Raw genomic sequence first — 138,047 nt, 5'->3', positions numbered from 1 at the left:
CATGCCTGGCATTTGGGCTCACTGGTATCACATGATGGCCTGCTGCAGCTCTCTGTGCTGAACTGTGCTTACATACAGCAAACCCAATAACATGTTATGCAACATTGTTTTAAAAGACAGGTCCTGGCACAAATTGTTTTTCGTTTTGGATAATAATGTATAAAAGTAGTTAGAAAATCTGTTTTGGCATTTGTGGCTCTCGGTGTTGACATTTAGGGATATGTCTCCCCTACCTGGATCTCCATGGTTTAAAGCAAATCTGAACTCAGGTGTTAGAACTTCCTCTCTGCTCTTAACTGAAGTGAGAGGGATATATGGAGGTTGGCATATATATAACTATTGCCTAGCTGTCCTGCGTATTCCCTGCCTCTAATACATTTAATCAGACTATGAACAAGCATGCAGCAGATCAGATGTTTCTGACAAGATTAGCTGCATGCTTGTTTCTGGTGTGATTCACACACTACTGCAGCCAAATAGATCAGCAGGGCTGCCAAGCAACTGGTATTGCTTAAACTGAAATAAATATGGCAGCCGCCATATTCCTCCTCCTTTTTTTTTTTTTTTTTTTTTACATCAGTTGTCCTTTAAAGAAAAAACATTTTTTTGGTTACAGCTAATATGAATCATGCGATAAATCTGCAGTGTGTCTACTTTCTGCTTACATGGAATCAGAGATATCATGCTGTTAACATGCTGTGTTAACAAATTAGCTGCTCTGCCAAGGACTGCTGGGATTCCTGAGCTGACATGGGTGAGAGATCAAATTACACTTGTGATTAGTCACATGCTTTGAGGGGTGTGGGACAGATACATGAAGTTCCAGCAATAACAAAAGTGCGACAGGGTCAGCGATATGGGGTGGGGGCAGCCCTTCCTGCTTGCTATGTATGTATGTATGTAGGTGGGTCTTACACCTGACCTGGGACATAGTATGCCAGAGAAAATAGTAGGTATAGAGTCCCGACATATTACTGTATATTCAAATTGGATTAAGGTAATTGGGCAGTTTTGTTTTAAGTGTGGGGGTAACTACCAATACATTGTTTCTCACCCTGCACATAGCATAAATGGAAGGCTATACATAGTACTGAAGTACCAGCCTTTGATGTGTCCAATGGCAGTGAGTCATCAATTATACAATTAAGTCGGTGTACATGTTATTGAACATATAGTTACTGTCATAGGGATGACTCCTAAGTGACAAGTCCCACTAGATAGTGTATGAGTTGTGGTTTTATCCTTCCCCAGATATGCTGGTGCTTTCCCATGTGAGCAGTTACTATAGGGAGATGCATTGTATGTCATGCTCTATGGCACTACACAGGATGCATGTCCTGTGTTTTTATAACCATCAACTTTCTCTTGTAGCCATGTGGTTTCAGCTAGGAGGACAGGTCCAGTAGTAAGTGTCCCTTGGTAAGGGATAGATCATAGGGAACAGTGGTGCATACACAGGTACAGGATGTAACTTCAGTTATTCCTTCCTATACCTGTGTATGCGCCACTGTGCGCCTCCTATCCACTATTTACTACTTTAAAATTGTGACTTTCTGCTAGTTATATTTTAAGATAGGAAGAGGCAGGCTTTAGCCCAAAGTCAAATTTTCAAGGTGTTATTATACAATACCATTTCTATAGCGCTTTTCTCCAATAGGACTCAAAGCGCTTAGGCTCTCTCAGATTCAGTAATTGGTAGTAGGATGAAATATTCACACAACAAAAGTTATATTTCTGCAAATGGCAAACTGAACAGGTGGATTTTCAGTCTAGATTTAAACACTCTAGAGATGGAGCTGTCCTGATCTGTTGAGATAAGGAGTTCCAAAAGGTAGGGACAACATGACAGAAGGCTCTGGGACCAACAGTTTCCAAATGGACTCTGGGTATGACTAGATTATTAAAACCTGTGGATCTGAGAATGCGGGGATTGCTACGCAGCTGCAACATTTCTTTCATGTATCCAGGGCCCAGATTATTCAGGGATTTAAATGTCAGTAGGCCGATCTTGAATAGGACCCTCCATTCTATAGGTAGCCAGTGAAGGGAGTGCAGGACTGGCGTTATGTGGCAGTGACGGGGTTGGTTGGTTAGCAGTCTGGTAGCAGTGTTCTGTATCAGCTGTAGGCGGTACAAGTCCTTTTTTGGAAGGCCAGTGTAGAGAGCTATGCAGTAGTCCAGTCGGGAGGTAATGAAGGCATGAACTAAAGTTGGTAGAATTTCTGGGGGGGGGTGAGGTGCTTGATTTTTGCGATGTTCTTAAGGTGAAAATAGGATGATTTCACCACAGCAGATATGTGAGTTCTGAAGTTTAAATCCCCATCAATTAGAAATCCCAGGCTACGCACATGATTAGAGCTGCGTAGATCCATGCCTCCTATTCCCAGTGGTGAAGACTGCAAGTTAAGTTGTTTTGTTGTCATGCGCTGCCCTCCGATCAGAAGGACTTCAGTTTTGTCTGCATTTAGTTTCAGCCAGTTGTCATTCATCCATTGCTGTAGTTCACGTAAGCAGGCGTTTATAGTTGGAGTTGGGTCTGTCACACCAGGCTGGAGGGAAAGATATAGTTGGGTGTCGTCTGCATAGCAGTGGTATGTCAGGCCATGTTTTTGGATTCGTTTTCCAAGCGGTAACATGTAAATTGTGAAAAGCAGGGGAGAGAGGATTGAGCCCTGGGGCACCCCATACTTAAGTGGTATAGGGGTGGACAGGAAGGGCCCCATAGAGACTTTTTGGGTTCTGCCACTCAAGAAGGATTTGAACCACTGAAGAACTATGCCATCAATGCCGCAGTATTCCTGTAGCCTGTTTATCAAGATGTCATGGTCAACTGTGTCAAAGGCTGCAGAAAGGTCTAGCAGTATGAGGATGGAACACTCTCCTCTCTCTTGCCATGAGCAGGGGGTTGTATATTTGGATGAGGGCAGTTTCAGTGCTGTGGTGTTTCCTGAAGCCAGACTGGAATAGGTCATAGCTGTTGTTTTGTAGGATTTTGGATTCTAGCTGGAGATATACAGCTTTTTCTATTATCTTTCCCAGAAAGGGAAGGTTAGAGACAGGTCTGTAGCTGGTCATGTGTGGCTTATGGGGGCTAAGGGGGGTGGGAGATAGAGGAGATAAAAGAACACATAGAGTTATGTGGATGCAGCATGAACATACCTCTTTGCTTACCATAGGCAGCTTTGCCTAGAGTTAGGTATATTTAACTGTTAAAGCCCATCTTAACCTTTTTGTAACTTATTGGAACTTTATGCCCCTCCACGCACCCTCCGCTCTGCCAGCAAGATAAAGCTGGTTATTTCCAGGATACTGTTAACATTTGGTGCCTGGGCCTTTTCCTATGCAGCCCCTACTCTATGGAACTCACTTCCACAATCAGTACGAGAGGCTCCTTCTCTGGACAGCTTTAAAAAAAGGCTAAAAACTCACCTATTTTCCCTAGCCTTTGAGATTGCATAATGCAGGGTCACAGTGCTTTTAGTCCCCAGGGAGAAAAGCGCTATAAAAATATTATTATTGTTGTCTGCACACCTACTATTTCTGGCAGTTTGCTAACATTGGACTATGTACACATCACTAGGCTGTGTGTGGACGGCCCAGTAAGGCTAGGTTCACACTGTTGCTAAAACCACTCCGTTTATCAGATGGGAAGGCAGTAGATAGACGTTATCGCAGCCTATCCCAAGCAAAGGAACCATTCAGACATGACCATTGCTAAAGGCCCCATTGCTTTAGTTCTAATAAGCAGTCTGAAGGCCTGTGTGGTATGCGATACTGACTGATGCTGATGGAATGAAAGACAGAGATCTTGGAGGGAGATGTAATTTGGGGTCCGGCAACGCCAGAGCCCAGAATTACCGCTACGTGGGGCGGGCAGCATAGCATTGCTGCCATGACGACGCCCAGCTTCAGTGCCTGATGCCGAAATGAACTTTTTCGCTTTATCATTGCAACATATGAACCTAGCAATATGTTTTCTGCTAAACCCCTTAATGAGAGTCCACTGCCTAAATGCAAACTTACAAAAGTGCACAACTTTTCTGGACACACAGTACAGACCAAAAGTTTGGACACACCTTCTCATTAAAAGAGTTTTCTTTATTTTCATGACTAAGAACATTGTAGATTCACACTGAAGGCATCCAAACTATGTATTAACACATTTGGAAGTATAGTACATAACCAAAAAGTGTGAAACAACTGAAAATATGTCATATTCTAGGCAGGGCTGAGGAGTCGTGGAGTCGGAGCAATTTTGAGTGCCTGGAGTCGGGAAAAAATGCACCAACTCCGACCTCTTAATGAATTTGTAACTGTAATTAAAATAGAAAATATGATAAAATGTTCTATTTCCCACATAATAGTCATTAAAAATAATGTGTGCGTGTGTATATATATATATATATATATATATATATATATATATATATATATATATATATATATATATATATATATATATATATATATATATATATATATATATATATATATAGTAATAGCTGTGCTCAGTCCACAAAAATGAAATAAACCAATCAAAATTAGTTACTTGTGCTGCTTCAATAAAGCAGTCCCTGTATTTTTAAAGTCAGATATACACCTCTGATTGTGACTGTATATATGATGTGTACACAGGAATCTCTTATGTATACTGAATAACATCTATGCTGTAAGAATAAAGCCTGATGTGTAGCCGTGTCACTAATAGAGATGGTCAATGAGATGGAAATCATTCTGCGTTGATTCTGATTTATTGCTCATGAAATAAAATAATTTGATATGTTAAAATTTGGTTTGGTGGCTACAAATTAAAGGGTACCTGAGACGGATGAAAAGTAAAGTTTTATACATACCTGGGGCTTCCTCCAGTCCCCTTCAGGCCAATCAGTCCCTCGCTGTCCTCCACCACCTGGATCTTCTGCTAGGAGTCCTGGTAATTCAGCCAGTCAGCACAGTCCAGCCACGTGCAGCTCCTACAGCCAGGAGCGTTCTGCACCTGCGTAATAGTGCTGCGCAGGTGTAGTACGCTCCCGGCGGCGGAGTGTGTGCATGCGCACTACGCCAGACTGGCTCAAGTACCTGGACTCATAGCAGAAGATCCAGGTGGCGGAGTAGGACCGCGAAGGACTGATTAGCCTGAAGGGGGCTGGAGGAAGCCCCAGGTATGTATAAAACTTTAATTTCATCTGTCTCAGGTTTACTTTGTTACACAGTAGTACTATACTCTATATACAGTGGAGGAAATAATTATTTGACCCCTCACTGATTTTGTAAGTTGGTCCAATGACAAAGAAATGAAAAGTCTCAGAACAGTATCATTTCAATGGTAGGTTTATTTTAACAGTGGCAGATAGCACATCAAAAGGAAAATCGAAAAAATAACCTTAAATAAAAGATAGCAACTGATTTGCATTTCATTGAGTGAAATAAGTTTTTGAACCCCTACCAACCATTAAGAGTTCTGGCTCCCACAGAGTGGTTAGACACTTCTACTCAATTAGTCACCCTCATTAAGGACACCTGTCTTAACTAGTCACCTGTATAAAAGACCCCTGTCCACAGAATCAATCAATCAAGCACTCCAAACTCTCCAACATGGGAAAGACCAAAGAGCTGTCCAAGGATGTCAGAGACAAAATTGTAGACCTGCACAAGGCTGGAATGGGCTACAAAACCATTAGCAAGAAGCTGGGAGAGAAGGTGACAACTGTTGGTGCGATTGTTCGAAAATGGAAGGAGCACAAAATGACCATCAATCGACCTCGCTCTGGGGCTCCACGCAAGATCTCACCTCGTGGGGTGTCAATGGTTCTGAGAAACGTGAAAAAGCATCCTAGAACTACACGGGAGGAGTTAGTGAATGACCTCAAATTAGCAGGGACCACAGTCACCAAGAAAACCATTGGAAACACATTACACCGCAATGGATTAAAATCCTGCAGGGCTCGCAAGGTCCCCCTGCTCAAGAAGGCACATGTGCAGGCCCGTCTGAAGTTTGCCAATGAACACCTGAATGATTCTGTGAGTGACTGGGAGAAGGTGCTGTGGTCTGATGAGACCAAAATAAGGCTCTTTGGCATTAACTCAACTTGCTGTGTTTGGAGGAAGAAAAATGCAACAAACGACAATGACCCAAAACATACAGCAAAGGCAACAAAGGAGTGGCTCAAGAAGAAGCACATTAAGGTCATGGAGTGGCCTAGTCAGTCTCCGGACCTTAATCCAATAGAAAACCTATGGAGGGAGCGCAAGCTCAGAGTTGCAAAGAGACAGCCTCGAAACCTTAGGGATTTAGAGATGATCTGCAAAGAGGAGTGGACCAACATTCCTCCTAAAATGTGTGCAAACTTGGTCATCAATTACAAGAAACGTTTGACCTCTGTGCTTGCAAACAAGGGTTTTTCCACTAAGTGTTAAGTCTTTTATTGTTAGAGGGTTCAAAAACTTATTTCACTCAATGAAATGCAAATCAGTTGCTATCTTTTATTTAAGGTTATTTTTTCGATTTTCCTTTTGATGTGCTATCTGCCACTGTTAAAAAAAACCTACCATTGAAATGATACTGTTCTGAGACTTTTCATTTCTTTGTCATTGGACAAACTTACAAAATCAGTGAGGGGTCAAATAATTATTTCCTCCACTGTATGCACTCCCCACAGAGCTTCAGGGAATCCACTGAGAATGTTGTGCACATTGAACACAGAGGTGTTGTCTATCACCCATAAACCTTGTTCAGATTGTACATGAAGTATGTGTAATAGAGGAAGAATCTCCTCATTCTCCTCCAGAGTACCTGCACATCATTCTTACATGTACCCACACTTACATTGCCTAGGGCCTGATAGACGTTCTTTGTTCCAGTTTGTACCTTTTACAAGTATTCTTACCAAGGACTAGTTTTAGTCTAAAGGGAATAAATATAGTAGTCTACATATTCTTCTCACTTCAGTTGTCTTGTAAAATTCCTAAGTGTTGGCAGTTAAGAGACGAATTTCACGTTACATACTTTTAATCAACAAAATTGTAATATGCAAATTAGAGGAGGAGGAGTCGGAGTCGGTGGAATCCTAAACTGAGGAGTCGGAATCGGTGGATTTTTGGACCGACTCCACAGCCCTGATTCTAGGTTCTTCAAAGTAGCCACCTTTTGCTTTGATTACTGCTTTGCACGCTCTTGGCATTGTCTTGATGAGCTTCAAGAGGTAGTCACCTGAAATGGTCTTCCTACAGTCTTGAAGGAGTTCCCAGAGATGCTCAGCATTTGTTGGCCTTTTGCCTTCCCTCTGCGGTCCAGCTCAACCCAAACCATCTTGATTGGGTTCAGGTCTGGTGATTGTGGAGGCCAGGTCATCTGGTGCAGCACCTCATCACTCTCCTTCATGGTCAAATAGCCCTTACACAGCCTCGAGGTGTTATTGGGGTCATTGTCCTGTTGAAAATTAAATGAGGGTCCAACTAAACACAAACCGGATGGAATAGCATGCCGCTGCAAGATGCTGTGGTAGCCATGCTGGTTCAGTATACCTTCCATTTTGAATAAATCCCCAACAGTGTCACCAGCAAAGCACCCCCACACCATCACACCTCCTCCTCCATGCTTCATGGTAGGAACCAGGCATGTAGAGACCATTCGTTCACTTTCTCTGCGTCGCACAAAGACACGGTGGTTGGAACCAAAAATCTCAAATTTGCACTCATCAGACCAAAGCACAGAATTCCACTGGTCTAATGTCCATTCCTTGTGTTCTTTAGCCCAAACAAGTCTCTTCTGCTTGTTGCCTGTCCTTAGCAGTGGTTTCCTAGCAGATATTCTACCATGAAGGCCTGATTCACACAGTCTCCTCTTAACAGTTGTTCTAGAGATGTGTCTGCTGCTAGAACTCTGTGTGGCATTGACCTGGTCTCTAATCTGAGCTGCTGTTAACCTGAAAATTCTGAGGCTGGTGACTCGGATCCGCAGCAGAGGTGACTCTTGGTCTTCCTTTCCTGGGGCGGTCTGCATGTGAGCCAGTTTCTTTGTAGCGTTTGATGGTTTTTGAGACTGCACTTGGGGAAACTTTCAAAGTTTTCACAATTTTTCGGACTGACTGACCTTCATTTCTTAAAGTAATGATGGCCACTTGTTTTTCTTTACTTAGCTGCTTTTTCTTGCCGTAATACAAATTCTAACAGTCTATTCAGTAGGACTATCAGCTGTGTATCCACCTGACTTTTTTCCACAGCGCAACTGATGGTCCCAACCCCATTAATAAGGCAAGAAATCCCACTTATTAAACTCATTTCAGGTGACTACCTCTTAAAGCTCAGCAAGAGAATGCCAAGAGTGTGCAAAGCTGTAATCAAAGCAAAAGGTGGCTACTTTGAAGAACCTAGAGTATGACATATTTTCAGTTGTTTCACACTTTTTGGTTATGTACTATACTTCCACATGTGTTAATACATAGTTTGGATGCCTTCAGTGTGAATCTACAATGTTCATAGTCATGAAAACAAAGAAAACTCTTTGAATGAGAAGGTGTGTCCAAACTTTTGGTCTGTACTGTAAAATGTAATGCTATTATGATACTGTAAGTCTGATACAATGGACGTGCATGAACGTGGTGCCTGCAGCAATGCACTGTGTAGTGTGCAGGGCTGTGTAGCTGGTACAAAAATCATCTGACACCTCAGTTTATGAAACCTCCAGGTACCCAAAATTGCTCCGACTCCGAATCCTTAAGCCGCATCTACACGAGTAGATGCGGCCTCGATGCTCCTTATCAATCGAGCCGCTGATGCGGCTCGATTGATAAGATCCGACAGGACGGATCTCCGCACCGCCGATTCCCTGCTCGCTCCCCGCGAGGGGACAATGGCAGGGAATCGTGCGGGAGATAAGCTGCGCCGGTGGGGACGAGCGGGCACGAGCGGGGAATCGAATGCAGCGCACGCGCCGGGCACGCGGAAGAGGCGATCCGGCGGCTAATCGAGCCGCCGGATCGCTGCAATATGGCATGGTGTAGATGGGGCTTTATGCCGTGGATACACGGCTTGTTTCTTGCGCCGGATCGAGCCGGCGGCTCGATGCCGACGCATCCCCGCTCGACCGCGCGGATCGATTGCCGCTCGTCCCCGCCTGCGCTTCCTTATCACCGCTCGATTCCCTGCCATTGTCCGCCGGCAGGGATCGAGCGGGCGAGGGTCGAGCGGCATGATCGGGCCAGCTGAATACTATCAGCTGGCCGGATCAGCTGGTTGATACACGGTACAGAAACGTACCGTGTATCCCCAGCATTAGTCTAAAGGCCCTTTTAAACTTAATCAGTTGCTCTCAGGTATAACTGAAAGAAAACTGATTTTCAAAGTAACGCCAATGTTTTCCTGTGAAACTTTTCACACTTAAAGAGAAACTCCAACCAAGAATTTAACTTTATCCCAATCAGTAGCTGATACCCCCTTTTACATGAGAAATCTATTGCTTTTCACAAACCGACCATCAGGGGGTGCTGTATGACTGATATTGTGGTGAACCCCCTCCCACAAGAAGCTCTGAGGACCGAGGTACTTTTGGCAGTTTCCTGTGAACCTTGTTGCATTGTGGGAAATGGCTGCTTACAGCTGTCTCCAACAGCCAAAACAGCTAGCAGCAGCTACATAACCTGTCCAAAGTAAAATAAAAATGTCACCATGTAATAAATGTCAGAATGTAAATTGGGGAGAGGATTTTACAATGAGCAAACACTGACAAAATCATTTATACATAATCATTGTAAAAATGAAGCACTTTTTTTATTGCATTATTTTCACTGGAGTTCCTCTTTAATGTGATTTAACTGAAATCTTTTTCACAATGCACTGCTATGGAAAAACGTGTACCAACGCACACTAGCTAATTAAGTGTAAATGGGCCCTAATACTTATCATGTTGTGGAGTTGGTACCAAAATCATCCGACTCCTCAGTTTTTGAAACCACGACTTCGACTCCAGGTACCAAAAATTGCTCCGACTCCACAGGCCTGGTAGTGTGGACCTAGCCTTACCTTCCTGTTTAAAGTTTTTTGAGATTGTTTATATCATGTCTGTAAACTCTACCCAAAATTATGATTGTACAGAAATTTGTAATGTGATAATTGTTAATCTCATTAAATTAAATAAAAATAGATAAAATAATTTGGCAAAAGTCTTTCTTCTTCACTACTTGTCGTTTTAATATCATTCCTCTAGATGGCACTATATCTTACATTTCCCGTGACTATGTTTTGGATCGCAAATCAGCCACAGTATTTTGAAGAGTACATAGTAAAGCGAAAGGTATGCATTGTACAGTTTGCTGTTGAATATAACTTGAAGTCAGAAAGCTGCTAATCCTATACAGCTATGATACATGCGTGTGTTTGTTTTTATGTTGCACATTCTCTTGTACTTAAATTGCATCCAAGCCTCACTAAAGTCTCTTGGGGATACCTCCCAGTGAAGTTGACATTAGATATAGCAATCCTGAATTTGATTACACAAAAAAAGCCTATCCATTGAATATACTAAATGTTGTGTTTCAGTGAAGTGAGGCTTCTGCAGGAAAAATCAGGCTTTTAAAATTTAGTCACATGACTTAAATCACCTTACTTGAAAAGTATATGAAGTTACATGTGACAATAAAATAAACATGCTTGCACAGTCCCATTCAGATTCCTTCTTAAAGAGGAACTCCAGTGAAAATAATGTAATAAAAAGTGCTTCATTTTTACAATAATTATGTATAAATGATGTAGTCAGTGTGCCCATTGTAAAATATTTTAAATCCCTAATTTACATTCTGACATGTATTACATGGTGAGTTTTTTTTACTGCTGGCAGGTGATGTAGCGACTGCATGCTTTTTTGGCAGTTGGAAACAGCTGTAAACAGCTATTTCCCACAATGCAACAAGGTTCACAGACAGGAAACTGCCAGGAGTACCACGGTCCTCAGAGTTTCTTGTGGGAGCGGTTTCACCACAATATCAGTCATACAGCGCCCCCTGATGGTCTGTTTGTGAAAAGGAATAGATTTCTCATGTAAAAGGGGTATCAGCTACTGATTGGGATAAAGTTTCTCTTTAAGCTGTTAGGAATAGGAGGAGTTAGGAAGGTCTCTCAGGCAGTGCAGTGTGTGAGGGGAATTGCTGTTGCTGAGGTAACCAACACATCTGCTGTCAGCAGGCTCTGAGTGAGGGGGAGGAGCCCTTCACAAATCACAACTAGCCTGCACTGCTGCATTATCTGTATAACTGTTAGGAAGCACTGTTTAATCTGCAGCAGTTTAGAGATGGATTTGCACTTTTCTTAACCGTAGTGCAGCTCTAGAAATCCATGATAAACTGCCGCTATTACATAGGCTTTGGGAAGTTTCTTACTATCATGCAGAACAGTTCCTCTGCTGATTAGAAGTTCCTGATAGCTCCTCAATACAGTACCAGGATGATAGCCTGAACGGTGTCATAAACTTTTGTAGAGCAGGTCCACTGAGAGTTTTCTTAATGAAAGGTCTCCATTTCTTGAAGAAAGATTTGGTTTTGGACTCTATGTTTAATAATGCATCCAGTCTTTCTAATCCTAAAATGTGCGAGAGTTTCTCTTTAAGGTCCCAAATATTAGGAATAGTAGGATAAATCCAGCGATTGTATATAACTTTACGTGCAGCAATTAAGAATATATGTGCCAAGTCAGAGAGCTTTGATTTTGAGGTATCCTGTATAGGCTGAGTATCTTCAAAGTTAAACAAACACAATATCGGATCCTTTTGGGGTTGCTTTTTACAAATCGTGTTAATATAGGATAATGCATCATTCCAAAATGTAGCAATCTGTGGACAAAACCATACACAATGTACCATAACTGCAGCTTGAAGACCACACTTGGGGCAGGCCCCTTTATAACCCTCTGGGAAGGTTTTATATTTTATATTAAATGCATATTTGGCGCGATAAAGCATCATTAAATGGGAGCCTCTCCAGGCCTCACTGACAACTAATTTTCAAATAAAGTTATTGCCTTCAATGATTTTATTTTCCAATTGAGGAAGGTCAAAATATTTGTGCCATGGCCTCATGTTCTGTGTACAGAGTTCCTGGGATTTGAGATTGCATAGTCCAGATTGGATTATTGAGAACAGTCCCATTCTTATATAGAATAGGCTGTGACCCCCCCCCCCCCCCCCCCTTAACACCTGTTAATTATTATTTTTTTACCTTTTACATAATAACTACAATACTTGTTACTGACACAATGCAGTATCTTATGTGTCAGTGATGAGAGGACAGAGGTGCCTGATACTTTTGGAGGGGAGCATTAGCAGCTTGCCCAGAAGATTCTTCTCTCCCCCTTTCTGTAAGGGTTGAGATGCTAACACTTTGCCTTGTTATTATTTCAGGCAGGAAAGCTGTCAGCCATGGTCATAGTGACAGATGTACTGTATGTATGGTAATGAGGGGTATAGGCATCATTGCTCTCTTTCTAGTCTGTGCCTCCTAACCTATATCACTAGCTTGCCTGCACAATGGGTATTGCTGTCAACTCTCCTGCAGGTGGCGCTGGTGACCTGATTTGTGCACACATTGGCTACTGAATTCTCAGGAACTAGGGATGGTCAATGAAATGCAAATAATTGCATGAATAAATAAGTGCACGTGTTTATTCAAATGTATGCAGCTTAAAATGTCCCAATCAAATCTCACCTCGGCCTCATTCCGATTGGTCCTATTTTCATGCAGCATGCATTTGCATAAACATTTTGCATAATCCTGCAGCGACTTGGAATTATTTTAATCTGATTGACCATCCCTATTAGCCATGTGTGCTTCATGGCTACTTACAGACCGGTCTAATCCAATTTGAAAGTGAGGAACAGTAAACCAGGCAACTGGACAATCTATTTTAAAGAGGAACTGTAACATAAAAAGATCCCCTGGGGGGTACTCACCTCGGGTGGGGGAAGCCTCCGGATCCTAATGAGGCTTCCCACGCCGTCCTCCATCCGTCAGGGGTCTCGCTGCAGCCCTCCGTGGAGTCCGGGCAGCGGTGACGTCAATATTTACCTTCCTGGCTCCTGCGCAGGCGCTCTGACGGCTGTCGGCTCCGAACTACACGGAAATACCCGATCGCCGTCGGGTCCGCTCTACTGCGCAGGCGCAAGTTTCCTGCGCCTGCGCAGTAGAGCGGACCCGAATGAGATCGGGTATTTCCGTGTAGTTCGGAATGGAAAGCCGCCACAGCGCCCCCGCTGGAGCCAGCAAAGGTAAATATTGAAATGACAGTCGGCACAGTCGCCGGCTGTTCGGAGGGCTGCGGAGAGACCCCCGTGGGACAGAGGACGGCGTGGGAAGCCTCATTAGGATCCGGAGGCTTCCCCCACCCGAGGTGAGTACCCCCCAGGGGATCTTTTGAATGTTACAGAGTCTCTTTAAGTAGTAACTCTGCATTTCTTATTTGCTCTAAAAGCTGCTTTACAGCATAAAATCTACTACTACAAAAAAGTAAATTTAAGTAAAACAGCATTCAAACAGTTAAACACAGTCAGGGCCAGATTTTCCATAAGGCACTATAGGCACATGCCTACAGGCGCCTGAAGATGGAAAGGCAGCTCACTCTCCTCTTCGAGTGCCTCACTCCTTCCCTATATAGAGTCCCGAGCAGAGCATACATGAGGCTTTCTGCATTCCACTGATGAGATTGAGGGGTACCTCCTTTTTACCTAATACTAAAGGGCACCTGTGGCTACCTACACCATGCAGGGAAAGTAGGGGGGAGGTGAAAACTGGGCTAACCAACAGTGTGGTTTTGTGGGTTCATTGAGGGTGAAGTCTAGGGTACCAGAACATCTATGCCTAAGGGCTTCTGTGATGTAAATCTGGGCCTGAACACAGCACTTCTGGCTGCATCTGAAGAGGTGATAACATTACAGTATCTTTTGTTTACATTCCTTTGTCAGATACATTTAGAAACCTAGCAAACTGCATAAACTGAGCTGAGAAGCAGAAAGCGCTGAGAAGTGATCACTAGATAGATTTTAATATATAAATACAGCAGCTATGCAATAAAATGCACTGGCAGCTTTCAGAGGCGATAAACTGTACTTTGGGAATTTGTAGAAAGACCATATTACTTGTGCGCAAAAGCAAATATGATAACTGTATGGGTAATAAAAAGTAGGAAAACTCATTTTTATTGACTGTTATCTGAGTTTTATTAACTATAGTTAATTAAAATTAGACCTATACATGTATGTATGTTAAAATTCAAAATAAGCAAAATTGGTCAATGCAGCGCCTTTGAAGCAGTAAATAAAAGCTTATTTTCACAGGGGAACGTACAGTCAATTGCGTAATCTGCTGAATATACTCCAATTAAACACCAGGCATATGGCCAGGCATAGCACTCCACCTAGAGGATACACAACCACACCCCAAATGCTGCCTCAGTAACTATGTACAGCACACATTGAACCTGAACCGAGTAAAAGTATTTAAAATAAACACATGATGTACCTGCAAATGAATATTCAGGGCCGGATTTCCCATAAGGCACTGTAGGCACGTGCCTACAGGCGGAGCTAAGTATGAGAGGCGGGTCCTGTCCCTGAATGTCCCCCTCACAATAACGGCTGTGTTGTTCCCCTTATTAAAACCAAAACATTCTAATCTGTATGGCCAGGAGCAGCGCCTTTCTACCTCTACATACCCAGCTGCTTGCCGATCATCTGCCTCCTCTCCCCGTCTGCGCTCCTGGCTGGTTTGATTTGTTCAGCGCTGTCATCAAAGAGATGACACGTGCAGGAAAGTGTGTGCTGTGCCGCTGATAGAAAACAGGAAGCCGGGTTCTGCAGTGGCACTGGCTCCTAGTCTTCCTGTAAAGAGTGCAGAGTAAAAGAGCTTTAGGATAGGAACAGGAGAGCGGCTCCAGCTTCAACTGGATTGGGATGAGCAGAGCGTTCCAGGAGGAGGTCGGGTGCACCCTCAGGGGATGCAGCAGAAGTGAGTTCTGTACTCTGAGATGTTGGAATGTCCGTGCCTCTGTGTGGTCACCGTCTGCAGGTCACAGACCATTGATCTGAGGAATGCACGTCATTGTATTTACAAAACTGAAGTCAGGTAACCGGAAGACGTAGTCTCTTCTAAGGAGACACTATTGTAGAGTTCCAAAGTTATGTCTATGCATGTGCTGTGCATTTATCTGCCTCATATCTTATGATGAAAAGAGGGAATTAAGATGTCACCACTTTACAGGTGTTTTTCAAGTTGCAGCAACTCTGAAGATAGTGGTCATGTGCAATTTACATGGTTTTCCCTGCTGATTACAAGGGGCTGCAATTATGCACATCATGCTCCAAAAACAGTAATAATAGTTAATGCTTGACAGCTAATCTCCCACATTATCTTTTGCAGTAGCTGCACCTGTGTGCAGAGGGGGGTGTTTGTTGACAACTGATCAAGGGGCAGACAGTGAAGCTGCAGTTTTGGGGACATCTGATACCAGGGAGGGAAGCAAAACACATACATGACTAATAAAAGGGAGAGCAGTAGATCTGAAGTTTCTCCTCTGTAGTGGCTGGACATGTACTCCTTCTGTACAAAGGTCAGACAGAGAGTGGGAGATTGTGCCTTAGCTAGTGTGCATTCATGTGTTTTTTTTCACAAGTGTGTGTGTGTGTGTGTGTGTGTGTGTGTGTGTGTGTGTGTGTGTGTGTGTGTGTGTGTGTGTGTGTGTGTGTGTGTGTGTGTGTGTGTGTGCCTGTGTTTAAGTGAGTGCGTGTATGTGTATGTGTGCCTGCATTCAAGTTTGTATGTATGACAGTGGAAACAGACCCTAGGTTCCTCGCTTGAGGACTGCCAGTGGGACTTAGTGAGTTGAGTGCCACTGCCTTTTATCATACATCTGTATTGAAAGCCTATTGGGTAGGGAGGGTAGCTCAGCACTGAGACACAACTCTAAGTGTGGAGGGAGGGAAGCCTGGGGAATCACTAGACTGACAGGGATATAGAGGGGGCTCCCTGCCTAATGCCAGCAACTGCTTTCAGTCATTTACAGTTTAATTCCTGCATCTTATCACTGACCTCAGGAGCCTACACTCTAATCCTTGTATCATGTCACTAAGGATGACATAAGACAGTAATTAGAGTGCAAGATTCTAAGGACAGTGACATGGGGGTGTGGCCTGATTAGAGGGGCGGAGTTAAGGGCGCCAGAACACCTGTGCCTACAGGCTCCAGAGTTGTAAATCCGGCCCTGTGAATATTACATACTTATCTTGCAGTCAGTTCCCATCAAAAGCTCACCATTTTCTTTAACAACGATTCCTTGTCAGAAGTTAGGAAGCATAAGAAGCAAGGATGCCGGCACTGCAACACATACAACACAGCAGTTGGAGGGGGAGAGAGAGGAGGGCAGCAGCACAGTCACAGGCTAGGTATGCAAGCAAGGGGTCCTCAGCGTGCTCAGGCAAAAGCAGTGTCTATATGGGAAAAGAAAGGAGAGAGCTGTCAATCCTCTTTTATTCATAATTCCACATATAAAACAAGGCAATATTGCACATAAAAAATCATGGCACATACCATTAGTGACTGTGGATGCGGTGGGTGCGTGGGGTGTAGAGCCTTACAGCTGTTTTGCGCTCCTGCGCTTCTACAGAGGCTGCAACGGGGGTACTGGCGTGGGCAGCACGGTGGCGTAGTGGTTAGCTCTCTCGCCTTGCAGTGCTGGATCCCTGGTTTGAATCCCGGCCAGGGCACTATCTGCAAAGAGTGTGTATGTTCTCTCCGTGTCTGCGTGGGTTTCCTCCCACATTCCAAAAACATACAGATAAGTTAATTGGCTCCCCCTAAATTGGCCCTAGACTACAGTAATTACACTAGATAATATAGACATATGGCAATGGTAGGGATTAGATTGTGAGCTCCTTTGAGGGACAGTTAGTGACTATATATATATATATATATATATATATATATATATATATACTGTACAACGCTGCGTAATATGTCGGCGCTATATAAATACTGAATAATAATAATAATAATAATAATACTTTGGGCTACCGTGCGGCATCCTGCTGCTCAAAGCTCCGCCTCCCCGGCCATCAATTCCCATCCAGTGATAGGCTGTTCGAAAACCGAGTACAGCCTCGGTTGGGTGACGTCAGGTACTACCTGACTACGGTGGCCTGCGTGGGAGACACACTATTAGGTTTCCCAAGCAACCTTATGCAATGCAGGCCATCCACTTAAGTCAGGATTGTTTGCTGCCATCTTGTGGCGCAAACGAATATTACAGCCAAAGTCTGTAAAGTGCATATATCAGTGCAACGCATTAATAAAAATCAATTCTTAAGGGCATTTCTATGCCAAATAAAAATGTGTCCTTATGTGTTCCTATATTAATTGTGTTAAAAAAATGAAGTATATTTAGTAACATAAAAATATCTAACCATGATTTCATATAAAAAAAGTGAATCATAAATAGTGTGTGAAAATTCATATAAATTCCAATTCACATAAAAATATTATTAGTAACAAGGTGAAAAACAAGGGTTGTGTAAACAACCAGAGAAACAAGGTTGATGTGCAAATATGCTTATGTGTACCGACAAGAAAGTGATGAGCAAATTAGTGGAAATGTTAAAAACAAAAAAGGGGAGAAAGAAGATGTTACAACCTCCTCTTACTGGAAGGGCTACAGTGAAAAAAAAGGGGGGGGGGGGGGAGGAGGGAAGAGGTATGGAGTATTTATGGTAATTAATTTGAGTATCAGGAGGTATCGGGAGGTATATAATGTAGACATCTTGTAATGGATATATGTATATTTAATGAACCTGTCCCCTAACAAAATGGTAGCAGTAGGGTATTGTACCGTGTTAGCCATCAGTAAAAGCAAGAAGTTTTAAATCAGGATGATACCATTTATTGGCTAACTACAAATGAATAAGAATAAACAAGCTTTCGGCCTTGCAGCCTTCGTCAGGTTTACATCCTGTTAACAAAATGGATAACAAAATGGATAACGGAGAACTATATGGGAAGGAATGGCCATAACTCATGGTATTGGGAGAGGATTCTATCACATTAGCAAAGAACATGGAGAAAAAGTATTTTCCTCAGACAAAAAGCATGGCGATCTAGGCATCAATGCACATACATTATTATTAAGGGTCCAGAAAGCATGATAAGTCAGTGTGGTCGTTCATGCCTAATGGGCCCATCGCATCAGTCCTTAACCACCCTGGCGTTCTGATTAAATCGCCAGGGTGGCTGCGGGAGGGTTTTTTTTAAATAAAAAAAAAACTATTTCATGCAGCCAACTGAAAGTTGGCTGCATGAAAGCCCACTAGAGGGCGCTCCGGAGGCGATCTTCCGATCGCCTCCGGCGCCCAGAATAAACAAGGAAGGCCGCAATGAGCGGCCTTCCTTGTTTTGCTTATATCGTCGCCATAGCGACGAGCGGAGTGACGTCATCGACGTCAGCCGACGTCCTGACGTCAGCCGCCTCCGATCCAGCCCTTAGCGCTGGCCGGAACTTTTTGTTCCGGCTACGCTGGGCTCAGGCGGCTGGGGGGACCCTCTTTCGCCGCTGCTCGCGGCGGATCGCCGCAGAGCGGCGGCGATCAGGCAGCACACGCGGCTGGCAAAGTGCCGGCTGCGTGTGCTGCTTTTTATTTGATGAAAATCGGCCCAGCAGGGCCTGAGCGGCGACCTCCGGCGGTGTTGGACGAGCTGAGCTCGTCCAGACCGCTCAGGTGGTTAATATCATTCGAGCTTATTCTCTTTTTAAATTTTTCTCCCTGTTACCCCCACGTCTTGGGGGTGGAATCTGTATTAGTCCAGCGAAGGTTAATTTAGTGGGATCCCCCTGATGGGCCTCTCTCATGTGTAATTACTCGAGTAGAACCTTTGCCTGATTCAATCGAATGGAAATGTTCACGAAATCTCCTATTGAGTGACCTAGTGGCTTCCCCTATGTAAAATCTGCCACAGGGGCACCACAATGCATAAACGGCAAAAGACGTCTGACATGTAAAAAAATCCCGTATACGACGCCGCATAGGGCCTACCTGGTAACACGAACCAGTGGCCATAAACTCACACGAAATGCACCGACCACATCTGTGGTTCCCCTGTGGCAGGTGGCTAGCAAGCCAATTAGTATTGCTATTGTGTGATACAAGTTCACTTTTGCTGATCTTCGAGCCAATGGTTGGGGCTCTTTTAAAGGAGAACAATGGTCCCTCTTTGACTAGCGGACTCAAAATAGGGTCCCTTAAGAGAATATCCCAGTTTTTTTTTGGTCATTTCTTTTATTTTATCCGCCATAGGGGAGTATCCGAACGTGAATGGGACCTGTCCTTTCCCTAGGGATTTCTTTTTACAACTGTGTCTCTCCAAGAGTTTTTTTCTGTCCATTTTGTTTGCTCTCTTAAACGCTGTCTGAATGGCTTTTTGCTCATATCCTCTATTGATCAGTCTTTCTCCCAATTCTGCCACTCTCCCCATCTTATCACTAGTCCCCTTGCCTGTCTGAACCCAACCACCTCCTGGTTCTTTCCCCTGCCTGTCCCAACCCAGCTCCTAGTAGTCCCTTCACTTGCCTACTCCCTGCAATAACTTCATCTGTTTGAGCACCCATTAGTCTCATCACTTGCTTGAGCATCCTCCCATCCCTACCTAACTCTTAAAAACAACTGTAGTGAGAAGTATATGGAGGCTACCATATTTTTTTCCTTTCAAGCAGTACCAGTTACCTGGCAGCCCTGCTGATCTATTTGGCTGCAGTAGTATCCAAATTACACCAGAAACAAGCATGCAGCTAATCTTGTCAGATCTGACAATAATGTTAAACACCTGATCTGCTGCATGCTGGTTCAGGGTCTGTGGCTAAAAGTATTAAAGGCAGAGAATCAGCAGGATGGCCAGGCAAGTGGTATAAAAGGAAATAAATATGTCAGCCTCCACATACCCCTTGTTACAGTTGTCCATTAAAGAGGAACTTTAACCCAATCATCAGCCGATACCCCCTTTCCCACAAGAAATCTTTACCTGTTCTTGAATAGATCATCAGGGATGTCTGTATGGCTGATATTGTGGTGAAACCCCTCCCACAGTGTGATGTCACACTCCGCAGAGATCAACTAACAGAACTAAACATGGCCACCTGTAATACATTTCAGAATGTAAATCGGGGAGAGGAAAGATTTTACAATGGGCAAACACTGAATAAATAGTAATTTATACATTAATGTTGTAAGATGCAGTATAAGCAATTTGATTACGTTATTTTCACTACAGTTCATCTTTAACCTCAACCTGCCGTACACCCCCATACTGCCTAACCACCTCGCCTATCTGATGGCCAAATTTTGCCAGGAAAAAGCAAATCGCATGTGTTTTTTTAACCATGTAAATGTTTTATTGAGCTGTATTCTGAGCAGTGTGTGATTTTTATATTGTTAATAATATTTCCATGTCTTGTTTGTTTCAGCGAGAGATTTTCCCCCCAGTGGACATTGAGGGGGTAAGAGTATTACTGTTGATGTTTTGTACACAGGGCATGATTTGTACTTTTTACTGATTATGAGCTCCACTAAAGACAATCAGTGACATGTCTGTAAAGTGCTGCTGAAGATGCCAGTGCTATATAAATACATAATAATATGGTAGAACATTAGATTATGACTATGGTAGGATTAGGGTGTGAGCTCTTCTGAGGACAGTCAGTGACATAACTATGTGCTCTGTAAAGTGCTGCAAAAGATGTCCGTGCTATGTGAATACATAATAGTATGGTAGGACATTAGACTATTACTAAGGTAGGATTACCTTGTGAGCTCCTCTGAGGACAGTCAGTGATTTGACTGCATTCTGTAAAGTGTTGCAGACATCAGCACTATATTATAACATAGTAAACTGTACACATGAGACTGTGATAGGGATGAGATTGTGAGTGAAAAGGCAAACAAGAGAGGGGAAATGATAGAGAGAGAAAGGAAGGAAAAGATGGGAGATTAAAAGAGAGAGGGGATAAGATGGGGGAAGAGTGTAGGGAGAAGGGACATAAAGCACAAAATTGGAGAGAACAAGAGAGGGAGAGTGTGATGGGAAGAAAAGTAAAGAGTGGAGGAGGAAAGAAGACGTTACACGTGGAATGACTGGGCAATAAATCAGGCAGGGCAATCTGAGAAACAGATTCAGCAGCTGTTGGCAAGGCAGGTTATCTTTGTATATAGCAATCTAATGCTGGGAATACACGGTTCGTTTTTGCCTTCGTTTTAGCCTTCGATTCGTTCAGTAAACGAATCGAGTGTTGAAAACGTATGTGAAAATAGTCATAATCTCATTATAGTTTCGATTAATAGACCCCAAAAACGAACGACTAGTGATCGAACATGTTTGATATTATCTCTCTTTATCCATCTAATCGAGCCATTGGTAGGCTTGATGGCTGTTCAGATCGATTATATGTTCGTTTATGTTAGTCCGTCCCTGTAAAAAGGGATTTTCGTTTCGTTTCTTTGCAGCCTTCGATTATTGGAAAAACGAAACCATCAGAATCGGAAAAAAAACCGAAACCGTGGGTGGTGATATTAACCGTACGTTTGATTATTTCGGGAATGAAAAGCACAAAAGGCACAATCGAAACGAAGGCAAAAACGAAACGTGTATTCCCAGCATTAGGCCCATATGCAATTATTTTTTTTCACCTGAGTTATCTCCTAGGAGATAACTTTAATCTTCTATTTAAACTAAGTTTTTATTATTTTACAATTGAAAAAGTACACACAAATTGGTGAAAAAGTCATATCAAATTTATTTTCATTGTTTTCTTTCTCGCTGCTGGATTAAAGGGCATTTTATAACAAGTTGTGAATATATCACCTAGGTCCTAGGAGATAACTCAGGTGAAAAAGAGAATTGCATATGGGCCTTAGTGCGTTACAAGTCAGTGTAATGTTATCTGTTTCATAATCCTGTGTGGAGTTTTTGTTCTTATGTTGCTGGTGCTGCCTGACTGCTGGCTCGTTCAGACAATCAGTGATCTATAGCCCTGCTCTCCTCTCCTTCATAAAGTTTTCCATAAGAATGTGCACTCACCGGTCATTAGAACGTGCACTCACCACTCAGTGCACAGTGATGGCAGCCATATACAGGAAGTGGACACCGCTTGCTCGCTCATCACTGTGAGCAACAGCGTGTATGCAGTGCAGTGAGCAAGGGGAGCTGTGAAGGAGATGCAAGCAGGACTACATATCACTGACTTGGTGCAGACGGGGCAGCGGTACAGGAGACAAGTGAAGCTCCGCACAAGGGTAATTATGAAACCTCTGATTAGCTGTCAGCTGCAACGTCGCCCTAGCTTAAGCCCCGCTCTAGGCCACAGCCTATGTGGCCTGCCCACAAATCCGGCTATGTTTGTACAAGTTGTACAGGTCTGTGTACAAGAAGATGACATGTCAGTATTATTGTAGCCACTAGTTGACCTAAGCCAGTTTAAAAACGGGCTCTAGGTCTCTAACACCGCCGCATGTCTGCGCACCCGTCCGCCCGCGCACACACCTGCCCAGCTCCCTGACCCCGTCCTCCTGTCCCAACGGCTGTCTGTGCTGCACATGCGCAGTAGCGCAAACGCACGGACACGCAGGATGACGCAGGGACACTTGAGTATTATTATATAGGATACTTTTGGTCGCACTGTCGATTGGGCATGCACCTGGTGGCACCGATTTTTATCTGATTCCGATTATAATAATCAAATCGGATGGTCGATCGGCTGCTAAGTCGCCTGATGTATGGTCACCTTTAATATAATACCTTTATGGTTTTGTAAACTTCAGTTATCTCCATTTGTAAGTTATCTACACATTTGTAAGTACCGTAAGAATTTAGACTCTCTCTAACTTTAACTCTATTCTTAAACTCTAATATAAGATGAAAGTGAGGTTACTTATTACTTACAGGAATACAGGTAGAAATACAATACAAACCTATATTTTCCCCCACTCCATAGAAGTCCCAAAAAAAATCCATTATTTGTCTTTTACAGCCACCCAGCACTAAACCTTTCCTCTAAACTTTCCTAGCGGTAGGTATAAAAACAGGAAACGCCAAGAGCCCCAATAGTGTAATTCAGACTGGACAAGGTGGCAATAAGTTTGTGTTGCTAAATACTCACAAGTCAGGGTCACCAGCAGGCAACCACTGTAAAGGCAGGTAGGGAGATTGTCCTGACCCCACTCAGGATTAAGAAGTCGCTCTCTGTAGACAGGAAGAAAGGGTAGCAACCCTCCACCAAGGGTGGACTCAAAATTGTATACAATGAACAGAGGCGCCAAAAGTATAAGATTAGATTAAATGAGCTTAAAAAACAACTTAAATGGCAAAACTGAAGGAGGAAGTAGTGGTCTTACCTCCCTCAAGCAGACACGACAACGACTGCGATTCAGACAGTCAAGCACATTTATTAGGAACTCCCAAAAGAAATGCAACGCGTTTCGCAGGTTCAACCCCGCTTCATCAGGCAATATAGGGAGGAGTATCAAACAATCTGCACAAGGATTCAAATTAAGCGCCTCTCTTAATTGAATCGTTGAACCTGCGAAACGCATTGCATTTCTTTTTGGAGTTCCTAATAAATGTGTTTGACTGTCTGAATCGCAGTCGTTGTCGTGTCTGGTTGAAGGAGGTAAGGCCACCACTTCCTCCTTAAATTTTGCCATTTAAGTTGGTTTTTAAGCTCATTTAATCTAATCTTATACTTTTGGTGCCTCTGTTCATTGTATACAACTAGTGGTAGGTATGATTACTTCCCTTTTTTAAGGGTCTAAAAGCGGTGCAATTTTTTTCACAGGTTTTTAGACCCTAAAAGCATGATAGATCTGGGGCAGCCCTGCATATAACTCTCCTCCCCTGGATCCAGCGCTGCAATTTTCCCTCCGTCCACCAGGTAGCGCTCTACCCCTATAGTGAGATTGCCGTCTGTCGCCATGTGACAAACAGCGTTCTCACCAGAGATATTGAGAGCAATCGAGGCCCAGAAGAAGAATGGCTGCCAGTGTCTGGATCCCGGGTAGCTAATATACAAAGGCGCGCTGCGAGCAGGCTCTGCATATACCTCCCCGTGGCTATCCCATGTCAAGCTCGGGGTTCCCGCTCTGAGCTGCAGATTTTCGGCCCAAGTCTGACTCTGGGTTACCGCTAAGGAGGTTAAAGTAAACATGAGGCAATACTAAGATAAAAAAAAAACAGACACCTAAGAAGCAGGAAACCTCTGGATCCTCCCCACGTACTCCTCCAGACCACCGCTGCAGCCCAAGAGTCTCCTGGAGACTGCAAGCATGCTCCTGTCCATGCACGAATGCGCTGCACCTGCGCAGTAGCATGGAGCTGCTTGTGCACAAGTTGCTTCGGCTTACTGCACAGGCAAGGCAATACTCACGCAGGCACCGTACTGCTGCGTTCGGGCATGAAGAGAAGCACAGTGACGATGGGGGCCAGGAGGACATGGTAACCCTCTGGAGGATCCAGAAGCTTCCTTCTTCTTAGGTAAGTATCTTTCTTTTGACCTTGGGTTTGTTTTATATATACAGTGGCTTGCAAAAGTATTCGGCCCCCTTGAAGTTTTCCACATTTTGTCATATTACTGCCACAAACATGAATCAATTTTATTGGATTTCCACGTGAAAGACCAATACAAAGTGGTGTACATGTGAGAAGTGGATCAAAAATCATACATGATTTCAAACATTTTTTTACAAATAAATAATTGCAAAGTGGGGTGTGCGTAATTATTCAGCCCCCTTTGGTCTGAGTGCAGTCAGTTGCCTATAGACATTGCCTGATGATTGCTAATGACTAAATAGAGTGCACCTGTGTGTAATCTAATGTCAGTACAAATACAGCTGCTCTGTGACGGCCTCAGAGGTTGTCTAAGAGAATTTTGGGAGCAACAACACCATGCAGTCCAAAGAACACACTAGACAGGTCGGGGATAAAGTTATTGAGGATTTTAAAGCAGGCTTAGGATACAAAAAGATTTCCAAAGCCTTGAACATCCCACGGAGCACTGTTCAATCGATCATTCAGAAATGGAAGGAGTATGGCACAACTGTAAACCTACCGAGACCAAGGCCTTCCACCTAAACTCACAGGCCGAACAAGGAGAGCGCTAATCAGAAATGCAGTCAAGAGGCCCATGGTGACTCTGGACAAGCTGCAGAGATCTACAGCTCAGGTGGGGGAATCTGTCCATAGGACAACTATTAGTCGTGGACTGCACAAAGTTGGCCTTTATGGAAGAGTGGCAAGAAGAAAGCCATTGTTAACAGAAAAGCATAAGAAGTCCCGTTGCAGTTTGCCACAAGCCATGTGGGGGACACAGCAAACATGTGGAAGAAGGTGCTCTGGTCAGATGAGACCAAAATGGAACTTTTTGGCCAAAATGCAAAACGCTATGTGTGGCGGAAAACTAACACTGCACATCACTCTGAACACACCATACCCACTTTCAAATATAGTTGTGGCAGCATCATGCTCTGGGGGTGTTTCTCTTCAGCAGGGACAGGGAAGCTGGTCAGAGTTGATGGGAAGATGTATGGAGCCAAATACAGGGCAATCTTGGAAGAAAACCTTTTGGAGTCTGCAACAGACTTGAGACTGGGGTGGAGGTTCACCTTCCAGCAGGACAACAACCCTAAACATAAAGCCAGGGCAACAATGGAATGGTTTAAAACAAAACCTATCTATGTGTTAGAATGTCCCAGTCAAAGTCCAGATCTAATTACAATTGAGAATCTGTGGCAAGATCTGAAAACTGCTGTTCACAAACCCTGTCCATCTAATTTGACTGAGCTGGAGCTGTTTTGCAAAAAAAGAATAGGCAAGATTTCAGTCTCTAGATGTGCAAAGCTGGTAGAGACATACCCTAAAAGACTGGCAGCTGTAATTGCAGCAAAAGCTGGTTCTACAAAATATTGACTCAGGGGGGCTGAATAATTACGCACACCTCACTTTGCAGTTATTTATTTGTAAAAAATGTTTGGAATCATGTATGATTTTCATTCCACTTCTCACGTGTACACCACTTTGTATGGGTCTTTCACGTGGAATTCCAATAAAATTGATTCCTGTTTGTGGCAGTAATGTGACAAAATGTGGAAAACTTCAAGGGGGCCGAATACTTTTGCAAGCCACTGTATATATACACAATGTGTGCATTTTACAATATTGCATAGATATGTACCTTTCATATCCATGGAAACGTACCTTTCTCTATACCCACGTGTTCAGAATTGTAGTGTGAGCAAGTCTGTTCTGTGTGTGTGTGTGTGGGGGGGGGGGGGGTTTGAAAACAAAAACCTGACACTTACCTGGGGCTTCTACCTGCGCAGTAAGCTCCTGGAGACGCGAGCGGGAGCTAGGACAAATAATTGCACTATGATTGCGGCGGGGTACGGCGGATCGTAGAGAACGGCGCGGGCACATGACAGGGGTAGAAGCCCCAAGTAAGTGTCAGTTTTTGTTTTTCTACTACCCCCCCCCCCCCCCCCAGCCGTGTTTTTACAACCATTAAAAAAAAAATTGGTGTCTAGAAAGAATTTTGATTTGATTGTTACTGTAATGTCAGTTTGGTTGTGAATTCGTTTTTTTTTTTACTTATGGCAAGCTCATCTTTGTTCTACTGTCCTTAATAATTCCACACAATAAATACAAAGGTTTTGGGAAAAATCTTAATGGTTCATCCATGATCTATGTGCTTTTTGTGCCCTCAGAAAATGCTGCTAGAAGAAGCCAAAAAGGAAGCAAGAAGGAAGAGAGAGAGCATGTATATGCAAGACTAGAATTGTCCAGCAGAGGTCGCTGCTCCTTGTGCGCCTGCTATTATACTTCATTGTGCCCAAGTGTATGAAGAGTGGTGGTGTTTCTACAGCCATGTTTATGATTGTGTGTTTCGTCATGTATAATGTGGGAATACTTCTATATTAAAGATCTTTGTAAATATTGTTTGAGCTATTGCTTGGTTGTTTCTTTACAGTTTAGGCCTCGTTCACATTGTGTCAGGCGTTATAAGGTACAATTATATAAACTATAACCGTATGTATAAAATCAAATACTAAGGCCTCCTACAAAAAATGGGAGTCGTGTTACATTAAAACGCCCAACAAAGAGTGAAAAGTCAGGACAACTCTTTACTTTTAAAATAATTTCAGAATCAGAATCATTTTTATTTTCGCCAAGCACGACTGGGTCGTGCCCGGAATTGGTTTTGGCACAAAAACAGGGCTTAAAACAGGAAAGGACACGCAGTAGAGATACAAGGATAAACATAGTTGCATACATCAGGCAAAAGCAATACCGTAATTACATACGAAAAAACATTTCCACAAGGAGATGCGGGATTTTGGCAGTGCAGACATAGTTAAACTGACAATTCCGGCTAGTAGTGGGAGATGGGTTATGGAGAGGGGGAGGAGGTGATGGTAGTGAGGGGAAGAAGCTGTTCCTGTGTCTTGTGGTCCTGGTGTAGATGGACTGATACCTCTGGCCTGAACGGAGCCGCCTGAAGAAGCGGGAGCCTGGATGTGACGGATCACTCGCGATCCGCAAAGCTCTGGTGTAGAGGAGGTCCAGAGGGGGGAGTGGTTTTCCGATAATTCTCTCCGCTGAACTGATGACTCTTTGTAGTTTCTGTCTGTCGCTGGCAGAAGAGCTTGATTACCAGACCAGGATAGAAGAACAGAGAACAGATTCAATTGTGGCTGAGTAGAAGCTCGCCAGAAGTTTCTGGTCCATACCGAACTTCCTCAGTTGGCGAAGGAAGAAAAGTCGCTGCTGGGCTTTCCTCTGGGTAGAGGTGGTGTTGGCCTTCCACTTCAGGTCGCTGGAGATGGTTGTGCCCAGGAGACGAGCACAAGGAACTCTTGCGACTTCTGTGTTGTCGATGTGGATTGGGGTGGAGTGAGGCCCCGCTTCCTAAATTTATTTAATATATAAAAGTTGTCAGAATTATTACAAATCAAATAATACGAATCAAACAACCACCAAATATTAACCACAAGGTACTTCTCGGTATAAGCTGACTATACACTTCAGAGCAAAGTTGACCACAGATATTAACCAATAAAATCAAACAATCACAATAGGCTGTGTAAACACAAGATGGCACACATTTTTATCTTATTTGCAAGGCTTGATTTGCAATGCACAATCTTATGCTGGGAATACACGTTTCGTTTTTGCCTTCGTTTTAGCCTTCGATTCGTTCGGTAAACGAATCGAGTGTTGAAAACGTATGTGAAAATAGTCATAATCTCATTATAGTTTCGATTAATAGACCCCAAAAACGAACGACTAGTGATCGAACATGTTTGATATTATCTCTCTTTATCCATCTAATCGAGCCATTGGTAGGCTTGATGGCTGTTCAGATCGATTATATATTCGTTTATGCCGTCCGTCCCTGTACTACGTTTCGTTTCTTTGCAGCCTTCGATCATTGGAAAAACGAAACCATCAGAATCGACAAAAAAAAAAAAACCAAACCGTGGGTGGTGATATTAACCGTACGGTCGATTATTTTGGGATCGAAGAGGACAAAAGGCACAATCGAAACGAAGGCAAAAACGAAACGTGTATTCCCAGCATAACAAGGGGGAAAAAAATATGGAAGCAGATCTAGCTGGTCTAAAAACCTCAATATATAAAACAAGTTTAACGTTTACTGATCTGTAAACACTTATTTTATAAAAATAATTTGATTTTAAATCAAAGGAAAAAATATGAACTCATGCAATAGTGACCTGATCTGTAAATGAAACCTTTATATGTCAACCAATCTTTTATCTGTAACAAGTTATAAGCTTTGAGGAAAAACATATATTAATAAAAAATGTAGAGAAAAATGAACCCAAATCAAACACGGATATTCCTAATTGCAATTCCAGGAAGGTCACATGTTCAGGGTATTCTATACTAGGTATAGAATCATTGACAATCCAAGCCCCTAATTTAATTGGCTTTGATATAATTTTAAAATTTATAGTTACCAATAAAATGAAATCAGGAATCTTGCCAGGCCTGCACTGCTAACCCGATCTGGGAGTGGCCTCAAGGCTGGTAGAGCGTGAGAGTCTTTTCCGTCTGTCTGTCTGAAAGTATGTCCCTTCTTTGAGAGGTTGAGAGTGTGTGTGCCTTTAGAGGAGAGTCTGTTTCTTTTAGAGAGTGTCTTTTTGAAATGATGAGTGTGTCAGAGTGTCCAATGCACTCATTATTTATGTTTCCTCTTATCAATAATCCAACCTCCACGGATTAACTAAGATCCAATTGGAGTTGGTTGGCGTATTCTTTCAAATTTCTATCTAATTAGCTCATTTAACTATCAGCTTTATATAAATCATATGACATTATTTCTGGATGTGTAATTTCCTCCAGCAGGGGGCACACTCGTATAAGATATATTCAAAAATAAAAAGAATAACCTATTGACCTGTTAATACCATGTTCAACACTATGTTGACAATTCATTAAAGGTTCCTTTCTTTTAATTCCTTAAAGGGAACCTTAACTGTGGATAGGAAAAAAAGTTTCACTTACCTGGGGCTTTCCCAAGCCCCCTGGAGCCCGCCCTCGCAGCTCCTCAAGTGTCATCGGGTCCCCCGCTGCGACTTGGTTTCGTTTTCGGCGACTGCCAGCCTGCTCCCGGCAACGCGTCCTATTGTTTGCCTTCCCCGCTGTGAAGCGCGTCATGCAAGCGTACTTCGCCTGCACATCAGGCATACCAGTCTTAAAGGGAACCTTAACTGGTGGGGAAAAAAAATTAACTTACCTGGGGGCTTTCCCGAGCCTCCTGCAGCCGTCCTGTGCCCGCGCCGGTCCTTCGGTGCCCTCCGGTCTCCCTCCGCGGCTAAGTTTCGTTTTCGGACGACTGCCAGTCGTCCTTGGGCAAAGCGTCCTCTTCTTCCGCATTCCCCGTCGTAAAGAGCCGTAAAGCGCGTCCGCATGACGCAAAACGCGCCATGCGGACGCGCTTTACGGCTCTTTACGACGGGGAACGCGGAAGAAGAGGCCGCTTTGCCTGAGGACGACTGGCAGTCGTCCGAAAACGAAACTTAGCCGCGGAGGGAGACCGGAGGGCACCGAAGGACCGGCGCGGGCACAGGACAGCTGCAGGAGGCTCGGGAAAGCCCCCAGGTAAGTGAATTTTTTTTCCCCACCAGTTAAGGTTCCCTTTAAGATGCAACGCACATTTTATTGGGCAATGTTCCACATATCATCCGACAATTGTTTTGGGGGCCACGCAGGGTCCCCCTTTCTCAAGGCATGTGGCACAACCACAGAAAGGGGGACCCTGCGTGGCCCCCGAAACAATTGTCGGATGATATGTGGAACATTGCCCAATATAATGTGCTATATTACATTACTAAGTAGCTTTGCCTCGCTAATACATCAAGCACCCAGAACAGGAAGGTGTGCCAGCTTCATCTTTTTCCTTTTTTTAAAAAAATTAGGGGTAAAAAATGCATGCGCTTCTATGCGCTAAAAAAGTGCACCCATTCACTTGCATTGATGAGCGCTTTACAGCTCAATGCACAGAAATGCATGCAACACTACGTTTTTGTAACGCAGCTCAGCGCAGTGCATAGATGTGAACCAGGCAAATGTAATTACATGGGAAGATCAATACCTTCCCGAACGCACAGGGCAATGCGCTGTGAAAAGCACACAGAAACGGCCCTGATGTGAAGGAAGCCTTATCTATACAGGATCTTCTCAAAAAATTAGCATATTGTGATAAAGTTCATTATTTTCTGTAATGTAGTGATAAACATTAGACTTTCATATATTTTAGATTCAAATACACACAACTGAAGTAGTTCAAGCCTTTTATTGTTTTAATATTGATGAATTTGGCATACAGCTCATGAAAACCCATATTTCCTATCTCAAAAAATTAGCATATTTCATCCAACCAATAAAAGAAAAGTGTTTTTAAGACAAAAAAAGTCAACCTTCAAATAATTATGTTCAGTTATGCACTCACTACTTGTTCGGGAATCCTTTTGCAGAAACGACTGCTTCAATGCGGCGTAGCATGGAGGCAATCAGCCTGTGGCACTGCACAGGTGTTATGGAGGCCCAGGATGCTTCGATAGCGGCCTCCAGAGAGTTGGGTCTTGCGTCTCTCAACCTTCTCATCACAATATCCCACAGATTCTCTATGGGGTTCAGGTCAGGAGAGTTGGCAGGCCAATTGAGCATAGTAATACCATGGTCAGTAAACCATTTACCAGTAGTTTTGGCACTGTGAGCAGGTGCCAGGTCGTGCTGAAAAATGAAATCTTCATCTTCATAAAGCTTTTCAGCAGATGAAAGCATTAACCCACTTTTGAACCAGAAACAGCGGCAGAAGCGCCTGACCTGGGCTACAGAGAAGCAGCACTGGACTGTTGCTCAGTGGTCCAAAGTACTTTTTTCGAATGAAAGCAACTTTTACATGTCATTCGGAAATCAAGGTGCCAGAGTCTGGAGGAAGACTGGGGAGAGGGTAATGCCAAAATGCCTGAAGTCCAGTGTCAAGTACCCACAGCCAGTAATGGTCTGGGGTGCCATATCAGCTGCTGGTGTTGGTCCACTATGTTTTATCAAGGGCAGAGTCAATGTAGCTAGCTATCGGGAGATTTTCGGAGCACTTCATGCTTCCATCTGCTGAAAAGCTTTATGAAGATGAAGATTTCATTTTTCAGCACGATCTGGCACCTGCTCACAGTGCCAAAACCACTGGTAAATGGTTTACTGACCATGGTATTACTGTATTACTGTGCTCAATAGGCCTGCCAACTCTCCTGACCTGAACCCCATAGAGAATCTGTGGGATATTGTGAAGAGGAAGTTGAGAGACGCAAGACCCAACACTCTGGATGAGCTTAAGGCTGCTATCGAAGCATCCTGGGCCTCCATAACACCTGAGCAGTGCCACAGGCTGATTGCCTCCATGGCACGCCGCATTATAGCAGTCATTTCTGCAAAAGGATCCCTGACCAAGTATTGAGTGCATAACTGAACATAATTATTTGAGAGGTTGACTTTTTTTGTTTTAAAAACACTTTTCTTTTATTGGTTGGATGAAATATGCTATTTTTTTTAGATAGGAAATTTGGGTTTTCATGAGCTGTATGCCAAAATCATCCACAGCCTGTACGTCATGCTCCAAACCTGGACATCTTCAAACGCACTCTTAAAACACACCTTTTCAGACAAGCTTATAACATTCTATAGCCCTTATTTACTTGTCTGTCACAATGTAATGAGAGGCAAAGAATCACTGCCTCATCCATCCTCCACCCCCTTACCTATTGTGTCCCCCACTACCCATTAGATTGTAAGCTCGCAAGGGCAGGGTCATCCTCCTAATGTTTACTGTTCTTGTAACAATATTTGTGATGCTTGGAACTCTGCTGTACATTTGTTAGTTGTATCTATGTTCCCCTTGTCGTCTTATTGTGCTTTGTAAAGCGCTGCGGAATATGTTGGCGCTATATAAATAAAAAATAATAATAATAATCATCAATATTAAAACAATAAAAGGCTTGAACTACTTCAGTTGTGTGTATTTGAATCTAAAATATATGAAAGTCTAATGTTTATCAGTGCATTACAGATAATAATGAACTTTATCACAATATGCTAATTGTTTGAGAAGATCCTGTATTTACTATGCAGACTAGACAGGTTGAGTATGTATGACAAAGTACAACCTCATACCAGCAGTACCAGTGATGGCCAGGAGAGGGTGAAGGATGACTGAAAATTTTTGCTAGAGCCAAAGTTTTCACATGAGCCAAAATTTTAAACGAGTTCAGTTTTCAGGGACAGGTGATATACTAACCTATATCAGTGCTCTGCAAGACCCATTGAAATGTAAATAGTAAACAGGAACTTTTCTGTCTGCTGCCAGCTACGATTTTCTAAAACTGGGTGAGGCTGAGAGCACGCTTGCGGGTGCAGTAAATGCACGCAAAATCACAATTATGGTATAATTATGTAATTATAATTGTCTATAAAGTCTATTATGGTGCCCAGAAATCAGACTGCGTCACATGTGCCCACGTTATACCGGCAACCACGTGTGGCACGTAGATGGAGCCCGCGGGGTTCCGTCGCTTTCGTAGCTAGTCTCGATATTGCTGGCGGTTACTATCGGACACCCGATCAAGCAAGTCAGCCTACATCTTGCAGCATGTCCAATCGATAAATGAAACCAATTTTGGCCCAAAATTGGTTGCATCGTCTGGGACATGCCCGAGGCGGGACTGATTTTCATACGATCTAATTATAATAATCGAATCGGGTGGTTGATCGGCCGCCAAGTCGTCTGCTGTATGGCCATCTTTATTGACTTATATAGTGCCAACATCTTTTGTGGTGCTGTACAACAGAATACAGAGTATAACAAAACAAAATAAACAATTGTTGGCAGAGCAGTGGGTGCGTGGAGGGGCATAAAGTTCCTATTAATGTGACCAATTTTGGCCTAAAATTGGTCATACTGTCGGTCAAGCATTTGCTTGTCGGCACCGATTTTCATGCGATTCTGATTCTAATAATCAAATCGGATGGTCGATCGGCCACCACATCGCCTGATGTATGGTCACCTTTAAACATATTGAATAACCAGCTTCATCTTGTTGGCAGAGCAGTGGGTGCGTGGAGGGGCATAAAGTTCCAATAGATCCGCCATGTATTTGGGTCCCATGTGGTTTAGAGCCTTGAATGTCAGCAGGCAGATCTTACAATTGATTCTCCATTTTACTGGCAACCAATGAAGAGTTTGCAGTACTGGGGTGATGTGTGAGCTGCAGGGGGCATTGGCTAGGAGTCTGGCTGCAGCACTCTGTACTAGCTGTAAGGGGCGCAGAACCTTATCTGTAGATCCGATGCATCAGCGGCTCGATTGATAAGGAACATCAGAGCCGCATCTACGCGTGTAGATGCGGCTTTATACATTCTCTGTCTGCTGCTTATCCTCGCTCCATACATGCGGCCAACGTAGCTGTTTGGAACGAGGCCTGCGGAGGACAAGCAGAGGCCCGCGAACAGGTAATGTATAGCTTGCACTGAGCACCGGGGGGGGGGGGGGGGGGACACAGCGCCGGGGGTTTCTTGCCTGTCCAGATATTGCCTGCTGTTACTGCCGAGCATGCGATTGAGCAAGTCAGCCCTGCATCTTGCAGCGTGTCCGACCTATTAATGTGACCAATTTTGGCCCAAAATTGGTCATACTGTCGGTCAAGCACTCACTTGGCGGCACCGATTTTCATGCGATTCTGATTCTAATGATCAAATCGGATGGTCGATCGGCCACCACATCGCCTGATGTATGGTCACCTTTAAACATATCGACTACAGATTTTTACACAGAAGGGGAAGCATTACACAGCATTGTACAACAAAAGGAGAAAAGAGCTCTGGCCAAAAGGCCTTACAGTCTAAGGCCCCTTGCACACTTCCGTGCTGTGTTGCCCTGCATTACTCTTCAGTGCCTCTTCCCTGCCATAAGGGCCATGCAAGTCTATGGAGACTTGCACAGTTCATGCAATACCCCACAATGCCAATGCAAAGGCTGCAGCACAGGGAAGCCTGCCCATGCACAGAGAGGACCCGCAGGCTTCATTTTCCAGGGCACAGTGTGATTTTATGTCAGCCGCCAGTTACAATGGAATTTATAGCGGCCAGCCCGAGAGCAGGAGCGCTTATATAAGGGGCAGAGAAGTGCTCTTTACCAAATAGACCTGGTTATGCTCCTATGCATGCAATAACAATAATATGCTTATAGCGCTTTTCTCCCTGGGGACTCAAAGCACTGTGACCCTGCATTATGCAGTCTCAAAGGCTCGGGAAAAGAGGTGAGTTTTTAGCCTTTTTTTTTTAAAGCTGTCCAGAGAAGGAGCCTCTCGTACTAATGAAGTGAGTTCCATAGAGTAGGGGCTGCATAGGAAAAGGCACAAGCACCAAATGTTAAGTGAATCCTGGGAATAACTAGCTTCATCTTGTTGGCAGAGCAGTGGGTGCGTGGAGGGGCATAAAGTTCCAATAGATCCGCTATGTATTTGGGTCCCATGTGGTTTAGAGCCTAGAATGTCAGCAGGCAGTTCTTACAATTGATTCTCCATTTTACTGGCAACCAGTGAAGAGTTTGCAGTACTGGGGTGATGTGTGAGCTGCGGGGGGCATTGGCTAGGAGTCTGGCTGCAGCATTCTGTACTAGCTGTAAGGGGCGCAGAACCTTATCTGTAGATCCAATGAACAGGGCGTTGCAGTAGTCTAGGCGGGAGGATACAAATGCATGAACTAGGGCAGGTAGGTCTTCAGCTGGGATAAGGTTTTTGATTTTCGCTATATTAGATGGAAAAAGGAAGACTTGACGACAGCTGATACCTGCTGTCTGAGTTTTAGATATCCATCCAGGATCACCCCAAGGTTTCGCAGAGTCTTTATACTGTACGGTATCTCCCCCAATTTCTAGTTTGAGGTGGTGAGCGTTTTGAGCTTTATCCATCATGTGTGGACCACCTACCACCAATACCTGTGTTTTGTCAGAGTTCAGCCTCAGCCAGCTGGTGTTCATCCAATTTTGTAAATCCACTAGACACGCATTTATGAATGCTGATGGGTCTTGGGTGCCAGGCTTGAAGGACAGATACAGTTGTGTGTCATCTGCATAACAATGGTATCCTAGGCCATAGTTCTTGATTATTTTGCCCAGTGGGAGCATGTAGACTGCAAAGAGTAATGGTGATAGTACAGAACCCTGTGGAACTCCATAGGCAAGTGGCACTGGATTAGAGTAGTGTGTGCCCAGACATACTTGCTGTGTCCTGCCAGATAGGAAGGTCTGAAACCAGCTAAGAACAGTACCCCTTAGGCCACACTAATTCTTCAGTCGCTGGATAACCTGAACAGAAGCATACCCACGGCTTCTGCTCGGTCCCATTAAGTAAACATAATTAACCCGCACTTTACTTTTGAAAAGAATTGTAGCTGGTGGAGATGATTGTGCAGGAGGACTTTTGCTATAACTAACAGAATCAAGCATTTTTTACACTGCAAATTGCAATGTGATTCTGATCCGATTTTCACTGGCTGCTAGGAACGCAAGGCGAAAATCACAGTAGGCAGGACTTCTTAAAATCCCATCGGAATTGTGTGTAGTGTAAAAGCCTTTATTGCTATCTTTTGGTCCACCAACAACTTTATTTTTGTTTATCTGGGTAGTTACCATGGGCATAGCAATCACCCCTGCGACCTCTGCCATTGCAGGGGGACCGAGAGGCTTTGGGGGCCCCTTCTCTTCCCTCTCCTCTACCGCAAGTGCAGCCAATTGGCAAAAAGAATACTCCCTATTCGCTCACAAAAACCCTGTGCAGGAGCAAGAGCATTTTTCTCCTGCTTCCAGATGCTGCTTCACAGCAGAACACTCTCTGCTGCCATTCACCGGCTCCCAATCACGACCTGCATGGGGTTTTGGGACCAAGGGGGACCCTATTAAGTCTAGTTACGCCCCTGGTACTTACCTAAAGAGAGGGAAGCCTCTGGATCCTACTGAGGCTTGCCTTGCTGTACCCCACACTGAGAGCAGACCCCTTGAAGATTGCCACCCAGGCCATATGCAATTAACTCTTTCTCCTGAGTTTTCTCTTAGGTGATAATTTTTCATCTTGCAATTAAAATAATAATTTGTATGCACTCTGCAACTGAAAAAGTACCACAAAGTAGGTAAAAAAGTACTATCACAATTATTTTGAGGGCTTATTCACAGTGGGACGTTGCAAAGCTGCGTTATAAACTCATAACGCAGCTTACCGCACTGCAATGCTAATCCTATGGGTTGTTCACAGTGCACATTCTAACGTATAGCATACGTTACCGGGTACAGGAAAGCATACTTTTCATTGCCTGTATGCGTTACCGTACCTACTGTATGCCACGGTAATGCAGCATTAATGTGCGTTACCACCTTTTTTTGTGTTGCGTTGTAATGCTGCGTTGTGACTTTAACGTCGCATTACAACACACCGTCCCACTGTGAATAAGCCCAGAGTATTTTTTACTTGCTGGTGTTTTAAAAGGCATTTTATTTAAAAGTGATGAAAATGTCACCTAGGAGAAAACTCAGGTGAAAAATGTAATTGTATACGGGCCCAGGGGTTGTGTGCAATCACAGAGGCGCATGTGGCTTTTCCTGTGGGAGTACATCTGTGCCTGCATTGTAAGCCGGAGTCACTTGTGCTGCTGCACAAGCACGACTGCAGCCCGGCTGCGCTTGTGGCAGAAGAGGCGCGCAGCCCTGATGTTAAAAGATGTCTGTGCTCAGCAATGGGGGGACCAGAGGACAGCGAGGGAAGCCAGAAGCTCTCTTCTTAGGCAAGTACAGCAAAGGCCCCAATATCCAGCACTGGCTGGGATTGCCTGATACATGTGCTTGCCACATGCTTGAACAACCGGCCTGAGGGCTGGTACACACCAAGAGTGCTTCTAAGCGCTTTTACATATGCCAGCACTATAAAAAGTGCTTGGCTAATGTATATTAATGGGATGGTGTACACCAGAGCGATGTTTTTCTACCAAACGCAAATGCGGGTCCTGCAGCATTTTCGCTGATTTCTGAGGAAATTCAGCCTCAATGTTAAGTATAGGAAAGTGGAAAATCGCTCTGAAAAATGCTAGATCAGAGCGATTTTCCAAGCATTATTGTTACAGAAGCTGTTCAGTTAGGGCTCGTTTCCACTATCGCAAATCCGCATGCGTCCAACGCATGCGGATTCTCACATGTAATGCAAGTGGATGGGCCTGTTTCCACTGTAGCGTTGTTGAGGTGCGTTTTTTTCAGCGGTGAAAAAACGCACAAAAGAGCCACAGAATTTGCCTGCGAGTGGAATGCATGGAATCACAGGCAATGTATTTAATAGGGAAACCGCATGCGTTTTTTTACGCGATTTCGCATAGGAACCAATGTAAATTAACACAGGCAGTGACATGGTTAAAAACGCATATAGCCTAACCTATGCGAAATCGCGTAAAATAACGCGTAAAAAACCGCACCTGCATGCGATTTCATCAGCGGTGGAATCCAGACGATTCCGCACCGCAATAGTGGAAACGAGCCCTTACAGCTCTACTGTAACAAAAAATAAAAACACTACCCCAAAAATCTCTAGGCATGATAAGAAAATTGCTAGGCCCATGCCTAGAAAAATCACTTAAAAAAATAGCGTTTGCGATTACGCTAGCACTTTTTGGTGTGCACTGGCCCTAAAAAGCACAAAGCTTTTCACAGCAGCATTGAATACTTAAAAAGAACCTTAACTGAGAGTGATATGGATGTTTCCTGTTAAACAATACCAGTTGCCTGGCAGTCCAGCTGATCTCTGTGGCTGCAATAGTGGCTGAATCACATCCTGAAACAAGCATGCAGCTAATTCAGTCTGACTTCAGTCAGAGCACCTGATCTGCATGCTTGTTCAGGGGCTGTGGCTAAAAGTATTAGAGACACAGGTTCAGCAGGCGATTCAGGCAACAGTTATTATTTTGAAAGGAAAAATCCATATCCTTCTCAGTTTAGGTTCCCTTTAATGAGCCTCCAGCACCATCTTCTAACCTGTGCATTTGCGGTTTTTCCCGCACATGCATGCATATGCAAATTTATGCAGCGTGAAGAAGGACCAATCGAATTTTACCTAAGCAGGAATTGATTGCTTCATTTTCAAGCTGCATACATAATTTGCATAATACTGCATAAATTCGAAATCATTTGCACATCTCATTGATCACCCCTACTTGCAATACAAAGTTTTACTGTATTATAATTTGTCCCATAGCTGTTCCTCGGAGAGATATTCCTGTAGTACTAGTCAGGCCAGCAAGTAATACAGATTCTCCCAGATGCAGACACTCAGAGTCCGCAATATAAATTGCTGTGGAAGGAATTGCAACCAGTCCCACGCGAGGTAAGAAGTGAACACTATCTCAGCTGCCATGTTTCCGTAATCGTACAGGTGTCATGCATATTTCCCGCCCAGGCCAGTCGGCCAATACCATTGCTAAACGTCAAGGTCGCGCCTAGCAACTCACTCCTTTGTAACGCCCCTAGCAACCAATCAGTCAGAGGTTCTCCCGTGGCCAATGTCAATGCATCTTCTCCGTCAACGTTCCGCCTCTTTAATCTCACCAGCCAATAGAGAGAACGTTTGCGCTGTGTGGCCGTGTTTAGCTGTCAGAGCAATGTGTAAGCAATTCGTATCATTGGATCGCTACAGACGTCTCCTAGCAAACGCGCTCCGCCCCTTAGCAACGGACTTCCTGCTCCTCCCGTGATGTCACCAGTCCCCGTGTCGTCACTACGCGGAAGTGTCCAAAGTTTCAGGGGGAAGCTAAACTGGAGGCGGCGGTGTGATAAGGCAAGATGGCTCCGTCCGGGCTGAAGGCAGTGGTCGGGGAAAGTAAGTGATGACGTGGTTGCTGTTCTGTGTGATGCTGATTCATTCGAGGGGGTGCCAGGTCGGTTTGGCCGTGACGTCACTGATGGAAACAGGAAGTGGCATCTCCTCTGGGGAAGATGCTGTGGGTGATTAGGAAAGTTTAGGCTGTGCAGGTTTGGAGGGGTTTTGGGTTGTGTTTGTACTGTACAAGGCATTGAGGTTTGCTGTGCTGTGTAGCTGGGTACCTGACATCACTCCTTAGCTACTGTTTCTATTAGCAGCACCTCTTTGCAGGGGGATACCTGCTGTCACTCTGCACTGAGTCAGAGCCACTCAGCATCCATAGCAAATATTATAGCATCATTCTTAAAGTGACCCACAGATGAGTAAAAAGACTTTTTTTTTTTTTTACTTACCCGGAGCTTCCCCCAGCCCCAGAAGCACGGATGCGACCCTTGCCGTTCTTCTGCAGTCCTCCGTTAAGCCGCAATCTGCTCTGGTAAGCAGCTTTGTGATGGCAGGAGGAGGCCTTTTGCGCATGTGCGGATCTTCTGCGCAAGCTGACATCACTCAGTCAGACTGAGCCATCTACCAGGGTTTCATTACACTACACTGAGTATTCTGGGCAGACAGTGGGAGGCACGCGTGATGACGGCGAGGGACACATCCATGCTTATACGGCTGGAGGAGCACTCGGGTAATTCGATTTTTTTTTTATTGATCTCTGGGTCTCTTTAAGCTGGCTAAAAACAAAACTATTTAAATTGATCGAAAGGGCAAATTGTGCGTACTCGCAGTCTGCGGTTTCATAAACCGAGGAGTCAGATGATTTTTGTATCCACTAGATAGCCCTGCAAGGGCTGTGGAGTCGTAGCAATTTTGGGTACCTGGAGTCGGTTGTTTTATAAACGGAGGAGTTTGATGATTTTTGTACTGACTCCACAGACCTGGTGTAAACTTTTCAAAAAGGGGGAGGGTGGGATTTAATTACCTTCTGGCCATAGTTCCCTTATCTTATCTGAAACTGAAGTTTATATTATTTGCATCTTCAGATAAGCTTGTTACTGTAGCAAACACTTCCAACAATCCTGTTGGCATTGCACAGTTTAGCAAAGGCACACTGATCATGCAAAAACCAAACAAATAAATTAGAAAATATATAGGGGCCTATTTTAGATAAAAACTGGTTTACATACAGTGGAGGAAATAATTATTTGACCCCTCACTGATTTTGTAAGTTTGTCCAATGACAAAGAAATGAAAAGTCTCAGAACAGTATCATTTCAATGGTAGGTTTATTTTAACAGTGGCAGATAGCACATCAAAAGGAAAATCGTAAAAATAACCTTAAATAAAAGATAGCAACTGATTTGCATTTCATTGAGTGAAATAAGTTTTTGAACCCCTACCAACCATTAAGAGTTCTGGCTCCCACAGAGTGGTTAGACACTTCTACTCAATTAGTCACCCTCATTAAGAACACCTGTCTTAACTAGTCACCTGTATAAAAGACACCTGTCCACAGAATCAATCAATCAAGCAGACTCCAAACTCTCCAACATGGGAAAGACCAAAGAGCTGTCCAAGGATGTCAGAGACAAAATTGTAGACCTGCACAAGGCTGGAATGGGCTACAAAACCATTAGCAAGAAGCTGGGAGAGAAGGTGACAACTGTTGGTGCGATTGTTCGAAAATGGAAGAAGCACAAAATGACCATCAATCGACCTCGCTCTGGGGCTCCACGCAAGATCTCACCTCGTGGGGTGTCAATGGTTCTGAGAAAGGTGAAAAAGCATCCTAGAACTACACGGGAGGAGTTAGTGAATGACCTCAAATTAGCAGGGACTACAGTCACCAAGAAAACCATTGGAAACACATTACACCGCAATAGATTAAAATCCTGCAGGGCTCGCAAGGTCCCCCTGCTCAAGAAGGCACATGTGCAGGCCCGTCTGAAGTTTGCCAATGAACACCTGAATGATTCTGTGAGTGACTGGGAGAAGGTGCTGTGGTCTGATGAGACCAAAATAGAGCTCTTTGGCATTAACTCAACTCGCTGTGTTTGGAGGAAGAAAAATGCTGCCTATGACCCCCAAAACATCGTCCCCACCGTCAAGCATGGGGGTGGAAACATTTTGCTTTGGGGGTGTTTTTCTGCTAAGGGCACAGGACAACTTAATCGCATTAACGGGAAAATGGACGGAGCCATGTATCGTGAAATCCTGAACGACAACCTCCTTCCCTCTGCCAGGAAACTGAAAATGGGTCGTGGATGGGTGTTCCAGCACGACAATGACCCAAAACATACAGCAAAGGCAACAAAGGAGTGACTCAAGAAGAAGCACATTAAGGTCATGGAGTGGCCTAGTCAGTCTCCGGACCTTAATCCAATAGAAAACCTATGGAGGGAGCTCAAGCTCAGAGTTGCACAGAGACAGCCTCGAAACCTTAGGGATTTAGAGATGATCTGCAAAGAGGAGTGGACCAACATTCCTCCTAAAATGTGTGCAAACTTGGTCATCAATTACAAGAAACGTTTGACCTCTGTGCTTGCAAACAAGGGTTTTTCCACTAAGTATTAAGTCTTTTATTGTTAGAGGGTTCAAAAACTTATTTCACTCAATGAAATGCAAATCAGTTGCTATCTTTTATTTAAGGTTATTTTTTCGATTTTCCTTTTGATGTGCTATCTGCCACTGTTAAAATAAACCTACCATTGAAATGATACTGTTCTGAGACTTTTCATTTCTTTGTCATTGGACAAACTTACAAAATCAGTGAGGGGTCAAATAATTATTTCCTCCACTGTATATATTTGGGGCACCAACTATTTTGAGGCAAATATTTTATTTTTGGATGTTACAGCATCCTTTAACATGTCAACCTGCAGGCACCATACCTCTTTGCTCAAACAACCCCCAAGACCTACCAGAAATCCTGCTCATAGCATCCAGGTGTGTGAGTTTAACAAATAACACCTTTGACTCCAACTCCATTTATTTTTGGAAGTGCTGACTCCCAACTGCTCTAATTATATACTGATATAAAAAGTATACTACAATCTAATAATTATATATTTCCTGTATCAATTGCAACAGCACATATACAGGGCATCGCTGCCTGATCTGAATCAAAAGTCTACCACTGAAAGCCCTGTTCTGTGAATTCTTGGGTCTGAAGGCTATAGCTATTATAATCTGGATTTTTACAAACATCCCGTAACCTTATGCAATAGTTGCTCCCACTAGCCTGACTGGTTGCTGCCTATTTTTCCCTCATATCTCTTCATATAACCCAAGTCCTTTCATTGCTGTTCCTACCAAAACAGAGCTGAAAAACAGTGTGTCCCTGTCTTCTCACACAATGCAAGGCTAGCTCTGTATGTTCTTGACGACTGCAGTGTTAAACCGCCCCCCCCCCCCCACCAGGATTTTTATTGCTAAGCTGGGCTGTGCAGGCTTTTCAGCCTCCTGCCCAGCTACGGAGCCCAGCGATCGCACTCACCTCCTTGTTTTGTCCCTAAGGGGACATGCAGCCGGAGGGGTCCGATCGATGTGGCAGTGTTTTATTTTTGTTTTTGTTTTTTTCAGCCTCTGAGGCTTGCTCCCTCCCTCCCCCTTCCCTTCTCCCCTCGGTGCTCAGAATTGGAAGAGGACGGAGATCCGTCCTGTTCTCCACCTCTCATAGGCATGAGTCTATGAGAGGACGGCGCTCACCGGCCAATCAGAGGCTGGGGATCGCCGATCTCGTACAGCGCTGCTGGGGACCGCAGCGCTGTACGGATGTAAACAAAATGGATCTCTTTCCCCTTTTGTTTACAAACAGCCTGCTAGCCGCGATCGGCGGCTAGCAGGCTAATCACGGAACTCCGTTCTGTGAAGTGGCAGGGAACGAGCGCAAATGCGCATCGCCGTTCCCTGGGAAACTGCAGCCCCAGGACTTGACACCATTTGGCGTTAGGCGATCCTGGGGCTGCCGCGGCGGCCACGCCCATCGGCGTCAGGCGATCCCCAGGTAGTTAAAGGTGTGGGTACTTATCCGTTAGCCGGGCGCATCCAGCAGGTGGCGCTAATTACTATTCCTCCTCCAGGCCGACATGGATAGTAGGGAAAGATGTAACTCTGGTGGAGTTTTGTCGCCACCTAGAGGATGCGCCCGGCTAACGGATAAGTACCAAGGTGTGTATGAGATCTCCAGATATCATAGACTATGAAAGCATTTTGTAGGATCTGATCTTTTGCATGTGTACAGCATCTTTAGAAAGATCAGTCTTTCAAACCTCCCAGACAAACATGCGACAGATAAATTCCTGTTTGCAAAGATTTTTTTTTATCGTATGGGTGTACTCAGCTTAAGAATAGACTGTAGGTAGGTATGTGCTCTCATACTATATGGAGGTGGTAAAATTGGCCTTTGAACTTTCATTTTTACAAAGACTTTTATCTCATGTCTGTACCTAGCTTTACTCTATTCCACCCACATGTGACATGCACCTGACCTGTACTATCCTTCCATGGCAAAACCTAATAGCACCTGGACATGTGAGGACAGCAATTTGAATATAGTATTGGTGTTGAGATTGAATCCGTGGAAAATTATCTGGTAGACTAGTACTGTTTTTGATTTGTGTTTATGCTGTTTTTGATAGTTAGGATGAGCAGATGTTACCCTAATGGTGGCCCTGTAATCAATGATCTGCTAAAAAGAACAAATTGGTGCAAACTGAATGAACCAAGGCGGCAATGAGTACTTAAAGCAAGCAGTCTGGCCTAGTGCACACCAAAACCCGCTAGCAGATCTGCAAAACGCTAGCGGTTTTTGAAACACTTTTTCCTATTATGCTGAAGCGTTTCAGCTAGCGTTTTGCGGTTTTGGGTAGCGTTTTTTGTGTAGCAGATTTCATATATTGTTACAGTAAAGCTGTTACTGAACAGATTCTGTAACAAAAACGCCGGCAAAACCGCTCTGAACTGGCGTTTTTCAGTGCGGTTTGCGTTTTTCCTATACTTTACATTGGAGGCAGAAACTCCTCCGAAATCCAAAAAATGCTGCCGCCCGGGAGTATGCGTTTCTGCAAAACGCCTCCCGCTCTGGTGTGCACCAGCCCATTGAAATACATTACCCACGCGTTTCCATAGCCGCAAGCGGCTGTAAAAACGCAACAAAACCCGCTCTGTGTGCACCTGCCCTCTTAATGGGATACTTATGCCAATGGTAAAAATTCAGTTTTACTCACTTGGGGCTTCTACCAGCCCCCTGCAGCCGCCCCGTGCCCTCGCAGTCACTCACGGATCCTCCTGTCCCTCGCCGCCAGCGAGTTTCGTTTTGCTGGCAGGCCTGGCCATGTGTAGCCTTCTTCGCGTTCCCACCCTCAGTAGCGCTATTGCGGACAGGAACGTGAAGGAGATGGGTGGCCAGGCCTGCGCAGGCGCAGTAAGCCTGTTGGTGATAACAAAACTAGTTGGTAGCGGTGGACAGGAGGATCCGTGAGTGACTGTGAGGGCACGGCTGCAGGGGGTTGGTAGGTGGGTAAAACTGATTTTTTTTTTTTTTTTTTTTTTTTTTTTTTTAACCATTGGCTTAAGTATCCATTTTTTAAAGATTCTGAATCACTTTTTTTTTTTTTTTTTTTTTTAAAGACCATACTAGAACGTTTAGACATATGTAACCGGTGATAGGATGGAATTCAGAATTTCTAGTAGATTGTTGAGATTGATGTTTGTGTAGGGACCATAAGAAAAGCAATAAGACTTTTCGGCATCATCACTTGAATTATGGGCCACTGTGGTCTGTTTTGTTCACAGCAGGTATAGCATGGATATGCTGAACCACTCCGGTGGTCTGTGGCAGTGTCTGCTGTTGATCAGTGGCTGTGGTTCATACTAAGATCTTTAAAGATTTGTGGGAAAACGACAGTTGGCAACACCTAAACATTGTTTGGTTTTACTTGATTTGCGCATAGGTCATACCGCTTGCCTTCAGCATGAATGGCTGTATGAGCTTGTATTATGTTACATCTTTAGTTTGTGTAGGAACCTGTACTTTGCTAAAGTTTGTGCTGCTTAAAAAAATCATATTCAAAATATATTATTATTCTTGATTTATAAAGCGCCAACATATTCCGTGGCACTGGGCTATCAAATCTCTTTTGTCACTAGGGGCATTACGCTAAGAGTCAAATAACAATCAAAAACCACATTTGAGGTTGCATGAGATGTAACACAGGCAAAGGAGCAAGCACTTTAATTGAACGATTATTTCCATCCACAATGTTTTCATTACTTCCTGCCCATTTCTTCACAATTGACAGCAAAGGAGAGGTGGGAAAGGTTTGTCATGCTGTGGATGGAACAGGCAAACTGGCACTGCATCTGGATTAAGCTACAAGCAACTGCTCTGGCAGTGCAAAGAGGAACTGCAGTGAAAATAACATAATAAATAACATTGCTTCGTGTTTAAGTAATCTGTAAATAAGTATTGTAGTCAGTGTTTGCCCATTGTAAAATCCTTCCTCCCCCTTATTTACCTTTTGAAATGTATCACTGGTGGTGACATTTTTAGTTCTGCCAGGTGATCTGTTCATTACTGAGAATTTTATGCACGGAGGGAGATATTGCTTATTAGCAGTTGGAAAAAGTTATTTCCCACAATGCAACAATGTACACACAGCAAACTGTCATGGCATTGGACACCCAAATGTCCCCCCCCCCCCCCCCCCCCCGATGATCTACTCAAGAAGAGGGAAAGATTTCTCATTGGGAAGGGGGTATCAGCTGCTGATTGGAATGAATTTAAATCCTTGTTTAAAGTTCCTCTTTAAAGACCTGTCCATCCAGCTGTGCATCGCTATTGGCTGTGGTATGGAGCGATGTAGCCTCATTCAGTAAAGGTGAATTGGACCATCCATTTCCACTTCATAAAAACACACCTGGATGCATTTTTTTACATAGCACCACATCACATGGCATTAGTGAATAAGGAGCCTGGGTAGAGGCAGGGAAGCGATTGCATAGTGCAGAGCAAGCAGAAGCACAACTTTTAGTGTGGTCCAATCCTTCAGGAGGGGATTTCTCTACTATAGTAGTGAGAATGTAAATACTGGCACCCTGTTACATGAGCCTGTTCTTAGCTTGAGGCAGGGATACTGACCATGGGGGCAGACTTTTTTGCCTAAGAGTGCTCCTGGTGACATCAGGGGAAGAGAGGACACGGCAACGCAGGCGCAGTGGTTTTCAGACTTTAAAGTCTGAAATTCCAGAAGTGAACCGGAGGCGGGACCGGAGCATCGGTGAGTGGCTGCACGGGCACAGGATGCCTGCGGGGGACCATTAGAAGCCCCGGGTAACTTCAACTCATTTTCCCACGAGTACCCCCCCCCCCCCCCCCCCTCCTACAGTATCCCATTAAGATCTCCCAGAATTTCAGCTAATGACTCCGCCCACTGTCCCAAAAAAAATGTTGGGTGTCCAGATTTGTTGAGCCTTTTGTCCAGGTAAAATTAGAAATTAGGTTGTCAGCCTTGATTTGAGGGATGCTAACACGTTGCATTGTGAAGGGCACATGTCCAGTGTACTGTAATGTGATGCGATTCAAAGTCTATGAACAACTCACACCTTGTCAGTTACGATGAAGGAGATTCCAATGGTACAAGCAGAGCGTGTGTTATATTAGTAACCCAGCATTCCTCTCCTTTTCTCGCTAAAGCCTCCGTCTGCATATGTGGGCGTGGTTGGCGCCCTTTGACCCTGGACATACATGGCAGTGTTTTCCACCCGGCTAGTTTTGGTGAGCACTCGGCTGTCATCAGCTCACCTCCTCCTATGCTGTAAGCAGAGTTGCTCACAGAAGCACTGGACCTGCATTCTCTCATCTCGCCCCACCCGCTACTTTTTCATGCCACCCGGCTGAAAAAAAATTCTGGGGAGAACACAGTGGCTGCAAATGTGCAGTATGTCAGGTCTGTGCCTTGTGACCACACTCCCCACTCATCTCCTTCTGTATGACATACTGCACAAGCGCAGCCATGTATGTCTGAGTCAAAGGGCGCCGTCCTACGGGGCCCAAATGGCACATGGAAGGTGCGGTAAGAATCTGCACACATCCCTATACTCTAATACAGCGTCTGTTTATTTCCCATTCGATTCAGGTATCCTTTGAGCTAGTATCCAAAAGTGTTACCCAAGTACCGCAGATTGCGCTTATTGCACAATGCGCAGTACTCTTCTGGCATTAGTACCAATGATATTGACATATGCGGCCTGCGCATGGCAATATCACCGGCAGTACTACCTTCAGGCCCTTTATCAACTAAATTCTCTAAGGGCTCTTTTTATACATTCAGCTGACACATGGGGAATTCACAGCATGTCCGCTGCTTTCTTGCACTGGCTGAGCACTTGTTAGTGCTTGATACCGACGTTAGACAGCCCCCCCCCCCAATGGAGTCACATCTAAGCACACACGGCCACAGCTGTGTGCAAATGCGACATGCCGCGGTTTAACGCCACCACGTGCCAAGCACTAACACGTGGTGCTACAACCGCTGCCATTCTGCTGGAAATGATATTGAACTGCCCAACAAGTGCGCAGTTTAGTCCTTGGCTGTGGAGTCGGTACAAAAATCATCCAACTCCAAATCCCAACTCCTTAGTTTATGTAACCACCAACTCTGACTCTAGGTACCCAAAATGACTTTGCCTCCTCAACTCCTACTCCTCAGTTTATGAAACCACAGACTCCGATTCCAGGTACCCAAGAATTGCTTTGACTCCGACTCCAAAGCCCTGGTTCAGTGGTTTGTCAGAAAGAGGCCTTGGTGAGTTCTTGTCAGTTCCGTCATCGTGTGTTGTTGCTCCACAGTTTGTAAATGAGAAGTTTGGTTACTGAAAGTGTTATGGTGTTATGTAATATACCTAGATCCTTTATCAGTCAGGGCAATGATAACAGAAAACATTCATTTTGCTTCCGGAAGTTTTTAACTTCAGTTACAGCATCGGATTTTGAAGATTATCTCTAAATGGAGAAAAAACTGCAAGTTCCCACTAATTTTGGGCATGCTTCAATTGTCATCAGTACTACAGTATCAGTTCTGCAGCTGGATTTTTATTGTACCGGTATATTCGCTGAAGAACGTACTGTCTGTTGCAATCTAGTAAACTGCTAACATGAGGAACTTGTTGCAGTGATCCTTCACAATATATTCTATTATGTATGTGTTTGTGTAAAGCCACAAGCAGTGCAGAGGGAAGTTGAACGGAGCAGTGCTTTTCAGCGCTGCTAGATTTGGGCGCAGCCGGCGCCTCCATAGACTACAATAGGAATCACACCTATTGCAGCGCTCAGTGAGTAACGTCGGAACCGTCAGAAGACGGAGCCGAGGTTGCCTAAAAAACACAAGAATTGGGCCTCCAGCAATCGCTGGAAGCCAAATTATTTCATTCCCCCACAATCCATGGCGGCCTGGAGGGGGAATAGTAATTAACACGGCCGGGACTTGTGCAGCAACAGGATCAGCCATATACCGGCTGTATCCTGCGCCCAAGTTTACCGGCGCCCATTTCAAATGTACTCAAGTTGAAAGGTTGTGTGTGCTTAAAAAGTGAACAGCATAGTGGCATGGTGGATAGCACTCTTGCCTTGCAGCACTAGGGTCTCGGGTTCAAATCTGAGGCCCAGTGCACACCAAAAACCTCTAGCAGATCTGCAAAACACTAGAGGGTTTTGAAGCAGATTTTCAGAGCCATTCTAGGCATGTTTAGAGACGCTTTCTAAACATGCCTAGCGTTTTTTGGAGTGTTTTTGTGTAGCAGATTACAAATATTGTTACAGTAAGAACTGTTACTGAACAGCTTCTGTAACAAAAACGCCTGGAAAACGCTCTGATCTAGCGTTTTTTCAGAGCGGTTTAAGCTTTTCTTATACTTTGAGGCAGAAACGCCTCAGAAATCTAAAAAATGCTGCAGCCCCCGAGTTTGCGTTTGTGGAAAAAACGAACCGCTCTGATCCTCCGGGCAGCGGAAGTGTCGGACACGTCTTCAGCTGCTCTTGGGTTTCAGCAACATCAGCAATTTCCCCGAGAGCCAGACAGGAGTAATACCGACTAACAGCTTGTACAATTAGCTAGCTGTCTTGGGAGTTGATTTACTTTGTAGGACAAGATCCCTGCACTTTGGCCCAATAGGCTGCTTGTCAAGTGACAGACCACCTATTGGGCCAATCAAAGTGCGGGGATCTCATCCTAAAAAGTCACTGGACTTGACAGGGTCCAGGGTGGGACAGTTAGCGGCCGTTAGTTTTGGTGGAGCGTGAGTAAGTAGTGCATGATACAGCAGTATGCCTACTTTGAAAATTTTACTTGCGCTGTCGCACCAAGCGGCGCTGCTTGAGCAATAAAGCTTAGTGAATCAACCCCTAACTGTGAGCCAGATGTAGCCATATCTAGCTCCCGAGCCATAGGTTCCCTACCCCTGCTCTAAAGCATACTGATAAAAAAATTGCTTTCCCATGCTTGTCAGGCAGTTCAGTCTCCCATCTGCTGGCCACTGCATGCCTTCTGGCTGAAGTGCAATGAGGGTTTGACCTGTGGGGGGTACAAACGATGCCATTCAGTTTGACATGCAGTTACCTGGCAGCAAAGAAACCCCCTCATCATCCCGTGTCTAAGCCGTGTTCAGATGTGGTTCATTGTGGTGGTGGCTGCCTCATCAATGCTTGTGCTGAATGCTAGCAATGGCCCAGCCAGTATATGAGAGCAGCTGACCAGCAGTACACAAGTACAAGGCTGGTTAATCCCTCAGGGGACATTGCAGCATCAAGGCTGGGGGCGCAATGGAATAATGCGGGTGTGACGTCCTGCATTCATGCATTCCCACTGATCTGTGTTTTCATACATGGTCACAACCACATGATTATCCATAATCTCTCCTATTTACACCTCTCCAGCTGGCACACGTAGTAGAAATATTTTTTGAGTGTAGTCTAGTTTTCCTGGAATTTGGAAAAGCAGCAGCATGGGGCTATAATGGATACATCTCCCATCTTCTAGCACTAGTGGGTCCCAAGTTTGATCGATTCTCAGCCAAGACCATATCTGCATGGAGTTATCTCCAAGTTTTGTGTGTTTCCTCCGGGCACTTTGGTTTCTTCCCACATCACACTTGTATTCTACAGCTAAGTTAACTGGTTTCTCTCGAAAATCTGCCTTACCTTATGGTATGGACATGAGATAATAGCTATGGCAAAGATTGGATGAGCAGTTTCTCTAAAGGACAACTGGTGACTTAAACTATTCATTTTATTGTTTAAAGGGCTTTAGAAACTGTCAGGGCTCTAGAAATACATAAGAACAATGATAAAAGATGAGTTCTTGCTGTGGGTGTGTGCGATTGTAATAGCACAAACACAATTTCACTAACCTTTCAGTATTCTGTGTTTGAGAATGGCCAACATTCATTAAGGTGGATCTGTATTGAAAATTACATAATGAATAAAATTGCTTATTTTTTACAATATTCATTTTATAGATTTTCATTCTGTTTGATTTACATTCTGAAATTGGCACAGGTGGTGACATCTTTAGTTCTTCGAGGTAATCTGTACGGAATGTTCGTTACTGATAGTTCTATGCACAGAGATTGCTTGCTTGGCAGTTGGAAAAAAGCTGTCATTTCCCACAATGCAATGAAGTTCATGGACAGGAAACTGTCAGGGCCATTGTCATGACATCACACTGTGGAAGGGGTTTCACCACAATATCAGCCATCAGCTATTTGAGAAAAGGTAAATATTTTCTCATGGGAAAGGGGGTATATTATTTGTTTAGCCAGAACCTATTCAGTGAGGGGATCTTAGGCAAGACTTCCTAATACTGCTACTGCCTACTGAGCCCGCTCTAGTGGCGGCATCTCTGGAGCTTTGAGTCCGCCATGAGAAAAGCGTGATGTAAGTGTTCTGTGCCTGAGTTTTAATGGCCCCGTACACACTGTCACCCGGCAGAGATCTGTACATGTGCACAGTGCTGTACCGATGCATCCCTTGCCATTCCTGTGGGGAGGGAGATCAATGCCATCAGACAGTGTTTGGGAAAGGGTAAACATACAGCATGCTGAATGTATAGCAGAAACGGGCAGCCAATGTACACACACTGGAGTCATGCACGAATTTTAGCCAAGGCGTTCTTTAACGTCCGCCACGGCAGAGTTCATTCCAGCTTGTATACTGTACATATCCTAAATTAATAACCTAAATTAATGTTCAGCGCTGCGTAATATGTTGGCGCTTTATAAATACAATTAATAATAATATCATTGTTACCACTAGAACCAAACCTCCAACACGCAGTATAGTGTCCCCTCCGATGGTCTGTTGAGATCCAGATGGAGTTTTGAGCAAATGTGTTTCCACTATAGGCTTCTATGGGAATCAAATCCATTGTCCAATAATTATCATGCAGGTTTCAATTCTGCTTACCACATTGGGCTCTATTCACAAAACTTCTCATAAATGATTTATTTATCACCTAATTGATAAAAATAATGACTCAAAGTAAGTTGTTCCTGATTAACTTAATTTCAGTATTACCGGTACTTTTCTTACCTTAATTTATATTATAAATTTGCTTTTTGGAAGCTTAAAGAAAACCTGTACTAAAATAAACATCCCCTGGGGGGGTACTCACCTCCGGAGGGGGAAGCCTCTGGATCCTAATGAGGCTTCCCCATCCCTATAGCTGCAGGCCATCCAGCGCTGGTCCCCGAAGCGTCCCACAATCCTCCCCCTGACAAGCCTGGCAAGGCTTGATATAGTTACTTCGCCATGATCCAGCGCAGGCGCATTAGCGGCTCTTCCTTCGGGTAAGGCGGAAAAGGCTGAACCCGATCATATCCGCAAAAGGACTCGTGCCTGCACAGTAGAGCGGATCAATCGGGTTCGGCTATTTCTGCCTTACCCGAACGAAAAGCCGCTAGTATGCCTGCGCTGGATCCCGGCGACGTAAATCTTTACATCACCGCACTTCGTGGGACCCGGGCAGGCTAACGGAGGCACGCAGAAGGACGGGGGAAGCCTTGTTAGGATCCAGACTCTTCTCCTTCCCGAGGGGAGTACCCTTCAGAGGATATTTTTTTATTTTTTTAAAACCGGTTTTCTTTAAGAATGTAACATAGATAAAGTGTAAAAACAGGTGAAAAAGCTTTGTGAATCATGCCCAATGTATCCATTGCACACAGACAAGTGTGAGCAGATCCTACAGTAACTATAGGATCCATCAACTGTCAGCTTTTGGATGCAGTTTTCCACTACAGAGGGTACAGGGCATGCCATGCAATTACCCGTTAGATGGATCAAATTGATTACTCCATACAGGTCCGATCTGATTTCCAATATTGGTTCTGACTGATTTTGTATAGAAGTGATTGGATGGATCAGAAAAACGGATAGGGCCTGTCGGAAATTATCGATTTGACCCGTCTGTCTGATGGGAAATTGCATGTTGTGCACCAGGCATTCTGTCCCCTGATCCTTGATTGCTGGTGTTGCTGCAGAAACAAGTGCAGGTCCTCCAATCCTGGAACTAGTCAAGGCCATGTGAAAGTGATCACAGTAATCCAGGAAGGGCCTAATTAAAGGATTAGTGGAGTAATAGCTGTAGCTATTATTGCTCTTCAATTATCTCCTCTGTTTAGTAACATGGAAGGGATTCTGCTCACTGCTCCCTTCTCTCTCCTTACTTCACAGAGTTCAGTGAAATATAGTTGTTTCTATTTAAAGTAACATAACTGATAATTTACCCATAATTACCAAAGTTTACTGCAGGTGCAATACATAATTACAAGTAACTAGGGAGGAGCCAGCTGTTAGGTCGTTGCGTCAGACAATAGACATTTGTTGCTTAAAGGATACCCAAAGTGACATGATGAGATAGACATGTGTATGTACAGTGGCTAGCACACAAATAATTATGCTGTGTTCCTTTTTTTTTCTTTCTCTGCCTGAAAGAGTTAAATATCAGGTATATAAGTGGCTGACTCAGTCCTGACTCAGACAGGAAGTGACTACAGTGTGACCCTCACTGATAAGAAATTCCAACTATAAAACACTTTCCTAGCAGAAAATGGCATCTGAGAGCAAATAAGAGATAAAAAAAGGGGAATTTATTATAAGTGAGGGTCACACTGTAGTCACTTCCGGTCTGAGTCAGGACTGAGTTAGCCACTTACATACCTGATATTTAACTCTTTCAGGCAGAGACAGAAAAAAAAGGAACACAACACAGTTATTTGTGTGCTAGGCACTGTACATACACATGTCTATCTCATCATGTCACATGTCACTTCGGGTATCCTTTGAAATCCATGATCACTTCTGGTGACTGTTTAATGTTTGCTCAGGTATTCTCCATCGTCTGTCGCTGACATTACTCAGGTGCATAGAGTTACACCAGTTTGAGTCTTTTAGGCAGGGGGCACACTTAGAAGTGTTTTTTTTCATTAGTAATGTGTGTGAAATCACAGGCATTTTTAGTTAATACAGTCAAATATAGTGGGATTCAATTGCGATGCGATCTACATTTTTTTTTTCTTCTCCTTCCTCTTTTACCGCATGCAGAAAATTGTGATTACTGTACTGAGATTCTCCATAGGGAACCATTCAGTGCCTTTTCGCTATATGGAAAAATGCACATGATTTTGCCAAGTGTAACCCCAGCCTTAGGGCCTGGTTTTGAAAAGGCTTGGGATTTTCCAAACGCAAGTACAGGTAGTCCACGACTTGAAAACACCCGGCTTGCGAACGACCCGCCGATACAAACGGCATGGATTCTGTGTTTCCATGGGAACAAGACAGACATTTTTTTTTTTCAAATTGGACTTCTAGTTTTTGAGAAAATCGATTTTAAAGAATTCAAAGAAAAAATGGCTTTTAACCCTCCTGGCGGTCTATTAAAAACCGCCAGGGGGCAGCGCAGCAGTTTTTTTTATTTTTTTTATTTTAAATCCTGTAGCGAGCCCTGGGCTCGCTACATGATAGCCGCTGTGCAGCGGCTTCCCCCCACCCGCTTCGATCAGGAAATCCCGTTCAAAGAACGGGATTTCCTGGAGGGCTTCCCCCGTCGCCATGGCGACGGGCGGGATGACTTCATCGACATGGTGATGTCATTGGGAGTCCTGATCCACCCCTCAGCGTTGCCTGGCACTGATTGGCCAGGCAGCGCACGGGGTCTGGGGGGGGGGGGGGGGGGGGCGGCGCGGGGAGCGGAGTGCACACGCAACTAGCAAAGTTACCGCGGGGTTACCACCAGGAAGGTTAAACTTGTATAAGCAGGCACAGAGGGCAGAGGTGACACAAATAAACACCGCTGGTACAGAGGAGATACAGGGGAGAGAAATGGCACAATGTTCCAATTTAAGAACAGACTCAGGTTAAGAACGAACCTACAGACCCTATCTCTTTTGTAAACAGGGGACTACCTGTACAGTAAAGTTACAATTGGAATTGCAGAGATGCATTCATACTGAATGCATTCCCAATTTTCTAAAAAGGCAATCATAGTTCTGCTGCATTTTTCCTGTCTTTCAATTGAGGTCACTATAGTGAAAACCGCAAAATGTGATTGCGATCCGCAATTTTTGGTATGAATGTCCTACACCTATTGAAAAATTTTTACCTGAAGAACATCGCAAAAATCAAGCACCTCATTCCGCAAGAAGTTCTGCCAACATTTGTTCATGCTTTCATTACATCCCGACTAGACTATTGTAATGCTCTCTACACCAGCCTTCCAAAAAAGGACTTGTACCGCCTACAGCTGATACAGAATACTGCTGCCAGACTGTTAACCAACCCTGACACTGCCCTGCATTCCCTTCACTGGCTACCTATAAAATGGAGGCTCCTATTCAAGATCGGCCTACTGACATTTAAATCCCTACATAATCTGGGCCCTGGATACATGAAAGAAATGCTGCATCTGCGTAGCAATCCCTGGAATTTCAGATCCACAGCCTCTAATAATCTAGTTCTACCCAGAGTCCACCTGGAAACTTTTTTGGTCCCAGAGCCTTCTGTCATGCCGCTTCTACATTGTGGAGCTCCTTACCTCGGCAGATTAGGACAGCTCCATCTGTGGACGTGTTTAAATCCAGACTGAAAACCCACCTGTTGAGTTTGGCATTTTCAGGAATATAACTTTATTCTCTGTTAATACTTTATCCTACTACCGACTACTGAATCTGAGAGAGCCTAATCGCTTTGAGTCCTATGGGAGAAAAGCGCTTTAGAAATGTTATTGTTGTAATCACCCATTGAGAGGGAACACCTGTTTCTCTCCTATACCTCTCCCCTTTCCCCTCCCCTAGACATTCAACTGAGTGAATTTGAATTAGCCTAAGCATAGTGTCTGCACATCCCTTTACAAATTACTGTTTGGGAGGATCCCAGATATGCATCTTTCTAGTTTCCCTTAGGACTCGATTACATCATCTAATAGTACAGCTGTTGCATTGAGGCCACGTTTGGTGCATGATCTAATACTCCATTTACTGCTGTTACTGATGCCAAGCGATACAGCACATGGTTAAATGCACTGGTTGCAATTTGTACAAGGTGTTAGGCCTTGTTCACACTATGAGCAATTTGAGCTTTTTTAAAAGTGCTGGCGATCTTTAAAAATTTCTTTAACCACTTGAGGACCCCCCCTTTACCCCCCCCCTTAAGGACCAGCGCTGTTTTAGCTGATCTGTGCTGGGTGGGCTGTGCAGCCCCCAGCACAGATCAGGGTGCAGGCAGAGCGACCAGATCGCCCCCCTTTTTTCCCCACTAGGGTGATGATGTGCTGGGGGGGTCTGATCGCTCCTGCCTGCCTGGGTGTTGCGGGGGGGGGGCACCTCAAAGCCCCCCTCCGCGGCGAAATTCCCCCCCTCCCTCTCCTCCCTCCCTTCCCCGGAGATCCGAGGCTGCACAGGAATGGATCTGTCCTGTGCAGCCTCTAACAGGCTCCTGCCTGTCATGTGACAGCGATCCCCGGCCGCTGATTGGCCGGGGATCGCTGATCTGGTACAACGCTGCTACTGTTAGCAGCGTTGTACGGATGTAAACAAAGCGGATTATTTCCGCTTGTGTTTACATTTAGCCTGCGAGCCGCAATTGGCAGCCCGCAGGCTATTCACGGAGCCCCCCGCCGTGAATTGACAGGAAGCAGCCGCTCGCGCGAGCAGCTGCTTCCTGATTAATTAGCTTGCAGCCGTGATCCTGCAGCTGCCACTTTGCCGATGCGCAGTATGAGTGCGCGGTCGGCAAGTGGTTAAAAGCGCCTGTGCAGTGATTTTACATGTGAGTGTTCTCACATGAGCGATGAGCTCTCTTTTCAATCGCAAACATGGCTCCTGCACCATTTCCTGAGCGTTTGTGCTTCAGTGCAATGTGTAGGAAAATCACAATCTTGCTAAAGCAATTTTATTCTGTGAGCGCTTGTAAAAAAAAAAAAAAAAAAAAAAAAAAAAAATTTTTTTTAAAGAATATCTGTGTGTGTATATGTATGTGTGTTTGTATATGTGTGTATATATATGTGTGTATATATATATATATATATATATATATATATATATATATATATATATATATATATATATATATATGTACATACATACACTGGTGGGTACTCTCCTCGGGGCTTTCCCCATCCTCCTTTGTCCCACGGGGGATGTAAATATTTATCTTCCCGGCTCCAGCGCAGGCGCAGTAGCGGCTCTCGGCTCCGAAATAGGCAGAAATAGCCGATCCTAGTCAGGTCCGGTCAACTGCGCAGGCGCAAGTCGCCTGCGTCTGCACAGTAGAGCGGACCCGACTGGGATCTGCTGTTTCCGAGCAGAAAGCCGCAACAGCGCCACCTGCTGGAGCCAGGGAAGGTAAATATTAAACAGCCTGACAAATTGTTGGCTGTGCCTTCTGAGGGGCAGACAGAGACCACTGTGGAACACAGGAGGAAGGGGGAAGCCTTGATGGGATCCAGAGGCTTCCCCCTATCTTCAAGGCTTCCCCCGATCAAGCTGAGTACAGGGGCATTTTTTTTTTTTTAATACAGAGTCTCTTTAAAGAGATTTAGTTCCAGGTCAAAGACTTTACTTCCTAAATGACTGAAAAAAAAAAAAAAACAAATGCTAATCGCCACACTAAAGTGCTTACAGAAGCGTGTTTCTAAACCGGAAATCGCTCAGAAAGTGCTGGGAAAAGCACCCAGCGATTGCGCTGGCAATTTATAATGTGAACTAGGCCTTAATTTAGGAATTCTTTTGCGAACAACCTATGGGTGAGTCTCCTCATAAATACATTTACAGACATACCTTTTTGATTACACAACTCCTACCGTTTTGAGACTATAATATATCTGTTTTCACTTTGGATTCTTAAAGAGAACCTGAGGTGGGCAGATGGGACACAGGCATGTTCGCTGCCTTCATAACATGCCTCTGTGTCCCCAACCGCCGTGCTATTGCCGCGCCCCCCACCCCCGAGATTGGTAACATTTGTCGCCATCTTGGGGGTAAACGCAGGGAGAGGGATTCCCTGTTGAAAACACTCGCCAGGGGCGTTCCTACAGGGTCTCCAGAGCTGCAGCAGCTGTCTCTCCATGCAGCGCCGTGAAAGTGGGCCATTGCGGCCCATGGGAGCGCGGCGGTATTTACGGCTACCTGCTTCGCCCCACCTCATGCAATTTCGGGATTATCGACGAATGCGACGAGACCCCTGGCGCTATCCCCCCTCCCCCCAATGTTAATCTCCCCCTGGTGCATTATACCTGTTTGCGGTCGCTACTTGTCCTCCGCTGGCTGCGGGCGCACTCCGCTCTCTATGTGCTCCTCACATAGTTGCCTAGTAAGGGTGCGCGTGAATGACGTCAGACATCATACACGTGGCTGCGGTCGTAACCTCTGCATGCCCTATGCCACTGCATGCATGGCCCCCGCCGCGCATCTTCTAAAGGGCACCTATGGCCGGGAGCATTCTGCACATGCATAATGCGTTAAGACTTAAACTGTGCATGGGCAGAACGCTCCTGGCCTTGGGCGTGATAAAGGAGGCGCAAGGGCCTTTTGTTTGTTGTTGGCTAGACAGAATACCGTGTGTTTAACCGTTTTATTCGCAGGACTAGTCAGTCAGTTAGTGGGCTCCACGGTCCCATGGTAACCGCGGTGGTGGCAGTTTACTCTGAACCAGTGGGTGACGTTGTAATTACCCGTGTCTCACAGGCTCCCTTCTGAGTTGTCTGCGGCTAATTCTTAACGGTTCCTGCGCATTGACTGCGACCAGAGTTCGCACGATCCGTGCGCTGGCACCGTTTAGAAGGCTAAGTGCGGTCAGCCACTAGGGCTCCTGTGACAGTGGAGGCGCAAGGGCAGGGTCATCCTCCTAATGTTTACTGTCTTTGTAACAATATTTGTGCTGCTTGGAACTCTGCTGTATATTTGTTAGTTGTATCTATGTTCCCCTTGTCGTCTTAGGGCCTGTACACACTGCTGCGCTTGGGTTGCGTTTTTAAAAACGCAAGGTCTTTTGAAAAAGAATGAAAATCGTGATGACTTGTACACACTGGTGCGATGCGTTTTTAAAAAAACGCAAACGCAGTGCCTGCTGCGCTTTTTTAAGCGAAGCGCATGAAAAACGCATTAAAAATGCATGCGCTTGCGTTTTTGCCTGCGTTTTTCAGAAGTCAGTATCCCAGAAGACTCTGCAATGTCCTGATTCCTGTTGAAATGTAAACTAGAAAAAAAAACAAAGGATTCTTTAGCCAATCAGCAATTACAAGAAAAACGCAAACGCACAAAAAACGCAGGCAAAAGCGCATGCGTTTTTAAAACTACAGGCACTTTAAAAACGCATGCGCTTGCGTTTTTGCCTGCGTTTTTCAGTATGTACAGGCTTGTGCTTTGTAAAGCGCTGCGGAATATGTTGGCACTATATAAATAAAAAATAATAATAATAATAATGTCTGATGTATTGCGACTTGCAAATGTTTCATAAGGGGCCGTGGCACGCTGGAGGGGATCCGAACCACAGCGAGGGCCCTGATAGACTGCAGGGCTGGAAGAAGCCCTAACCAAGTTAACCACCCTGGCGTTCTGATTAAATCGCCAGGGTGGCTGCGGGAGGGTTTTTTTTAAATAAAAAAAAAACTATTTCATGCAGCCAACTGAAAGTTGGCTGCATGAAAGCCCACTAGAGGGCGCTCCGGAGGCGATCTTCCGATCGCCTCCGGCGCCCAGAATAAACAAGGAAGGCCGCAATGAGCGGCCTTCCTTGTTTTGCTTATATCGTCGCCATAGCGACGAGCGGAGTGACGTCATCGACGTCAGCCGATGTCCTGACGTCAGCCGCCTCCGATCCAGCCCTTAGCGCTGGCCGGAACTTTTTGTTCCGGCTGCGCAGGGCTCAGGCGGCTAGGGGGGCCCTCTTTCGCCGCTGCTCGCGGCGAATCGCCGCAGAGCGGCGGCGATCAGGCAGCACACGCGGCTGGCAAAGTGCCGGCTGCGTGTGCTGCACTTTATTTGAAAAAAATCGGCCCAGCAGGGCCTGAGCGGCAGCCTCCGGCGGTGATGGACGAGCTGAGCTCGTCCAGACCGCTCAGGAGGTTAAACAGAACTTCTTGCCCACACCTCAGGTATCTTAATAAGGGGAGTTAGTGGGACAGGGAAGAGGAGGGAACGGGAAGGTGATCGGAGAGAACATTGCTGCAAGCCTGTCTCTTCCTGTGCTAACGGCCACAACCGTAACAGTGGGTCTCTTCTGCACGCCCATTGGTCTGCTGCTTTTTGATCTGGAAAACCATCCAACAGAGGACTGAATGTAAAGCAACCCAACTCTCATGACTTGTAGATCAGGTCTGATTGAGGCCTTGTCTTTCCTATTTTTGTAAATTCCTCTCCTACTTCCTGTACACAGGCAAGAGCAGGAAGTGATATGTGGAATATTGATAAGACCTCAGTATGTATTGCAGGTTTGTGATTTAAGGCTCATACACACATCCAACTTAATGCACAACCAACCGCACAACATGACCAACCACACAAGTTGTTTACCTGAGAAGTACGTACACACACGCCAACCAACTAAACAACCAACACACTTAAATACTGTGCTTACAAGCTGAATGACAAACTGCACAACATGTCCGCATTCAAAAACAACAAAGCTGTTCAAAAGACTTGTACACGCGTTCCAACCTGCATGATAGTTGGGCAAGTTGATCCATTTTTTTTCACTGCAGTGATTGTACAGTGTGGATGTGAGTGTGATTTAACATCACCCAATCCTATTTGTATGCATATCATTTGTATTTTCAAAAATCATAAACTGCAGTAAGGTAGACCATTTTTAACTTGTGCAGCTTTGTGTAGAATATATATGTTGATTGATCATTGAATTAAAGTCATTAGTATTCACTATTGATTTTATTGGCCTTCTTGTGGTCACAATATAATTTAGTAATAGGACAATAACTACCGGTAGTGCAGTTTGAATATCCTTCTTCTCTAGATTGATCCATCGGTTGAATCCGGCAAACAACCTGTTATCAATTGGTCATCTGGTTGTTTGCCAGCCATACACATGCTGAACTTATCTTCCAACAGATAAGTTTGGAAGATAGTTGGACAGATTGTTGGTAGGTGTGTATGAGCCTTAAAGGTACGTACACATATATACAACTGTTTTGAACAACTTGTCATCCAACTTGTTGGTCAAACGACAAGTTGGATGTGTGTATGCGCTGTCGTGCGACTGATAACAGCCGGTTTGCCCAATCCGCTCAGCGGATCCGTTATAACAACTGTCGTTCAAACGACTGTTAGGTCTGTACATGTGAACAAACGACTTTTAGTCATTTGTCCAACTAATAGACGTTCAAACAACAAGTCGTTTGATCAATCATTTAATTTAGTCCATTGCTCTCTCCAGTCCATTGTCTTTTATCATCATTGGTTAATAACCAGCCTAGCGTTATGGACGAGCTCAGCTACCGCCAGGCTGGATATCTCAGCCCCTGGTGGGTCGTTTTTTACAATTTTTTTTTTTAAACCCGCAGCTAGCATCTCCGCCGCTATGTGCCGCGAAAGAGGGCCCTCCCCCAGACCCATAGCGCAGCCTGGCCAATCACCGCCAGGCTGGCTACATGATGATGATTTAAAAAAAAAATTAGGTGAAAAAAAAACCACCCGTGGCCGAGTGCCGCAAAAAATCAAAACGCCAGGGTAGTTAACATGTAAATTAGCATAATGGCCGCTTTGTTGGTCAGTGTGTACATGACGTCTCAACAACTTGTTTTCACTTCAAGTGGTTGAAACGACTAGTTTAAATGACAATCAGGCGTAAAGTTGGACGTGTGTACGCACTTTAAGGCCCGGTCCACATCTGCGTTTTTGGCCAAAACGTATCCGGTGAGCGGATCCGGCGTCCGCTTCACCGGATCCGGATGGCTCAGTCCGTGGCCCGGTTCACATAGTGAAAACGGATCTGATCAATGATTGATCGGATCCGTTTTCACTCAGCAAATACCTACCTAATCTTGTGCAGCAGCAGCCGGCGGTAGAGGCTTCCTCTTCTTCCGCTGTGATTACACAGCGCATCATGTGACTAGTCACATGACGCGGAAGACGACTGTACCGCCGGCTGCTGCACAAGATTAGGTATATAGCAAAAAGAAAGTGGGAGGCACTGTGCTTGCAAAAAAGATATACCTTTAATCCTCGGTGGGGAGACACATCGGGGTGAACAGTGGGGGTGAGGGAGGCCTGACAGCTGTTTCACTTAAAAACAAAGCTTCCTCAGAGGCCAAGGGAAAGAACAACCTTACCCAAGTGGAGTCAGCGTTAAATAGTTTCACCTACCGCTTAGATCTTATGATCTAATGTAGATATGCTAAGATGTGCTTTGCGATATTTGCATAGATGTACTGTGTTTTTCTGTTTTATATGTAAAAGTTTACATGGCCTCACTTATGTCTAATGTATATGGACGAATGTGTCCCCTTGTGGATGTAACAGCGGATTGTTGATGATCCCCATAGCAACGTCTCTACCAATAGTGGTGAGCGGAAGGGTAGGCGATGACGCGTATTGCGGAAGTGGTTACGCGCATGAGCGGGAAGACTCGCAGCTCACAGTATGGTTAGAGCAGCGCAGATGTCACTTCCGCTGGGCGGAGCCATGATGCCGGAAACCCGTACTCGCCGCGGCTGGGCGTTGCAGATCGCTTTCTAAGCGGTAGGTGAAACTATTTAACGCTGACTCCACTTGGGTAAGGTTGTTCTTTCCCTTGGCCTCTGAGGAAGCTTTGTTTTTAAGCGAAACAGCTGTCAGGCCTCCCTCACCCCCACTGTTCACCCCGATGTGTCTCCCCACCGAGGATTAAAGGTATATCTTTTTTGCAAGCACAGTGCCTCCCACTTTCTTTTTGCTATCTACACAGTGCTTTGCTCAGAGTTGCACGTGCATGCATTGAATACGGAATCCGGTGAATCGGACCCATGCATTACTGTTGACATCTAGTGCCAGTCTTTTCTTCTTATCTTTGTACAAGATTAGGTATGTATTAAGCCTCCTTAGCCCATCCGCCCAGCTGCTGCACCCTCCCTTCACCCTCCCATCACTCAGGATCGCGTCGGCTCATGCCCCCATCCCCCGTGGAACGGTCCGTTTCTTCACTAGTGTGAAGAAACGTTCCGTTTCCCTTTGCCCCCAATGCTGCAGTATTTTTTTCCAGATCCGTTCCGCTAGGCAGATCGGTCCGGAAAATTAGGGCCTGCGGCATTTTTGGGATCCGGGGGCTGTAACGTACCCGTACCAACAGACGCATGTGAATGGATCCATAGGTTAACATTGGATCCATTCACATCCGTTCCATTTGTACAGTATACGTTCCACTTACGCTCAGAAAAAAATGCAGATGTGAACCGGGCCTAAAGGCTTCCACACAGATTTGAGAAACAGTGGGGTGTCTGCATGAAGAAGTGCAGAGACACGGACAAGATGGCAGTGTTGGTGTATAGCATGCACAGTGTAGTATCTGCTGTGAAGAAGGATTTGTAGACAGCCAGGAGAATGTCAGGCAGTTAGAACTTCACAGGGACATGTGGATTTTTCAATATTTTTTTCAGGATTACCCATGCTTTAATGACCAGCAATTACAAAAGCTAGCATGAATGCTTGCAAACTAGTGGCAAATCTCCTTCATCATTAGCATTTATTGAACTGGCCTGACCACTGCCAGCTATCTACAGACACTTGCTGTCCGTGGCCTAATCCATCTGTCTATGGTTGTTTCAGACAACAACTGGATGTCTACAGATAAACCCAACTTCAAGTCCCCGACACTGCTTGGGAAAAAATAGCAGTTGATGTAGTTGGATCATCCTTAGGCTAGGTCCACACTTGTCCATTGCAGATCGGATCTGTTGGAAAAGGATCCATTTATATAAACAAAACTCTCCGTTTTGAGATAAATGGCCTTTTTTTGCAGCTACGTTTCCAGTCCCTGGAAACATCCCCAGCCCTGGCCGTGGGTGGGGAGGCTGCCCTGCTGGAGGGGGTAGCAGGCAGGAAGGGGGCAGCGGCGGGGAGGCCCTTCCTCACCTGGGTCCCCCCTTCCCCATTATTGCCGTCCAATTAACTACAGAGGACGGCATTGCAGGAAGTGACGGCGAGCGGTGGGATGCAAGGAAGTGATTTCCCCGCTCGCCGCTTGGCTTACATTCTAATACATGAATGATTTTAGCAGTGAAACTAGCTGGAGGGGAAGGGGGGACCCAGGTGAGGGGGTGGCGACTGCCCCCCTTCCTGCCTGCTCTCCTCTCCAGCATGGCGGCCCCCTCCCCTGGGACAAAGAAAACTGATCCGTTTCCGTGTCAAGATGCCCGTGTAGAGGGGGATCTGTTTTGTCATTGCTTTTCACCACCCCTCAGTGTATCCGGGGTCTGTGAAAATGTTGCATATCGGGACCGTCTATTCAGGTTTTCAAAACGGATCCCCCTTAACGCAAACTGATCCGTTTTTGTTTTTCTTTTAATTGAAGGTGGCTGCTATTTTTAACATTGGTATCCATGGTTCCGATTTTGATCCGGGCTAAAAAAAATGAGCCATGGATACGTTTTTAGAACAAGTGTGAACCTACTCTTAAAGAGGAGCTTTTACCAAGGATTTAACTTCATCACAGCCAGTAGCCAATACCCCCTTAGCCACGAGAAATTTTTACTGTTTCTCTAATAGATCATAAGGAGGGTCTGTGTGGCTGATATCGTGGTGAGACCCCTCCCACAGTGTGATGTCAGGACCATGGTCCTGACAGTTTGCTCTCTGTGAACCTTGTTGCATTGTGGGAAATAATGGCTTTTTCCAACTGCCAAATAAGCCATTTCGCCCTTTGTCCATAGAACTCTCAGTAAATGAACATTCTGCAGGCATCGCTTGATAGTACTAACGATGTTTCCTTGTTATAAATTTCATAATGTAAATCAGGCAAAGGAAAGATTTTACAATGGACAAACTGACTAAATAATCTATAAATGAGTATTGTAAAAATAATACGGTAAGCAATTTTATTCATTATAGTTCATTGTCTGTTGGTAGCTTGGCCTCCCCACACAATGGTTAAAGTCACACAGGAGTCACAGTTCTATGTCTGTTCATGTAAATAGAGACAGTTCCCGGACTGTGTATGTGCTTATCCAAATGAGTGAGGCAGCTCCTGTGCTTCCTGTATGCACATGTGAAGAAAGCGGATCTGATGCTGCTTTGCACACACGCTGACTTCCTGGACTGTGTGTATCTATATACACTGTACATATGATTGATGTTACACCCATTACCAGCTTTATTTACAACACCATGCAGAGGGCACCAGGGTGCCAGGACCAGTGGCAGCCATCCGGGATTCCCCTCTCAGCAACTTGGGCCCGGTTCACATCTGCGTTTTTTTTACGGAACGTAACCAGAACGTATACTGGACATAGGGAATGGATGCGAAAGGATCCAATGTTAACCTATTGGACCGTTCACATGCGTCCATTGGTACAGATACGTTCCGTACCCCGGACCAAAAAAAATGCAGCAGGCCCTAATTTTCCGGACCGTTCTGCCCAGCGGACAAAAAATGGACAAACGGACAAAAAATGCTGCTGCAATGGGGAACGGAACGTTTCTTCATACTAGTGAAGAAGTGGACCGTTCCATGGGGGATGGGGGGATGTGGGGAAGCGAACCAGAGTGGCAGGAGGGTGAGGGAGAGTGCAGCAGCCAGGCGGGTGGGTGAGCGAGGGAAACCGGGCCTTAAATACAGTACATAAAGGCCGGCAGTAGAGGCTTACGTATTCCGTATAATGTGACTAGTCACGTGTAATCACAGCGCAAGAAGAGGAAGCCTCTGCCGCTGCCATTAGCTATGTATTTGCTGGCAAACAGAGTGAAAACCGATCCGATCCATCGGTGATCAGATCAGTTTTCACAATCCATTTGCCAATGTGCACAGAGCCATCGGGATCTGGTGAAGCAGAGACCGGATCCGCTCACCGGATCAGTTTGGCTCATATTTTCTAATGTGAAGCGGGCCTTAGTATTAAAGGACACCTGAAGTGAGAGTGATATGGAGCCTGACATATGTATTTCCTTTTGAACACCACCAGCTGCCTGGCATCCTGGTCATCTTTCATGCATCAGCAGTGTCTGAATCACCCACCTGAAAGAAGTATCATAGGTAAACTGAGGAGTTCAGCACCAGGAATTGGAGCAGATAATACTTTATGTAGAAGTAAGAGTAACCTGCACTTAATTTTTGAGCTTCTCTACTGATCAGCAAAGCCTTCCATCACATTACTATAGTGGAAGGTCAAAGGTGAGGGACTTCTGTGTGACACATTGACTAGCAGGTGCAGAGAAAAATCTGCAGTTTTATCTAGCACTCCGATCTTTGTCCCATTTTTCTTTATTTCAGGTTGAGTTTAACCACTTCCACACCATGTTATTTTATGCTGATCTGTGCAGCGTGGGCTCTCCAGCCCACAGCACAGATCAGCTAGCAGCCAGGGCGATCAGACTTCCCCCCTTTTTTCCCCACTAGGGGGATGTCCTGCTGGGGGGGTCTGATCGCCGCCGGCTGCTTGCGCTTGCGGGGGGGGGGGCTCATCAAAGCCCCCCTCCGCAGCGCTTCCTGGCCTCCTTCCCCTTCCCTCCCTCCCCCTGTGAGCGGCGCAGGACGGATTTCCGTCCTGCGCCTGATGGGATAGGCTTTAGCCTATCAGATGCCGGTGATCCCCGGCCAATCAGAGGCCGGGGATCGCCGATCTCCTCTACGGCGCTGCTGCGTAGCAGCGCCGTATACATGTAAACACCGGGGAAGATCTTCCCCGTGTGTTTACATTTACCTTGCGAGCCGCCGATCGGCTCGCAGGGTGTTCACGGAGACACCCTCCGGGAACTGACATGGAACGGCCGCTTGTAATATACACTTCTGGATTCAGGGGCGTGTATATACGCTCCGAGAATCCGGAAGTGGTTAAAGCATTTTAGCCCACCAAATACAAAGTGGGCCAAAGTTGAACAGTGGGACCAAGTCATGGGCCAACCTCAATGTCTAGTGGATAACTCCCTCCCTTATCATTTTTTTTTCTTTGTAATCATAGATATTTGTTTGTATTAATTGTTCTGGTCATGAATGCGGCAGCTAGAATTATCCACTGCTCCCATCGCTCCACCACGGCAGAGCACCTCCTAGAATCCCTCCACTGGCTTCCTATCCAGTCCAGAATCCGAGATAGTGTCTGACCTTCAAATCTGTCCACAAAACCTGTCCAACCTACATTTCCGATCGTACTCAGAGGTACACACCTAGCTACTCGCTCCGCTCTTCCAATGAACTTCGCCTAACCGCCCCCCGCATCACCCAGTCCCATGCATGCCTCCAGGACTTCTAAAGAGCTGCTCCAACACTATGGAACTCCCTACCTACACCCATTAGGGGAGCCCCCTCCTTCAACATCTTCAAGAAAGCCCTCAAAACTCACCTTTTTACTCTGGCCTACTACCCCTCACAAGTGCTCTAAACCCACAGCTGAACTCTGGTCCCCTACCTTTCGTGTCCTTACCTCTCCCTCTGGATTGTAAGCCTTTGGGCAGGATCCTCCTCCTTTTGTGTCCTACCTGATCATGCACCTCCATTACTGTGCACCCATGCTATGCATCTGAGTGAACCTAACTTGCCTAATCTCCATGCTCCAACCAGTGACTAAGCATTACCTTGTACTCATACTGTGCTGCATGATTTGGTTTTTCTTGTATTCCTGTATTGTCATATTGCTGTATGTCACCCCTAAATATTGTCTGTAACCTAAATTAATGTTCAGCGCTGCGTAATATGTTGGCTCTTTATAAATACAATAAATAATAATAATATGGTGCATTGGACATTTGCTTTATGCATTCATGTAATTAATTTGTACAAGAAAAGATGGCTCTATACTGTATAAATCAGTGACTATAAGCCTGCAGTTGTGTTATGTCAGTTCATCCAAATAATAGAGATATTCATTCTGCTGCTAGCTTACAAAGGCATCTCCAAGCCGATGACGTTCATAAGTGATCCAAGACTGATCTGGATTCATTAATATGCTACCTGGTGGAAAGGTGTCAGCGAACGTAGCAGACCACAGCGAGTGTAGCAGTAGGATGTGTGTGCATGTAGCTGGTCATTCTTACAATCATCCTAGTGATCTGCAATGTGGGCTCCAAGCCATCGCCTCTTGATGGCATTCAATTCCCAACTAGGGTTATACAGGTTGCAGCCATTAGCAATTCCTCCTTTGCCGGACACCACCTACTCCAGTTTGCCGGATTCTGTCCCGGCAATATGAAAGGAAGGGAGGGGTTCCTCCAATAAATGTAAAATATTTTATGTTTGTCATCATGCAGCTGAAAAAAGGCTGCTATTTATTATTATAATTTAGAAAATAGATTTTATTTCTGAAATCTTGTATTTTTAATGTGGGTCCACTTTAACCACTTGCCGACCGCGCACTCATAACGCGCGTCGGCAAAGTGGTAGCTGCAGGACCAGCGACGCAGTATTGCGTCGCCAGCTGCAGGCTAATTAATCAGGAAGCAGCCGCTCGCGCGAGCGGCTGCTTCCTGTCAATTCACGGCGGGGGGCTCCGTGAATAGCCTGCGGGCCGCCGATGGCGGCTCGCAGGCTAAATGTAAACACAAGCGGAAATAATCCGCTTTGTTTACATTGTACGGCGCTGCTGCGCAGCAGCGCCGTAAGGCAGATCGGCGATCCCCGGCCAATCAGCGGCCGGGGATCGCCGCCATGTGACAGGGGACGTCCTGTCACTGGCTGCACAGGACGGATAGCGTCCTGTGCAGCCCCGATCACCGGGGATGACAGGTAGGAGAGGGAGGGGGGGAATTTCGCCGCGGAGGGGGGCTTTGAGGTGCCCCCCCCCGCAACATGCCAGCCAAGAGGAGCGATCAGACCCCCCCTGCACACCATCCCCATAGGGGGGAAAAAAGGGGGGCGATCTGATCGCTCTGCGTGCTGCCTGATCTGTGCTGGGGGCTGCAGAGCCCACCCAGCACAGATCACAGAATACTGCGCTGGTCCTTAAGGAGGGGTAAAGGGTGGGTCCTGAAACCAACGACTGACTCCAGGTGCCCAAAATTGCTCCGACTCCTGAACTCGGACTCCTCAGCCATGGCTTACCACAGGTAATTTAGAAGTGCCCACTGCATTGAGTCATGTGTAAGCACAGCCACATTCAGATGTGACATGATTGGGTGGGGTGGGGGTCCTACAAGGTAATTGCACTGTGTCAAGCACTTGCATGCATGGGGCTACAGATGCTGCATTAGATTGCAGCCGAAAGGCAGTGGGTGGGAGGCTGAGCTTCCCGAAAAGCACACAGTTCAGCCTCCCGCCTGAAAGAGGCCTGTGTGTGTTACATTGATGATCACTAAACAGGACAGACAATGCAATGGGAGCTGGTTAGGGGAAAATGCTGGGATAGACTATGCTTGTCATTGTGTACTGCTGCAGGTGTCCTGAGAGTGTCCCTCTGTCTTAATAAATGGGGAATGTGTTTTCAGCTAGTCTTTGAAGACTGTGTGTTGTTTTAGTTTTTGCTGTACGGATGACTGATAATAGTCCGATTGTATAACAGACAATAGGCCTCTTACAGCTGTAGAGCATAGGAGAATATTGTGCCAGACAATCCACATTATGCTGAGTAATGAGGATTTACAGGTTCTACTTTGGGCATTAACCTCAGACAGTGTATAAACATCCTGCATTATTTGGCTTAGGGTCGGTCTCCACTAGGAGCTGCGGCTGTTTCTGATTTGGCTGCGGCTCCTGTAGTGCTGCGCAGCTGCAGCCTGAATAACTAAGCCATGCAATACACAGCTATAGGGATTCAGGCGGGTCCTGCAGAAATCTGCAGCATGCTGTTCAGATTTGTATTGCAGTGCGATCTGGATTGTAAACCCATAATAGAGCTAGGCAGCATTTCCCCGCCCCTCTCGTCTGCGGGGAAACTCTACAGATTCTGGGACAGTGCAACACCTGAACTGAAAGTAAACTGATAAGAAAAAACAATTGTATCTATTCTGATTAATAGGACGTTCCTAGAACCCTCAGCCTTATTTGTCTCAGGCCAATTATGGTCGTTTTCAATGTTCCATCTTGTACTATTTGCCTTTTTTTTATCTGTTTCCTGCATTGAGAAGTGTTTCTGTGCCATGCAGGAGTTTTATGGCTTTTAATTAGTTAACAGTAAAGGAGCCCATAGATCAGACGATGTATGGGCAGATCAATCAAGAGACAGATCTCTCTTTGATCGAATCTGATCTGAGATAGATCAGTTGCTAGCCCATACACCCCAGGCTGATTCCCAATCAATTTCGGCATGAAATTGATCAGGAATCGGCCTTGTGACGCTTCATCTGCCAACGCTGGAAATCACCCTCTCCCCCCATGTAAAATGTTCCCGCCTGGTGCAGTATACTTTACCTGTCCGTGTCTGCGGCTTTCTCTGGGCTCCGTCCGCAATCCGCGTACACTCTCCCCACATGGTTGCTGGCGTAACGTGGGCACATATGTGATATACCTCCTAGCGCTTCACCTAACACTAACCTTCCTATTGATACACCTAACACTATCCCTCCAACTGCTATATTTTTGGGGTTTTTTGTTTTTGCATCGGAAGAACCTAGTGCCCTGCACTCTCCACTCGCTCATTCAACAGGTACCTAATATGCACCGTAGAGTCTGTTTGTACTGAAGCACATTGAAATGTAATAAAGCAACTTCACAGCTGAAGTAGTGCTGGATACATTCACTCATTTCATTCCTTCTACTGCTATCCCTCCTACCACTACACCTAACCTTAACCCTGATAACACTAACCTTTCTACCAATATGCCTAACACTAACTGAAACACTCCTGCACCACTTACTGATTTGTCTTTATACACTCTTAGGGCCTGAGCCCACTAATGCAGTTGTGCGCAGTTGTGTCCGCTTTTCAGCAACACATCAATGTTAGATGCTGAAAAGCGGACACAACTGCGTTAGTGGGCTCAGCCCCTTAGGGCTTGTTCACACTAAGGCGTTTTCGGCTTTTTTTTTTTTTTTTTTTTAAGTGCTTGCTATTTTGAAAATCGCCCTAAAAGTGCTTGTGCAATGAGAGTGTTCACATCTGAGCAGTTTGAGTCCTATCCGCTCACCAAAGCGCTGCCTGTACCAATTTTGGGGGCGATTTGCCTTAATGGAAGGTATAAGGAAATCGCAGAGTGCTTGAAAAAGCGCTGTATATAGCGATTTCCCCAGCGCTTTCATGAATAAATACATTGGGCCTGATTCACAAAGTGGTGCAAAGTGTTTGCACGCCTGTGAAAAGCCCTTTATCATGCCTAAACTCAGTTTAGGCTTGATAAAAAGAAACTCGCGTGAAATTCCCGCACGCGCAACCGCGCACTGTGCCCGATGCGCCCATTAACTCAGCTAGTGCAAAGGTTATCACGCCTAAAATCTTTTAGGCATGATAACTGGGTTATCACCGCTTTGTGAATCAGGCCCATTGTATTTATTCGTTTCCGGGTCAGAGAGTTCACTTCCTGACTTGCGTCATGAAGGGAAAAAACTAATCGCTCTGCACAGATTCGGGCTAAGTGGACAGATTCAGGGAATGTGTTTGATAAAGGTGGCCACACACCATACAATTTTTTAAATATCTGTTCAATTTAAGAATTGTAATCAATTTTTATGACTGATTACAACATCTCAAAAACATGACCAATGTACCACACACTAATGTTCAATTGTTCCCCCCCTTTCTTTGTATCCACTAGAGCAAACTGAATGCTTGTACTACTTGAACGGCAGCTGTTTTCTACATGCTACATTTCCAGAGACGTTATTTCTGTACTGTGCACTGCAGAATTTCTTGATGGGCGTTTGTCACAGAACTTTTGCATTCATTGGGTACATTAAACCTAGCAGTTTGTCACAAGCAGTTGTAGGCAAGCCAACAGTTCTGAGGCCTTATCTGTCCAGCGATAGATTATCACAGGATTTCCTTCTAGTGTCACACACCCGGCTTCAGCTCTTTAGGCTTCCTCTTTTTTTTCATTTGCCAGAAATCTTTCTCATTCCCCAGCTTGTTCAGTATTTTGGTCTCTAATCTATGTACGATTTCTTTGGACCCTACAATCCTCTCAAGCTACCATCAAGTCTTACTTCTGCCCTTTTAAACTGCTGTTTCTGTATTCATATCATCCCGTTTCCTCAAACTTGAGTAAAATGAAGATAATGATGTTTCAACCACTTCCTTAGCACCCCCAATAGTTACCATCAATATAGAAAACACCTCAATAACCTCAACTCCTATAGCTCGCTGTCTGAGGGTAACTCTGACCTCTCATTTAAACCACATATTCATGCGAACACAATACCCATCTCAAAAATGTCTCCAGAATCTGTCCCTTACTTTCACAGGAGGCTACTAAAATGCTCGTGTGTGCTCTAAGGGCTAAGGCACACGTACCAGTGTTTTGCACAGTGTTTGCAGCTATTTTGCCAAGTTTCTTATTTAAGTGAAAGAGAGAGTGTTTTCAAACCGCAAATGCTGTTCAAAATGCTGGCAAGTGTGCCTCAGCCCTAATAATTTGCCATCTTGATTACTGAAACACCCTACTCATGGCTTACCAAAAAACAGACTGGCACCTCTATTCCCTACTAACCTGTATTGCCCTCCTCGTCCACCTCTCCTCCCACCCCTCTGATGCTGCCCTTCTTTGCCAATCCTTCCATTTCCTGCCAATCACCCGAAGGATTCAGTTCAAACTCCACAAAATAATTTGTAAAGCCAAATCCATAAGCAACAAAACAGCAGTCATCCATGACCTAATGGTCTTCTGAACTGGCCTGAATTACTGAGACCTTGTCAGATGAAAAGCCAGGACCCAGTCTGGAACCTGCACTTCCAGCCAGATACTCTGCAAGAGGCAAGATCACAAGGAAGTAGGGGGTTGCACTGTAATTCATCTTTGAAGATCGGACTCTTGTAAGTTCTACCAAATCCTTTGAATCTATGAAAGCTTAACTTTCCTGGTGATGGTTCATCCTTTCTCAAGTAAATAGCTGAACTCCTGTCTAGCCTAGCACTGAAACACTTGGTATTTCATCCGGGATGTATTCGGTGCATAGGGAGTTACCCACTGTTCACAGCTATGTGGAGGGCTACTTCTCACTAAAAACCTACAGAGATGTTAATTGGCTCCCCCTAAATTGGCCCTAGACCAAGATTGACGTATGACCATGGTATTGTGAGCTCCTCTGAGGGGCATAAAGTGATATGACTACAGTATATACTCTACAGCGCTATAGAAATACTAAATAATAATACAGTAATAATGAGTTAGCTGTTTCTTTCCTTCATCTGATGCTCTGCACCTTGTCTGATTGCATTTTCTCCTTTCCACAGAGATCTTGAATGGAGTAATCGGCAGTGTCAAGAAGGATGGCGAGTGGAAGGTAAGAGACCCAGCATAATTGCCTAAAAGGCTAGCACAGGCATGGGCAAACTTGGCCCTCCAGCTGTTGAAGAACTGCAAGTCCCACAATGCATTGCAGGAGTCTGACAGCCACAGTCATGACTCCTAAAGGCAAATGCATTGTGGGATTTGTAGTTCCTTAACAGCTGGAGGGCCGAGTTTGCCCATGCCTGGGCTAGCAGCATACTTGCCACTGCCGTTTCTCAGCCGGGTTCTCCATTGTGTTGTGATTGCTTTTTCCGAAAAAAATAAATAAAAATAACAGCTCAACCTCTGTATACCTGCAGGTGGGCAGTCAGGTGTAAGCAGCCAACGCTAAATATTAGACATATTTTCAGGAAAAGACCACTCAACCCACCTGTAAAGTGCAGAAAAATGTCTTTATTACAAAAAGGAGGACATTACAAAAAGCTGATGCATATCGGCCATCCATCAGCCTTTAGTCATAGCGCCAATTACTTTTTCCACACTCAAATTTTTTGTTTTTAATATGTGAATTTTCAATTTGCAGCAAAATACAGCAGAATTAGAAGTTTGCACGGTATGTGGGGGGAAAAGCAGTTTACCTTTTTTATCTTTAACACTGATAAAAGCACACAAAAAAAAAATCCCAAACCACGAGCGGTTCATTGACTTAAGTAATGGGCAGCGATGCACGTTTCCTATAGCGTGTGCAATGGTGGCAAGTGTGTTCCCTGCCTCGCAGATAATTGGTCCTGATAATGCACACAACTCATCTCTCCATTTTATTCACCCTGGTTCGTTGAAGGTTCTACTGACTCTTTGGAGATGTTTTTACACCTTATAAAATAGCTATTCTGTTTCAAGCTATAAAATAAATGTCCCGTACTCAAACTGGGTTTAAAGGGCTAGAGTAAGAGGCACATGGGGACCAGCAGGCGTCTTTCAGGGTGGTGTACGAAAGACTGGGCCAGCTGCCTCTCATGAGCACAGATTTACAGGCAGATGCCATGTGGTCCCTGTGTGTGTCTTACTCTATCCCTGCTGTGTGTCCTTCCTGGCTTTATTGAAGCCTGTTTCGTCTGCATTTGCTGCTGTATGATCGTTACCCATGTGGCAGTAAATGCAGGAGACACAGTCTTCAATAAAGCAGGGAAAGCACACAAAGCAGGGATAGAGTAAGAGGCGCACAGGGACTGGCCGGCGTCTGCCTGTATAATCGGGCTCGTGACAGGCAGCCCGTGCCAGTCTTTCATGCACCACCCTGCATAACCACACCTCATACTCGGTAGTGCACTAGAGTTGCTTTTTTTGTTGGGGGGAGGGGGGTGTTAAGCCAAAATCCAAAAATTGGGGCTTTTTTTTGTGATCTGTACTGTAGTTTTTATATAATATCTTACGCACAGAAATACATACAGTACATAAAAGTAGTGTTATAAATCGGTGGTATGTTATTAAGAAATGTTTAATGCATTCTCATTATAAAATTCTCACCCTGAAAAGTATCCATCTGTGAACATGACGCACATACTTGTAATGTCACTCTGTAATGCAAGCATCTAATCAAGTTACAAAACCAAACTATGTCAGTACACCTCACTTGCGCGTGGCGAGTCGCTTCCTCAGAGGCCTGTGATGATCTATATAAATCTCAGTTCTTTTTGACACTGGATGCAATCTGCAGTAACCATGTAATTCTTCCTATGTATGCCAAATTCCTGATATATTTATTATAACACTTCATTTTTACTCTTATGTAAATTTTAAAGCCAATAAACTTGAGCATAATTGCTGTTTATAGAAAACCTGAACTGGAAATTCAGTCAAAATAAACATACTTGGGTCATACTTACCTCCCGTGTAGTCAACTCCTCAATCTCTTTATCATTTCCCGTGTTCTGTTTGTCCACTGTGATCGATGGAATTCTCAGTCCTGCGTTTTAAAAATGGCCATTACCGCATAACAGCTTCCCGGGTCAGCACACTGGTAAACTGTAATATGCCCACTTGAGCCATAGGGAAACATTATATTGCTCATCAGTTGTCCTTTCAGTTATAACTCACAGAACTTGATATATAACTGACAACAACTGCTATATTTCAGTTTTTGACAAAATCTTGTGGGCCCCCGCATGCGCAGTATGGGGCTGCCTGTCTCTGGAAGCACTCGGGGACACAAGATGCAGGCTGGCACTGTTTTTGGGTTAAGTCAAGGCGACTCCTCTGATAGTCTGCTGTTCCTGCAGCTTACTGGAAAGTATTGCTCCACTGTACTGACCAGGATGAGGAAACTGATCTAACATATTGTGAGTACACACGCACCAATACATGGGGATATGGTCAATTTAGAAAGGCTTTTGTCTACCTGATACATTGATCTGCAAACTTGGCTTTCCAGCTGTTAAAGGAATACTGTAGGGGGGTCGGGGGAAAATGAGTTGAACTTACCCGTGGCTTGTAATGGTCCCCCGCAGTCATCCTGTGCCCGCGCAGCCACTCACCGATGCTCCGGCCCCGCCTCTGGCTCACTTCTGGAATTTCCGACTTTAAAGTCAGAAAACCCCTGCGCCTGTGTTGCTGTGTCCTCGTTCCCGCTGATGTCACCAGGAGTGTATAGCACAAGCCCAGTATGGTATGTGCCTGCGCAGTACGCTTCTGGTGACATCAGGGGAAGCGAAGACACGGCAACGCAGGCGCAGGGGTTTTCTGACTTTAAAGTCAGAAATTACAGAAGTGAACCGGAGGCGGGGCCGGAGCATCAGTGAGCGGCTGCGCGGGCACAGGATGTCTGCGGGGGACCATTAGAAGCCCCGGGTAAGTTCAACTCATTTTCCCCCGACCCCCCTACAGTAACTACTAGTCACACAATGCATTTGCCTTTATGAATCATGCCTGTGGCTGTTAGACTCCTGTGATGCATTGTGGGATTTGTAGTTCTTTAACAGCTGGAGAGCCAAGTTTGCAGATCACTGACTGAAGATACCTTTGAACATTTTTGCAATATTGCGCCTTAAACTGGTAATGGGTACTTTGAGTATCTGACCTCTCTTGTTTGTTCCTCCAGGTCCTGCTGGTTGATCACGCCAGCATGCGCATCCTGTCCTCCTGCTGCAAGATGTCAGACATACTGGATGAAGGGATCACAAGTAAGTCTGTCGCCAGGTGCAGTTGTGAGGAGACTGAACCGATATAGATGATGCAAGAATACAGAGTCTGTCATTCCCTTTAGATTTGTTTTCCTTAAAAAAAAAAAATGGTTTGACAACAGTTCTTCTCCGTGTTAGCAGTTTACCTAAAGCCCTCATAGCATTCTCTTCTACATAAGGAACTCAAAGAATGTGGCAGGCTACATGTCCTCTCTCTCTCCTCTCTCTCTCTCTCTCTCTCTCTCTCTCTCTCTCTCTCTCTCTCTCTCTCTCTCTCTCTCTCTCTCTCTCTCTCTCTCTCTCTCTCTCTCTCTCTCTCTCTCTCTCTCTCTCTCTCTCTCTCTCTCTCTCTCTCTCTCTCTCTCTCTCTCTCTCTCTCTCTCTCTCTCTCTCTCTCTCTCTCTCTCTCTCTCTTTTTATGCAATTTAACATGTGATTCTGACTTTTGATGCGATTTAAAAAAATAAATAAAAAAAAAAAAAAAACCTGCATGCTGTTTTTTTTTTTTTTTAATTTTTACCGGCATTTTTCTTCTTGAGTTTCTAGCATCCAGTGAAATTCGGAAATCAGAATTACGATCTGAATTGTGGGGAAGGGACCCTTCCCCACTGAACAAGTGGGGAAGGGACCTTAAAGGGAAGGTCCAAGCACCATAATAATAAAAAATCCACTTACCTGGGGCTTCCTCATCCCCCTGCATCCTTCCTGTGCCCTCGCCGCAGCTCCAGTGGCTCCTGGTTCCCTCCGGGGCAGATGCCGACCTCACCAGGTCTGCTTCCGGGTCGGCTTCTCCTGCACTCCAGCATGCGGCTCACTGAACTGCGCAGGCACAGAACTAATGCGTCTGCGCAGTACAGTCTGGATGAGGTCAGTGCGACTGAGAGCCTCTTTCGCAGGCGCAGTGGGGATCTTGCGCCGGCGGGGACCCAGGCCCCCGGCGGTGAGCGGAGCTGTTGGCGAGGGCACAGAACGGCTGGCAAGGGCTGGAGGAATCCCCAGGTAAGTGTATTTTTTTTATTTTTTATGTGCTCTGATGTGTCCTTTTAAAGTATAAATGTTAAGATAATCGCCTCATTAGTGATAGATCCTTCTTAGGATCACCAATCCAGCACTGGGTCCCTCTAAACATTTTTGACCCAGCTGGTCAAATAGGCTTCTTCTGGTGGGGCTGTGATCAAGTGAATCTGCACTGGACATGCACAAGTAAGGCCTGCATATGCCCAATAGAATGATGCAAGGTGGAAAAAAGCCATTCATGAGTGGCTTCGTTCTGCTGGGCATTCGCTAACCGTATTACCACATACCCAGTGAAGATAAGCTTGTTCCCAGCTGCGCTTCTAGCTAGAGCAGTGATAGGCAAACTTGTCCCTCCAGCTGTTAAGGATCTACAAGTCCCACGGTGCATTGCAGGAGTCTGACAGCCACAGTCATGATTCATAAAGGCAAATGCATTGTGGGACTAGTAGTTCTGGAGACCCAGGTTTGCCCATCACTGGCCTAGAGGATAAAGCAGAGCCAGTGCTGAATTGGTGGGCTGCAGGGAAGGTCTGGGAAGCCTCTGGACTATCCAAAGGCTTCCCACTAATTAGGTATATTTCTAACTTGTATATATGTTTTGATCTTGTAGGCTACTAGATTGCTCAGATATTGAGCTTTGCTTAGTGCCCTGACAGGTTGCTTCCTCACTACTATATAAAAGCTGATATCACAGGTGGGGAGGAAATGGCACAAGCAAGAGAAGATCACCTTATGACTGTGCAGACAGCCTAGGGAAGCATTGATAGGCTTCATGTGCTGCCTGCATTGGAACTGATCAGTTCTAAGACTTGTTTTTTCCCCCTGCACTCCATAGTTGTTGAAGATGTTAATAAAAGGAGAGAACCCATTCCAAGCCTGGAAGCCATTTATCTCATCACTCCCAGTCAGAAGGTAATTTATTCATCATGTGTTTAAGTATAAGTATACTGTATGTTGTCCAATGAGATATACTAATGCTGAATATGTTGTTAATTAAACTTCAAATGAACTGATCTGTGTAAGCCGTGTGCAGTCCTGCTCAGGTTCATCACTGCCAGAGATGATCACCGGATGAAATCCAAATAGGTTTTATTTGGATTTCATCCAGGTAATTAAAGCACCTTTGCGGGTGGGTGGTGGTGGTGGTGGTGGGGGGGTTAAGCGTACCCAGCAGTCATCTTCTTTAACCCGTCCCACTGCGCCTCCCACAATGCATTCCAAGCGCGTCACGTGACTACAAACACTTCCTCCTTCAACCCAGAAGGAGGAAGTGTTTGTAATCACGTGACAACAGGTGCTTTAATTACCTGGATGAAATCCAAATAAAACCTATTTAGATTTCATCTGGTGACCATCACTGGAAACTGCTGGGCCCTCAGGACCGGATTTCTGGAAAGGCCACATAGGCCTGGGCTTTGGGTGGCTGCAGCCCAAGGGGGCACCTGGACATGAAATGAGGTTGCTACGTATGAAAGGAAAATCTGCAGATGGGGAGCAACACCTGAAAAAGGGAAGCTAGTGCTCAAGGGAGCTGTACATAAGAGGGGCTACACACATGGATGTTACACATGCAAGAGGGGGCTGAACCTAGAATGGGAGGGGTGCTGCTGTACATGGAAGGGGAGTCCCAGCATACTTGGCCTTGGTGTGGTTCAAGTATAAATCCAGCCTTGTGGACCCTGTATGGCAACTGACAGAAAAGCTGATCTCTCATTGGTCAGAACAGGAGATGACATCCATCACTCCTGGTCACCATGAGCAACCTGACGAGGTGTTTGTTTCCCTCCTGGGTAGGAAGTATGTCACTGGGATGCCCGTCGTTCCAGCCATGTGTGCCACAAGGCACTGTGCTCCGTCGTTCACACTTACTACGTCGCTCGTTGACTTCCTCTACCCTGAGCACCATGCATTAAAGAGAGTCTGAAGTGAGAGAAAATTGATATTTTAACCTGCTCGTTTGTATAAACATTATGAGGAGAGGTGAAATGCCGCATTCCAGCGACAAAACGAGGGGTAAATCAGGGCAGCGCTTCCTGAAAGAGGCAGAGCTTAGCGCTGTAGCTCTGCCTCTATTGAAGTCAATCCCTGCTGATCGCCACCTCTCAATCTTCCTTCACAGAGAGGGGCGGGGAGAGGCAGCGATCCACAAGGAGATTGACATCATTGGAGGCAGAGCTACAGCGCTAAGCTCTGCCTCCCCAGGCAGCAAAGTCCACGACTTAGAAAGTTGTGGATGTTTCCCCCGGGATTTGGGGGTGTAAACCTCTCTTTTTGCTGCTGGAATGCGGCCTTTGACCTCTCATCATAATCTCATGCATACTAGCAGGTAAAAATATCATTTTTTTTTCTCGCTTCAGAGTCTCTTTAAGTGTGGTGCTCACAGTAACGTGCTGCAAACTGAGTGTCGGAATTGGGGCGGGATGAACCCTTCCTGCACCACATGATGCGATAAGTGTGTAAGGCCACACTACTGTAAAACAAGGTACACTTGCAATGCAAGTGTAACAGGGGCTAAAAGCTTCACTCCAAGAAAATAGTGGGAAAGAGAATCACCATTTAATATGTGTTTAGGTAAAGCGAATACCTTTTTTTTTTTTTTTTTTTTCTTTATGAAACTGTTAAAGAGAAACCGTGACCAAGAATTGAACTTCATCCCAATCAGTAGCTGATACCCGCTTTCCCATGACAAATCATTACCTTTTCTCAAATTGATCATCAGCGGGGTCCTTATGGCTGATATTGTGGTGAAACCCCTCCCACAGTGTGATGTCAGGACCATCCTGACAGTTTCCTGTCTGTGAACCTCGTTGCATTGTTGGAAATAACAGCGGTTTACCGCTGGGTCCAACTGCCAAAAAAAAAAAGCAGCATCTCCTTCCAGTGACATCACCTGCCAGCAGTAAAAAAGTCACCGTATGATAAATGTCAGAAAACAAATCAGGGAGAGGAAAGATTTTCGTTTTCAAAGTTTTGATTGACATTTTCAATTTTCCAAACAATTCAAACAGTGCATTGAAAAAAAAATCAGTACAAAAGGAACAAGGGGGATAGCTTATACAGAAATCAACATCATGTATTATTTGCATATGGGGGGGAACAAATGATGATCTGTAGCTCAATTTAGCAAACATTTAAAACAGGGATATTGCCATCTGGAATCTTCAGTGTGCCCACAGATGACTAAGTCCAGCTATCTGGGGCTTGCTAAAGGGAAATCAGAGGGGTAGGGAGGGCCCGAGTTAGTGTTAGGTCTGCTAATTACCATCCTGAATGCCTGTCATCCAGCGATAGACAGGCAGAACAGGAGAGGTTATAACCGTTGGTGTCAAGGGAGAGGAAAGATTTTACAATGGGAAAACACTGACTAAATCATTTATACATAATTATTGTAAAAATGAAGCACTTTATTTATTTATTTTCACTGGCGTTCCTCTTTAACCTCGTCTCCCTTTCTGTTGATTTGCAGTAATACTGTAATGCAATAGAAACGCCCATAAAAATCTTAATTTTGTGTTATAAAAACATTGGTCACATGACCTCCACTAAGGCCATCCTTCAGCCTTCTGGACAGGGAGGTAATGCCAAGTCATGTAAATGACCCTAAGGGCTAGTTCACATGGGTCATAGCGGTATACTTCACTCAGCACCACTGCTGCCCTAATGCACTTGCCCCTCATATAATGCATGCTCCAATGCTTGGTCCAGTGCTGTAAGAAAAAAAAGCACTCTGATATACAGGGAGTGCAAAATTATTAGGCAAATGAGTATTTTGACCACATCATCCTCTTTATGCATATTGTCTTACTCCAAGCTGTATAGGCTCGAAAGCCTACTACCAATTAAGCGTATTAGGTGATGTGCATCTCTGTAATGAGAAGGGGTGTGGTCTAATGACATCAACACCCTATATCAGGTGTGCATAATTATTAGGCAACTTCCTTTCCTTTGGCAAAATGGGTCAAAATAAGCACTTGACAGGCTCAGAAAAGTCAAAAATAGTGAGATATCTTGTAGAGGGATGCAGCACTCTTAAAACTGCAAAGCTTCTGAAGCGTGATCATCGAACAATCAAGTGTTTCATTCAAAATAGTCAACAGGGTCGCAAGAAGCGTGTGGAAAAACCAAGGCACAAAATAACTGCCCATGAACTGAGAAAAGTCAAGCGTGCAGCTGCCAAGATGCCACTTGCCACCAGTTTGGCCATATTTCAGAGCTTCAACATCACTGGAGTGCCCAAAAGCACAAGGTGTGCAATACTCAGACATGGCCAAGGTAAGAAAGGCTGAAAGACGACCACCACTGAACAAGACACACAAGCTGAAACGTCAAGACTGGGCCAAGAAATATCTCAAGACTGATTTTTCTAAAGTTTTATGGACTGATGAAATGAGAGTGAGTCTTGATGGGCCAGATGGATGGGCCCGTGGCTGGATTGGTAAAGGGCAGAGAGCTCCAGTCCGACTCAGACACCAGCAAGGTGGAGGTGGAGTACTGGTTTGGGCTGGTATTATCAAAGATGAGCTTGTGGGGCCTTTTCGGGTTGAGGATAGAGTCAAGCTCAACTCCCAGTCCTACTGCCAGTTTCTGGAAGACACCTTCTTCAAGTAGTGGTACAGAAAGAAGTCTGCATCCTTCAAGAAAAACATGATTTTCATGCAGGACAATGCTCCATCACACGCGTCCAAGTACTCCACAGCGTGGCTGGCAAGAAAGGGTATAAAAGAAGAAAAACTAATGACATGGCCTCCTTGTTCACCAGATCTGAACCCCATTGAGAACCTGTGGTCCATCATAAAATGTGAGATTTACAAGGAGGGAAAACAGTACACCTCTCTGAACAGTGTCTGGGAGGCTGTGGTTGCTGCTGCACGCAATGTTGATGGTGAACAGATCAAAACACTGACAGAATCCATGGATGGCAGGCTTTTGAGTGTCCTTGCAAAGAAAGGTGGCTATATTGGTCACTCATTTGTTTTGGTTTTGTTTTTGAATGTCAGAAATGTATATTTGTGAATGTTGAGATGTTATATTGGTTTCACTGGTAAAAATAAATAATTGAAATGGGTATATATTTGTTTTTTGTTAAGTTGCCTAATAATTTTGCACAGTAATAGTCACCTGCACACACAGATAGCCCCCTAAAATAGCTAAAACTAAAAACTACTTTCAAAAATATTCAGCTTTGATATTAATGAGTTTTTTGGGTTCATTGAGAACATGGTTGTTGTTCAATAATAAAATTATTCCTCAAAAATACAACTTGCCTAATAATTCTGCACTCCCTGTATTTTGGGATGGTAGAAACTGGCAGCTCAGCTCAGTTGTAATATATGGGATCTGATTCCATCACTGACTGTGTGCAACAGTGCTTGGACCCCTTCAGACAAGAGGCTGGACTACTCGCTTGCCAAGCAGTTCAGTCTCCCATCTTTCGCCCACCAGTGCAATTCGGGTGCAGTTTAAACGCAGCGGTAGTAACGCCATGTGTGTCAAGCATGGACACATGGTGATGATGCAGGGCGGCAGAGGAATGCGACCTGTCAAGTCTGAGCATGGCCGTGCTCAGATCTGACTCCATGGTGGGGTGGCCTGTGCAGTGCTGGTATAGAGCACTATTGAGCACCTGGATGGTACAAGAGAGCAGCTGACAGGCGGTGAAGACCCCTGTGTGAAAGGGGCATACATTTGAAAACGGCGCCGGTAGACTTGCCGATATATGTCCGATCCTGCTTCTGCACAAGCCCGGGCCGTGTTAATTACTATTAATTACTATTCCCCCTCCAGGCCGCCATGGATAGTGGGGGAATGATATAATTCAGCTTCCAGCGATTGCTGGAGGCCGAATTATTGTGTTTTAAAAGCAACTTCAGCTCAGTCTTCTGATGGAGCCGACGTTACTCACTGAGAGCCGCTGTGGATGTAATTCCCTTTATAGTCTATGGTGGCGCCGGCTGCGCCCAAATCTTGCAGCGCTGAAAAGCACTGCTCCGGTGAAAGGGACATTATATGAACAGGCCCCAAAGCCTGGTACACACTGTAGATAATCTTTGTTCAATGCAAACGTTTGGCGCCATCTCAAAGATCTAGTCTGTGTAAAGGAGCCAGGACCCACCAGAGATAGAAAAATCTGTGACTCTGTCCTCCTTTTTTATTTATTTTTTGTTTTTTTTTGTTTTTGCTACAGTTTGTGCAGATTGCATGCAGTTTTCCTAAACACTTCTGCATGTGCTATAAGTGTCTCCATGTGCTCAACACGATTTCACACAGGATAAAGCTTGCTCTACCTGTGACATTTCATTTTCATGTTTGTAATGTGTGAAAGTAAACATGTGCACACCCAGTGTGAGGTAATGCAGAGCTGTTGGTAATGCCGAGTATCTGTATGGTAATAATGGAACTAAAGTTTCCCCACAAACTACCTTAGCAAGTAAGCATCTCTCCACTCAGCGTGGAAAGTGTGTTATAGCGGTCCTGTTGGCTAGCTCTGTCAAGCAGGACTTTGCTGTACTGTGTGGAGAGACTCTGAGCAACTACTCATAGCACGGTTAGTATACACGAGGGTGGGGCAGTGTCTTCTCCCTCAGACAGCTCTCTCCTAGAACAGAATTAAAGTGCCCATTAATGGTACAATCTCCTGAACGATCTACCATATGATTGATTAGATAGGATAGTGTTAATGAGCTCAATCAGAGACGAACGATCGTTCTATAGAATTGTTCCATCCATCCTAATTTTTAAACCATTAATTTACTCTGATCAGATGATAGGTTATCATATTTCCCCCACTTGTTGGTGTGCCCAGTCGATCGTTCGGTAAATTGGATCATTAGTGAGCACGTTCACGGTAATCTTTGTGTGAGCATTATCCTGAATAGCAGTAATTCTATGAAACCTCTTGTATATGAAGATCATGGTATATCCAATGAAAATTCAAGTTCATACTGACAATTTTTCCTCTTCTTGTAGACTTTTCATCAGCTTTGTCTAAAGGAGATATGAGCATTTAATAAGTACAGGTTGTCCACTTCATTTTACTAATAGTCTGTGTAATTGACACTGTTTTAAAGATGGTAATTGTTTAAGTGCCTGGCTACAGAGGTTTACTTCCTCTAAAGCAGGGATTGTCAAACTCAAATGGCACTCCTCCCTCCCCTATACAGTTCCCTAGTGTTTAGTGGTTTTCCCCTCCCTCATGTGGCTTCCCTGGTTATCTAGGGCTTCACCTTCAATATAGCTTCACTGGTTGTCTAAAGTGGGCCAAACATAATGCAAAGTGGGGAAACCACTTGAGGGCCAAATTTAGTGGCTCTGAGTTTGACCTGTATGCTCTAAAAGGTCTAGGCCAGCACTGGGCAAACTACGGCCCACCGACAGGCAGCTGGATTCCTCTTCCCCCCCCTACCAGTTTCAAATCCCCCCCCCCCCCCCCCCCCCCCCGAGCGGGCGGCAGGGGAATTGAAACTCACTTTGATCAGATTCCCGCATCGCGTCTCCATGACATCAGGACGTGCCATCGTTTTACACGCTGGCACTCATTAGCACTTTACTGAACCTGGGTTCTTCCACCTGTGGGCTCTAGTTTTGAGCCCCCAGAATTGGTAGATGTGTATATATTTCTCACTAATCTGTGTGGTGTATATAATATATGATATTGGCATAAAATTGTATTCATACATATATATTTTTTTTTAGCATGATTGCAACAGCAAGTTTTTTGTGAATGGCATGGCTCTTTTAAATGTTTTTAATTTTTGAATTATCATAAGTGTCATATATATTTTTGACATAACTCCTCCGCTGTGGGTCTGTGATGGTTTGATAAAGGACCAAGCAGTCCGAAACGCCTGTGCGTCACCCTGTGCTCACCCACTTCTTGTTTTTAACCATGTTTTAATGGATTGATAATAAAGATGGTGCAGATCGTGTAGGAGTTATTGCAAATACTTGTGACTCCAAAGTGGATATTTGCACATCTCCAGCCAACGGTGCAGAAACAACATGAAATAAAGTTCCTTTGTAATTTTTCAACTATATTCCTGAGTGGTGCTGTCTCTTTAAGAGTCTTCTTTTTGTATTTTTTGCATGTCCTTGTTTGGACCCTAGCACGCTCAGACTGCATGTGGGTGTTGCAGACGTCCTTCCGTATTATCTACTTTCATTTTTCTCCATCCAAAATGTGCTCCTCGCTGTATTCAAAAGACAGTCCTTTGTCCTTGAGGACTAGGTAAACTACTTAAAAGGATCTGAGCACCTTTTTGTAAAAGGAAAAAAATTAAAATAGGGAGGTTCGTAAATAAATAGAATGGACCATAGGGGGCTGGGTGACGGGAATTACTTACTGTATTTTTTAGACTATAAGACTCTTTTTTTTCTCCCCCAAAAGTGGGTAAAAAAAAAGTTGCTGCATCTTATAGTCCAAATGCAGAGCGTTCCTGACTTGTGAATGCCTGCCAATATGAACCTCCAACCCGCCGCAATGCTGGGGACTCCTTGTACAGTGCCCATGCAGAGGAGGACACGGGGGCACAAAGGGGGCATAGAGGAGGACAGAAGCGGACACAAGGGGGACCGAGGAGGACACAGGGAGATACGAGGTACAAGGGGACATGAGGTACAAAGGGGGGGGGGGGCATAATCCACAAGAGTCCCCTTCACCATGGATGCACCAGGTTTAGTATATATTTTTTTTTTACCCTGTTTTTTGTCCTAGGTGCGTCTTATGGTCAGGGGCGTCTTATAGTCCGAGAAAACATGGTACCTTCCAGGGGCTGAGCCTTATCTCCGCCGAATCTGTATCTGCTCCTCAATCTTCTTCAGGCAGACCCGCAGCTGCAGCAGTTTGAAGTGCCCGCTGTAGTGTTGCGTGTTTTCGATTGCCACAACTCCCGCCATACAAAAAAAACGGAATATTTTAATAGATTTTTTTTTCTCCAACACATCCAATCAGATATTTATCCAAGTATCCATTGTACTTTCTAGATCAAAGGAGATTTGTTTTGATTTTTATTTAAGAGTTGATTATTTTAATTAAAAAAAGGGAAAATCGATTGACTTGGTGGAATTATGCATGGCCAGCTTTGATCACGTGTTAGGTTGTATGAGAGGAGCACAGGGGTAAGCTGTTATAGTAATAGAGGGATCTCAGATTCTCTCACAGGAAGTCAAAGTGCTGCATGTATGATTTGTTGAAGCAAGCTCTGCATTGCAGCACGGTTCTATGACCTGTAGATTACCTCAGAAATGTAAATGTCTCAGGTGCTGCCCAGTCTGCAGGAAGCTAGCATGCCTCTGTGCACAGTTGTGAAGTGACTTGTTATTAACTAATGTTTTGTGGACATAAAGGATGACAAAGCTATGGATTGTTTCACCTTAATCTCTTGTGAGGATGTTGATTTGAAAAGAATGGTAATACACCCATGCAGAAATATGCCGTTTACCCAGTCTGACTTCTAAACAACCTGACATTCCCTCTTTTTGAGCTAGCATAGATCATTCCTGCAGAGCTCAGTTTAAGTGGAAAATCTCTGTGAGAATGGATTAGTGCATCTCCACAGTGTTGCAGGTCACAAATTAAGAAATAAATAATTGTCATATGGGTATTGCACATATTGGTGTTCTGCTTGCAGAAGGGGAACTGCTTTATTAAAGCCTTCATCCTTTTCTGAGGCACCGCCTTATTAGGCTTGGTTGACATTAGCAGAGAAAATGTTCTGTTTGTCGGATGGAAAGGCAGCGGATCAACAGGTATGCTAAGCATAGGACACGTTCATGCATGTCTGTTGTGCCAATGGATCACTTGCTTCCGTTCTGATGAGTGGACCGCAGGGTTGTGCTGAACATAATTCCAGACAGTGGACCTGTCATCCACAGCATGCTGTGTGTGGCATGTCTGATGCAGTGGACACAATGGAGTCCTCTGCCCGTGAACAAGAGTTACAAGCAGAAAGGGATTAAAGGTATACTTAAGTCATAATAAAAAAAAGGCAGTTTTACTTGGGGATACTACCGACCCCCAGTAGTCGCCCTGTGCCCACGCCGGTACTAAGCGGTCCTCCACCGCAGCTCAGTTTTGCTTTCGGCGACTGTGCCTCTCGCCAGCCACTGCGCCTGCTCGGCCCTGGCCACACACAGCCTTGTTCGCGCTCCTGTCGCTGGGTGCATCTTGTGCAGGCGCAATAGAGATCTTCTTGTAATGCGCCTGCACAGGACGCTCGTGGTACGGGAGCGTGAACAAGGACGCGTGTGGCCATGGCCGAGCAGGCGCAGTGGCTGGTGTCAGGCTCAGTCACCAAACGCGAAACTGAGCCGCAGGGGAGGACCGAGGAGTTTTGAGTACCGGCACAGGGCGACTGCTGGGGGCTGGTAGAAGCCCCAGGTAAGTGAAACTGCCTTTTTTATTGTGACTTAAAGAGAACCCGAGGTGGGTTTGAAGAATATTATCTGCATACAGAGGCTGGATCTGCCTATACAGCCCAGCCTCTGTTGCTATCCCAAACCCCCCTAAGGTCCCCCTGCACTCTGCAATCCCTCATAAATCACAGCCACGCTGCTGACAAACAGCTTGTCAGAGCTGGCTGTGTTTATCTCTATAAAGTCAGTCTGCTGCTCTCCCCGCCTCCTGCAGAACTCCAGTCTCCGCCTGCATCCCTTCCCTCCCTGCTGATTGGAGGGAAGGGACGGGGGCAGGGACTGGAGTTTTGCAGGAGGCGGGGGAGCAGCTGAGACTGACACTACAGATGTAAACAGAGCCTCATAGCACCGCTGTGATTTATGAGGGATTGCAGAGTGCAGGGGGACCTTAGTGGGGTTTGGGATAGCAACAGAGGCTGGGCTGTATAGGCAGATCCAGCCTCTGTATGCAGATAACATTCTTTAAACACACCTCGGGTTCTCTTTAAAGAGAAACTCCGACCAAGAATTGAACTTCATCCCAATCAGTAGCTGATACCCCCTTTTACATGAGAAAACTATTCCTTTTCCCAAACTGATCATCAAGGGGCTCTGTATGGCTGATATTGTGGTGAAACCCCTCCCACAGAAAACTGTGAGGACCATGGTACTGGCAGTTTCCTGTCTTGGAACCTCATTGCATTGTGGGAAATGGCGGTTTACAGCTGTTTTCCAACTGCCAAAAAAGCAAGCAGCATCTCCCTCCAGCGACATCACCTGCCAGCAGTAAAAATGTCACCATGTGATAAATGTCAGAATGTAAATCAGGGAGAAGAAAGATTTTACAGTGGGTGAACACTGACTAAAATAAGCATGGGCAAACTTGGCCCTCCAGCTGTTAAGGAACTACAAGTTCCACAATGCATTTGCCTTTATGAGTCATGACTGTGGCTGTCAGACTCGTGCAATGCTTTATGGGACTTGTAGTTCCTTAACAGCTGGAGGGCCAAGTTTGCCCATGCCTGGACTAAATCATTTATACATAATTATTGTAAAAATGAAGCACTTTATTACATTATATTCACTGGAGTTCCTCTTTAAGGTTTGCTTTAAGATGAAATTGGGCCCTAGGCAAGATAGCAGGTTTTGCCTACCACTGATGGTCACTTTTGTTTTTTAGTAAGATTTTGTGTGGTCTAGCTTCCATTAGGCCCCTAGACTTTCTCCAGACCCTAACTGCCTAGGTTTTTTTTGTAGATGAGGATGATCCAGCTCTGGTTATAAGGCATGCACAGTGCATCTGCTTTTAGTGTGGACCAGGTCTTAACACAGCCTGTCCTTAATACTGGGCATGTTTGTGGTTGGCACCATGTTTGCTTGCCAATTCTGTGGTATTTCAGCTATGCAGTTCTGTTACAGCAGTATTATGGTACCTGTCAATCTAATAACCATTCTCCTTATTGAAAATCTTCTCTATATAACCTAAAATCTTCTCAAAGTCTTACCTGCTTTCCTTGCTATTCAACCTCCACCATATCCTTAACCTCTTCCTGATGCTTAAACTCCCACTCCAGCATTAACCCATTCCTGATACCTTCCTACTTCCTAACTTGGGCACTGGGATTATTAAAGCAAATCTGTGTCTTTAAAAAGCTAAATGTTAGATAGTTCAGTAGAAGGAAACCTCTGAATGCTTCTCTGATCCTCCTGCAACCCACCAATCCTTGGCAGGACCCTCTTCTTCAAAAAGTGCAGTCAGGCTCGTAGACTGAAGGGAATGTGGCCGCAGTGCGCAGGTGCATGGACTGCCCATGCGATAGCATGGAGCCGCTTGTGCATGGAGGATAAAGCTGTGCACAAGCGGCAAGCTTGAGAGGGGGTGGGCTTCCCTCTACTAAGGTGAGTATCCAACTTTCTCTTTTTTCAGTCAGAGGTATACGGTACTTTGAAGTGTACCAGAGACGATAAAAGAAAAAAATGTTATACGTACCTGCAGCTTCCTCCTGCTCCATGCGCACGGATCGCTCCCACGCTGCCGTCCTCAGTCTTCTCCAGCTCCGGTACCGGGTCCCGTAACTTCAGCCAGTCGCACAGAAGGGGAACTTAGGTGACAGAGGGGGGACACTGGAAGCAGAGGAGGGCTCGGAGGAGGTACAGGGGACAGAGATGGCACAGTGTTCTGACTTGAGAATGGATTCGGGTTATGAACACACCCACAGTCCCTATCTCGCTCAGTAACCACAGGCTACTTGTACTGTATTTGGTTTCAGATTAGCACTAGATGAGCGTTCCAATGAGTACGTGATTTTAGGAAAGTGTGGCATGTTATCTGTGGAGGATCTCGGTAATGACCGTGTATATCCTGAGGTAGGGTGAATCCTTCACATTCTCCTGCTCTGGAGATAAAGGCTGTATTGTCACGACTTGGACCTGTTAGTCCAGTTTTGTAATCTGATCACAACCAGTTAGTTTCATTATACCTGAAAAATTTTAGTCCCCTCTCCTCTCTCCTTTATGTTAATAGCTTTCTTTTCCCTATAGAAAAAGAATGCCCGCTTTAAAGGGAAATTCCCAAGATGTAGCGTACTTTACCACAATTGTAACACCTTGCATTATTACTAGGCTGAGAAACTGCTAACGAATACCTAACAAACTGATGACGAATACCTATGGTTTGGATATCGGAGTCAGGCATGGATTGAGATGTAATGTAGTTTATTGCTATAGGGAGATATGCATCTCGCTTTAGCAATAAACTGTATTACATCTCAATCCATGCCTGACTCAGATATCCAAAACAGAGTACAGTTTTGCCTTCATAAAACAGAAATTGAAGAGGTGCATTTGAGGGCTTGTTTGAAGGTTTAGAAGGATGGGGTGAGCTTGATGGGTGGTGGAAAGAATTTCCAGAGATTGGTGGCAGCACTTGAGAAGTGGGAGAGGCACGGGATGGTGAGATGCAGGTCATTGAAGTATCAGAGGGGGGCAGCCGGGTATATGTCAATGGACAACTTCATTTTTTAGTTTTGACTTTCAGCCTATTATGGCTTCATTCTGATTAGTGAAGGGGGAGATGAAGTTGGAGGCAGCTGGAGGTTGCTTTACAGGAAGTGGTTCGGCAAGTATCTGGTACATTACAATGCTTTGTTGAATATATATAGGAAAATGTACCTGAATGTGAGCCTTAATCAGCTAATCTTATAAAGATCTGCAATTTGTATGTTCATATTCTCATTGTATTTATCTCTTGTGTCTACAGTCCGTCCAAGCTCTTATCAATGACTTCAAAGACTTGAGCAACCCCACATATAAAGCCGTTCACATCTTCTTCACAGACAGTGAGTATTGCACGGCTGGGAGATCTGCTGGTCAGCCGGAGTGCCCTTAAAGGTCAATAACCTTCCTTTTCCCCACAGCCTGCCCAGAGCCGCTGTTTAATGAGCTTGGCAAATCCCGGGTCCCGAAAGTGATAAAAACTTTAAAGGAAATTAACTTAGCCTTTCTACCATATGAGTGCCAGGTAAGACTATTGTGTTATTTCCCTGCTGTGCTCTGACTGTAGCTGTCTGTGTGGTAATACCATATATACTCGGCTATAAGTCGAGAAATTTAGGACTGACTCAAAGTATTAAAGTGGGGGGTCGCCTTATACTCGAGTAGTCCTAAATGTCCCACTTATAGCAGGGTGGGGGGAGAGCGTCTCTCTCTCTCTCTCCCCCTCTGATGTAGATATCATGCTGTAAATTTCCCCCCTTCCCTTCCTCCCTCTCATCTCCGTGCAAATGTGGACTGCCTCTCTCTCCCCCGCTGTGTAATTAATGTTCGGTGCCGTCGCAGCTGAAGCCGACACTTAGGCAGGGAACACACTTGACTGTTTTCGTGCGCGTTTTCTGCACAGAAAAACTGAGAACTCATGTTAATCAATGGGCTAGCCCACACTTAATATGTTGTTCGCGCGCAGAAAAAAAACTGACATTCTGCATCCTGTTTCTGCACATTTTGTCAGTTTTCTCTATCAATTACATCAGCTGCTGTGAAAAAACGCGCGCGTTTTCCTGCATAGAAACACACTTGGTGTGCAGAAAAAGTATGCAGGAAAACGCGCGCAGAAAACTGAAAGACAAGTGTGTTCCCTGCCTTAAGTTTTTTATTGCCAGGACGGTATCCTCCCTTCATGCCGCTCTCTGTCCAATAGTACAGCGCGACTCTCGATGTCACATGACAAATGAAGTCACATGACATCGGGAACCGGAGCTGTACTAACGTAACGGACAGAGAGCAGCATGAAGGGAGGATACCGTGCTGGCAATAAAACTTAAGTGTCGGCTTCAGCTGCGAAAGCACCGAACATTAATTACACAGAGGGGGAGAGAGAGGCAGCCCACATTTGCACGGAGATGAGAGGTAGGAAGGGAAGGGGGGAAATTTACAGCATGAACGGAGAGCTATAGAGGGTTCATCGCTGGCAATGGACTGTAGTGTCGCTTCTGCTGCAGCGCTTACTGGGCCAGATAAGATGACACATTAGATCGCACAGAGGGGGGAGATAGAGGACTTTAGCACTGTGGGGAAGGGGACAGAAAGAGGCACCTTCCCAGCGCATAACATTACAGAGTTATGCTGGGAGGGAGGGGGGATTTTCAGTGTGTTGCTGGTATTTGTATGCTATTCTGTAGGGTATATTAAAATGTTGGAACACCAGTGATTTAGCACTGTGGGGAGGGATAGAGAGACGCTGGCTGCTGGGGCTCTGGGAAGGGTGTATTGTTTAAAGCAGACCTAATCTCAGATCTTTCTCTCTGCTCTAAAAGATATGCAATAGCATAATAACCTTTAAAAGATTTGTATCAGCTGTAGTGCGTTTACTTCCTGCTTTCATGGAAGCAGGCATATTGTTAACATCCTGTGCTTTCAAATGAGCTTATCTGCCTTGTCAGGTGACACAGGGGAGAGATCAAATTACAACTTGTTATTAGACACAGATGAAGGGAAATTAGACAGGCTAAACTCTCTTAATACATACAGGGTGCATTTCTCTGTTTTCATTATGTCCTGTGCAAGGCTTCAAGTCTACTGTGCAGCCATTAACGTTGCTAGATAGACTTATACTTGCGTAATTAAATAATTCCACCTTAAGAGGGTCAAATATTGGGGTCGACTTATACATGAGGTCGACTTGTATCCGAGTATATACGGTAGGTATTACTGTGTATGTGAGGTGAGCCTTCTGCAGAGTAGCTCCCCTTACTGTTGTAATTCTTGTTATTCATTCATAAAAATATTACTGATTTTACCATATTGTAATATCGCAGTGTGATCACATTCTTAAAGTGGGATAAAACTCTGACATAACATTCAATACAAAATGTATTCTCCTACTTTCTATTACCCATACAGTTATCATATTTGCTATTGTGCACAAGTAATATTGTCTGTTTACAAATTACAATTCCCAAAGTACAGTTTATCTGCTCTGAAAGCTTGTTTATTAAAACCTATCTAGTGATTGCTTCTTAGCTCGGTACAGCTCAGTTTCAGCATGCTACCGGCTGTATACTAATTGTATCTAACAAAGAAACGGAAACAAAAAATAGTGTTATCAGGCCTGAAGCTTTCACTGAAGCAAGGAGATTTCTACTGAAGAACAAAATGTTGTGTTTAAGCAGCTCCCGACCGCTTAACGCCGATCGGCGGTGGGAGCGTGGCTCTCTTGGGACTGCTTAACGCCGATTGGCATCAAAGTGCGCTCCCTGCGGATAAACACAGCGGGGATCTGTCATTAGCCTGCCAGCCGCGATCAGAGCTAGCCGGGCAAAATCGAGAGGGAAAAAAATTGTACAGCGCTGTGCTAGTTCGCAGCACTGTACAAATGTTTGTTGCTTTTTTTTTTTCTTCTTGATGAAGCCTTGTCAATTAACTGTCCCTCCTAACGGCTCACAATCTAATCTAATAGGCTGATGCCTTTGAGAGTGTAGTGTATGGATCACAGTTTACGGCCAATTTAGGGGGGAGGAGGGGAATAAAAGTAATTTATTTTTTTTCCTTTTTTTAAACAGACATTGAAGCAAAAAAAAAAAAAAAATATGATGATTTGTATGTGTAGTACAGCTAAGAAATAAATAAAACATTAGGATCAGAGACATAAGTCTAATTGTTACCAGTACAGGAAGTGTTTCGAAACTCCAGTTATCTCTATGCAAAAAAGCCATTAAGCTCTACATCTTTCAAAGTCGTGGAGAGGGCTGTCTTCTGAAGTTTATTATCTCAGTTGTCAGTGAAGAATTTTATTTTTCTCTGCCAGAGGACAGGTCAATAGTTCACAAGACTGCCCTGAAAAAATCATTTAGAATAGAGTAGTGTGTAATCTGCACATATTAACAATAACAATAACAATATTTATATAGCGCTTTTCTCCCTGGGGACTCAAAGCGCTGCGACCCTGCATTATGCAGTCTCAAAGGCTCGGGAAAAGAGGTGAGTTTTTAGCCTTTTTTTAAAGCTGTCCAGAGAAGTAGCCTCTCGTACTGATTGTGGAAGTGAGTTCCATAGAGTAGGGGCTGCGTAGGAAAAGGCCCGAGCACCAAATGTTAAGTGTATCCTGGGAATAACCAGCTTCATCTTGTTGGCAGAGCGGAGGGTGCGTGAAGGGGCATAAAGTTCCAATAGATCCGCTATGTATTTGGGTCCCATGTGGTGTAGAGCCTTGAATGTCAGCAGGCAGATCTTAAAATTGATTCTCCATTTTACTGGCAACCAGTGAAGAGTTTGCAGTACTGGGGTGATGTGTGAGCTGCGGGGGGCATTGGCTAGGAGTCTGGCTGCAGCATTCTGTACTAGCTGTAAGGGGCGCAGAGCCTTATCTGTAGATCCGATGAACAGGGCGTTGCAGTAGTCTAGGCGGGAGGATACAAATGCATGAACCAGGGCAGGTAGGTCTTCAGCTGGGATAAGGTGTTTGATTTTCGCTATATTTCTTAGATGGAAGAAGGAAGACTTGACGACAGCTGATACCTGCTGTCTGAGTTTTAGATTTCCATCCAGGATCACCCCAAGGTTTCGCACAGAGTCTTTATACTGTACAGTATCTCCCCCAATTGCTAGTTTGAGGTGGTGAGCGTTTTGAACTTTATCCATCATGTGTGGACCACCTACCACCAACACCTCTGTTTTGTCAGAGTTCAGCCTCAGCCAGCTGGTGTTCATCCAATTTTGTAAATCCACTAGACACGCATTTATGGATGCTGATGGGTCTTGGGTGCCAGGCCTGAAGGACAGATACAGTTGTGTGTCATCTACATAACAATGGTATCCTAGGCCATAGTTCTGGATTATTTTGCCCAGTGGGAGCATGTAGGCTGCAAAGAGTAATGGTGATAGTACAGAACCCTGTGGAACTCCATAGGCAAGTGGCACTGGATTAGAGTAGTGTGTGCCCAGACATACTTGCTGTGTCCTGCCAGATAGGAAGGTCTGAAACCATCTAAGAACAGTACCCCTTAGGCCACAGTAATTCTTCAGTCGCTGGATAAGAATTTCATGATCCACAGTATCAAATGCTGCTGACAAGTCAAGAAGAATCAGAACTGAGCAATCACCCTTGTCCCTTGCAGTAAGTAGATCATTCATTACTCGGACTAATGCTGTTTCAGTGCTGTGCCTTTTCCTGAATCCTGACTGAAAAGTATCAAAGATGTTGTTATCTGTAAGCCTGGCTTCTAGCTGGTTGGCGACTGCTTTCTCGATAACTTTTGATAGGAATGGTAAGTTTGCCACAGGTCTGTAGTTGGTTACAGAATCAGGATCTAGTGATGGTTTCTTCAGGAGGGGTTTTATGATTGCTTTCTTTAGTTCTTCTGGGAAAAGACCACTTTGCAAGGAGCACTGAGTGATTTTGTGAAGTGCTGGCCTGATCAGCTCTGGGCACTGCATTAAGGATCCAGTTGGGCCAGGATCCAGGTCGCAGGTAGTGGGGCGGAGAATTAGAGAATGATGCAATGTTATAAAACACATTATATAAATGGTACTTGAACCGCTAACCTTGCGATTAGCAGGCAGACATTTACCCTCTGGACCATCTCATCCACCTCACATTATATAAATGAAAAATAAAAATATGAGAATATTTTCTTTGCTACTAATCTTCTAGTAATTATCCATACTACACAACCAATTCATTATATCATTTTTTTTTTTTTTTGCTTCAGTGTCTCTTTAAACCCTATTACTTTTATTAATTAAAAAAATGAAGACCGTAGCAGTTGGAGACCACCAAAAGAAAGCTCTATTAGTGGAAAGAAAAGGAAGTAAAATTCATTTGGGTGCTAAGTTGCATGACTGAGCAATAAAGTGGTAGAGTGCTGAATTGCCTGGTCACTAGGGGAATATAAACCTCTGGTCATCAAGAGATGAAACTGTTTGAATGCTGTTCTGCTACAAAAAAGTTTTGTTGTAGTAGATTTTATGCTGTAAATGATCTTTCAGAACAAAGAAGTTTGGTATGAGTTGCATACCACTTTAAGTTGGCTATACACTTATAGATTAGCACCAGATTGTACCATCAGATAGATCTGATGAGAGAGAATGAAGAGCATGAATCTATTGGAAAATCTTTGGAGCTGCCACCACCTGCCATGCCCCCTGGTCTCCCCCATCCAGGGCTGTTTCTGGCCATTTTGGTGTTCTAACCTTTGTCTCTCTACCCTAATCTCATGAACAGGACGATCATAACCTGCATTAATTGGTTGCGTAGGCACCAATAAAAAAAGATAGTTTACATAGAAATAATGCTTCTCAAAATAAGCTTGTAAAGGATACACAGATTATAACCAGGCAATATACATCTCACTGGCCCAAACTCACTGATCCCATTTAACAAACCCTTTCAACAACCCCTCCAATGAGGGACGTGTATCCACTTTCTAAACATTATACTGTTTATGTACAGCCTGGGACTGTACAGGTTACAATATTGTCCTGGGAATCCAATCAGAGTTGCAACAATCGGCACAGCAGTGTTCATTTAGGTGTTAAAATTACCATCCATTCCTTTCTTAATGGAACTAGCAATTGGCTGTGAGAATTCCATAAATACTAAAACTAGCTCTGTGGTGACCCAACTACAGTTGTCACCTCAGGCATCTGCCTGGTTTGCCTATGCCTAAAAACAGCTCTGTCCCTATCTAATGTGCTCAGACCTAACAACCATTGAGGTGCGGTGATAACGGGTGCACAAGTACGTGCAATTGTGTCTTTCAATACAGGACGTGAATTTCATGTCTTGAAATGCATGGAAGGGTCAATTAGGATGTGAAAACCGAATTAATTAGTGTTAGAGTTGCCCATTGCATATGGTTATATTGTTACTTGCAGGTCTACTGCTCGGACATGAAGGACTCTTTTCACATTCTGTTCAGCAAGGGGGAGAAGGAAGTTCGGGAAAGATGCCTGGAGATGCTGGCACAGCAGATTGCCACGTTGTGTGAGACGCTGAAGGAGTACCCATCTGTCAGATATCGCAAGTAAGCCTCCACACATCACTCTGGGCATAAAGACCAACTGCAGTGGGATGTATAGTAATAATGTCTGTGAATGTTTACTGTTATTGCCACCCTTGTCTTGTCTGTAAACATTGCACTAATTGTCAGCCTGTCAGACTGGAAATTGATTTTAATAAAATCAGTGAACACACAAGAAATCCTGCAAACCTGAATTGGAACTTTAAAGGGTACCTTTTTCGAAGCGGCCATACCTGAGGCTCATCATAAACTGCAAAGCTCTGCAGGCTTCTCTGTGTTGGAGCTGTGCCCCTCCAGTCAGAGGTCAGACTAGATCCAGTCAGAGCGGGGTGCGTGTCCGCGTGCATGAAATAGGTGCGGTGAAACTTGGGCACCTGGGAATAGCCTTACTACAGCAAGGCCTAACTCTATTCTCACACATAAACCTCCCTCTACCATAAGCTATTTATTGGGCGCCCCAAATTTTACACTATGGACTTAATTCACAAAGCGGTGCTAACCTACTTAGCACGCCTAAAGACTTTTGGGCGTGATAACCATTGCACTAAGTAGGCTAGCACCGTTTCTAGAATTAGATCGTGCGCAAAACTTTGCGCGCTTAGTCTGGTGCGCGCGAAACGACGCATAGAGGTGAATGGGCACTTCATGCGCACCGAGCAGCGCACCGCGCTTTGCGCGCGGGGCTTTGCGTGCGATCAGAATTTATCACGCAAGGGGCTTTTCACTGGCGTGCTAACAGTTAGCACGCTTTTGTGAATCAAGCCCTATATCTGCTATTGGCAGCATCCAAGTTTCTGCCGCTATCGTTTGCCCAAATTTCCTGCTTCTGCTAGGTTTGTCTACTCTACATGCTCTCTACAATTATGATCCGAACACTGTACTCAGCAGCCAAGAGTGTTCTGGCCATGTGGGGTTTAGAAACATTTGGAACCGCGCATGCCCAGGACGCTCTCAGCCGAGGCTCCTGCACGCAACTGCGGGGAATTGTGCACAAGGAGGGCACACAGAGTGGACAAAGCATGCACCTTTCAGCAGTTCACAGGGGGTGTGGCTCCAACATGGAGGAGAGGCCGGCAAAGCAGAACTGGTGGGAATGAGACGCAGAACACTGAAGTGACCTTTTAGGCTAGATGCACACTTGGCAGAAACGCAAACGATGCGGAAAACCCTATGTTATTGCCGCTAATGGAAGCCTATGGGATGCAGAAAAAAAACAACCCATATGTGTTTTTAATGCGTTCGTTTTCAAAAACGCTGGTTTTGTTGCATAGTCTTCAAGAACGCACATAATGAAAGCCAATGAAAATGCAATGGTATGCGTTTTTCATGTGTTTTGCTATACGTTTTTGGAAAAAAAATGTTTTGTGATGTATTTCCACTTCCTGTTGTCTTCCTATTAATTTGCATAAACGCAATTGAAAAACGCATCTGCGGTAACAAAACCGCAAATGCACCAAAAATGCAGTAAAAACACACAAAAAAATGCACACAATATAAATTGAAACATGACATAAGACTCGGCCTATCATGTTATGTTATGTTATGTGTGCACCTACCCTTAGAGCAGGAAGTGTCCATGGATGTTTCTGCTCATTGTGCAGTCTTTATTCTACGATTGGTTGATACGGTGAAAGTCTTGTAGCAGTTCATGCATTAAATGTTAAAGTAGCTGATCTCACCACTGTGTGGAGGCCAGCAAGACGTCTCCACTTCAGGAGTTTCTGGGAATTCCAGCCTCAATACCTCTGGTTTTCCTTTACCAAATGAAGATTTTATAAGGTCTCATTGTCTGAATTAGCTGTCCATTAGTGTACATTATGGAGCATTCCCTAGGCAGGGTATTGATGATGCGTTGTGTTTCTACAGATGTTAACAATTGTTTGTTTTTCTCTGGCAGTGGCTATGCAGACAACTCCGTCCTCGCTCACATGGTACAGGACCGCCTAAATGCCTTCAAAGCCGATAATCCCAGCATGGGAGAGGTGAGACCGCTCTCTCGTGACCTACTAGTTTGGAGTTTTCAGTGGATATGAAGCACTTCCGATAGTGGGCGAATACCGCTTTTTCCCACAAGTGGGACAATGTTTTATTTGGCGCTGAGATCTTCTTTAACCGCTTCCGGGCCCTGGCGATAGAAATTCACGCCCTGTGTTTACTGCACCTTATTCCTGCCAGGGCATGAATTTCAGTCACTTGCCACTGCATGGTCTTGTCGCTCTGGCGCCGCAGCAGCCTGCTTGCTCAGCTTCCTGAATGACAGCTCCATACGTCTCAGGAGCCAATTTTTATTGGTTCCTGACCCCGTGATCACTGTGAGCCAATCACAGTAATCACAGTGTAAAAATAGGTAGAGGATGGCTCTGGTCCTTAAAGGAAACATAAGGTGAAAAAAAATCTATCTTCCCCCTCATAAAATGACTTTTTAGATATCCCACAGATTTATATTTTTTATTTATATCTCCTTTTTAAGGTGGTTGTTTTTTTTTTTTTTTTTTTTTTTTTTTTTTTTTTTTTTTTTTTTTTACTACCATTTCCTTGTCTCTGCTGAGCAACACATTCTTTGATATAGCTAGAGCTACAGTCAATTAACTATTGACACTTCTTTCCTCCTCTCTGTTCTAAGAAGCCATTTTCTGTTAAGTATTTTATGGTTATAATACCTTATCAGCGAGGCTTACATTATAGTCCAACCCAGTCCTGACCCTGTCACTTGCATTTAACTCTTTCAGGCAGAGAAAAATAAAAGGAACACAACATGATTATTTGTGTGCTTGGCTTGCTACGTACACATCTCTATCATCATGCCACATCTTGTAACGCGCCAGAACTGTTGCGGTTTGGGCTTATAAATGGCTGATGGTATTGTGTGGCTTTATAAATGACCTTTGTATGTTTTTCTCCATCCTTCATCTTTCTCTTTACCTGCTATTCCTTCTTCTCTGACCCTGGAACAGTCTGAGAGCACGTCCTAAGTGCCATGTCTAGTGCTGTCCGATGGAGAATGACAAAGGCAAATTCTGAAGGCAGTCATTTTGATTAGGGTAAATTATAATTATCACCTTGTAAATTAACTTTTTAAACTGAAAAATCCCTTTGTGTAGCCCTCTTTGCTGCAGCCATCCCAACTTTTCATATACACCGAAGACCTCTGCAGCCTATTTCCTGTTAGCAGAGATGAGTAATTACGTCTATTTCCTCTGAAATGTCCTACCTCATGGAGAAACTTGGCTTATAAAGTGATATTGGGATTCTGGGTAATTTTAGTCAGGCAGCTATTGTTTTTACTTTGCGTGCCACATTGGGCCCACCTGACTGACCTTCCCACCAACTGAGCACTGTTTGTATTTGCCTATCATAGTGCAACTAGAATATATGTTTACGTTCGGCAAGCGAATGTATCCTTGATTAAAGCACTGCATGTAGGGCTACTAAACTTCTAATTCAGATGTTCCAGGGTTTGCTGCCTGAGGCTGATAGCTGTGAGCCCTCTCCTCCTACTCCTCCTTCCTGAATGCAATCCTCCCTTCCCCCGTGTTCTTACCCGCTTGTCTCATGTTAGGGCCCAGACAAGACCCGCTCCCAGCTCCTCATTGTGGATCGTGGATATGACCCTGTGTCTCCCCTCCTGCATGAACTCACCTATCAGGCCATGACTTATGACCTGCTAGACATCCAGCAAGACATATACAAGTAGGTTGTCACCCCCTTTATGTTGTGTAATGAAGCCGGTGCTGTCTCACCCTATTTAATACACAAATGCTTATTTTGCCTCCAGCTATGAGACAACTGGTATTGCGGAAGCGAAGGAAAAGCAGGTGCTTCTGGATGAAGACGATGATCTGTGGATTGAGCTCCGTCACATGCACATTGCAGATGTGTCCAAGTAAGCTGCTCGGCGTCATCCATTCTCATCTAGTGCTCTGTCCTCAGCTCCTCTTCTGAACCTGCCTTCTCTCTGTTGCAGGAAAGTAACTGAGCTCTTTAAGTCTTTCTGTGAAAGTAAAAGAATGACTACAGATAAGGTTGGTCCGCTACTCTTTACTATAGTACTAATGGCTCAATTTTCAGAAAATAATTGCATAATTGGAAATGCAGCCTTATCCTTAAAATCTCGATCTGCTTTAAGGGAAGACCTAATATATTTGTGTTTCCTTTTAAAGGCCAACATCAAAGACCTGTCCCAAATGGTCAAGAAGATGCCACAGTATCAGAAGGAAGTAAATAAGGTAAGTACTTTGTTTTTATGTAGAGAGAAGATTATACTTGTACTATTACTTTCATACCATTGAACTTTGTTTAGACATACTGTATTTTTCGGATTATAAGATGCACCTAGGTTTAGAGGGCAAAAGACTGGGATATATATTATATAAATTTTACACACACACACTTATATATGTGTGTGTGTGTGTGTGTGTGTGTGTGTGTGTGTGTGTATACACCTGGTGCATCCATGTTCCAGGAGCATCTTGTACTGTAGATGCTCTCCCCCATCGTCCCCATGTGTCCCTTCTGTTTTTCTGCATCCTCTCTTTTTCCCCTCTGTCCCCCTTGTGTCTCCTTCTATTTCCCTCCTGCCCCCCTGTGTGGTCCTCCGCATGTCTCCTCCGCTGACTCTATGTAAGAACAAACAGCAGTAGCACCAGCTCACCTCATCCAGTGATTCCAGCGGTGATCAGCTGACCTCTCCTCTCCTGCGCGGCTTCCCCTACTAACAACTTCTGCAGATTGTGTCATCAGCAGAAGCCTTCAGTAGGGGCAGTCGCACAGGAGATGTGAGGTCTGCTGATCGTCGCTGAATGAGGTGAGCCAGTGCTGCTACTAATTGTTCTTGCACAGGGCCAGTGGAGGAGACATACGGGGAACCGGAAGATCACACATGGAGACAAGGCAGGGATTCCCTGACGCCACAGCGGGTCAGTGGTTCGTATCGCCGGGTGATCGTAAGTCGGAGACTCCCTGTCCTTGGAATATAAGACACCGGGACTTTTTCTCCCCATATTTGGGGGAGAAAAAGTGTGTCTTTTATTTAGAAAAATACGGTACTTTTACCCGACTCAAAGCCTGCAGGGACCTTATTGAGAAGTTGTCCTCCACCACTGCCATGGTGTTCTTCAGTGATTCCAGGCAGGGGCAGGTAATGGGAGGTTGATCTGTAGAGAAGAGCAGGGAGGAGAGCAAGGCTGTGACTGTAGTGATTACAGAGGTTGGAAGACGACAAGTATAAAACAGAAGGATGTCGAAGAAATGACCTTCAATGGGAATTGTAGGCAAGACTCTTACGGTACCAATATGCTTTACAATACTTTTGCCCAATTAGATGTTAGATTCAATAAAAACGTCGAACTGGGCAGAAATTGTAGTTGACCCGCGGGTGTAAAATCCCATGATCGGGATAGGCGTTCTTTTCTGCATTTTTTCCTCGATCTTGGTCGTAACGTCAGTGGAGGCACGATAGGCGCCGCAGTTAAATAGTGCTTGGGTAGCCTTAGCCCAGAATCAGGCTGAAGTAACCATTTCTGGTACGTAAGTAATAATGGAAAATATAAGCATCAGATTTCGAAAAGGAGAAGTCTGTTTCAAGTAGCAATAAGGTGTGGAAAATGTTATTAGTACATCGGCATTTGCCTTATCTGATTGTCATCTTTAGCATTACTTGTTGTTTTCCTGTTCTACAGTACTCTACACATCTCCACCTGGCTGAGGACTGCCTGAAGCACTTCAAAGGGACTATAGAGAAGCTGTGTGCTGTGGAGCAGGTATGGCTGTAACGGGACTAACAGACAAGATAACATTATCCACTGCAAGAGAATCATTCTGAGTGACTGCAAGCCTCAAATGTTTAAAAGGGCACTATCGCAAAAAATTGACAAATATAAAATGCCTACATATAAGATGTCCATTTGTCTCAGAGTAAAATGTACTGGTAATTTTGATCTCTTAAAACAGCAGGTACTTGCAAAACTCCTGAATATGCAAATACCCTTTCTGCCCTTGAAAGCAAGGCTGCACCTGACTGAGCAAAATGCACCATAAATTGCTTTTCTCCTATGTTGCCGTCATTTACAGTAGGTAATAAAAGTCGACAGGTTTTGGACTAGTCCATCTCCCCATGTGGGAATCTTAATTTCCTACTTTATTCTTTACAAAAGCACTCCAGACAAAGAATTTATACGAAGATGCCAGCCTCCCTACTTGCATGTGCATGCTATTATGACAGTTGAACTTAACTGCTACTCGGTATGTGTTTTTGAAGACATCACTAAAATCCCCCATGAGTAGATGGACTGATCCAAAATCTGTCAAATTTGTTAGATTTTTGCTACCTACTATAAGTGACGACATAGGAAAAAAGTAATTTATACTGCATTTTGCTCTGAAACAAATGTACAATTACATGAATGTATTTTAAATGTTACAATTTTTTGCAATAGTACTCCTTTAAAGGAAACCTGTACTGAAAAAAAGTTCCCCTGGGGGGTACTCACCTCAGTAGGGAGAAGCCTCTGGACCCTATCAAGGCTTCCCCCATCCTCCTATGTCCCACGGCGGTCTTGCTGCAGCCCCCGGAACGCACAGGCGACAAATCCGACAGCCTGTGCAATATTTACCTTTTCGGGCTCCAGCGGGGGCGCTGTTGCGGCTCTTCTGACAGAGATAGGTGAAAATAGCCGATCTCCGTCGGGTCCGCTCTATTGCGCAGGCGCAGGAGACTTGCGCCTGCGCAGTAGAGTGGCCCGACGGAGATTGGCTATTTTCGCCTATCTTCGTGGGAAGAGCGGATACTGCGCCTGCGCTGGAGCCAAAAGGTAAATATTTACATCGGCGCCGCTCCGGGAGGATTTTCGCTGACGCCGTGGGACCGAGGAGGACGGGGAAGCCTCAATAGGATCCGGAAGCTTCCCCCACCCAAGGTGAGTACCCCCCAGGGGAGTATTTTTCATTACAGATTTTCTTTAAATTATATGTTTTAGTTAAAATGAGAGCTGGGCTGTCTTGCAGGATCCTCACAATCCTCACATTTGTATAGCGCTTTTCTCCTGTCTGACTCAAAGCACTCAAGAGCTGCAGCCACTAAGGGGCCACACCCTGCAGTGTTAGGGAGTCTTACCCAGGGACTTCTTACTGAATAGATACTGACCCTAGAGCTATCCCATAGACCCAGGTAGGAGAAGCTGAAGCTTCTTCGTAAAAAATTTAAAAAAAAAAAATCGAACAAAAGGGGCAGCACTCCTCAGTATAACTACTAGATTGTCAAGTGACTGGATAAAGAATTGAAGGTTGCACATGCCAGGTTGTGTTGCTGGTGTATGCTACTAAGTACTAACGGGCAGTGCCACCATCCGGCAAGCTTGAGCCTTTTTTTGCCCATCTTGTTATGGGACTCCAAAGGCCGGGATGACAACTTGTTCTGCTCCTTCCCAAGCACTCAGCATCGCCAGGCTTGTAAAAAGCAGATGGCTCCTTCTCTTTGCTTGTCTCAGGACTACCAAGTTATGATTCCCTCACTTACACAGAGCTGGGTACTCTGTAACTCTGGGTGTTTCAAGTCCTACCTCATAGAGCCACATTAATCCATGCCATGTACTGATGAGGATCAACCAATCCAAAACCGTCTCTATGCCTGTTGATTATTGTGGCTTCATATATTTAACAAGCTGACACATCATTGCATTCCAGCGAACCTGGAGGTGTGGCTAGCTTACAGGGACAACAATGGATGATTTTCACATTCAGCGGTGATGTATTGTGCAGAGCTGTGGAGTCGGAGCAATTTTGGGTACCTGGAGTTGGAGATTTCAGTAAACTGAGGAGTCAGGAGTTGGATGATTTTTTAACCAAATCCATAGCCTTTATAAAAATTAGACTCGGTAGGAGTTGAGGAGTCGCAGCAATTTTGGGTACCTGGATTGGCGGTTTCATAAACTGAGGAGTCCAAAGCATTTTTTTGCTATGCCACAACAGAGAGTCCAACTTTTACACCTGCGGAAACTGTGATAAATTAGATATTTAACAGCAACATTTAAAAGATTAATAAAGGAAAGCCTTATTAGATACACCATATGGGAAACCTGTATATGGATAGGCTAAATTTTTTTGATCAGTTATTTGTGCTATGCTATTCTTATTTTATTTTGTTACCACAAGCTGACTGTTATGATTTGGCTAAAACCCCAATTTATATCTCTCTTCATTTTTTAGTTCAGGGTTGGGGTGATTTTTATTTTGCAGCAGAGTAAACTGGTAGACTGATGTTTTTACAGTTGGGTTGTTTGGCTGTGATTTAACTTTTGGACCACAAGGTGGTACTGATGAGTTGACTTTGGGCCATATTTGTGCCTCTACAATTTGGTGTTTTTTGGAAACCTTTTTTTATACTATAAATGTAATTGCCTTTTTTTCTTTTTTGTAACATTGAGAGTGAGTCCTATTTATTTTTTTTAGATCATTTTTTTTTTTTTTACTATATTATACATTTTTTATTGAGTTTTAATCTATTGATGTCATTCATAAAGATTTAGCAGATTTACTTATATCCCTATGTGCTTAAAGGATTACTCTAGGGGGCAAAGGGGAAAAAAAAAGAGTTGAACTTACCTGGGGCTTCTAATGGTCCCCCGCAGACGTCCTGTGCCTGCGCAGCCACTCACAGATGCTACGGTCCCCACCACTAGTTCACTTCTGAAATTTGCCACTGTGTCTGCGCGGCCTTCTTCTCGATCTGGTTGACGTTACGGGGAGTGTACTGCGCAGGCACATTAAGACCTGCGCAGTACATTCCCGGGGATGACAGCGGGAGTGAAGAGATGGCCGTGCAGGTGCAGTAAGACGCAGTGGTTTTGCGACTTTAAATTTGCAAATTCTGGAAATAACCAATGGCAGGGACCAGAGCATTTGGCAAATGGCTGCGCGGGCAGAGGACGTCTGTAGGGGACCATTAGAAGCTCCTGGTAAGTTCAACTTTTTCCCCTTTGCCCCATACAGTAATCCTTTAAGGGATGCCCAGGTCATTATGGTGACTTATATTTTACTGGTTTAACTTTGTTTTAAGAAAAGCTAGCACAGAGTTCTTATCAGTAGAATGTTGTTGAAACTTGAGTTTATATACAGTATTTCAGCTTTTAAAAAATAAGCGTCTATAGTATTGGTCAAGGCCGGATTTACCATAAGGCACTGTAGGCTCCTGCCTACAAGCGCCTGATGATGGAAAGGCGGCTCACTTCCCTCCCCAAGTTCCTCCCTCCCTCCTTCCCTAAGCAGAGTCCTGAACGAAAAGTAAATGAGGTTACTCACCCGGCTCTCGTCATTCCACTGATCTGAGTCAGGGGCAACTTAATACTAAGGGGCACCTGTAGCTGCCTATAACTGGTAAAGAAAGTAAGGGAGAAGTGACATCTGGGCCAGCCAGCTCACTTGCGGTGCGGTTTAGCGAGGGTTTGGAAGGTGAAGTCCAGGGTGCCAGGACATCTCTGCCTATAGGCTACTGTGATGTAAATCCGGGCCTGGTATTGGTTGATTTCCCCCCCCCTTCATGGTCGCAAGAAGTATTACATTATTTGTGACAATATCTTCCTGCATCTAACATCTCCGGTAAAAAAAAAAAGTCACACCCTGCCATGATCAGTTCTGTCTTAGAGAGGACGGAATGAGGGGCGGGGTCCCAGGCTTAAATACTTACCTGATCCGACTCCATCCACCCACACCCACCCCGCCCTTGCAATCCAGTAACTGCCATGTTTCCAAAGACTGCTGAAGCTCTATGAAAACTTCCCCCTGCATTACTGCGGGCCGTCCCCAGCTCAGCAGCTACCAAATAGGCCGTGGCTGCTGAGCTGGGGGAGGGCCACGGCAACAAGGAGGGGTGATGTCTGAACAGGTGAAAATTTAATACTGACTCCACCCTAATCCTCCATCATTAAGCCATAGCCTGTTATGAATTCACTTCCTTCAGTCTCCCTTAAGAAGTGAAAAACTTGTACGGGGTAATAAACAGGAATAATAACTTGAGTAAACACTTCTCTTTCAGGATATTGGATTGGATTGGTATACATGGATCTACTATAGGGTCCATTTAAAGGCAACCTAATAAATGCTGGCCAGGAAGGTCTGTTAGACTACCCAAAGAGTAAAAATAATCAAAAAGTCTAATATTTATCCCATCTCTACTTGCTAGTCAAAAAAAGAAAATGTCCAAATTGGCAATGTTCAGCCAGTAGTTTATCAGTTGTCTGTCAGTAGATTGCTGGTAGATTCAAACCAATCTGCCAAAAAATAAATATTTTATATACCGTAGTTGCCTCTTCTGTTCTTACAAGCATGCTGAGTGTTGCTGCAGTTGCAGTCATGTTTGATACTGTACCACTCTTTTCTTCATGCCACATTTCTCAACCTATTTATATAGAGTAATTCTCCTTACACATGTGAAAAGGGACTGATTAGTGGCTGGCTGTTGACTAGAGTCCCGATGGGTGGGAGGGTGTAATCTCTCCTCTGTGGTCCTTTGAAATGAATAGCTTTAAGTATGATAAAACTATTTCAATGAAAAGTTGCAGTGTGGCAATAGTTGTTAATCATTTGCCAGCTGTCTGATAAGTGACTTCTGTCATGCTGCTCTTACCTTTTGAAATTCCTTACCAAACCCAATCAAGAAAGTTCCAATCCTGGGGTTGCTTTAATCAAAATCAAAGCACATTCTACAGTGCACCTACAAATGATGTGGACTAGCAACTTTGATTCACTAGCCACTGATTCTGCTTCCTGTGTGAGGGAGATTCTACGTAAGAAAAAATTGAGAACTATTCTCCTTTTTATCCCGTAGGACTTGGCAATGGGTGCAGATGCAGAGGGAGAGAAATTGAAGGACCCTATGAAGATTATTGTACCGGTGTTGCTGGATCCAAATGTCAAACCTTATGACAAGATCCGTATTATCATACTGTACATATATCTGAAAAACGGTAAGTCTTATGGATGTTGTGAAAGAGGAACAAGAGTGTAAATATATAAGGGGCGAAAGAGCCCTTAATGTGAAGCCTTGTGTCAGCATCAGTAAGTCGCCTGCATGCCTGTAACCATTAGGAGGTCTGAAACTCCGCCCCCTTCATTGGCAAGACTGCCATGGCCCTTTTTTATCTAAAGCCGTCTGAAACTCTGGCCAGACTGGTTTTCCACAGCCTGCCTTCAGCTCGGCAGCAGCCTATTGGGCCATGGCTGCTGAGCTGGTATGGTATTGTGCCTGTACAGGGGGCGGCCATTTTTTCGGTGTCCGTTTGATGGCATCCAAGAAAATGTAATAAGATGCATACGGAAATGGTCTACAAGGGAATAACATTTTGCAAAGCTCCCATTAATAAGTTAAAACGCTGTGCATCTGGTGCTGCCTGATAAACTCTTGACATGAGCAGCCAGGGAATCGGCATTTTTCATAAAATGAGGTCAGCAGTGGCATCCTGTATAATCTCTCTGTGTGTATCTGCTGTAAATAACTTTGGTCATTCCAAAGCTGACTGTAATCTGCAATGACCTCTTCACGTGTTTATTTTCCCATATAGGTATAACAGAGGAAAATCTAACCAAGCTAATCCAGCATGCCAACATTCAGAGCGACAGCAATATAATCCGGAACCTGTACAACCTGGGGACGCGCGTGCTGACATCGGTATGTCACTATATTGCCGTCTTTAAAGCGGGACTCCGGCCATTGCAATGAATGTGTATGTTCTGGTCAACATTTTGGACTAGCAATAGCTCCAAAATAAACCTACATACAGATCATGCAGATATTGTTGAAGAAACCAATGAACAATTCATAGTTTCCTTGATCTTCTTTTATCCTCTCAAAAAGCTTAATTGTAATTTTACAGACATTTCTCTTCAAGAGCAGTTAATACACCAGATACAAAAATACTGAGAAAAAAAAATCATCCAATCTATATTTCAGAAAATTTGTGCATTCCTCTTTAGAGCCACTGTCAGCCATGCTATCTCAGAAAAAAACTTGTATAGAAGTAGATAAATACTTGCTCTAGTTACATAACATATGTATTGCACTGTCCACATTTTGATTTTAGTGATTTTTTTTTTATAGTTGAAAAAGAGAAAATCCTTCTTAGGATTCTCCTTTGTAAATGTGTCTATTTTGAAGCCAATTCTGATGTAATTTCCTGACTTACTCTCCTCTGCCTGATTGTGTATTCATTGCCCGCCCTCCTCCCAGTCTTCAGACACTCCCACTCAGCTCTAAATTATTTTCTCAGTTTCTCAGCATGAAAAATATTGGCCAATCAGAGAGGAACAGAGGTATGGGATGGGAGAACGGTAGGGAAAGAGGCTTCAGCCAATCAGGCTGCATTAGTGATGTCTGAGGGGAAAAGCGGAGGAAAGTAAGGAAAAAAAACGCATGCCCTGCAACTTCCTTTGTGCGGCAGATGTACCAAATAAAAGCCAAGGAAACTGAGGAATTATGTTTTATGAATGTTACGGCCAGAACCGGTTCTGGCCGGTCAATGTGCGAAATGGGTGCGGCGCTACGGCCAATGTCCGAAATGAGCCGAATCCTGGTGACTCCGATCATTTTCCCCGGTGCTGGCTCCGCCCCCGCCTCACTGCTATCGGCTTTCAGTCAGCCGGAGACACACGAGTCCTCCCCTCCCCTGAGTCGTACGTGGCTGCAGGAAAGCAGAGCGCCGCGGCCATTTTGCACATTGACCGGCCAGAACCCGAAGTGGCCAGCCACATTGCAAAGTGGCCAAACTTCGGGTTCTGGCCGTAACATGGATAAGACAAGTAAAAGTGATTTTTAACTTTTGGATTGCCTGGTTAGCATCCTTATCACTTGTTTACCAGATAAAAATAAAGAATTGCTTTTTTGATATGTCCGAGAGTTACACATTAAAAAGCAGAAAATATGTCAGGCCTTATATGGAACTTCTGTTTAATAGTATACTGTTTTTTTAGGCAATAATGCCACCTTGTTTCAAATCTATGACTCTTCCTCTGACTTTAAACAGTATCTGACTAAAAATTAGAATCTATATAGCAATAGTTCCACAAAATCCAAAACACATCCAGGGCTGGATTTAGGCCAAGGCCACTTGGCCATGGCCTAGGGCACCAGAGGAGCAAGGGCACCAAAGCAGCAGGCTAAACTGGTGCAGCATTTGCAAGCTTGCAAATGCTGTCTGCAATGCAGGGTGATCAGGCGAGAACCTGACCATGGTACTCTGCTGCTAGCTGCCTGTGCAGCGGCCACCTTGCTCTCTGTGCATGTTGGTGTTGTGGCCAGTGGCTATGGACGTCGGCAGCATTGGAGACGAAGGGGAAGACTAAGCTTCTGCACTGGAGACGAGCAGAGAAGTGAGTCACACTGATGGCTGCTGTGGTGTGGAGGCGAGCTTGCTACCTATTATTATTATTATTATTACTTAAAGGGGGAAGGGGGAGTGGGAAAGGGAGTCATCTGGCTACCTAAATTGGAGGGGTTGGGGTCCCCAGGCTACCTATACTAGAGGGAAAGGGAGGAGGAGTCACCTGGCTACCTATACTGGAGGGGGGGGGGGGAGTGGGAAAAGGAGTGATTAAGGGAGTCATCAGGCTACCTATACTAAAGGGAAGGGGGGAGGAGTCATGTGGCAACCTATTCTGGAGGGAAGGGGGAGGAGTCATCTCGCTACCTATACTGAAGGAGGGCAGCTGGTGACAGTGGCCTTGGGCGGTAAACAGAACAAATCCAGCCCTGAAACCATCTGTGTCAATATGAACCTCAGGGAAGGGACAACAATCTAGGCCAGGCATGGGCAAACTCGGCCCTCCAGCTGTTACGGAACTACAAGTCCCAAAATGCATTTGCCTTTAGGAGTCATGACTGTGGCTGTCAGACTCCTGCAATGCATTGTGGGACTTGTAGTTCCTTGACAGCTGGAGGGCCAAGTTTGCCCATGCCTGATCTAGGCAGTCATAATAAGGAACCGAACCTCACAAGACTCATGGAAGTATCTGATTTCTAATCAGATACTGTAATTTAAGGGTACCTAAAGTAAAACAAAGGTGCCCAGTTTAACTTACCTCAGGCTTTTTCCAGCCCCTTTAGTCCTTCTGGTCCTTCGCAGTAGTTCTGCTCTACTCTGATCAGCAGCTGTCCTCTCCAAAAGCTGCACACGTGCCTCCTCATTCATGCTCTTCTTCTCAGAAGTGTTCCACGCTTGCACAGTTAGAAAGACTTGCAACTGAACATGCAGTGAATACTGCTGGTTACAGGAGGGCTATTGAGGAAGCACGGGGCGGCCATGCGCAGTAGCTAAGGGCTATTGAGGAAGCCCGGTCTGCCAGCTTTCCGAGGGGCACAGCTCCTGAATAGAGCAATGCGCAATGACTTTGAAGGACCAGGAGGACTACAGGGGCTGGAAGAAGCCTAAGGTAAGTTAAACTGGGCAGATTTATTTCAATTTAGGTACCCTTTAAGGTCTGAGGAAGAGTCATAGATTGGAAACAAGCTGGCATTGTTGCCTTAAAGAACACAGTATACTTTTAAACAGAAGTTCTCTATAAGGCCTGATAAATTCTCTGTACCTTTATGCTTCTTAAAGAGGAATGCACATATTTGCTGAAATATCGATTATATAATTTTCAGTATTTTTGTATCCGGTGTAGTTATTCTTGAAAATAAATGTCTTTAAATTATGGTTAAGCTTTTTGAATGAATAAAAGATCAAGGAAAATCTTTTCATTGATTATTGGTTTCTTCAACAATATCTGCATGATATATCCTTAGTTCATGGAGATAGCAATAGGTGTGGTGGAACGCCATTAAGGCTATGTTATTGTTGGTTATACACGTACTCCCATCTATCTATACAGTGTTAATTTACTCCGGGTACCCCGGTTGCTTGAATTCTTAATTAATTAATACTATCGATTCACATATTTTTTTTCAATTGACACAGGAATTGTTTGGGAAGTGCTGCTAAGTACTGGTGTATACATTTTAGTAGCTACTTCTTTGTTTACTGATAGCAAAATACTTTCAATCTTTACTGACGCCAAAACTGATGGCTGACTGAGCCATGAGGAGAGAGGAAATTCCCCTCACACTTGATCAGTTAACTCTATGTGTAACTCTGTGTGTGACAGAGAAGAGAGCTCCCAACAGCTGCAGCTCCTGTGTCCTGTGTTTCTGATTGAAGTGTCTGAAGAGAGCAGAGGGAATGTGACTAATTGTCTCAGCTTTTTCATACTGTTTTTGCTTTCAGAGTTTGATATGTTTGATATTTGCTTTCTGTAGTCTGATATGCAACTCTGGCTGTGCATTGAAGCAGACACCCCTTCTGCAATTGATTTGTCCCAATATAGCTAAATCCTACCCTCAATAAATTACAGATTTTGCCTCTGATATTTAACATGAAAAGTAGGAAAATGTTTACACAGCTACTTAGACATTATTTGCACACTGTCATTTTAGAACACTTGGGTATCGATAGTATTCCTTTAAGCAACACATCTCCAGCATCAGGCAGTCTCCGCCTGTGGCGGATAAAGTCGACCCTACTGTATTTGGTTTAAAACAGAGCTTGCAGATATGCTTTGGTCTTGCAGTATCAGGATTTCACGATCTGAAAGCCTGACTGTAGCCACACCCCTCTTACGATATTCCAGCGTCGTCAATGGCTTATAGTTGGGTGATGTCATGAGGAGGGAATATAGCCCCACCCTCACAATCCTCTATGACTATAAGCCAGCCAATGGTTATATAGGCAGGCATTGGTATGGCTACAGTCACTGCCATCAGACTTTTGCAGAGGGAAGGCCCAATGCCGCAGGACGCAAGAGGCCTTCCTGCCACCAGCTTTAGAAAAAGCCATAGGTTTCCAGTAGAATGGATCAGAATTGTATGGTAATATTTTTTTTCCTGTTATTAGGCTGAGGGTGTAATGACCATACAGTTTGTAAAGCAGGGTTGGTTTTCTTCTTTTTTTTTTTTTTGGTTTTCTTTTTCTCTTCTATTATAACTGGTTCAGTATTTTAAGGTTCCCTGACGAGATTGACCCTCAGAGGGACCCACTTTTTAAATGTTTTTATTTTTATTTTTTTATTATAAGAAAGTGGGTACACTCAAGGCCAGAGATACCAAGTCAGACTAAGTAAGAAAGGAGGTTCCTGCTAAGGTCACTATACCCTCAGTTGGTATGATCCTAGGAGATGGGATTGTTCCAGGTTCTCAATTCGTAAATTAGTAAAAACCTGCACCGGTGACCTAGGTGGTTTACAGAGCTTACACTTCCCGTGAGCTGCTCTTTAGGATTCCATGAGGTAAGGTGGAAAGGTGACATGAGGACTTCCAGTTGTTGACTAGGGAAGGTGTGGCAGGTCAACGGCTTTTTTTATAGAACTTTGTAAGTTCCAGTTTCTTTGTGCAAGATGTCATCAAGTCTGTCCATATTCATAAGTTGGGTTAGCTCCTCTTTTAGGTTGCACACACTTAGTGTAGTTTGATCAATCCAGCTGCTGTAGATGGCCTTCCTACTTACCATGATATGGGCCAAATCCAAGGGTTTTTGAGACCTGGACACCTGCTCCTGATTGGCATCCACGTTAGTTAAATAAACAAAACAAAAAGTATTTAGTTATGTTTCCTGCAAACCTTTGAGATATATAATGGACAACTTTATCCCAATATCTTCTTCTATTTGGACAGTTCTGCACACAATGCACCATGTCAGCATCCACCTCCACACATTTTGGACTTACTCTTGTATACCCCTCTGGTCTACTTTTTGATTTGATGTTGAAATCATGTTTCCCATGACATCTTTATCTTGTCTGATGCAGCAACAAAGTTCCGCTTCCAACAAGCCTGACCGGAAGATCCGTCCTGAGTCAACCTATCAGCTGTCACGCTGGACTCCTGCACTGAAAGACATTATGGAGGTACTGTAAATCTGGGCTTTTCTTTCACTTTCTGAATATTTTTTCATCTTGTGATTAACCTGTTTCCGGGTTCTCATTAAGGTGAAACTGCTTCTTGTACTAGTATCCCCCAATGATATACGTTGCTGTGCCATACAAGTCCCTTCCTACCTCTGTGTATGAGAGACAGTGTAATTCATAAGAACCCAGGAGGCATCATAAGAGCTCCACTCTGCTTGCTTTTATGTGTTGGAGGATTTTTATGGACCTGAGTAAGTTACATAGCAGTTCAGCATAAACTGCATGCGTTCTGTGCGTGCCTCTATCCATTTACACAACCCCCTTCCTGACCCCAGACACTGCCGCAGTCCTCGTCCATGCCCTTATCTCCTGCCTAGTCTATTGCACCAGCCTCCTGTCAGGCCTCCCTCTGAACCTCATTGCCCCCCAACAATCCATCATGAACACAGCAGCCAGACTCATCTACTGTTCTGTCTTCATGACTCCGCTATTAAATCTCTCCATTGACTGACTTGTCTGGCTTACAAATCTATACACAAATCCTGCCCGACCTTCACCTCTGACCTGGCCAGCAGACGCATACCTGGCTGCCCACTCAGCTCCTACAAAGACCTTCTCCTAACCACCCCACCAAACTTGCACTCCCATACACGACTACACGACTTCACTAGAGCCATCACGTGAAACTCTCTACCGCTGCCCCTCCTTCAGCATCTTCAAACAAGCCCTCAAAACTCGCCTCTTCAACAAGACCTACCCAACCTCACCAATGTCTTAACGCAGAGCTCCCTGTCCTCAAAAGTCCACCAACAGTACATGTTTTGCAGGAAACCACAAACCTTCACAGGTGAGGTAATTAGTGTTACCTGTGTGGATTGTGGATTTCCACAAAACATGCACTGTTGGTGGGGGCCTTGAGGACAGGGTCGGGAAACACTGTCTTAAAGGATACCTTAGTCCAAAAGAAAATTTAAAAACTGGGGGGAGCAGGTATGTGTAGTGGGATCTCCTCATGCCCACCACTCCCTCCCCAACCCCCCCCCCCCCCCCCCATTCTCCTCCGGCGCCCTCCGTTACTCTGCACCGACCGTCCGAAGCTACTTCCTGGTCACAAAGGTTGGCGGTGACTACGCTGCTGATGCGCGTCCATGATTGCGCGTTTACGGCCAGGATCATGCGCACTACATAGTTGTGACGTCAATCAAGTTCCTGGTCTCGAGGGTTTGCCAACCCTCATGACCAGGAAGTAGTAAAAAGGGCGCCGTAGGGAAACGGGGGGGGGGGGGGGGGGGGGGGCGCATGAGGAGAGCCAACTACACATGCCTGAGCGAGATCTATTTGTTGGTCGACCTGGTGGCTATCGACCAGTGTATGGCTACCTTAACATGTCAGCTACTTCAACCACTTACATTCCAATGGTCCTTCAGTCAGTAGCTTCCTGTGATAGCGCTGATTATCCTTTGTTCTGGTGTCTGTGGAACTAGCACTGCTGATTTCTCCTCTGATAAGATTACATCAGCTCCTGGTTTTGTTTTTACAGGATGCCATTGAAGATAAGTTGGATAAAAAACAATGGCCTTTTGTGTCAGAGCCTTGTCCACAGGGAGGAACTGCACAGACGGTGGTGAGGTGAGGCCTTTCAGTCTGATTCAGTGTCTCATTGCGGTTCATATTATTCTCTGGTTCTTATGTGTGTGTTCACCTTTCAGCGCACGGTTTGGCCACTGGCACAAGACGCGCAGCGCAGCAGAATACAGGTCCGGCCCTCGGCTTCTGGTCTACATTCTGGGAGGGGCCTCCATGTCTGAGATGCGATGTGCCTATGAGATAACCAAAGCTACCGAATCCAAATGGGAGGTTTTGATTGGTCAGTTCAACATCCCTTTTTTCCTAAAGTTTACAGCCTTTGCAACCTCATGCTGAAAATTATTTTCCAACCGAACTAGTCGTGAAACGAAAGAAGTTCAAGATTTAAATGAAGTGTACAAAAAAAAACCCCACACACTTTAATTCTTATATGAACATGGATTCTGATGTACTGAATCCTTGATGTAATTGCTGCATGTGTGCAATCTCCAGGGGGGTGGCAGGACACCAGGGCATGTGCTAGCTGTTGTGGCATTCAGTTAGGCATACCTCTCATCCCTTGCCTGTGTCTGACCTAATTTAAAGCCAATTCAAGAAAACTTTTATCCTATCATAACCAAGCTCTTTACTGCCCACTTGTAAAGCATGTATATCCTGCAGAACAGTTGAGACAGGTTGAACAAGAACAAATGCTGGGAAACCTGGCATTCACATACTTGAATTATTAGTACAGACTAATGGACTAAAGGTTCCCATACACTAGTCTACCTTCCCCAGCAGAGTTGATGACTGAGCGAATCTGGCAGAGGTCAATGCCCCAACATGCCTTGCTGATAAGTATGTTAAGTGATTTCCAATTGGAAACCAGTAATAGAGGGATCACAATTGTCAGTACAGATTCAATGTGGATAACATTGGTCCCACTAATCCTTCGCTCAGAGCAGCTTGGACACCATGAAATTTGAATAATCAGTCTTTGCCAGGGAAAACCTCTTGCAGGCAGTGATGACCTCCACCACCCCCTTCATTTAAATGGGGCGCTCACTGCTTGATTAGGACCTTATGTTAGATGGACTCTCCTGCCCCTCTTTTAAACCTCACAGGATGTCATACGAAAAGTCACCTCAAAGACTATAATCCAGTGCTACCATTGCGTAGCTGAGTTTTAAAACATTAATATCAGTAAAAGTTTACACACACATGTAAGACGACATAACATTCATATAGAGCTTTTTATCCGGCTCTCCCCCATTCGAAGGCCGTCTGCTCTGCTGACATTGCCCATCAGTGCAACCGCTGCCCCAGTATGCCACCTGCTCAGTCACTCAGCTTTCTCCCTCCGTGCAGAAATCCTAAACTCAATGGCCGGCTGATCGAGTCCCATCCACACCCCTTTGGGCAATCACTGCTTCGGTGCATGACCTACTAAGCTTTCTCCCTGCGTGCTGAGATCCAGCCCTACCGATTGCGTTGCTTTATTTTTATTGAACAGTTTTAAAGTTGTACAAACGGGCATGCCCCCACACAGCGGAATGTAACGAAGTAAGAAAAGGCCCACCACCGAGCGCTTCCCACTCCATTCACACAAAGCCAGCAGACCAACCTCATTCTTGGAGTAAGCCCTTACAATGTTAGCAATACATTAAGGAACCTAAAACCTTATTTTTACAGGGTACATAGCATATATATGTTTCTTAGGTGGGACTTCATCCCTGCCAAGCCAGGAGGAAGTTGGTGGCACAAAAATCGCAACCTTAAGGGGACTCGGAGCTGAACAATTAAAAAGAAGTTATACATACCTGGGGCTTCCTCCAGCCCCATCCGCTCCAATCGCTCCCACACGGCCATCCTCTGCTGCCTGCAGCTTTGGGAACCGGGTCCCATCACTGACGTCAGTCGCGGCCAGTTACGCAGGGGAAGTGCGCTCTTTGTGTATCTCTCCAGCGGCTGCTGTAGAGATACGCAAACAGCACACTTCTCTTACGTTACACTGGCTCTCACTGACGTACGTGACGGGACCCGGTTCCCAAAGCTGTGGGCAGCGGACGACGCAGTGTGGGACCGATCGGAGCGGATGGGGCTGGAGGAATCCCCAGGTATGTATAAAATCTTTTTAATTGTTCAGCTCTGGTACACTTTAACTCTGGAAATAGCAAATGTGGCTGCATCATCTCTTAAAGAGAACCCGAGGTGGGGTTGAAGAATATTATCTGCATACAGAGGCTGGATCTGCCTATACAGCCCAGCCTCTGTTGCTATCCCAAACCCCCCTAAGGTCCCCCTGCACTCTGCAATCCCTCATAAATCACAGCCATGCTGCTGACAAACGGCTTGTCAGAGCTGGCTGTGTTTATCTCTATAGTGTCAGTCTGCTGCTCTCCCCGCCTCCTGCAGAACTCCAGTCCCCGCCTGCATCCCTTCCCTCCCTGCTGATTGGAGGGAAGGGACAGGGGCAGGGACCGGAGCTATGCAGGAGGCGGGGGAGCAGCTGAGACTGACACTACAGATGTAAACACAGCCTCACAGCATGGCTGTGATTTATGAGGGATTGCAGAGTGCAGGGGGACCTTAGTGGGGTTTGGGATAGCAACAGAGGCTGAGCTGTATAGGCAGATCCAGCCTCTGTATGCAGATAACATTCTTTAAACACACCTCGGGTTCTCTTTAATCAGAACTATTATTAAGAGATGTGTTATGTTGCTCAGATGATACGTACATGCACAGACCCGTCCACATGCAGCACTGCATACAAACAGACTCTCATTCAAAACAGCTTGCAAGATGGAATGGGCCACTAACGTCATGCGTTCATTATCAGCAGTTCCATAGATTAAAGCAAAGGCGACAATGCAAAATGTAGAGATAAAGTTTTCTTCACTCTTTCCTCAGATCAAAATTAGTAACTTTTTGTTTGGAAATGCTTCTATCCTGTCATTATAATTTCCCTTTTCTTATCCTCAGGATCAACTCATATCTTAACACCTACCACCTTCCTGGATGGCCTGAAGTCTCTGGATCAGCCATCGCAACTAAATCACTAAAAAAAAAGTTTTGCTTTTCAAGATTCGTCTTTCCATTTACATCATCTGAGGACTACAACAGATTCTGAGAAGACTGCCGTCTTTCTTGCTCCTCCCCTGAGGACCGGCCATCCCAAAACACTCCTACTGGGGGAGGAGCTGTTTAAATTGCTCCTTCTTATTGTCACTGGGACCAAATAGCTGCCTGATAAATCCACTTCTCACAGGAGCAGAGTCCATCACACTATCATTTATTGTGTTTGATCTGTTAGATGTGAGGTTATCTCACCTTTGTTAAATTGCCACATTTTGATACAATGTATTTTGATAAGTCTTAAACAGACATATCACAGGTCCCAACATGGCCAAAGTTTTTTGGGCTCTTTTAGATCTTACTTAATGTGTGTTACACCCATCAACATTGATATCTGTGTATGTAAGAGCTGAGATAATTATCAGAGATTGATTCGCTCTACCTTAACATTTCATAGCTTGTGTCTGCCACTTTGCAGACACTGCTCTCAGGTTTATAGTAGGTTTGCTTCTCAGAGCAGCATGAGATATATATGTATTCCCCATCCTTTCAGGGACACTTTTAACCATTATTTATAGCATAGTTCTTCACACCAGTCTGTTGAGTTGCTGGCAAAATTGTATGTTTGTTTTAAATGTAATCCATTCCCTGGATGACAACCTGTGTGAGTTTTTTATAATGTTCTTCGTGTCTTTGTATGCATCTACTTCAATAGTCACTCCAGTCACAAATAAATAACCTGTAGGGAATATGGCAGGTAGCTCTTCTTCAGGAAAGCCCCCTGCAGGTTCACAGACCACATCTTTTTTACTTTACTGAGGTCTCCTCTCCCAGCACAGCTGTAAAGCGTCCATTGAAAGTTTATGCTCTCTGATGTCCATCCACTTCCATTCATGAGAATAGTGATTGGGTAGCAACCCTGTCAAAGTCTCACTTATTCGCCAATCGTGCCAATTACCCAGGGGTGTGGTGGCCATCTTGGAAGATACAACTAGAGGATCTTTATAGTTGTGCTTGGCGTGGAAAACAAATAGAACTCCTGGAGACCAGCACAAACCTTTCTAGGGAGTCAGATATCCACTTTTCTTTTTATAGGTCAATTTTACTGCAGTAGCCCAGAGTTCAGTTTAAAGAAATGCTGTTGCTTAAGTTCAGGCACCAAAAGCTGTTTCAAAGTACATTGGTTGTTCTCCAAAGTCTATCCTGTGCAGTGATGGAGGTCACAGATTGCAGTATCAGACTGAATTCGGGATTGTGAATTTAAGACTGGCACAAAGTAAAGACGAACAAAAGTGGGGCACTTGCCCAAAGCAATCAATCGGTATTCTTTTTTTCCTTTGAAAGGTGAAATTTTATTGGTTGCTCTGGGCAGCTGCTCCACTTTAGCTGCAGTTTTTTCTTTGTGCTTGTCTTGATAAAACAGGCTTTTTGTCTTTTCTTGGCACTGACGGTATGGATCATAAGGAGGGGCACAGCACAACTTTGTTTAGAACTAAAAGCCTCAATTTAGTATTTTGCTGAAAAGACAAATGCCCCCTGGGGGCACAAGAGAGACTTAACAGCATAACATAGGCAGTTGTAGGGACTTTGTGGTGCCTGCGTTTAGGCAGCAGTGTAAGTTTACAACCACTGAAAAACCTGAACTATTCCCTTGTATGGTTTAAGCTTTGCTTACTAGTATAGGAACAAGATGAGGGATAACCCTTGTCAAGTGTTTTATTGCTGTCTGTGTCTCTATTCAAAAGATTTCCCCTTACTTTCTCTCCTGAAGACACCCAGGTCTGCATATATGCCAAGGCAGCTGAAAATGGCGCCGTCATTGGCAATAATGTTAAAAGCCATGATTAGCGGCTATAAATGGTAATTTGGGCGCCTGGGGGTGTCCGAGGCTTATAGCCTTTAGTTACCATTTATAGCAACTAATCATGGCCTGTAACATTAATATATCGGGATGAGGAGGCTGGGATCTTTAGGAGTGTGGGGAGGGGTCCTTAAGGGTTAATGTTGGGCACCACTGGGGGGGGGGGGGGGGGGTTTAGGCACCACCAGAGGAGGGGTCTTAGAGCTAGACATCAGTAGAGGGAAGGTTCTGTGTGAGAGTAGGGCTAGGTTAGGTCATAGTAAAATATTGGTGAGGGTTCCCGATATTTTACTATTGTAATTAATTATAATAAAATATATACACACTCACAGCAGGATCCAGACAGCAAAAAAAACCTTATACAGTAATTAAAATCTGGCTGAGGTTCTTGTGTACCTCCAGCTCTGTCCCAAAACAGAGTTAAAAAAAAAAAGACAGATTAGACGTAAATATGCATCCAGTGTGCAAGAGGTATTATTTCAGACACCTCTGAGTCTGCAATGTTTAGAATGATTTGTTATACTGGCATATAGTAATATAATCTTTTATGTGTATAAATGTAACATGTATATGATTCCCTTGCACCGAAAGCCTAGACTCTATGAATTAAGCATAGACTCCTACGGTAATGTATTTGATATAAAGGCACCCATTTTATAAGGCAGCACTTATAGCAGCGTAGAGAAGGCTCAGGCAGGTTTCTGGAGGTCAGTGGAAGTTGGGACATTATGTTACATTCCACATGCCGGCAGATCGGAGGTGCAGTGGAGAGACTCCTCCGTCGGAGAGATCAGAACTCCGCCATCTTGTCTGTACTCTGGGCGGCTCATGTTTAGCGTTGTATGACTGTATCAGCAAGGACTTGGTGTGAAGCTGGAACCCGATGCACGATCCAGTGTATGTACACATCTGTCTGTGTGACTATTTATAGAACAGTGCCTTTCATTATTTTTAATATTCAGTTAAAATATTGTGCCTTTGTTCTTGAGAGAGATATCTTTATGAAGCTATATGTCAGTATTCCTCTTTGGAATGGCTTTTCTGTAAATGTCTGAGTCTAGATTTTGTTTTCATTAAATTCTATTCCTTCATTCTGCAAGTGGCTCATTTTCCTGTCTCTTCTCAGCTATTAACCCTGATTCAAGAAACTAAATAAAAGGAAGGGTTAACCTCCTCTGTACACTAAGGCTGGAATACATTTTTTATGCGATGCTCCTGCTGCATCCCACTGCAACACACAGAAAATGATCATTGGGACCCTGCGGTAGAGTGCGCCAACAGTATATATGCATAGCACCGCCCCACGTTCAGTGATGTACTTCCTGCTGGGCAGGAAGTAGTCACAGGGATTCCCGTCGGTCCAAATGTGCGATGCAACAAGCTCCGTCATTTCCTCTTACTGCGTCACCCACTGACATCCAATACCACAAGCCCCATGTGTTAAGTGTGGTGCTTGTGGTAACGCGCTAGAACGCTTGCGTTGGATCGGATACTACCGGAGCAGACCGCAATAAGAGTGAAAGTATCCTTAGACTTTCATTGCTTTTGCAGTCCCTCAAGGTAAAATAGTGTAATGCAACACAGGATTTACCTGCTAGTGTTAAAGGGACCTCCGGGTCATGAGGCACCATGTTAGTGGGAACGTCACATATTGCCTTCCATATTCCTGAATGTCTGACACCATTTGTAGTGCTTTGTTCAGTACTGCACTGCACTTAGGTTGGACGTAATGATATGCGTGTCCAGCCTCCATTATGTGGTTACTGAAGGCACAAGTTTACTGATATACCAGGTCCTCTTCAGCACATCATGTGCATCCCTCCTCTGTAAACAAAAAACACATTCCTGTGCTTATTATCAGGCTTTTGACCTTGTGATAAAATCTCGTTCCCCATAGAGAAAACTGTAACCTCTGTTTTGTCCATTCCCCAATAATCCTTCCCATGGATTAACACTCACAGACGTTGATAGCCATCTGCATCAGGTATGGCTGCCAAATATTTCATGTACAGTAATTATATTCCCATAATAACACGCTCTGCACAGATCCTACTGTACTCAGAAAGGTAGATCGCCACATGAAGTTGTAAGGTGCAGCTATAGGGCGATATTACTCTCTACACAATGACAAGTTGGCTCTGGAAATATGCCTTCTTCTTTCAGGTAACATGCTTAGTAAACATCATTTTTCATATAAATGAAATCCTCTTAAGATATTACCACGTTCTGCACATTAATGAGATCTGCCAAATAGTTCACATCTAATAATTACTGGAGAAGAGCCAGAACTGACCAATGGAGGTCCACAGGCCAAGGCCAGATGCTGCCCTTAATACGTAGATGGTATCTGCTACAACCACCAATTAAACCAGTAAATCTGTAGGTGGGCGAGAGAAGCCTCACACATTCTTTGAAAATAAGATTATACGAGAAAGCTCATTTCAAAACGCCATGTGTTATTAAAAACAAAAAAAACACTATTCCGTCCAGGGCAACTGTATACATGGCAACAATGATTGACAAAACTTTTCCAATTTCTCACCTTTTTTTATGTGCATAAATACACCAAAGCAATTACAAACAGATCCTGGATCTCCTTAGCTAGAATGAATGACTGCAGATCTCAAAACATGCTTAATGGGGAACTGAAGAGAGAGGTATATGGAGGCTGTCATGTTTATTTCCTTTTAATCAATACCAGTTGCCTGGCAGCCCTGCTGGTCTATTTCTCTGCAGTAGTATCTGATTAAAACCAGAAACAAGCATGCAGCTAGTCTTGTCAGATCAGACTTATAAGTCTGAACCACTGAAACACCTGATCTGCTGCATGCTTGTTCAGGGGCTATGGCTAATAGTATTAGAGGCAGAGGATCAGCAGGGCTGCCAGGCAACTGGTATTGTCTAAAAGGAAATAAACATGACAGCCTCCATATACCTCTCTCTTCAGTTCCCCTTTAAACAGTCAGAAGATTTGAAGAGGAAACGGGTCAGGAAAAAGTCCTGAGGTTGGGACAAGGCATCTATCTGCTCTGTGGATAAGAAGAAAAAAAAACAAATTCAAAGTTTGTGCTACCAAGTTCTCGATGTCCAGTCCCAGCTTCATTATGATGAATTCAACTACTTTAATTCGAGCACAGTCTGCTGTGAGTATCTACTAGAGTTTCTTGTTCTGGAATGTTTTGTTGGCCATCTGTTGTTGAACAGACTTCCATCGAATATGCGTAGCTAAAAATGTTAGAATGTTAGTCATATGGTGTTCCACATCCTCTGAACTAGTACTACATATGGCCTCCTAAGCCCTGTGGCCTGACAGCAGACATAATTATGGTTGGTAATCCAGGATCTGCTAGTTGGCAGTTACTCAGATATGTTTTGATCCACCATCAAAGATTGGACTGCCTTGGATATGCGAAATGGCAAATGCAAATTTCCAAACATGTCTGTTTGAAATGACCCAGGATGCCATTTTGTACTTTTGACCACTCAAATAGTTAAGGAGAGTGATCTTCAGGGTCTGAAACATAGAGATCTGAGAACTGGTCATTGTCAACCTTCCTTTGTTTACTACTTGGAGAAACAGCTGCTGTGGAACTTGAACTGGTTTGTTTGCAGTGGTGAAACAAGCCCCAGAAGCATTATTTATTTTGATTAAAAAGACATGGGGGGGAGTTCATTCATTATCCAGTCAAATAGTTGCATTCCTGCATGAAAAGATCCAGGTGGATCTGAAGGGTAGTTGGATCCTGGTGGAAAAGAAGAATATTGCTGAGAGAAAGAAATGTAGACCTTTCTTCCTCAGAAAGGTGGTTAGATGTAGTAAAAACTTTCTAAAAGTTCTTGGGTCAGAATTCCAAATGGGGAAGGCTCAACTGAAAAAACAAAAACTTGTTGATTGGAGAAAGAAAATACTTCAGGTAGGATGAAGCATGGGAAAGTAAATGTGTACGTCTGCAAGGTCTGATGACCTCTTCCAATCTCTCTTGATAAACCACCTGAATAATCTCCCTATAATTTCCTTGTGTCAGTGCTTTTGCGCTACTGTGCATGTCCAGCACTGACAGCCGTCGGGACAGGACGCAGGATGGACCAGGGGGAGGGCCGGTGTAATGACAGATAGTGCCGCCCTGCATACGTAGTAGTAGCCTGCGTCCCTTTTAATTTGTGTGCTGCGCTAAACGTCCCAAATATCTCTGCAGCCACACCTACACTCCCCAAATTTTCAGGGTAGGGAGGGGACACCCCGAACTACCACTGTTCCAAATTGCAGCCCCCGAGCCCCGCTGATTCCCAATATAGGTTTGCTGTAATCTGTCTCTGGAACCAGCAGGGCTCAGAGGCTGATATTTTGCACAGAGGTAGATCAGATGGTCCCCTCCCTAACCAGAAAATTTGGAGAGTGCAGAAACTGAGATATTTTAGAAAAATAATATTTATGTCCCCACTGAGCATGTGTGATACTCCGTGAGGAAGGCTGCTTCCAGGCGGCATTATCTGTCATTACACCGGGCGGGTGGGCTTGTGCGTGCAGCGGATGGGTGTGCGCATGCGCGCTGTAATGCGACGGTGACAGACCTAGAGCCCGTTTTTAAAGGGGCTTAGGTCAGCTAGTTCATTCTAATGTTTCCATTTTGAATGACTGAATTCTTTAGACATTTCAGATCTAGTGGGCTTCATTGCATACTTTTGACAAAGGAGAACGCTGAACAGACAACACATAAGTGTATATTGCTGTATAAGAGCATACACATTTATCACATAGCAACATAACATGTTATGTTTATATAGCAAATTGTTATACCAACAAAAGTATGATATAATAAAAACAGTCTAAAAAGGGAGATGGTGAAAGACTTGCCTCCTCAAAAGAATACTCTATTATTATGTTGATTTCAAAGAAAAATTAGCTTTATCTGACAACTCCCCGGTGCAACACGTTTTGCAGGTTTGACTTGCTTCATCAGGCATCTAAGGGAGTAACTGGAGTATGTACTATGGAAGCCAAACAAACAATTTATGTTATACTTTGCCCACCCTTGGTGCAGGGGTGTCATCCCCCATCGTCTGTCTACAGCAGGCATGGGCAAACTCGGCCCTCCAGCTGTTATGGAACTACAAATCCCACAATGCATTGCAGGAGTCTGACAGCCACAGTCATGACTCATACAGGCAAATGCATTGTGGGACTTGTAGTTCTGTAACAGCTGGAGGGCCGAGTTTGCCTATGCCTGGTCTACAGAGAGCAACTTCTTAACCTAAGTGGGGTGATGTCTAATCTCCCTACCTGCTGATAAAGTGGTTGCCTTAGTGGTAACCTTTGTTTGTATTACTTTGCACACTCAAGTATGGAATAATATTCTAACACAGAGAAGGCGCTTGGTATCCCACTTGTCTTTCTGTACAAGTTTCATATATGTTTCAGAGGGAATTTTTTGCCTGTTGCACGAACTGTAAATTTGCTGTGCGCATGGCTTTTTTACAGATACTAACGCTAAGGTAGTAGCAGTGTATCACTATTAGCACCATATGTGCTACCACATATACCATGCATTACAATGGCACATGCGCACTACTGCAGTAACATCCTCATTGCGTCTCCTACCTGATAAAGCACCTCCATCAACGTACTCATCCTATGGATCTGAGTGAACTCCACTTGCCTAATCTCCATGTTCCCATCCAGTGACTCAGCATTTCCTGTACTCATACTGTGCTGCATGATCTGGTTTGCATGTATTCTTATTGCTGTATGTCACCCCTAAATATTGTCTGTAATCCTAACTAATGTCCAGTGCTGTGTAACATGTTGGCCCTTTATAAAGCCATAAATAATAACATGCATAATGCTAAAAGTTCAACGACATTGCTCCTCTATCGTTAATACAGATAAAATTGCAGTGCCCTTTTTGCACACAGCAAATTTACCAGACATTCGTGCAACAAGTACAAAATCCTCTTTGACAAGCCAAGTCTATTTGTCCAGTGTATAGAGCTGAACTGGAAGCAATGAGTTTTTCACAACATACGCTTCCTTTGAAGTTGAAACCCTTTCAGTGAATTCCTTATAAACCATCTTTAGTAAGTGTTGCCCGTAGGATTGAGCTCAATCTTTAGAACACTGTGGGCAGTGAATGCTGTACAGACATGCTGCTTGGATATGGGGTCATGCAACATGTTCCTATGGAGAGAAGTGTAGGAATGATGGCTGGACACATGATGGTTCAAACAAAGCCCATGCCCGGGAACCTGTCTGCTTGCGAAGTTCAAGTTTTTGTGACCTGAGCAAGCGCAGAACGCTCCCCAGAATGGGAGCACAAACATGAGGAGTGTGTCGCGCGTGTGCAGAGACCCGCAACCCAGCTGGGGTTGGCGATCTTATAAAGGGGACAGTGGCACACTGGGAGGAAGCGAAACTGCAGCGCTGCGTCAGATATTCTTCTAGGGGCTGGAAGAAGCCCCAGGTACGTAAGCTGATCGAGTGAACCAGCCCTTAGTCCTGTTATTTTTAAGACACACCTCTTATAATGGAACAATGTTCTATGACCAATAAGACACCATCTTCACCTTGTTAGAATTAACCTACGTTCACAGTGATGTATTTCAGTGCAAAGTCAGGGGCGTAGCAATAGGGAGTGCAGAGGTTGCGACCGCATCGGGGCCCTTGGGCCAGAGGGGCACCCAAAGGGCCCTCCCTCAACTGCAGTATTAGCTCTCTATTGGTCCTGTGCTCATAATAATCACTTCTCTAGATACTTTGAATAGTGGTAATCATTAACAAACTGCTCCCCATCCCCTTCTTGCACCTCTGACACTGTAGTTGCCATTGGCAGGTTTTGTGCCTTATCAATTGTGATGTATAGAGTGCCTGGGGGGACCCCATGTAAAACTTGCATCGGGGCCCACAGCTCAGCTACGTCACTGTGCAAAGTAACAGCCGTTTTGTAACGCACCACCTATGTGACTTTCTCATTGCGTCAGGTGTGGCATCCTAACCCACTGCATACAGTTTGTTTCCTCTAAACATGTGCATTACCATTGACAGTGAAGCATACTTTTCAGTGACTGCGATGCAACATGCAGATAACATGCAATGCCGCTTTCACGTTCCGTTGTGTTCCTGCTGTTACAGGGAACCAAACACCTACTGTGAACGTAGTCTTACAAATGTCATGAAAAGTGGTAAGATCTAGAAGAACTTATGTCAACAATGTGATCTGACCTGTTGAACATTTCTGTAATGTCAATATCTACAAATTAGCATAATTTGCAATTACACAATAAAGTGCATCAAATTGTCAAGGATTCTTCAACCTACGAGTTGCAACATGTAAAACTTTTAGATTCTTAGGCCCTTATCATAGGCAAACACAGGGGGGGGGGGGGGGGGGATTACAGCTGCCCAGAATCCCCCCTCAGACCAGTGCAGTGTCTGGGGACAGGCACAAGCTGAGGTACCAGAGTATCTGCAGGTATACTGCAGCTCACAGCACCGTGCTGCTGCCTGCCTCCTTTCTTTACCTGCTACAGTTGTCTTCAGATGTAGCAGCATCATGTGTACAAGGCATGGAGCAGCTCTGGGGAACGTAACAGAGCACAGAGCCAGGTATGAGCACAGCCCTGTGCCCCCTGCGGGTTGAATACTACACTTTCCCCTTCATTATATGACAATGAAGGGGAAAGTCGGCTGAAGCCAATGTCGACTGTCCTCATTATTATCTGTATCCAAACTGCTCCTGATCGATCCCATTGTTGGTCGTTCAGAAGGAAAATTGCATTATGTGTTCCCAGCATGATGTCCTACCGTAACATATTATTATACTGTATTGTGTGTGGCTGAGGGAGACCTTTCAGGAATCCTGTCCTTGAAAATCCTGGGTTTGCCCCTGCTTATTCAAGTAACTTTTTCTCCTATGTTTTCTCCTGTTTTCACACATGAATAAAATGCCTTTGAAGCCACCAGTGCGCAAGAACAACTGAGTTTGCTTTATGCCAGGAAAAGCACTCTGAAGGCAACAAAAAGCTAGAGGACCAAGGTAGGAGCCAGCCGCCAGTTATTTTCAATATACTGCTTGTATTACAAAAAGTACAGACTCCACTCAGAAAACTGCATTGCTAATTAATACACATTTACTATTTTATGTAGTAAAAAAAAAATGGGAAGTTCTGATTGTCTGCTATTTCAACAGTTGCAGTTATTTGCGCATTCTTGACTGTGATTTTGCATAATTGTTTTTCTCGAACCAAAAGTGCCATTTTGCAATAGAAGCTGAAATGGAAAGAGCAGTGGTCACATGACTGCTGTTAGTACTCAGGTATTGCATTTATATATAAAACAGATGAATTGCGCATTTTAGGCTGTTGAAGGTGGATGTTCTCTCTGTGAAGCTTTGTTGGCATCTAAAATCAAAATCGCTGACAGCAATGAATTTTTGAGCGTTGTTTTTTCCCCCTCTTGGCGCTCCACTGTGCGCTACAATTTTGGGCAAAGCGCTTTTGCAGAGCGATTCTGTTTTGTCACTTCCTGATATCAGTAAGGAAGTGAACTCTTTGACCCGGAAAATAATAAATATAATGTATTTATTCTTAAAAATGCAAGCGCTACATAAAGCGATTTTGTGAGCGTTTAGTGCTCTTCCTACAACTTCCATAAGAGCAAAATCGCCCCCAAAAAATGGTACAGGCACAAAGCGGACGAAATGCGCTGATATGAACCTTCTCATAGAGAATCATTGCACAAGCGTTTTGTGGGCAATTTTGAAAATTGCCTGCGATTGAAAAAAGCCCGAAAACGCCCTAGATGTGAACGAGCCCTAAATGTTCATAATTCCTTGAAAGCTGCTTGAAGTTCTTATCGCCCCCTCCATGTCAGCTGAAATTTAGGTCCAGGCTTACTTCAGAAATTGTGGAACAGGAGATGTGAATGGTACCAATACTACAGTGGGTTGCAAAAGTATTCAGTCCCCTTGAAGTTTTCCACATTTTGTCATATTACTGCCACAAACATAAATCAATTTTATTGGAATTCCACGTGAAAGACCAATACAAAGTGGTGTACACGTGAGAAGTGGAACGAAAATCATACATGATTCCAAACATTTTTTTTACAAATAAATAACTGAAAAGTAGGGTGTGCGTAATTATTCAGCCCCCTTTGGTCTGAGTGCAGTCAGTTGCCCATAGACATTGCCTGATGAGTGCTAATGATTAAATAGAGTGTGCCCGTTTGTAATCTAATGTCAGTACAAATACAGCTACTCTGTGACGGCCTCAGAGGTTGTCTAAGAGAATATTGGGAGCAACAACACCATGAAGTCCAAAAAACACACCAGACAGGTCAGGGATAAAGTTATTGAGAAATTTAAAGCAGGCTTAGGCTACAAAAAGATTTCCAAAGCCTTGAACATCCCACGGAGCACTGTTCAAGCGATCATTCAGAAATGGAAGGAGTATGGCACAACTGTAAACCTACCAAGACAAGACCGTCCACCTAAACTCACAGGCCGAACAAGGAGAGCGCTGATCAGAAATGCAGTCAAGAGGCCCATGGTGACTCTGGATGAGCTGCAGAGATCTACAGCTCAGGTGGGGGATTCTGTCCATAGGACAACTATTAGTCGTGCACTGCACAAAGTTGGCCTTTATGGAAGAGTGGCAAGAAGAAAGCCATTGTTAACAGAAAAGCATAAGAAGTCCCGTTTGCAGTTTGCCACAAGCCATGTGGGGGACATGGCAAATATGTGGAAGAAGGTGCTCTGGTCAGATGAGACCAAAATGGAACTTTTTGGCCAAAATGAAAAATGCTATGTGTGGCGGAAAACTAACGCTGCACATCACTCTGAACACACCATCCCCACTGTCAAATATGGTGGTGGCAGCATCATGCTCTGGGGGTGCTTCTCTTCAGCAGGGACAGGGAAGCTGGTCAGAGTTGATGGGAAGATGGATGGAGCCAAATACAGGGCAATCTTGGAAGAAAACTTCTTGGAGTCTGCAAAAGACTTGAGACTGGGGCGGAGGTTCACCTTCCAGCAGGACAATGATCCTAAACATAAAGCCAGAGCAACAATGGAATGGTTTAAAACAACACATATCCATGTGTTAGAATGGCCCAGTCAAAGTCCAGATCTAAATCCAATTGAGAATCTGTGGCAAGATTTGAAAAATAAATATAGGTAGAAGGCTGCGCATCCCTGACCCAATACTGTACAATTGAATGGTTAATCGCTGTGGCGCACACCACCCCCCCCCCCCTGGACTAAAATGTACGCCCGCATCCAAACAATGCAATACTGGTCTATGGAGAAATTTTAGCTTCCATCATAGTTTTGCATGCAAAAATATAATATACTGGACATCTGCACCGACGTTGAGGTAAATCTCCAGAGCAGATGTCCTAACACTAAACTGACCTAAGTTAAAAGCATATGTCTTTACCCTGGCAGCAGCTATGCTAAAATGTGTAACTTACATTCAATATAGACAGCAGAAAACTGAGCAAGCGCTCACCAACATGGGCTACAACTGAATGACTCATCACCTCATATGCACCGCTTAAATAGCTCAAATGCACACTCAGCAATCAGACAGATGCAAAACATATGCAAAACTAAATACTTAACATGCAAAACAGGATAGCACAATGGGTGCTGCTAGCTGGTAGTTACAGAACTGTGGAAACAAAATAAAGGTAGAAGGCTGCGCATCCCTGACCCAATACTGTACAATTGAATGGTTAATCGCTGTGGCGCACACCGCCCCCCTCTCCCCCCCGCCCCCTCCCCCGGACTAAAATGTACGCCCGCATCCAAACATTGCAATACTGGTCTATGGAGAAATTTTAGCTTCCATCATAGTTTTGCATGCAAAAATATAATATACTGGACATCTGCACCAACGTTGAGGTAAATCTCCAGAGCAGATGTCCTAACACTAAACTGACCTAAGTTAGAAGCAAATGTCTTTACCCTGGCAGCAGCTATGCTAAAATGTGTAACTTACATTCAATACAGACAGCAGAAAACAGAGCAAGCGCTCACCAACATGGGCTACAACTGAATGACTCATCACCTCATATGCGCCGCTTAAATAGCTCAAATGCACACTCAGCAATCAGACAGATGCAAAACATATGCAAAACTAAATACTTACCATGCAAAACAGGATAGTACAATGGGTGTTGCTAGCCTGGTAGTTACATAACTGTGGAAACAAAATATAGGTAGAAGGCTGCGCATCCCTGACCCAATACTGTACAATTGAATGGTTAATCGCTGTGGCACACACCGCCCCCCCTGGACTAAAATGTACGCCCGCATCCAAACAATGCAATACTGGTCTATGGAGAAATTTTAGCTTCCATCATAGTTTTGCATGCAAAAATATAATAAACTGGACATCTGCACCAACGTTGAGGTAAATCTCCAGAGCAGTATTGCATTGTTTGGATGCGGGCGTACATTTTAGTCCAGGGGGGCGGTGTGCGCTACAGCGATTAACCATTCAATTGTACAGTATTGGGTCAGGGATGCGCAGCCTTCTACCTATATTTTGTTTCCACAGTTCTGTAACTACCAGGCTAGCAGCACCCAGTGTGCTATCCTGTTTTACATGGTAAGTATTTAGTTTTGCATATGTTTTGCATCTGTCTGATTGCTGAGTGTGCATTTGAGCTATTTAAGCGGTGCATATGAGGTGATGAGTCATTCAGTTGTAGCCCATGTTGGTGAGCGCTTGCTCTGTTTTCTGCTGTCTGTATTGAATGTAAGTTACACATTTTAGCATAGCTGCTGCCAGGGTAAAGACATATGCTTTTAACTTAGGTCAGTTTAGTGTTAGGACATCTGCTCTGGAGATTTACCTCAACGTTGGTGCAGATGTCCAGTATATTATATTTTTGCATGCAAAACTATGATGGAAGCTAAAAATTTTCCATAGACCAGTATTGCATTGTTTGGATGCGGGCGTACATTTTAGTCCAGGGGGGGCGGTGTGTGCCACAGCGATTAACCATTCAATTGTACAGTATTGGGTCAGGGATGCGCAGCCTTCTACCTATATTTTGTTTCCACAGTTATGTAACTACCAGGCTAGCAACACCCATTGTGCTATCCTGTTTTGCATGGTAAGTATTTCGTTTTGCATATGTTTTGCATCTGTCTGATTGCTGAGTGTGCATTTGAGCTATTTAAGCGGTGCATATGAGGTGATGAGTCATTCAGTTGTAGCCCATGTTGGTGAGCGCGTGCTCTGTTTTCTGCTGTCTGTATTGAATGTAAGATTTGAAAACTGCTGTTCACAAACGCTGTTCACAAACGCTGTCCATCAAATTTGACTGAGCTGGAGCTGTTTTGCAAAGAATGGTCAAGGATTTCAGTCTCTAGATGTGCAAAACTGGTAGAGACAGACCCTAAAAGAATGGCAGCTGTAATTCCAGCAAAAGGTTGTTCTACAAAGTATTGAGGGGGCTGAATAATTACGCTCCCCACTTTGCAGTTATTTTTTTTTTTTTTAATGTTCGGAATCATGTATGATTTTCGTTCCACTTTTCACATGTACACCACTTTGTATTGGTCTTTCACGTGGAATTCCAATAAAATTGATTCATGTTTGTGGCAGTAATGTGACAAAATGCGGAAAACTTCAAGGTGGCCGAATACTTTTGCAAACTACTGTACCAATAGTGAGTCCCTAGTCTGCGGCTTCATCCACCACCATAAGCCTTTCCAGCATGCTCTGGACTAGAGCATAGTCTCAGAAAAGAAGCTCTAGGGCTGGATTCACAAAGCGGCACTAACTGTTAGCGCCGCTGTGAAAAGCCTTTAGTGCCCCTTAAGTAGCTCTGCGCGCACTAACGGCCGCGCAGAGCTACTTCGCGCACAGTCCCACTCAGTGCGCGCACACTGCTGTGCGCCTGTATTAATGCGTGGTGCGACGATAATGTCGCACCCGCTGCCCCTTAAACTTTGCACCCGGTGCGCACTAATACAGGCGCACCCATGCTGCGCATGCAGTGAGCGGGACTGAGAGTGATGTGTGGGCGCAAACTACTTAGTGCCGTGGTTTGTCCCCACTAGGTGATAGGGCTCACTAACTGGCTTAGCGCCGGTTAGTGAATCAAGCCCCTAATGAGCAAAATGGGCGTTAGGCAAACTAGTTCCCTGCAACCAGTGCTACACCACCCACCAGGTTTGTGTGCCTCCTTACATTGTGAATTCCTGCTGTAGAGCTGTTAGCACATTTTGCTATACGCGCTGCTATGGGAGCCGTGGCAGGTCACACGGATCTGAGGTCTACAAGCAGGACAGGCGAGGGGGGCTCGTTGAGCCTGTGCTGCTGCAGTAGGCGGCCACCCAAAACCAGCAATGGCCGGGAGCGAGGATGGGCAGGATACCGCCTGAGGTACGATTGTCACCCGGCATCTTGGGTGGCCCGGGGCTGGTTATAGGACCTGCCATGTTAAATCCTCTCTAGCTGCCGATTATTTACCCAGGGGAAGGTGTGAAGACAGTTTCTGTGACTTCTCTAAACTTTTTAAAGCATGTGTCCTCTGTCACAGGGCCCCTAGTGGCCTGACTGCAAATTGCCTTCCAATCGGTTTCAGCACACAGACCATGCAAGCTGTGGTCGTGATCAGTGGGCAGAAACCGGCAGAATTTGGGCAGCAGCCCGACTAGAAGGGAGCCTGTGGGTTACGGTACTTACAAATTACACACTATTTCAGGGTAGAACTGCCACCACTTCTGCTTTCCTGGGCCAGAAGCACCCACTGACTGGCTATTTCTAGACCTGCAAATAAAACGGTTAAACACACTCTATTCTGTCTAGCTAACGACAATAGTAGCGTCTCTCCAGAAGTCTGGGTTCAGTTTCTGTGTATAGCTGAATAATAGGGTAGCTGAATAAACAAAGGACGTTTGAACGTCGTTTCTTAAATATGCAATATGAATAATTAATATATACAGAAAATTATTAAAATCAACAATTATAGAGACAGAGGATAACCCAGTATAGTAAATAAAAATGGAGAAAAAACGGATACTTAAAGTTCATGGAAAGATGTCCTTCTGGGAAAATCTGAGCACATGGAAAATGTGCTTTGTTTCAGTCCAGGAGCAAAGTTCAGACAAGATGTCCACCACTTGTTCCTCAAAGTGGCAGCAGCTCTCATGAAGGTGGAAAATGGAGGAATGAGGTCCGCCTGCTGGCCATGTGCTTTTGATGAAGCTGGTTTGGGGGTGTGGCAATGCCGACCCCCTCTGAGTTACCAACCAACCACAGTTCAAGTACTTGGGGAGAGATTTAGGCTTAAACTTCTAAAATGACGAAACTCATAAACGGTACATGTCATATTTAGGTGGATAGCAGATTCCTGATTGTCAGAAAATACCGATTAATATGACATCAGACATGGCTAGGGCATCGGATCCAGTTCTTGAGAAGTTTGATAACTTGGTTGTAGGGGCCCCTGGCCCCTCTCGGCTGGTATCAAAAGATGCAGCACGGTTCTGCCAATCCAATGATAGTGTTCTCTTATCCTATTTACGGTATTCCGTAAATATGCAAAAGATCAAAACTCCATGTTTTCCTAGGCTGGCTGGATGGCTCCGGACAGTCTGGCCCCCAACTGTGAGGGCAGCCGTTCTCTGAATAGAGACACGATTTGGTGACTCGGGACATCTAGCTGAGGTAATTAAAAGTAAACATTCTTCCTGGACCCAGGCATTGTCCCAGCTAATTAACACCTCCCCCCAGCCTTCTGCAGGAATTCTCTCAGCTAACCAAACCTCCCAGCTACTCCTAGTCAGAGGGAAATTACATATCACATCTCGGTTTAACGATTTGTGTCGCAAACCGACCGCAATTGCGTTTTGGCCGACTGGGCGTCGCCTGGCATCCAATCCTCTGTCCCCCCCTCCCCCTCCCCTGCTGTTGAAAGTTTTTGGATGCACTCTGCTAATGTGTGCACTAAGATAATTACATCAGTCCTTGGAAGTAGCTAAACTTTTAAATGTAAAAAGATGAGCTAAAATGTATTTATTTTTGTTTAGTAATGAGCCACATTATTGGCATTCATTTTTAATGTGCTATTGAGATGACCTGGGTGCTAAAAAATGGTGCTTGATTCACTTTAAGAGGAGCTTCAGCCCACTATTTCCTGTGTTTGCTAGAAGCAGAATGGACAGTTGCTCAGACTGGCTTTTCTTGCTGTCTGTGTCCCATTGGAGAGATTTGTTTCAATTACATACTAAACTTTCCCTGAAGGGAGGATTTCTTAGGGAAATGCTTCCTGCTCTTTCTGGTATCTCTGAGACAGATATGGGGAAAATTCCCAAGTGGAACACTGAGTACTAGAAAGTCTAAAGAATACCCCTTCCAAACTATCCCAGACTACAAAATAATAATGTTGATATTTAGTAGTGTCTTATGTTTATTAAAGGACCTCTACTGTAAAAAAAAAAAAATATATGTGTAAAATGTACATTTGTTCCAGAGTAAAATGCATTAATTTTTTCATATGCCACTATCACTTGGGATAAGTTGTAAAAAGGTTTTGGACTGGTACATCTCCTCATGAGAGATTCATAAGGTTTTCTTTCTTTTCAAAAGCACTTCCTGAAAAACATTTCTGTCTAAAATGCAAGCGAGTAGGGAGGCTGGCTGGCAGCAAAGTATGGTCGGAGGAGGCTAAACTTCAACTTCAAGCCTGCTTCGACTGCATGGACTGGAAGGCTCTGGAAACACCGGACCTAGATGAGTGGACAGACATTGTTTCCTCGTACATCAGCTTCTGTGAGGACCAGTGTGTACCAACAAAAATCCGCAAACACTACCCCAACGACAAACCATGGTTTTCCAATAAACTTCGGCAACTGCGCAGAAGCAAGGAACTGGCGTTCAAGTCTGGTAACCATGAGGAGTATAGGAGGGCAAAGAACACCCTGAACAAGGAACTGAGGGCCGCCAAAAAGAACTACGCCGCAAAACTGGCACAGAACCTCTCCTCAAGGGACACAAGGACTGTCTGGAAAGGGCTTAAGGCGGCCACGAACTACAAGCCTCCACCCCAGCATGCAACTCCCAGCACCGAGCTCGCCGAAAACCTCAGTGAGTTCTATTGCAGATTTGAGAACCTGCCAGTCCCAGTAAGGCCCCCTGAGCCTCCTGTCCTCTCCTCTGGCTTAGCTGCCCCGCACCCAAGCCCACCCCCTCTAGCGGTGAACAAGGACGATGTCAGGAAACACTTGTCAAAGTTAAATGCAAGGAAAGCCTCAGGCCCAGACAACGTTTCACCAGCCTGTCTGAAAACTTGCGCGCAGCAGCTTGCCCCTATTCTCTCATCCATCTTTACCAAATCCATCCAGGAAGGCAGGGTCCCTGCTTGCTTTAAGAAGTCCACAGTCATCCCTGTCCCCAAAAAACATGGTGTCTCAGACCTCAACAATTTCAGGCCGGTGGCTCTCACATCGGTCATCATGAAATCCTTCGAAAGCTTGGTCCTGCCTCTCCTCAAGCTGTCCACTGAGTCCCTGCTGGACCCGTTCCAGTTTGCGTATAGGGCAAATAGGTCTACTGACGACGCCATAAACATCTGCCTGGAGCTCGTTAATGAACACCTGGATAGACCTGACTCATACGCCAGGATCCTTCTACTTGACTTCAGCTCGGCGTTTAACACCATCAGCCCCCAAATACTTCAAGAGAATCTTGCTGCCCTTGGGGTCCACCCTACCCTTTGCCTCTGGATCACAGACTTCCTAAGCAACAGATCTCAGGTCGTCAAGCTGGACACCATCATCTCTCAACCAAGGACCACCAACACAGGGGCCCCTCAAGGTTGCGTACTGTCGCCGTTCCTATTCTCCCTATACACTAACAATTGTAGGTCCACCGCGAACTCAGTCAAAGTCATCAAGTTCGCAGACGATACCACCATTGTTGGCCTCATCTCTGGAAATGACGAGCAGGAGTACCGCCACCAGGTTGACAGAATTTGCCACTGGTGTAGGGAGAACGGGCTGGTCCTGAACTCGGCAAAAACGGTTGAGATG

The 138,047-nt window shown here is 44.6% G+C and overlaps 2 protein-coding genes across 2 annotated transcripts; both read left to right on the top strand.

The window, feature by feature from the left end:
* Positions 1-644: 644 nt before the first annotated feature.
* Positions 645-26,996, top strand: PET100 (PET100 cytochrome c oxidase chaperone). Its single transcript, XM_068274591.1, has 4 exons — positions 645-754; positions 10,205-10,291; positions 20,482-20,514; positions 26,765-26,996. Exons 1-4 carry the CDS (start codon positions 683-685, stop codon positions 26,831-26,833), a joined length of 261 nt encoding a protein of 86 aa, XP_068130692.1. The 5' UTR covers positions 645-682; the 3' UTR covers positions 26,834-26,996.
* A 12,225-nt stretch (positions 26,997-39,221) lies between these two features.
* Positions 39,222-119,336, top strand: STXBP2 (syntaxin binding protein 2). The gene is made up of 19 exons (XM_068274590.1): positions 39,222-39,487; positions 73,480-73,529; positions 76,575-76,656; positions 78,509-78,585; positions 91,322-91,400; positions 91,479-91,582; positions 97,432-97,580; positions 99,475-99,559; positions 101,137-101,267; positions 101,353-101,460; positions 101,542-101,599; positions 101,738-101,803; positions 103,256-103,336; positions 108,397-108,535; positions 109,130-109,236; positions 114,402-114,500; positions 116,041-116,129; positions 116,210-116,367; positions 119,049-119,336. Exons 1-19 carry the CDS (start codon positions 39,451-39,453, stop codon positions 119,126-119,128), a joined length of 1,779 nt encoding a protein of 592 aa, XP_068130691.1. The 5' UTR covers positions 39,222-39,450; the 3' UTR covers positions 119,129-119,336.
* The last annotated feature ends 18,711 nt before the right edge of the window (positions 119,337-138,047 follow it).

This window comes from Hyperolius riggenbachi, chromosome 3, assembly GCF_040937935.1.
Source record: "Hyperolius riggenbachi isolate aHypRig1 chromosome 3, aHypRig1.pri, whole genome shotgun sequence".
NCBI classification, from domain to species: domain Eukaryota; kingdom Metazoa; phylum Chordata; class Amphibia; order Anura; family Hyperoliidae; genus Hyperolius; species Hyperolius riggenbachi.
This window is presented reverse-complemented; position numbering and strand designations above follow the sequence as displayed.

What these genes read in the sequence shown, in the direction of transcription:
- STXBP2 (XM_068274590.1), top strand. Translation starts at nt 39,451, where the DNA reads ATGGCTCCGTCCGGGCTGAAGGCAGTGGTCGGGGAAA. An exon ending in TCATCACTCCCAGTCAGAAG is followed by an intron (nt 78,586 to 91,321) that starts GTAATTTATTCA and finishes TTGTGTCTACAG; the next exon opens with TCCGTCCAAGCTCTTATCAA. An exon ending in TCACATCTTCTTCACAGACA is followed by an intron (nt 91,401 to 91,478) that starts GTGAGTATTGCA and finishes TTTTCCCCACAG; the next exon opens with CCTGCCCAGAGCCGCTGTTT.
- PET100 (XM_068274591.1), top strand. Translation starts at nt 683, where the DNA reads ATGCTGTTAACATGCTGTGTTAACAAATTAGCTGCTCTGCCAAGGACT. An exon ending in AGTACATAGTAAAGCGAAAG is followed by an intron (nt 10,292 to 20,481) that starts GTATGCATTGTA and finishes TGTTTGTTTCAG; the next exon opens with CGAGAGATTTTCCCCCCAGT. An exon ending in CCCCAGTGGACATTGAGGGG is followed by an intron (nt 20,515 to 26,764) that starts GTAAGAGTATTA and finishes TTGTGCCCTCAG; the next exon opens with AAAATGCTGCTAGAAGAAGC.